The sequence below is a fragment of the Moschus berezovskii genome, chromosome 8, assembly GCF_049115385.1.
Source record: "Moschus berezovskii isolate FMDL1 chromosome 8, NW_MosBer_1.0, whole genome shotgun sequence".
Classification (NCBI taxonomy): Eukaryota; Metazoa; Chordata; class Mammalia; order Artiodactyla; family Moschidae; genus Moschus; species Moschus berezovskii.
In genome coordinates, this window is record NC_142467.1 from 95,506,415 (window position 1) to 95,648,088 (window position 141,674).

Genomic DNA, 141,674 nt, shown 5'->3' on the forward strand with positions numbered 1-141,674 from the left:
GAAAACATTATCCACTGAGGCCTTAAATGTAGCAGACTTTATATAAAAAGGAAAAACAATGAGTATACAAGTATACAGCCAATTTAAGAAGTTAGCAAAATAAACAGAATGATCATAAAGAAAAGAAAGCAACTAATACATACCAGGTATTAAGGCAATAAAAATAAAGATAAAATTGAGTGGCTCAACAGAGTCAAAGCTGCCTTAAAATTCCTTAAAAGAGGAATTCTTCCAGGCTCTTTTCAGGGGAATGGACATTTGCCTCCAGAAGTTTGGGAGGGGGATGATGGGAAAGATAAGCCAGCAGGGGAGAAAGAGAAGGAGGCCTTCCTGGTGTAGACGCAGGGGGAGCGAGGTTGCCTGGACAGGTTCTAAGTGTAATATCTAGGAGATTTTTTTTTGACCATGACATACATCTTGCAGGATCTTAGTTTCCCGACCAGGAAACAAACCCAGGACCCCCTGCACTGGAAGCCTGGAGTCCTAACCACTGGACCATCAGGGATGCCCCTCTAGGAGACTCTTACACAAACAGAATATGTTTGCTTGTTGTTGTTTAGTTGGTAATTGTGCCCAACTCTTTTGCAACATCATGGATTGTAGCCCACCGGGGCCCTCTGTCCGTGGGATTTCCCTGGCAAGAATTCTGGAGTGAGTTGTCATTTCCTTTTCCAGGGGATCTTCCTGGATCAGGGATCGAACTCAAGTCGTTTGCATTGGCAGGTGGATTCTTTATCATTGAGCCACCAGAGAAACCCAAAATATTTGTTACTTATCTGAAATGCAGATTTAACTGGGCATCCTGTATTTTGCCTGGCAACCCTAGCTAGGGTGCAAATAGAATGGGGGGTGGGGTCAGAAATGGGCATGGTTTCTGAGTGTGAGAGCCCAGGCGCCCCTCTCTCCTTCAGTACTCTGCATTCGCCTTAGCACTGTTATCTCCTGGCTGCACCCCAACCTCACCCTTTCCCCACACAGGCGTGGCCACATCTGGGAGCAGCGGACATCCATCTTCCTCACCCTTCACCCCCGCCCATTCCAGGATGGTGCTGCACTGCTTTCTGGGAATTTCTCTCCAGGACCCAGAGCCTGGCCCCACCTCCACCTCCCCCACCGGCAGCCTAGGCTCCCCCTTCTCCCCTACTTGTTACTCATTAACTTGGGTTAACCTTGACCTGATGGAACCCATCCATTTGCCCTCTGGCTCCTTTCCCCCATCTACTCATGCATATGCAAGCAGAGACTCCAGGAACCCTCCACCTTGGGGGATACAGGGGCCACGTTTTTTCTTGAACGTGCCACTCAGCTTGAAGAATCTTAGTTCCCAAACCAGGGATCGAACCCAGGCCATCAGCAGTGACAGTGGAGTCCTAACCACTGGACCACCAGTGAATCCCAAGCCAGAATTTTTGACTCCAGCTCTGCCTTCTCCCAGCCTCTGTTCCTCATCTTTAAATTAGACATTGCAGCTGCAGAACCTCCCTCTGAGTTTTGGGGTGACAGCACATATCATCAGGCAAGCTAGTGCTCAGACAGGCGCCCAGCACTTGGTGCATGCAGGATGTACTTGAACTGTATTTTTATTTTTACTAACATCTGCTTCTCCTCTCTCTTGCCTTATTTCAATGATAGCCCCTCCAGACCTCCAAGTCAGAGTTCCCTCTTCCTCCCTCTGCCTCACCCCTGTAATCCTCCCTGGGACCCCTTGGTTGTCTCTCCCCATCCATCTTTCTTTCCAGCCCTGTGGTCCCTGGCCTCCTTGCTGTAAACTCACCTCTTCCAGGTCATCTAGTCCACAGCAACTGGGGATTCCCACCCCCCTATCCTCAGACTGCAAGTGTGGAGCCTTAACCACTGAACCGCCAGGGAAGTCCCTGGGGATTTTTTTCCTAAAACACACCTTTGCATTCCTTCTACAAAATTATGATGCGTAATACCGGAATACATGCTCATGACTGTGAACCTCTCAGTGGCAGCATCTTATTGATTTTTATGCATCTTAACTTTGCACATCTTATTTATTCTGAATGCCTTAGGTGCTATTGTTGTTGTTTAGTTGCTCAGTTGTGTCTGACTCTTTTGTGACCCCATAGGCTGGAGCTTACCAGGCTCCTCTGTCCGTGGGATTTCTCAGACAAAATTTTGGAGTGGGTTGCCAGTTCCTTCTCCAGGGGATCTTCCCGACCCAGGGATCCAACTCAAGTCTCCTACATTGGCAGGTGGATTCTTTACCACTGAGCCACCAGGCAAGCCCATTAGGTGCTATTACTGTCCCCATTTTACAGATAAAGAAACTGAGGGCTTTGGCCACTTGGTTAAGAGCCTCTAGCTGGTAGCAGCTGAGATCTGAAGCAGGCAGGTGGGTTCCAGAATTTCTGATCGCTGCTGTAACAGATGATCACAGTTCTGGTGGCTTGAAACAATGTGTTTATTACTCTACAGTTCTGAACTGCTGAAGTCTGAAACTGAGGTGTCAGGAGGGCTGTATTTCTTCTGCAAGTTCTAGGGGAGAATCTGTCCCACGGCTATTCTGGCTTCTATGGGCTGCCTGCATTTCTTGGCTCATGGCTTCTTCCATCTTCAAAATGCATGACTCTAGGGGCTTCTCTGCAGTCCACTGGCTAAGACCCTGCGCTCCGAATGCAGGGGGCCTGAGTTCCATCTCTGGTTGGGGAACTAGATCCCACAAGGAGCAAATAAAAGATCCTGAGTGCCATAACTGAAGATCCCACATGCTGCAACAAAAATTGAAGATCCTGTGTGATGCAACTAAGACCTGGCACAGCCAAAAACCAAACCAAAACAAAACTCAACCAAACAAAAACCCTGCATCACTTTCCACCATCACATCTCATTCTCTGGTCCTGACCCTCCTAGTATTAGTCACTGAGTCGTGTCCATTTCTTTGCGACCCCATGGACTATAGCCCACCAGGCTCCTCAGTCCATGGGACTCTCCAGGCAAGAATACTGGAGCAGGTTGCCATTCCCTTCTCCAGGGGATCTTCTGACCCAGGAATTGTACCTTGCGTCTCCTACATTGCAGGAGGATTCTTAACCATCTGAACCACCTGTAAAGTGCCCGCCCCCCTCGTACAAGGACTCTTGTAATGACAATGCATCCATCTGAACAATCCAGAATCATTCCTCATTCTAACATGCTTAATTGAATCACACCAGAAAAGCACCTCTTGTCATGTAAGGGGACATAGTCCCAGGCTGTGGGGATTAGGGAGGTGACAACTTGGGAGAGCCATATGCCCTAACACACACGAAGAATAAAACATCATCCCTGGACAACCAAGTCCCTCATTGCTTTAAACTCTTCTTGGCTCCCGTGGGTCCCAGCATAAAGTCTAAGAATGTCTGCCTGCAGGCTTCTGCCAGTTGCTCTTGCCCTCCCCCCTGACCCCCGCCAGACCTGCAGAGGAACTTGCAAACTGTTCTGGGCATTGCCTTGCTGCAGAATTTCCTCAGCCTGCAATGTCTTCCCACTTCCTTCTTTGTCTGGCTGGGTTATATATATTCATCTGGGCCCTAGCTGGACCTGTATCCGCTTGCAAAAAGCCTTGGCCCCAGACTGATTGCCTCCCCCTGGCCCATCCATGCCTGCAGTCCCCACTGAGGAATATTTCTCAGGGCTCCAGAAGAGGCTCTGAGTGCTCCAGATGAAGGGCGGAGTGGGGCAGAGCAAAATGCGTCATGGGCGCCTGCTCACAGGTGTATGCACAGATGTGTGCACAGGTGCACCTCTAGTCTGCACTCCTTGAGGTTGGGGGAAATTCACAGATGGTCAGGCTGTGTTGCAGTGCACTGTGCTGAGCCAGATTCCCATCATGACGTGTGATACTCAGCTCTCTGGGGGTCCCCCTTTTACATGAAAGGAAACAGAGAGGTTAAGCTACTTAATAGGCTGCACAGCAAAGGTCAAGGTCAAGAGGCTTGGAGGCAAGAGTCTGGGTGCAGAGCGGGCAGTGCATACCATGGTAAAGGGCAGCTCTGGAGCCAGACTGCTGGTGTTTTGAGTCTTGAGCCTTCCAACATTTTGCTGTGTTACCTTGGGCAATTTAAACCCTGTGCTTCATAAGCTTTTCTAAAGACCCTGGAGGCTTTAGATTAGGGTGTGGCACACAGCACTCAGCCTGAGCCACCTCATTTCAGTTCAGTTCAGACACTCAGTCGTGTTCGACTCTTTGCAACCCTATGGACTGCAGCATGCTAGGCTCCCCTGTCCATCAACTCCCCGAGCTTGCTCAAACTCATGTCCATCCAGTTGGTGATGCCATCCAACCATCTCATCCCTTTTCCTCCTGCCTTCAATCTTTCACAGCATCAGGGTCTTTTCCAATGAGTCAGTTCTTCAAATCAGGTGGCCAAAATATTGGAGCTTCAGCTTCAACATTAGTCTTTCCAATGAATATTCAGGTCTGATTTCTTTTAGGATTGACTGGTTGGAACTCCTTGCAGTCCAAGGGACTCTCAAGAGTCTCCACCAACACCACAGTTCAAAAGGATCAATTATTCAGCACTCAGCTTTCTTTATAGTCCAACTCTCACATCCATACACGACTACTGGAAAAACCATAGCTTTGACTAGATGGATCTTTGTTGGCAAAGTAATGTCTCTGCTTTTTAATATACTGCCTAGGTTGGTTATCAGAGAAGGCAATGGCACCCCACTCCAATACTCTTGCCTGGAAAATCCCATGGATGGAGGAGCTGGTAGGCTGCAGTCCATGGGGTCGCTAAGTCCCACACGACTGAGCGGCTTCACTTTCACGCATTAGAGAAGGAAATGGCAACCCACTCCAGTGTTCTTGCCTGGAGAATCCCAGGGACGGAGGAGCCTGGTGGGCTTCCGTCTATGGGGTCGAACAGAGTCGGACACGACTGAATCGACTTAGCAGCAGCAGCAGCGGGTTGGTTATAGCTTTTCTTCCAAGGAGCAAGTGTCTTTTAATTTCATGGCTGCAGTCACCATCTGCAGTGATTTTGGAGCCCCAAAATATAAAGTCTCTCACTGTTTCCATTGTGAGAGAAATTTTTTACAGTATGAAAAGGCAAAAAGATATGACACTGAGCCACTTGTGGTCATCCAATCACCACTTTTTTCCTCTCCTCCAGCCTCTGAACAGGCGGTCCCCTCATCTGGGCCTGTGCATCCCTTTCTTCTCTCTGCTCACCTCTGACTCCCTAGGCTGGGTCAGGACCCTCTGCTGGAAGCAGACACTTAAGGGTTGGGATTTGGGGTGGATTGTGGTCACTGCTGTGTCCTGCGTTAGGCAGGCACGCAGTGGTGGCTCAATTGATATTTATTGAATGTGCAAAGTAATGGGTACTGCAACCTCAATCCCCACCCCCATCCCCACCCGGGGTCTCTAAATTCCAAACAGCCTCTGCATGCGCTCTCCAATCCCCTCAAAAGCAAGAAACCAGAGTAGCAAAACAGATGGGTCATTATTGTACAGCTGCAAGTGGGGGTAGGGTGGTCCCGGGGTGGGGCCATAGTGCTCAGCATCTGTGGGGGATGGGGGCTGTCTGTCGTCTTCTGAACGGGCTCCAGGAACGCTGGTCCCAGGATGCTGGGTGTCCCGTGAGCACCGGCCCCGTCCTCTCCTCACGGTCTTTGGGAGAAGCCGGAGCGGGGAATGTGTGAAGAGACGAGGAGGAAGAAGGACGAGGTGGAGAGCTGATCACAACAGCTCCCGCCCGCTGGCTGTTTTGTTGACTTTGGACAGGCCTTCCCGGAACCCAGAATCGGTCATTCTACAGGCAGAGAGGAAGGAGGAGGTCCAAGAGCTGAGGGGAGCCAAGTCTCACTCTCGAAGCTCACCACGCCCACCCCGAGCCTCCCGGCCCCGCCCAGATCCCACCCACCTGTGCTTTGAGCCTGGCCCCCTCCTGCTCCGCGGCCTAGGCCCACCCACTCAGCCCCGCCACACCCGCCGCAGCTTTCTGGCCCCGCCCCTCACTGTCAAAGCCCCGCCCACCCCAGCCCTAGGGCTCACACTTGCTCCGTCTGCAGGTCCTCCTCATCCTCCTGGGGTAGCTGCAGGTACGGGTTATCCCTTGCGGGCTGGAACTTGTAGCCCGTGAGCACGAAGAAGGCGAGAGTGGAGCCCTCAACCAAGAGCTGGGAAGTTTGGGAGGAGGAGGTGGTGGGTGGGAGGGGGGAACGGACGACAGCCGGCTCCTTAGCAAGCACTCCCACCCTAACCCCTCCATCTGCAGTCCCTTGGAGTCCGGCCCCCGCCCTTAACCGATAATTCCCCGGACCCCACCCTGGGCGTCCCCAGGGGTCCCGGTAGTCTCATCCCCTCAGGGGTTGAGCGGCGAGCAGACCCAGTGGGAATGTCAGGCACACACCCCCTGCCTCCACTGCTACTGTCTGGCTTACCCTCCGCCCCTCCTGGGGCCTCTGTGCTCACCTGGTACAGCCACTGCCACTGGAAGGGCACGACCACCCGCAGCAAGATGGCGATGATCCGCGTGAAGTAGATGTAACAGATGACCTGCAGGGACGCGGGTGCGCACAGGGCCACTGAAGGGTGAGGCCGCTGGCACCACTGGGGATGCCTGGGGTGGGGGCCAGGGGATTATTGGTAGAGGGCTGGGGGGCTGGGCTCCAAGGGACTGCAGATGGAGGGGTTAGGGTGGGTGTGCTTGCTCACGAGCTGGCTGTCGTCCGCAACCCCCCGAACCCCCTACCACCGCCTCCCAAACTTCCCGAGTGAGTAGAGGGCTCCTACCATGACATAGTAATGCCGGAACAGCTTCAGCTTGGCCAGGTTCACTGCCACTGGACGGTGGGCACAGAGAGTGGGGGTCAAGGGAAGGACTCTGGGGGCAGGACGAAGGGGGCAGGGGTGGAGGAGAGGACCTTTGGGGGCAGAGTGTGGAGAGGGATGTGTGAGGGAAGGTAAGTGGAAGGAAAGGCAGTCAGAGGGGGATGGGAGGAGCATCCAGGGGTCAGCAAGAGGGACCAGCAGCCAGCCGAGGGCCCCAGGCACAGCCTCACCCTTCCCATCAGTGCCAGACGCGTCCTGGAGATGCCGGATGGACCTGGGACAGAGTGAGGAACACAGGGGGCAGTCAGCACTGCCCCCATCCGTGCCCACGGCGGGAGGGGCCTGGAGAGGGTCCTCACCAGACCACGGGAAAGAGGATGGTGCCACAGCAGATGAGATCCACCAGGAAGAGGATTTCCTTCCAGATGCCGTAGTCGCTGGCACCCTCCTCGCGGGACTCGATGACAATGTAGGCCACGTTGGCCAGGACCTGCAGGACAGGGGGCGGGACAGGTGGGTGCGTGGGCTGGGCTTGTGTAGCCACGCACACCAGCTCCGCCCCTGGGGCCTCCCTAGGCACCTGCAGTGGGATCACTATCCCGAAGATCTTCTTCTCCTTGTCTGATAGCACGTACTTGACAAAGGCCCAGCCGGAGCCGATCAAGGCGATGGTGATGAAGAGGAGGGCACCCTTCAGCCTGGCGGAGGGAGGTAGGAGTTGTGGTGAGACCCTGGGGGCCCAGCCCTCCCGTCTGCCTCCCCACCGCCTTGCCCGGCACAGAGGGGCACTCACAGATGCGTTATGTAGTGCATGACAGCGAGGCCTTCGATGGGGTGGCCCTGGCTGTTGATGAAGTAGTAGTTGATCTGGAGGTGGGTGGATGGGTGGACAGTCAGACAGATGGGCAGGGGAATGGGGAGGGTGGATGGATGGTGGTTCGGGAACATGCACAATCACTGTTGGATGGATGACCAGGAAGGGGACAGGAACGGACAGTTCCAATCAGGATGGTGAATGGACAGACAAAGAGACGGTCACAGCCGCGACCATGGAGGGAAGGTCATAGTTGGACGAATGGACAGTTAGACAATCGGCCTGGCTGATAGTCACAGCTGGACCCACAAACAGTCAGACTGAAAGGTGGGCCATCACAGCTGGACAGAAGGGCTGGATGGAAAGCTGGCTACAGTGATAAAATGGATGGACACTCGGAGAGACATATGGAACTCTCCAGCCCAGGGTCTGCAGAGATTTGGGGAGTGGCTTGTAGGGGCTTTTTCCTGGCCCCAGAGACTCCAGCCCACCCCGCGCTGTTCCTGGCCCCAGACTCTCACACTGTGGAAGAGGAGAGAGACGCTCTTGGTGAAAGTCAGGGCTGCCATGAGCCAGTGGATCTTGAAAACGTTGTACCTGGTGGGGGAGGAGAGATGAGGGGCAGAAGAGAGCGAGCACTGGTCAGGGGCGGGGGTGGGAAAGTGGGAAGGCAGGAGGTGGAGGACCCCCAGGGTCAAGGGCATTACGTGTTCTTGCAGAGGATGGACACCCAGAAGATGCCGGCGCCCAGGAAGCATGCGGACATGACCATGTACAGCTTGAAAAGAGGGATTTCCGCCGCTGACAGGTAGCCCTCTGGGTTCTTCTCCCGGATCATTACCTGGGGAGGGAGCAGTGGGGGACAGGGGGTTGCAGGCTAGCTCCAGACGTGCTGGGCCCTGAGTGTGCGTCTCCAGGTTCCGTTCTCTCATTTCTGATCCTCAGAGTTCCCGTCTCCCTGATGCACATGGGGTACCTGGCCCGCAGTGAGGGCTCCATGAACCTACTGCCCTCCCCCTCCACTCACCGAGATGTCAAACGGCTGCTCCCGGCCTGGCACCGAGTTGTCACAGTTGTGGAAGTTGAGGTTGTACTGGCCTTCCTCGGCCCTAGAGCCGATCACTACATGAAACTGAGAGGCAGGACAGACAGAGGGGAGAGGGGACCTCAGCTTGGGGGCGACCCCACTTTGCAGAGGGGAGAGGCTGCAGGCACCCCCGGACACTCACACTGAAATTGTAGGAGTTGTTGAGGTGGCCCAGGCCCAACACCAGCTCCTGGTCCTTCCCACTGACACCCTGGCGGGAACAGAGTGCCTCCATGGAGCATCAGCTGCCCACTATGGGAGGAGGGCCTTCCTCCCTCCTGCCCTGGCTTCCCATACCTGCCCGTCCCCTTGTGACCCTGTGGGTTTCAACTTGGCTTTGTCGGGTGCAGCAGTGGTCCCTGTTGGGCAAACACAGGTGAGATCCCAGATGGACAGACAGCAGAACAATGGGGGGATGTATGGAGCACCCCTACCCACCCACTCCTCCCAGCCTGACTCACCGTGGTCCACCTTGGGGGCGACTGTGTGCTCTGACTTCGGGACTCCTGGTTCAGAGGGTGATTCTGGGAGGAGCCCGGCAGAGATGAATAGCTTTTTCTGCTCCCCATACTTTCGTACCTGGACCCTGGGGATGATGTGGGGAAGCTGAAGGCTAAGGTCAGGCACACCAGCCGTGCTGAGGGACCCAATGGCCACTTGGGTCCTCAGGGTCTCCTCTCTGGGGGGGCTCTATCAGTGGTCATCAAGTGGCAGCATTTGGCCACCATCCATCGAGATGGCTGCCACATCCCTGTGTTGCCAGAACCAGGGATTATCTTGTCACTTCCCATGACACCGAGTCACTCATTCTACTGCAGTACACCTTATTTAATAAGAAAATGCTGTCAGGTTTCCCTGGTCATGTGTGCATGCTAAGTTGCTTCAGTTCTGTCCAATTATTTGGGACCCAATGGACTGTAGCCCTCCAGGTTCCTCTGTCCATGGGATTGTCCAGGCAAGAATACTGGAGCAGGTTGCCATTTCCTACTCCAAGGGATCTTCCTGATCCAGAGATCGAATCTGCCTCTCTTTCACTGGCAGGTGGAATTTTATCTGCTGAACCACCAGGAAGGGCTGCCCCGGTGGCTCAGTGGTAAAGAATCCACATGCCAAATGCAGGGGAGATGGGTTCAATCCCTGGTCTGAGAGGATCCCCTATGCCACGGAACAGCTAAGCCCATGCACCACAACCACTGAGCCTGCGTTCTAGAGCTCACCTGCTGCAACTACTGAAGCCTGAATGTCCCAGAGCCCGTGCTCTGCAATAAGAGATGCCATAGGAACGAGAAGCCAGAGCATCTTGAGTAGAGAGAGAGTAGCTTCTGCTTGCCACCAGTAGAGAAAGCCTACTCGCAGCAACAAAGACCCAGTGCAGCCAAAAATAAATAAATAACTAAAATTTAACAACAAAAGTGAGTGGCTTTCTCCAAAGGCATCAAGGTTCTTTCTGGCTGGTTCTCATTCCACCTGATCAGCTCACATGGGTATCACAACCAGGGACACCCCAGTGATGGATCTTTAGGGTAGCCCCCGTACTCACTGCAGATCCTTGGTGTTGATGAGGAAGAGAACCAGGAGGCTGCTACTGTTTTTCCGGAGAGGACACTCATGGGAGTCCCGGTTCTGGAGGGTGGGCAGTAAGGAGCTTTGGTTACCCCCACCCACTGGTCCAGTCCCACCCTGCTTCCCTACCCATCCCCACCCCCTTCCCCAGGGCAAGGGTGAGTCTCTCCCTTCCTCTCTAGGGGAGGAAAGGGGCCTTTGGGTTTCAGAGGCCGACAGACAACCCTCCCCTTCCGCTGCCTCTGCCCCTCCACCCTCCTCTCCCCACTTCCACCCCTACCACTCACTGAGTAGGAGCGAATGCTGCCAGATCTCACCCGGGTCAGACTGAACCCCACCTGGCAAGTGGAAAGAAAAGGGACTGTGAGATGAGGGACGCCAGCAGGGACCTCTGCTGCTACTGCTGCTGCTGCTGCTGCTAAGTCACTTCAGTCGTGTCCGACTCTGTGTGACCCCATAGACGGAAGCCCACCAGGCTCCCCCGTCCCTGGGATTCTCCAGGCAAGAACACTGGAGTGGGTTGCCATTTCCTTCTCCAATGTGTGAAAGTGGAAAGTGAAAAGTGAAAGTGAAGTCGCTCAGTCGTGTCCGACCCTTAGCGACCCCACGGACTGCAGCCTACCAGGCTCCTCCATCCATGGGATTTTCTAGGCAATAGTACTGGAGTGGCTTGCCATTGCCTTCTCCGGCAGGGACCTCTATCAGTGGCAATAGACATATTACCTCGAATTTCCTGAATACCTACTAAGGGGGAGATCCTGCATTCACTGACTTTTCCCACTTGCCCCCAGCACCCCAGTCCTCTTCCTTTAACTCCTAATCACTTGACTGGGATGTCATTTCCTCCAGGAGACCTTCGCTGGTTCCTTTGCTCCCCCCCACCCCAATTTAAAATGATGATGTAAAAAACAAATAGAATGTTTACGGCTTCCTGCCTTGGGCTCTGGAATCCAACACACTTGGATCTACATCTAAGCTCTGGGACTCTGAGTAAGCCACATACCTCTGAGTCAAAACCAAAAAATTTTGGTTTACAGGTGCTAATATTTTCACAGCAACCCTGAAAGGTGGCTATGACGGAACAGACTCATGGAAATTGATTTGCAATGTATGGGTACCCAGCGGGTGTTCAATAACACTAGCCTCTTATTTTGACTCCAGGAACTGAGGCTGTGCCGTTCACTGGTAGGCTCCCCTCTCACCAGCTCAGTGCCTAGCACATATAGCCTGAGAAATTACTCCTCAGTTACAGATGAGCAAATAGAAACTCAGAGAAAAAAAAGGACTTGCCCACAATCACAAGGGTGAGGCAGAGCTAGGATGTGAATCCAGAATTGGCGGGGAGTGGGTGGGCTCAGAAACTCATGCACCTCTCCCTCCTCCAGCAAACTTCCCAAAGACCCTCACCAGCGGGGCCTTCTCTTCTGTATCCTGGCGGCCTAACCTCAGGAGGCTCAGATTCACCTCCAGGGAGCCGTTGGTGTAGAAACCAAAGCTGTTCAGTTGGATGTCTGCTCGCTTCTCCCCCTGCCGGAGACCAAAGAAACAGACAGTTCAGACTTCCCACCAGCCCAGCTCCAGGGCTCTGGCACGAGGTTCCGCCAAGGGCTTCGGCCCCCTCCCGGTATCTCTGTATTTAGGACAGGTTCAAAGGGTGACGGGAGAGGAAGAGAGGGCCACCCCTGTAGGCCATGACCCTAGACCAATTCCAGGTAAGCACAAAATGGTTCGGGATCCTGTGGCTACTATTCGGAGAGTCCAGGAAGAGAAGGTCTGGGATACGTGGAATTCTCCCTACGAGGTGAGCATCACCCGTAAAGCAGAATTACTCATCTTGGAGAGCCTGATTCTCACTTCTCGGAACATTTTTAGATTCCGAGTCCCCAAGATCCCAATTAGTACACCCATTCCAGAACCCCCAGGGACTTCCCTGGGCGGCGTCAAGGGTCCCTAGCAGCCTCAAAGCGATCCCAAGAATTTAAAGGCCTCAGAGTCCTGGGTCCCCAGAGGTGAAGCCCCATCCGCTGTGGGCAAGGGACGACCCTAGCGCAGCAGGCCAAGCAACTTCAAAAGAACCACTGAGAGTTCAAATCCTCTGGCGAGACCACTCCTGGCCTGAGGCAGGGGGCGCTGGACCTCTCCATCCCACATAAGGAGAGGGGGAGGTAGGACGAGACCACTCCAAGCTAGGGGCTTCTCCGGGCCAAAGCTGCGCCCCGCACCCGAGACCGCCACGCGGCGGGACTCACCGTCAGCGTCAGCCGGTGAATGCGTCCGGAGGAACCGCCTAACAGCAGCAGCAGAAGTAGCCACGGCCCCCATTCCGCGGGGCTCCCACGGCCGAGCCCCCTCCGCTCGCTCACTGCCATCTCTGGAGCCACCGCCTCCTTTGACACCGCCTCTGACCCAGGCCCGCCTACCGGTGAGCCAATCGCCGCACGGTGGAGGCCGACCCTTCTGCTTTTTGAGCCCTCCCAACCAATCACCGATTGCCTCCTCTCGCGCCCGCCCCCTGTAAGACACCAAATGGACAGCACCAGTCCCGAATGGGAATGCTAATATTGCTTAACCCCGCCTTCACACCCACCAATCACTAGAAAGATTGTCCCGGATGTAAGTTGATAAACAGTTCATCCAACCAGTTGTGATGGATCTCATATCCTTCCCTGAAGAGGAATTCCTCCACCCACTCTTAACTGACAGATCCGTTCAGAACTACATTACCCAGAACGCAAGGTTGGAGGGGGTGGGGCAGCAAACAACTCAATGGGGGCATCCAATAAACTACATCTCCCAGTATCCCTAAGGACAGACGTCCCCTTTTTCCCCTGAGGATGTGGCTTCCAGCCAAAGCTCAGGCTTTTGGTAAACACTTGCATTTGCTAAAGCCTGTCTTGTTTTCCTAATCTTGCTGATCCACCGAAGAGGCCAAAACCTGGCCCCAAGCTAAATCATGACCCTGGAATGACCTATGATCCTGAGTTACCAGGCTTAGGTGGACGCTTCTATCCTGGAGTGAGGTCACTGGATGGAGTCCCATCCGCAGAACCCAAGACAATCTTGATTCAGGCTGAACCCCAACACCAGGCTGAGCGCCTACCTGCAGCTGAGCCCTGACCTCAGTTGAAACGCAGCTCTCCCTTCCCCTTCTACTCTCAGCCTATACGGAGCCTTAATCTCTGGCTGAGTTTACACCTAGACAGATCTCAGATAAAGACTGAGCCCTGACCTCAGATTAGGACAGACCTGTGGACCTTCATTTGAGTCCCAGGCCTTCGACTGGTAACTCACCTCTCCTAAACCTCCGATCCCAGGCAGGTCCCATCCCAATTGTGGTGCCCACCTGGGATGAATCCTAATTTCAGTTGAGACCCTAACTCCCAGGCTGAGCCGCTGAGTTCCAGACCCCAGGCTGAGTTTCTGACTCGATCTGACCCTCTAACCTCTGGCATGCATGCTCAGTAACTCAGTCGTGTCCGACTCTTTGTGACCCTATGGACTGTAGCCTGCCAGGCTCCCCTGTCCATGGGATTTCCCAGGCAAGAGTACTGGAGCCGGTTGCCATTTCCTCCATCTAACCTCTGGAGCCCAAGTCTATTTTGCAATTTGAAGTTTTCTAACTCGGAAGCCACCAGCAGGTGGGGCCAGGTCCCCGCAGAGCCGTCTGTCCCAGTGTGGGTTACTGAAGCTATCCATCCTCCTAGCCGTGTTGTGTACTTCTTGTGTCCTGTAAGACGGGGCTCAGAGACTGACTTGTCCCAGGGGTCTAAAGCCCTCAGCCCCAGCAGGGCGACTGTCACCTCTGTAACCAAATAGAAAGCACCAAAGGCAGGAGAGGGTGGGAGTTGGGGGGAGGTTGCTGCTTGGATCTCTCCCCTTTCATTCCAGTGCCTCAAAGGAATTAACAGTGTGTGAACTGACTTCCAAGCCCAAGGGTTCCAGGAGCGGGAGAGTGGTGGAGTAGGAATCCTAGGGTCTGTGCAAACTATTAAACCTGATTGGGCCTTAATGGATGAGACTGGGAAATGGGCAGGTGCAAGCTCGAACTGTACGGGAGCCGAGGAAAGGCCTGGGGCTGGCGCCCCAAGGACAGCCCGTCCTCAGTTTCCAGGCGTAGACTTTAGGGAGGGAGGCAGGATGCGGTAGGGGCGCTAATGGACCCGGCCTTGGCGGAGGCCCGTCCTGGACAGGATCGAAGTCCTTCCATCCGCCCTGTGGCCGGAGGGACCAGACCATTAGTGGGACGAACGTAGACGTCTGGAGCCAGGCCGGCCCGCAAGAGCGGGGTGACCTCAGTTCTCCCTGCGATGGAGTGGGGGGAAAACCTCTTGGGTTGGGGTTTTAGTGTCTTGGCCCTTTAATGAATGATTGAAAGGAAAGAGGAAAAGAAAATCAGTCCAGGGCGGGGCAGGGATGGGGTGGCCAAAAGGGTCCCAGGGCATTTGGAAAATGGATGAAGGTCCTTTAAGGGGTCTGTCCTGTGGCGTCGGGTGGCGCGCATTCCTTTAAGAAGGGGCGGGGCGCCCGTTGGGCCCCGCCTCCTTGGAGGGGGGTCTCGCTTTCAGGGGGCCGAGCCTGGGCTAAGAGAGTGCGGGGGCGTGGCAGAGTGTACGGGGCGTGGCAGAGCATGAGTGGGCGGGGCCTGAGCGGGGCGGGGTCGGGCTCCTCGCCCTGGGCTGAGTCTCCCGGCGGCGGCGGGCGGCAGGGACCGGGTGCGGTGGAGGCGTCGGCCGCGGCGGGAGCAGCATGGATTGGGGCACCGAACTGTGGGTGAGTCCGTTCCGCTTGACTCCAAGTTCCTCCCTTCCTGGGGTCCAGACCCACGATTTGCCCCTGCAGTACCCCTGCGGGATCTCTGCGCGTTCCCTTCCACCGACCCCTGGAATCCCCTCTCTCCGCGGAGTTTCCCAGGGCGGTTCAGGACGCCCCGGAGCGGAGGGCGACCTTTCAGGAGCCGCGTAGGGAAACTGAGGTACGGGGTTCATAGTGAGGGCAGAAGAAGTCCTGGGACCAGGCCTGAGCAGCCGGGAGAGGTCACCTATTTTGAGCGCCCTGACTGGGCCGGCGGCTTATCTTACGGCCCCTGGGTCCCTGCCCGCCGTCCGCCTGTCCGGCTGGGGCGGGGGAGGGGGCCCTCTGGCCACTTCCAACCCCACGTGGGACCTGGAAGTCCAGACCGCCCTCACATCGCCTCTAATCTACAATTAGGGCTTGGGACGCTGTAGGGGGGAGGGGGCTGCGAGCCTCGGCCTCAGCCCCCTCCCCCAGCCCTCCTTAGGCACTGGGAGGGGCCGCCACCAATCGCCTCGAACCTATGCCCTGGAAGCCCCAGAATTTTTTCCCCCTTTCCTAGCCGGAACCTCTGACCCCTCCTCTTTCTGGGGGCGGTGGCACTCCTGGGTTCCTGGGTGCCCTGAGTTAACTAGATCGCCCCCCCCACACCAACTCTGGGATTTCTTTTGGAGGTAAAGTGGAGTCAGTGAGGAAAACTGAGTCGCCCCTGGGGGAACCCTGGGAAGCGTGGCGACCAGGGGAACCTGATGCCTACGCTCCGACCATTTTGGGGCCCCCCCAAGCTGCAGGGAACCCTGCCCCTCTGGCCCTGACTCACGCCAGGCCGGCCGGATTTTCCGGAATCTGGGGGGGATTAGGGGACCCGGGGCAGGGGGTGTGGCCTTGCCCCATTCCACACCCCTCTTGGACGCCGGGAGAGGGGACCCTGTAGTCCGGCTCGGGGCCCCGCCCCAGTTCTCTGGCCCTTCCCGGGAAGGGGAGGGGGTTCCCGCCGGTTTCCTGCCTCCCCCCGCTCCGCTCCGGGGCGGGGCCGGGAAGCCACTCCTTCTTGGAGCTTGGAGCCAGGAGGCTTCCTTGCCGCTGGGTCGGCGGCTATGGGGTCCCCGGGTCCTGACCTCGGTCCTCCCAATCCCCCTGCTAGGATCAGTTTGAGGTGCTCGAGAGGCACACGCAGTGGGGTCTGGACCTGTTGGACAGATACGTGAAGTTCGTGAAAGAGCGGACGGAGGTGGAGCAGGCTTATGCAAAGCAGCTGCGGTGAGACCCTAGGGTGGCCGCGCCCTGGGGTTTAGGGGAGCGGTTGGAGGACTGGGGGCTCAGCCTTCCTGCCTCTCTCCGTAGGAGCCTGGTGAAAAAATACATGCCCAAAAGACCTGCCAAAGATGACCCTGAATCCAAGTAAGAACGAACACCGAGTGGATACAGGGCTAGATCTGGGAGGGCCGGGGATATGGGACCCACTTCCTCTCTCTCTCAAGCTGGGCTCCCCGCAAACAGATCCCTCACTTCTCACGCCAGTTCCACCTAGAGGCTTGAGCTTGGATGCAGGAACGGAATTACCTGGCTTGGAATTCTAAATCCACTACTTTCCAGCTGAACTGCTTTGGCCACTTGACTTCAGTTCTCAGCCTCCGTTTCCCTCGCCTATTAAATGGGAGAGGCTCCCACAGTTATTAAATGAGTGACTCTGGGCAAGTGACTCATGTTGTTAGCCTTGGTTTTCCTCTCCTGTGAATTGGGGATGACGATGTCTGTGTAGGGGCTCATATGAAGATTAACATCGTGTGTTAAAACAGTGCCTGTCCCATTTCACTTTATTCCAGTTCCAGAAACCCCCAAAGCTCTAGAAAGCGAAAGATTTTCTGGTTGCTTGTTTGGAGGCAGTCTCAAGACCTGAACTGACATGAAGTAGTTCATTAGGGTCTTCTTGGATTTTATCTCACTTATGTGAATACTAATGCTTCTTGCAAAAGCATTTATAGTATTTGATTATGTGATGCAGCTACTGACACCACGAGAGTGATGCAGAAAGATTTTGTAAGCATCGCATCCCCTTTCTAAGACCTCCCCAAATTCTGAGAATTGTGTTTCTGTGTCCCCCTCGAAGGTTGAGGGTGTGGGCCAGAATTTATCGTTGCTTCTGGGGTGAATGTCTTGGGGCTCACGCTTTCTCAAATGGAGGTGGGTCTGGGGGCTTGTGGCTCCCGGGGTCCTGACCCCCAGCCCCTGTCTCCCCTCCACCCCGCCCCAGGTTCAGCCAGCAACAGTCCTTCGTGCAGATTCTGCAGGAGGTGAATGATTTTGCCGGCCAGCGGGAGCTGGTGGCCGAGAACCTCAGCGTGCGTGTATGTCTGGAGCTGGCCAAGTACTCGCAGGAGATGAAACAAGAGAGAAAGATGGTGGGTGACCCCTTCTCTGGGGCTTCCCGAGGGTCCCCTGACATCAGGGTGAGCCTTATCGCCCCCTCTTCCCATAGCACTTCCAAGAAGGTCGTCGGGCCCAGCAGCAGCTGGAAAGTGGCTTCAAGCAGCTGGAGAATGTGAGTCTGTGGGTGTGGAGAAGCGAAGCTCTGGCCCCGAGCAGCTGGGTGAGGGTTGTCCATTCACTTCGTCTGGCCTGGACCCCTCCTCTCCTGTGGGTTTCCAACCTGCGTGTTGTCCCCACCCCAACTCCCAGTTGCTGTTGACTTCCCCCTAGTCCCTGAAACCATGGGCGGGCGGCTCCTTCATTCCGGTTCTGTCCCCAACACAGAGTAAACGTAAATTTGAACGGGACTGCAGGGAGGCTGAGAAGGCAGCCCAGACCGCTGAGAGGCTTGACCAGGATATCAATGCCACCAAAGCTGATGTGGAAAAGGTGCCTGTGGGATCTGAGACAGGCTTGGGGGTCAGGGTTGGACAAGGCCAGAACTGGGCTATGACCCTCCCCCCACCTCCATATTCCTCAGGCCAAACAACAAGCCCACCTTCGGAGTCACATGGCAGAAGAAAGCAAAAATGAGTATGCAGCCCAACTACAACGTTTCAACCGTGACCAGTCTCACTTCTATTTTTCCCAGATGCCCCAGATATTTGATGTGAGTGCTACAAACCCCCAGTCCCACCTTCCCTAGAGAACCCCAGAGTTAACCAACTCCTACACATTTGTCAAAACCCCAGCTGTAATGCCCTAATCTCTAAATTGAAAAGGAATTAGAACCAAATGGTCAGTGTTCTCTGATTTTATTCAAGCTGTTCTTTCTGCCAGGAATGTTGTTCTTTACTTTTATAATTCCTACATTCTTCCAAGCCCCAATTCTAACAAACCCTCTGAAAGATCTCAAATTTCCCTTCTCCTGTTTCCGCTCTGTACTCTACTCTCTATCCCAACACTGAGACTGGCAGTATCTGTGTTGGGTCTGCTTTTTTCTTGAAATTCCTGGCTGTGTTTTTTTCTTAGTATATTTTGAAAATTAATTAGGCTGCACCTTGTCTTAGTTGCAGCATGTGGGGTCTAGTTCCCTGACCAGGGATTGAACCTGGACGCCTTGCATTGGGAATGCAGTACCTTAGCCATTGGACCACCGGGGAAGTCCCTTCCTGGCTACATTTTTCACCTCCTTTGAGAAGCCTTTCCTGACTCCCTAGGCAAAGGGAGGGCCTCAAATTCCTCTCTGACATCTCCCTGGCCTCTGAAATTTCTCCCCTGACCACATTGAGCTGGAAGTCTCTCTGTTCAATTTTGTGTTTTCCCTGCTAAACTGGGCCTGGGGCTGTGGTCAGTGTGGGGCTCCATTATGCTTGGGAGGGAATCATTCTGCCACCAGCCCCTCGATCAATGCCCCTGAGAACCGTGTCCCCCGTCTCTACAGAAGCTGCAGGACATGGATGAGCGGCGGGCCACCCACCTGGGGGCTGGTTACGGGCTCCTGTCAGAGACTGAGCTGGAGGTGGTACCCATCATTGCCAAGTGTTTGGAGGGCATGAAGGTGGCCGCAGATGCTGTGAATGCCAAGAACGTGGGTGCCTGGTCCTGGCAGTGAACCATGGGGGACAAGCAGTGGTTGGGGGTGGTGTGCAGAAGTAGGAGTCCGAAGGCTGGGCCCCCAGTCTTGCCTGATTGCCATTCACCATCCCCAGGATTCCCAGGTCCTAATTGAGCTGCACAAGTCAGGCTTTGCCCGTCCGGGTGATGTGGAATTTGAAGACTTTAGCCAGCCAATGAACCGTGTGCCCTCGGACAGTAGCCTGGGTACCCCCTCTGATGGACGGCCAGAGCTCCGAGGCACTAGCCGCAGCCGGGCTAAGCGCTGGCCATTCGGCAAGAAGAACAAGGTGGGGACCAGGGCCCTCAGGGTGGAGGGCTGGGTGTGAGTGGGGACAGCAGGGGCCCACACTGAGTCAGTCCCAGCCGCCGGAACGCTGAGTCCCGGGCAGGAATTTTCCTCTTGGCTGCTGGCCCGGGCTGGAGGGAAGGAAGGCGGCTGGGCCATTGGTCTGGGAGTCCCCCGAGGCTGGTGATGGGGGGGCGGGTTGACGGGGGAGGGCCTGTGGCGTCTGTCTGCTGCTTCTCAGGAGTCTGAGAGAAGAGACCAGCTTTGGGGTTCAGGGCTGGGTGAGGGCTTGGAACACCAGGCTAGGGTCTCCTGTTGAGTCTCTTCAACCCGCTGAGTCTTTGGGCCCCCTAACCTCAGGCTGGTTTTTCTTGGGATTTTTGGCTTTCAGTGTCAGGCACATACCTGGACACCCCTGGTTTATACCTTTGACAGCCCCCTCCTCTGCCCAATATATACCTTTGATTCCTGTTTCATACTTTCGATCCCTGTCGACGTATACTTTGAATCCCCTAGCTTAAACCCCGGCTGTAGCCCTTTTGGTATTTCATGCCTTTGACCCTTCTCTTAGCTTGCCCTTGACATCTATGGCCCCATTTTTGTCTGAGCCCTTTATTTCTGCATGCCTCTCCCTCCACCTTCTAGACTGTGAGCCCAGAAAGCTGGGGGTGGGGGTGGGGTAGAGAAACATGGGCCTCCCTGTGCCCCCGGGCTCCATTCTAGAAATTGGACATAGGGTGCAAGGGAGGTGGGAAGTGTTGGGGGGTAGAAGGGGAAGGGTCTGGCCTTCTGGCTCACAATCTAACGCCCTCCCGCCACTCCCAGATTTTTGTGTTGTTCTTTGCATGTATTTTCAGTGTGTGTGATTGTGCATCTTGAGTTGTGGTTTTCTTACTTTTTTTTTCTTTTCTCCATTTGGTTTTTTTTTTTTTTTTCTTTTTTCTTAATTGCGTCCATCCGCCGTCCATCCGTCTTTGTTCTCTACATCCTCCCGACCCTTCTGACCCATGCCCTCCCTGGCCCCTGCCGGTAGCCGTGCCCCCCACCTCTCTCCCCCCTGGGGGGCCCCCTGCCCTCGGCATTACCTAATGGACCCCCGTCCCCCCGCTCCGGCCTCGACCCCTTGGCCATACTGAGCGAGATCAGTAAGTCGGTCAAACCGCGGCTAGCATCCTTCCGCAGCCTTCGAGGCAGCCGTGGGGTAAGTGAGGCCTCTGGGGGAGGAGGAGGGGGCGGCCCCAGCCCGCCCAGCGGCCGGGTGGCGGGACCCTGGGCTCGCTTCCTGCCGCTGGCTGGGCCCCCTCCTTCCAAGGCCCCACCTGGACCTGCTTCGCTCTGTGCATGGCCTTGCCCCCCAAGTACCTTGGGCAGGGAGGAAGGTGGACTCGGTGTATCTTAGGCCTATCTTAGACCTGGGAGCTCAAAATCTGTTCTGGAACTCAGTCCTCTTCCACCTTACAGACAGTGGTGACTGAGGATTTCAGCCACTTGCCCCCGGAGCAGCAGAGAAAGCGGCTGCAGCAGCAGCTGGAAGAACGGAACCGTGAACTACAGAAGGAGATGGACCAGAGGTAAGGTGAGGGGCTGAGCAGGTAAGGAACAGGTGAAAGGGTAAATAAATCACACTGAATTGGTACCGAAAGATCTCCTCTCTAACAAACCCCAGGCCCCAATGGGTTTATAGGTGAACTGCAAGTAGAAGAAACAGTTTCTTCCCACCTTATACAAGTCATTCCAGGAAACTGGAAAAGAGTGAAAGGGACTTTCCTGGAGGTCCGGTGGTTAAGACTCTGTGCTGCCAATGCAGGGAGCACAGGTTCAATCCCTGGTCAGAGAATGAAGATCCCACATGCTGCCAAAAAGATTGAAAAAATAAAAAGAGTGAAAGCTGCCAGCTCATTTAGGAGGCTGGTGGAATCTAAGTTCCAAAACTTGAGTTATCAAGAATTCAAGAAAATAAAATTATGGATTTATTTAATTAACTTAATGATCTTAGATTGCAAAATCCTAGCCAATCCAAGTCCAGCAATGTAATAAAAACAGTATTACATCACGTGGTGATGGTAATTGGCCAACTCAATGAATGAATTTAATGCCACAGAACTGTACACTTAAATATAGCACAAATGGGAAATTTTATATTATGTATATACCACAATAAAGAATAATAATAAAAAACAAAAACAAACAAAATCATCATCAGTGGGGTTAGCCCAGTAATGCAAAGATGGTTCAATATCAAAAACATCTATGAGTCTTATTCACTCCATTAATTGGCTAAAAAAAAAAAAGCATATGGTTTTTTCATTTAATAACTCAAAACACTTAAAATATTAACAATAAAAAAACCTGCCAGATTAAAAAAAAAAAAATCTTTACTCACACTTTCCAAGATTCTCTTCCCAGTCCTCTTACATAATAAGAATGACGTTTGCCACTTGCAGATAGGCAGCCAAATGATATTTTGCTGTTTTGCACAGAACTCCTTGTACAAAATGGCTTTTATTGGTGTAAAGTTCCATTTGATTATTGTTCTGTTTTTTTTTTTTTTTAAATTTTTGGCTGCACCTCGAGCAGCATCCTGGGTCTTTGTTCCCCACCAGGGATGGAACCTGTGCCCCCCTGCAGGGGAAGTGCAGACTGTTAACCACCAGACCACCAGAGAAGTCCCCATTCCTGAGATTTTTATGATGTTGGGTTTACGGGTGCATGCTCTGGAGTCCAAATGGACTGGCCTTTATTCTAGCTCTTTCCAGTTTCCTCATCTGTAATGTGCATCAGATATTAGGACTGGGAAGAAGTTGAACCCAGGTTTGTCATCGTCCAGAGGTCCATGCGTATAACAATTACTGCCTGTATATATAGACATGGAGAAAGCGGGGACAGGAGACTAATGATAATACTACTAATAATACCTAGCATTTATAGAGTTTCTAACTCCTTCCATGGATCATTAGAATTCCTGTTTTCCTGAGAGACTGTGATACACATAGGAGACAATGTGTATCCTACCTGAGAGGTAGGATCCATGTAGTTCTGTTTAGTGCTGTATTTCTAATGCCTAGAATGGGTTTCTTGTATGCTGTACGCACTTAGTATGAAAATCTGAAAGTGTTAGTTGCTCAGTCATGTCAGACTCTTTGCGACCCCATGAACTGTAGCCCTCCAGGCTCCTCTGTCCATGGAATTTTCCTGGCAAGAATACTGGAGTGGGTTGCCATTTCCTTCTCCAGGGGATCTTCCTGACCCAGGGATCGAACCCGCATGTCCTGCCTCTCTTGCATGGCTGGTTCTTTACCAGTAGCGCCACCTTTGGAAGCCCCCTATATACACTAAACGTATAAAATAGATAACTAATGAGAACCTACTGTATAGCACAGGGACCTCTACTCAATGCACTGTGGTGGACTAAATGGGAAAGAAATAAAAAAGAGGGGATATATGTATACATGTGAGCTGATTCACTTTACTAATGCAACATTGTACAGCAACTATACTCCAGAATAGTTATACTCCAGTAAAGGCACTGCTATCATCATAACACATATAGATACCATTATTCTCCTTTCACAGACAAGCCTACTGAGACAGTTTTGGAACAACTTGGAAATGCCCGCTCTGGGATTTGAATCCAGGCTATGAAGCACTGGCTGAGCTCCCTGAAGCAAAGCCCATCTTTTTTTGTTTGTTAAATCACATGGATTTCTTTTTCCTCCATCTGTCTCACCCTAGGGAGGCCCTGAAGAAAATGAAGGATGTGTATGAAAAGACACCCCAGATGGGAGACCCAGCCAGCTTGGAACCCCGGATCACGGAAACCCTGAACAACATCGAACGGCTGAAACTGGAAGTACAGAAGTATGAGGTCAGGACAGACCCTGGGGAGAGGCGGGGCCGGCAGGCCTGGCTGAGTCACTGCCTGCTGGGGAGGGGGAAAATGAGGGACAGGGAGGTGTAGGTGGTGGGGGCTCCAGCTGTTTCTCATCACTGCCTCTGGTGTACATGGGTGATCTCAGGAAGCCTCCAGGCCCAGAGTGGGCTGACCCCAGAGCCTGGCCCTGGAGCTGAGTGTGCGGTCCCCTCCTTTCAGGCTTGGCTGGCAGAAGCTGAGAGCCGGGTCCTAAGCAACCGGGGAGACACCCTGGGCCGGCACACCCGGCCTCCAGACCCCCCGGCCAGCGCGCCGCCGGACAGCAGCAGCAGCAGCAACAATGGATCACAAGAGAACAAGGAGAGGTGAGCAGGGAGGCCGGGGCAGGTCTGTCCCGACCCAGGGCCCTGGCAAGGGGCGCCTGTTCTCACTGCTTTGCCTTCTCCAACCAGCTCTGAAGAGCCCCCCTCTGAGGAGGGTCAGGACGCCCCCATCTACACGGAGTTTGATGAGGAATTTGAGGAGGAGCCCGCCTCCCCCATTGGTCACTGTGTGGCCATCTACCACTTTGAAGGTTTGGACAACCTGGGTGGTACATCAGTGACTTTGGCGGGGGGGGGGCAGGGGAGGGTGGCATTTGGGGCTGGGCTCTGTTGAGACCTTTTTCCAGCAGACCTGAGCCCACTGCCGCTCTGTGTGACAGGGTCCAGCGAGGGCACCATCTCTATGGCTGAGGGCGAGGACCTCAGTCTCATGGAAGAAGACAAAGGCGACGGGTGGACCCGCGTCAGGCGGAAACAAGGAGGTGAGGGCTACGTGCCCACCTCTTACCTCCGCGTCATGCTCAACTGAACCCTGCTGGGAGCGGGAAGAGGGGGGCTGTTGGCTGCTGCTTCTGGGCCACGGGGGGCCCCAGGACCTACGCACTTTATTTCTGCCCCCGTGGCTTTGGCTGAGACCTGTGTAACCCGCTGCCCCCCACCCCCACCCCTTCACTCCTACCCCTAGACGGACCCGCTGTGCCTTCTACCATTGATGTACATACTCATGTTTCGAATCTTTTTTCTTCCTGCCGCTCGGCTAGGGTCATTTTGTTTTATATAAAAAGTGATGAAAAACTCTTGAAGTTTTTCTGTGGCTTATTAGGAGGTTTGGATACTGGGGCTGGATATTCAAACACCACCCTCCTTAAGGGCCACGCGGGGAATGAGGAAGTGGCAGTGAACCTGGGTACACCTTGGACAAACTCTGCCCCTTGCTGCGAGTCGAGTGCTTGTCTGTGACTCTGGTAGGGAGGAGGGTGCTGGTGTCACCCCTTTGGTGTTCCCTGCAGCTCACATCTGCTGAGCACCTACTGTGTGCCAGGCATTCTCCACCCAGGAGTTCATTCAAATGTTGAGTTTTCATCCCTATGATAACCCCTAGAAAGCACAGTCTCACTTTTATATTGAAACTGGGCACAGAGAGGTCAAGTGATCTGATAGAAGTCACACAGCTTTTAAAACACTTGAACTCCGGCCTCTTACAGACAGATCCTCAAGTTATCTAACATTAAGAGATATGCGTTCACCACTTGTGGGGTAGGGATTGGGTGGGGTGTGTAGAGCCTCCAGACATCTGGGTCTTCTAGTGTAAGGCAGGAGCCGCCCACTCCCAGGATCCACATGCCTATTTAGGGTGCAAGGTGGGTTCTTGCAAACTGGTCTGCTCCTGAGCGACAGGGTGCAGGTCCCTACTGCATTTGGCTGGGTGAAACTTGGGCGGCTTCCTTGGTCTCCAACAAAGGTCCCCAGATGCTTGGGTATTCCAGTGTGAGAAGGGGGTTTGTGCTTTCAAGGGTCAGGCTCCAGGCGCTGTGAGAGGACGCTGAGGACACGTTGGAACTTCTCGAGTCGTGTGGCCCATGGCGCCCCAGCCCCTCGGCTCCCCCAGAGCAACCTCCTCAAGAAGCCAGTGGTCAGGGCCTCTGTCAGCTCCCGGCTGGGCCGGAATCCTGGGGGTGAGGCCAGGTGAGCTGGGGGTGGGGCCCAGGCACCTGCCTTGCTCCTCCCACACCTGCCTGGTTCCCTCTGGACTTTGACCTAGGAGGGACTCTGCCCCAGATTATCTGAACAACCGGGCAGGGTTAGCTGGGGAGGGGTCTGCAGGAGTGGGGGTAGGGGGGGTGGCTGAAGGGCTTGGTCGATGTGGGCTCTGCCAGGGTGCATGGGGGCCGGTCTGCTCCAGGGGACACATCAGGGCGTCCCCTACTTTAGGGGTTGAACGTGGAGATGGAGCTGCCTTGAGGGTGGAATTTGGGGCCACCCTGTGTAACAAACTTGGGAGGAGGAGGGTCTTAAGAAACCAGCCAGGTGGGGGATTCTGGAGGCAGGGCTGCCCCAGGACAGAAGTGTGGTTCTGAGTACAGTGGGGGCGCTACTCTGCTAGAGTGATGGTATGAGTCATTCTGGAGGGAGCTGCATATTCCTGCGGGGAATTGAGACCCTCTGCGGGCAGGACCTTCCCAGGTGGGAGAGTGAAGGTGGGGCCCTGTGGGCGTGGCTCCGAGGGGCAGAGGGGGCGCTGTGCCCATCAACGCTGCAGGTGGCGGTGGCATGTGTGGAGGTGAGAACACCCCTGGGACCGGGGCCCGCCCAGTTTGGGTGGGACTCTGGGAGGCGTGACAGGAGTCTAGTCTCTGGCCCAGTGGGTTTGGGGGTTACCGCGCTGGAGCATGCAGGTTATTTCTAAAGTGGGGATCCTCTGGCAACCCCTCGAAGGGGAAGCGCTCACCTCGCAGGCGCCGCGCCGCCGCCTCGCGGAATCTGGGCGCGTCCCGGGCCGTCTGACGCGCCCGGTGCAGGGTGCGCAGCAGACGCTCGCAGCTCTCGTCCAAGGGCCCCGGGAGTTCCTCACCCTCCAGCAGGCGAGCCGCGGGTGCCACGTGCGGCAGCGCCACCTCGCCGGGATCGCTGGGTCCTGTTGGGGGAAGGGTCTGGGCTGTTCTAGGTGTGGGTGCGGGTCCTAGGGTGAAGAGGACGCAACATATACTGGGGCCAGGGCACCCTAGGACAGGGCAGCGGGTGGGGTTTGGGTCAGACGCGGAGGCTCGAGCCCGGTCCCGGAGGAGGGCAAGGGTGTGGCCTAGAGCTGGGGCGGAGCCCAGAACAGGCCCGCCCAGGGGTTGGGTCCAGGGCAGAGTCTCGCGTAGAGGGCGGGGGCAAGGGCGCGGAGGGCGGAGCCTAGATTAAGGGGCGGAGCCTATGACCGAAAGGGCAGGCGGCTCGTACGGCCAAGGTGGAGCCCGAGACCGAAGCAAGGGTTCGGGGCGAGACCCGGAGGCCAGAGCCTAGCGCATTGCCGGGTGTGAGTTAGGGGCCGGGCCTAGGCAGGGGGCGTGGCCAAGGAGAGACCCAGAGGCGGGGACTAAGACACGGGAGGGCGGGGCTTAGGGCTGAATCCAGATTCTGGTTAGGCTTGTCACTCCTCGAAATCCGCCACTCACCGGCACCCTCATTCAGCGATCGCATCAGCGGCTTCAGCTCCTGCTCAAAGGCCAGCGCAGCCTCCGTGTGGCTCCTTCGCAGGTGGCGCCACGTGCGTTCCAAACGCGACACCTGGTGGAAGAGACCTGAGCCCCCCTTCCCTCCACTCTTCCCCATCACACTTCCCCGGCCTCCTCCCTTGCTTCCCACGCACCTGGGGCATGAGCAAGGCGCCCATCACCGCGGCCAGTCCGGGCAGGTCCCCTACCGCCCCTGGCCGCAGCGCCACGGCCAGCTCCACCAGGCCCCTCAGGGCGGCCGCTCGTTCTTCCAGCGGCCCTGCGCAGCCCAGCACTGCCAGCGCCCCCGCCAATGCCAGCGTCTCGAGCCTGTAGAGGCGGAGGGCAAGGGTCTGGGGGCAGTGGGGAGGTTTCGATGTGGGGGTGAGGAGGGACAGTCGGCGGCATTGCCCATTCCCCTCCTCCCTGGGGAACTGGGAATGGGAGGAGGTTTGAAGACCCTGGGGATTTCAGGTGGCTGGCTCACCTCTCCAGCAATTCCAACCTCAAGCGATGCCCGTGGGGAAGTGTGAGCAGCTCCAGACCAGAGGCGACCCCCATGGCGCCCCGCTGAGCCTTGGTCACTCCCAGGACGCCTGTGGCCTGGCGATGGGGGGCGGGTGTAACAGTAGTCATGTTAAAGGAGCAGAGTGAGTCTATGGGTGTGAGGTGGGGTTGGGTCATGCCCTGGCTTCAGGCCCCACCCGGGGAGGGAAAACCTGGTAGGGGACCCACCTGGCAGTCTACCAATAGCAGGTGGAGAGCTGTGCTCCCAGGATGGTGTTCCAGGAACAGGCCACGGAGAGTATGCAGGACTTCGGGTTCCAGAGGCCGATTCTGGGAGCCCAGCAGGCAGGAGAGGGTGTCAGGGAGACAGAAAGAGACCTCAGCCTGTGGTCTTGCAAAACATCTGTCCTCCTCTGTCTCTTCCTCAGCTTCCCACCAGGGCACCTCTGCCTCTGGGCAGCTGTGGCCATGGGGCGGTCCTTGGCCCCTGAGCACTCGGGGCACTAGCTCACAGTACGTTGGGGGGCGTCCAGAGGCATCAGGCAGCAGCAATGAGGGTGTTCGAGGTGGCTTGGTCGGGGCCTTGGCATGAAGCTGCCCATCAGAGGCCCTGAGACTGTCAGCAACGAACCCCAAGGGAACTGGGGTCTTTAGTATCACGGGGTCACTCCCTGTCCGAGGCAGGCCAGATGCAGATACAGTGGAGGCTCCTGGGGGTCATACAAGAGGGGGAGAAAGAGGTCCACAGGGAAGATAGCTAGCTGGGGTGATGGCTTCCTGAGCTACCAACCTCCTGGTTGCTGCACTCATTCAGCCAATAACCAGGTATCCTAAATTACCTTGGTGCAGCTTTGAAGCTGAACAGCTTTACCAACATCAATGCTAGACACCTACCAATGGTCTGAAAATGAACTTTCTCTGACATGGATGTAGTTCTGCCAATTCTGAATACTACATTTTAAGTCTGAACTCTTCCTTTTTGCTCCTATGATTGAAGATGGTAAGCACTGACCACACAAAATTAAAATGAAAAAAATATGTCACTCAAAATTCACAAAGTTACATATGCCTCAAAGAAAGTGAATTTATCAAACTTTCGAATGATGTCTTCTGCTAAGTTTGTGGTATATTTACGTCTGAGATTATTAACTTAAAACTGCACACACACGTTTGGGAGACTATATCTACTAAACATTTAAGTTGACCCTGTTATGGGGGTTTAAAACCTCCCTAATGTTCCCATCTCACTCTGAATAAGGACCAAAGTCCTCTTGTCAGCCCTCGAAGCTCTCACAACCTGAGCCTGATCTCTCTCTGATTTCCCACTCACTCCCACTGTTTCTGCTACACGCACTTCTTTTTGGTTCAGTGAATAGTTTAGACTCTTGTTCTAGTTCCAGTTCCTTTGCACTGACTGTTCTCTCTGGACCACTGTCACCTCATTATTCACTTTGGTCCCTCTGTCATCTCCTTCAAATAGTTCTCCATGAGAAAACTTCCTAACTACTACTAAAAATTGTAATATTCCTTGCTCTGTCCTACTTTTAATTTTTAACCCAAAGCATAATTGATTCCCCTTCATGGATCACAGCCTTGTCGTGGCAAAGAAGCTTGCATAACTCAATGAAGCTATGAGCCGTGCCGTGCAGGGCCACCCAAGATAGATGGGTCACAGTGAAGAGTTCTCACAAAAAGTGGTCCACTGGAGGAGGGAATGGCAAACCACTCCAGTATTCTTGCTGTTAGAACCCCATGAACAGTACAAAAAGGCAAAAAGATATGACACCAGAAGATAAGCCCCTCAGGTCAGAAGGTATCCAATATGCTGCTGGGAAAGAGTGGAGGGCAATCACTAATAGCTCCAGAAAGGATGAAACCGCTGGGCCAAAGGGGAAATGGTGCTCAGTTGTGGATGTGCCTGGTGGTGAAAGTAAACTTCAGTGCTGTAGAGAACAAGATTGTATTAAGAACCTGGAACGTTAGATCCATTTGTTGCTGCTATTCAGTTGCTAAGGTGTGTCCAACTCTTTGTGACCCTATGAACTGCAGCACACCATGAGTCAAGGTAAATTGGATGTAGTCAAGCAGGAGATGGCAAGAGTAAACATCGACATTTTAGGGATCAGTGAACTAAAATGGATAGGAATGGGCAAATTTAATTCATATGACCATTATATCTACTACTGTGGGCAAGAATCCTTTAGAAGAAATGGAGTAGCCCTCACAGTCAACAAAACATTCTGAAATGCAGCACTTGGGTGCAATCACAAAAATGACAGAATGATCCTGGTTCGTTTCCAAGGCAAACTATTCAACATCACAGTAATTCAAATCTATGCCCCAACCTCTAATGCCGGAGAAGATGAAGTTGAACCGTTCTATGAAGACCTACAAGACCTTCTAGAACTAACACCAAAAAAGATGTTCTTTCATCATAGGGGGTTGCAAAGGTAGGAAGACAAGAGATACCTGGAATAACAAGAAAGTCTGGCCTTCGAGTACAAAATGAAGCAGGGAAAAGGCTAACAGAGATTTGTCAAGAGAATATGCTGGTCACAGCAAACACCTTTTTCCAACTACACAAGAGATGACTCTACACATAGACACCACCAAATGGTCAATATGGAAATCAGATTGATTATATTCTTTACAGCAGAAGATGAAGAAACTCTATACAGTCAGCAAAAACAAGACCTAGACCTCACTGTGGCTCAAATCATCAGCTCCTTATTGCAGAATTCAAGCTTAAATTGGAGAAAGTAGGGGAAAAACACTAGGCCATTCAGGTATGACCTAGATCAAATCCCTTATGATTATACAGTGGAAGTGACAAATAGATTCAGGGGATTAAATCTGATAGACGCCAGTACCTCAAGAGCTATGGACAGAGGTTTGTAACATTGTACAGGAGGCAGTAACCATAACCATCCCAAAGAAAAAGAAATGCAAGAAGGCAAAATGGTTGTCTGAGGAGGCCTTACAAACAGCGACGAAAGAAGAGAAGTGAAAAGCAAGGGAGAAAGGGAAAGGTATACCCAACTGAATGCAGAGTTCCAGAGAATAGCAAGGAGAGATAAGAAGGCCTTCTTCAATGAACAATGCAAAGAAATAGAGGAAAACGATAGAATGGGAAAGACTAGAGATCTCTTCAAGAAAATTGAGATATCAAGGGAACATTTCATGCAAGAATGGGCACCATAAAGGACAGAAACAGTAAGGACCTAAGCAAAGCAGAAGCTATTAAGAGGTGGCAAGAATACACAGAAGAACTGTACCAAAAAAAGGTCTTAATGACACGGGTAACCACAATGGTGTGGTCACTCACCTACAGCCTGACATCCTGGAGTGTGAAGTCAAGTGGGCCTTAGGAAGCATTACTACAAACAAAGATGGTGGAGGTGATGGAATTCCAACTGAGCTATTTCAAATCCTAAGAGATGATGCTGTTAAAGTGTTGTACTCAATGTATTAGCAAATTTGGAAAACTCAGCAGTGGCCACAGGACTGGCAAAGGTTAGTTTTCATTCCAGTCCCAAAGAAGGGCAATGCCAAAGAATGTTCAAAAGTGAAGTCGCTCAGTCATGTCCAACTCTTTGTGACCCCATGGACTGTAGTCTGCCAGGCTCCTCCGTCCATGGGATTCTCCAGGCAAGAATACTAGAGTGGGTTGTTATTTCCTTCTCCAAGAATGTTCAAACTACAATAAAATTGCACTCATTTCACATGGTAGTAAGGTTATGCTCAAAATCCTTCAAGCTAGGCTTAAGTAGTGCGTGAACCAAAAACTTCTAGGTATAAAATATGAGTTTAGAAAAGGCAGAGGAACCAGAGATTAAATCGCCAACATTCGCTGGGTCATTGAGAAAGCTAGGGAATTCCAGAAAAACATTTACTTCTGCTTTATTGAATATGCTAAAGCCTTTGACTGTGTGGAACACAACAAATTGTGGAAAGCTCTTAAAAAAAACCAGAAATACCAGATCACCTTACCTGTCTCCTGAAAAACCTGTATGCTGGACAAGAAGTAACAGAATCTTACTGAAAGTGGTGCAAAATTAGGAAAGCAGTGAGACAAGGCTGTATATTGTCACCCTGTTTATTTAACTTATATGCATAGTACATCATGTGAAATGCTGGGCTGGATGAATTACATGCTGGAATCAAGACTGCTGGGCAAAATATCAACAACCTCAGATATACAGATGATGCCATTCTAATGGCAGAAAGTGAAGAGGAACTAAAGAGCCTCTTGATGAGGGTGAAAGAGGAGGATGAAAAAGCTGGCTTAAAACTCAACATTCAAAAAACAAACATCATGGCATCTGGTTCCATCACTTCATGGCAAACAGAAGGGGAAAAAGTGGAAGCAGTGACAGATTTTTTTTCTTGGACTCCAAAATCATTGTGGATGGTGACTGCAGCTATGAAATTAAAAGAAGCTTACTCCTTGGAAGGAAAGCTATGACAAATTTAGACAGCATATTAAAAAGCAGAGACATCACTTTGCTGACAAAGTTCTGTATTGTCAAAGCTATGGTTTTTCCAGTAGTCATGTATGGCTGTGAGAGTTGGATCATAAAGAAGACTAAGTGCCAAATAATTGATGCTTTCATATTGTGGTGTTGGAGAAGACTCTTAAGAGTCCCTTGGACAGCAAGAAGATCAAATCAGTCAATCCTAAATGAAATCGACTCTGAATAATCATTGGAAGGACTGATGCTAAAGCTGAAGCTCCAATGCTTTGGCCACTTAATGGGAAGAGCCAACTCATTGGAAAAGACCTTGGTGCTGGTAAAGGTTGAAAGCAAAAGGAGAAGGGGGTGACAGAGGATGAGGTGGTTGGAGAGCATCACTGAATCAATGGACAAGAATTTGAGCAAATTCTGGGAGATAGCGAAGGACAGGAAAGCCTGGTGTGCTGCATCCATGGGATCATAGAGTGGACACGACTTGGCAACTGAACAACAAATTGACTCATTTCTGTTGTTCATGGTCCTTCATTCTCTAATAGGATGTTGGCTCCACTTGAGCAGGGATCTTTGTCTTTCTTGTTCACTGATTTATCTCAGCACTTAGTATTGTGTCTGACACACACAGTGAGGGCTCATGTTGAATGGGAGACAACAGGGCAGTCAGGGCACAAGGGGAACTCCTCCTTTATGTAGGATGGTCAGGGTTAGCTGCTTTGAGGAACTCCTGTTAGATGAGAAACAGTCAGGTAAAGGTTAGGGAATGAGCTTTCCAATGATGAGAACAAGTGCAAAGGCCCTGAGGCAGGAACAAATGGACAAGGTTCCAGCAGACTGGACAATAACAACAACCAGCAACTGAAAGGAAATCTGTGTGGCCAGAGTGAGGAGGGGATGAGGGATGGAATTATTAGAGAGGTTAGTTATGGTTAGAGCATGGAGGGTTTCTTGGAATTATTGTAAACCCATACTTTTAAGCACCTACAAAGTTCCTGTGTGTGTTTTAGTCACTGTGACAACACTGAGAACATTACCATCCTTTTTTCCCAGCAGGTTGTCACCTGCCCAGTGTCACTTGGATAGTGCATGGCAGAGGAATTTCGGAGCTATGTCCTGTCCTGGAAGACCCTTTACCTGGTCCAGGAGGGTCTTCTGGTGGCCGCCACATATGCTCCAAACCTGCGGGGTGACTATCACTCCGCTTCCTATCCCTGGGGGACAGAGATGAGGGAGATATGTTGTCCTACTCCGAGCAGATAGTTATATAGCATATAGCCTCCACCAATGCCCAGAAGACATTACATCCCATCACTCAGAACCAGGGGATCCCCCAGGGTGCTTGCTAACCCCAGGGAACACTTGGCAATGTCACGAGATATTTTTCGGTTGTCAAAACTAAGGGGTGGGGTGCAGAGCATTCTACTGGCATCTAGTAGATAAGAGACCAAGGATGTTGTTCAACAGCCTGCAATGCACAGAATGGCCTCACACAACCAAGAATAGTCTGGCCACAAATGTCAATAGTGGACAGAGCTGTTCACTATTGGAACACACAGAAACAGTGGTGGAGAACCCTGAGGAGTGTTGGGTGTCTTCAGGATGTAGAGAGCCTGTGAATACCTGAGCGGCACTGTGTGAGCCGGGACGTCTGGAAGGGTGTCCTCACTAAAGCTGCGTCGAATTGGTCCTTGCCGTGGCACTGGCCTGGAGGCCACAGCCCCTGTGGCTTGGGACAGTGGACGCTGGCCAATCACATAGCTGCGAACCAGGGCAGGCAGGCTGGGGAAACGCTCATCCTCTAGCTGAAAGAGGGCTGTGGGCCGGCCTGGCCGGGGCCTCAGGGTCACACGAAGCACCTCGAAGTGCAAGGCTGAGCCCCTCCAGCGGCAGGAGATCACAGGGTGGCCCCCACGGGACTTAGACGCACGAACTAAGAAGTCACCATCTTGCTGGAGAAGGTCCTCGGCCTTCTGGGGATGGAGGATCGGGGAGCAAGGGGTTTACGCATGAGCATGTATCAGTAATTAATGGAGACTCCCGACCCCTCCCCCCGACCCAAGAAAAGCCACCCCAGAGACTGGGTAGTTTCGAGCCAAACAATTTCTTCTCGTCTAGAGGACATACTTCCGCACTACATTTCCCAGGCTCCTTTGCGGTTAACCGTCGTGTGACAAGATCTGACCAATGGGATGTGGGAGGAGTGCTGTGGGGAAGGGGCCGACCTGGCCCATGAAATAAGTCTAGCAGAATCCTACAAGTTTCCTCCTGAATCTGTCAGTTGATGCCCCCAGAGCCCTGGGGGCCACTGGAGGCAGAAGACAGAAAGGGCTTGAGTCTGACTCCTTTTGAAGATCTGCATCCTCTTAGACTGTGAAACGAACTAGTCCTTAAATGTTGATGGAGTCGTTGACAGCGTGGGAATGTTTGTTTATGCAAGTTCCAACCTTGTGACATGTGCGGAGTTTGTTATGCAAATGTGGCTTTCAGAAAAGCCATTTGCTAGGTTTATAAAAATAGAGCATTATCATGCCAGCTATGGTGGCTGAAAACAGGGCCTGAGTGCCACAACATCATAGAGGAGCAAAGTAGAGCTGCTGAGGGAGGCTGGGGACTGGACAATATGTGCAAAGGACACTTGTATGGCCCTTATTATATGCCAGGCACTGTTTTAAGTGTAAAATGTATGAACTCACTTCATCCTTTACCAAGGATAAGAGGTAGGTACCATTATTCCCATTTTACAGATGGGGAAACAGAGGCCCAGAGACATCAACTACCTTGCTCTAGTTTACATCCAATATAAGTTGTAGGGATGGGATTTGAACTCAGGCTGCATGTGGCTAAAGTGTGGGATTTTCACCATTAAGCTACACTGCCTCTCATGATTTGATTAGATGTCTCAGGTCCTGGGACTCCTGAAGGTGACTCCTAAGTTGGAGATGAGAGTGAGGTGCTTTGAGTTGAGAGGGAGATGGGACCCTGGCGGCCACAGGTGGCCTGGAATCCAGAGAGAGACAGAGAGACAAGTAGGGCCAAAGGGTGGTTTGAGGAGTCATTAGTACCCTCTTCAACTCCTGTCACCTTCTTCAACACCATCCCAAAGGGAGTGATAATTTAAAGATAAGAAGTGACATCCCACGTAGACCAAGCTGCAAAACAATCCTCAGCCCTCAAGCCACTCTTTCTGATAGATCTTGACCCTAAGGCCCTTATCTGGGACCCAGGAGTCCCCAGTAAGTCAAAGATGAGTGAGACTCCCCATCAGATGGTATGTGGTCCTGTGGGAGGCAGCGGTACCTGGCGGGACAGGGGTCCGTGGTACCAGGGTTGGCCCACAAAGTCCTCTCCATCTTGTGGCACCTGCATGGAGCTCTTGGGGGCAGAGGGTGCAGGGGCTGTGCTTTGTACTTCCAACAGGCCTCAGTCTTCCTCATCTGTAAAACAAGAATAATTATTCTTGCTTCCTGAAGGGCTTGGTCAGCCCTTTCATGTCCCTCATAATTTGAAGACAACAGCCCACATCTTATCAAGCCATAAAATGCAATGCTTTCTGTATATGTATATATATATATTATATTTTAATATACATCATGTTTATATAATATATAATGTATTTAAATATTTACATATAACATTTGTGTATTTTATATTCTAAATATAAATATATTTAAAATACATGTTAATATATATTTATATTAAGTTAAAGAAGTTACCCATAGATTATATATTTTTAATTATAAATTATATGAATTATATTTGATATATATATCAGATTAAATTCAAGCTATGAGTAACTTTGGGGCTTCCTGCATGGCTCAGTGGGTAAAGCAGCCATCTGCAATGCAGGTGACACAGGAGACGTGGGTTCAATCCCTGGATCATGAATATCCCCTAGAGTAGGAAATGGCAACCCATTCCAGTATTCTTGCCTGAAAAATCCCATTGACAGAGGAGCCAGGAAGACTACAGTCCAAAGGGTTGCAAAGAGTCAGACATGACTGAGCGACTATGCATGAAATGAATAAATTTAATTTATTATTTTTAATTAATTTATTTTTTGGTTGTGCCATGCAGCATCTGGGGTCTTAGTTCCCCAACCAGGGATCAAACTGGCACCCCCTGCTTTGGAAGTGTGGAGTCTTAACCACTAGACTGCCAGGGAAGTCCCTAACTTTAATTTAGAATAGGCTGTGATTTCATGAAAACAGTCATGCAAATTCACTGGGATTCTTGCGAAGGAAGAAGACAATGATCTCAAATGTAATGCAATTTTTAATGCCGATGACATAGTGCTATGTTTTGTAGAAATTTAATCAACAAATTGACTCAGAAGAATATTTGTGGGGCACCCACTCTGTGCAGGGAGTCTCTTCTAGGCACTGGAGACCTAGCAGTGAACAATGCAGAGCAAGATTCCTGCCTTTAGGCATCTTCGCTGAGAAGACAGTGATTAGGAAAATAAATGAGTAGAAAAGGAAGCCTAAAATAGATCAGAGAGAACTAAGGGGAAAAAATGAAACCAGGGATCGGATATGAAAATTCAAGCAGTGGAGTTAAGATTTTTCTATAGGGTGACCTGGGAAGGTCTTGGGTGTGGGTAAAGGTTGGGAGGATTTTAAGGGACCAAGTTGGGTGGTTCTTTTTAAAAAAAAAAATTTTTTTTTTAAGTTATTTATTTGGCTCCACTGAGTCTTAGTAGCAGCATGAGAACTCTTAGTTCTGGCATGTGGGATCTAGTTCCCTGACTAGGGATGGAACCCAGGCCTCCTGCATTGGGAAAGCAGAGCCACCGGAGCACCAGGGAAGTCTCAAGCCTGATGGTTCTTGGGGTGAAATAAATTCCAGGCTGGGGAGAATTAAATTTACTAAAACCCATAGCATCTCAGTGATCTGTAGGCACACTCAAGGATTCTTAGATTGTACAAAAAAATCTAACCCATGCATGGCTTTCCAATAAGGTCATTTTGTGTGCTCAGTTGCTCAGTGGTATCTGACTCTTTGTGATCCCATGGACTGTAGCCCAGCAGGCTTCTTTGTCTATGGGATTCTCCAGGCAAGAATACTGGAGGGGGTCGCCATTTTCTCCTCCAGGGGATCTTCCCGACCCAGGGATCAAACTGTGTCTCCAGCCAAATCCTGGGTTGCAAGTGAATTCTTTACCACTGAGCCAGTTGGGAAACCCATTTTAAAAGACCATTAAAAGGTCACATTTTTGTAGACAGGTCAGCAAACAGCAAATAGACATCTGCAGGTCTTCATATTTTGGAGTCGATCCACTTCCTTATTACTGTGATCAAACTTAGGACATGGATGCTCTGGGACCCCTTGATCATCGTGTATGCCTCAGGCCCCATGTCTCTCAAGCATCTGGTGAAAAAACTGCTCTGGAAGGGAGGGAAGAGGGGGAGAGGGAGTGGGAGGTGGTGGTGGGGAAAGTGTCTTGCTTCCCCTACCCCCAGGGCTTTCTGGGCCTGGCGGGGTCTGCAGGGAAATAGTACGAAGATTTTTAGGACCTGAGTCAGCTGGGCTGCTGGCCTGTAAGGGCCAGGAATTTCCCAGACTGGTCTGAGGTGGCTTAAGGGGCGGGAGAACTGAGGAGAGCTTTGGCTCCAGGCGCCACATACCTGAATACCAGGTGTGTCTCCTGGATACCTGTGCACTTCCTGTTTGTCAGCTGGGCCTGGCCTGGCCTGGGTTTTAAGAGTCCCCTGACTGTAGCGTCCTCTGTCTTATGTGCCCCTTAGTGGGTGTGAAGGTGCATCACTGACTCTGGTTTGTTCAGGGGGAGCTCAGAGTGGTCGCAGGACGGCCACAGGCCAACTAAGTCATCCACCTGTCTTACATCGTTTGGAATAATTTCTGGGTATCTGGGCAGGAGAGAGAGGAAGGGGGCAGAAATCAAGAGAGGAGGTGGGTGAGAGGCAAGTTTGGGGAAAGAAGGGAGGGGATTATTCATTTTCTTTCAACCATATACTCCTGCAGGAGGCAACCACTTGCAAGAGACAGGGACACAGGTGGACACGGAGACTCAAACGTGAGCAAAATACTGACTGGTTGAATGGTTACTGTGTGCCAAGGAGAAACAGTGATGAATGAGACCAAGGCCCCTCCGGTGGAGGAGACACACAAAACAAATAAGTGCACGATGAATGAAGAAGATAATGTCTAAGGGTGAACAACGAAGGTGATAAGACAGGGAGATGTAAAGAGAGGCTGGCCGGGGGAGGCTACCTTAAATATGAATAGGTAATCAGAAGGCTGCCTCCCACGGAGTGACATGGGAGCTGAGATATCAGTAGGGGAGGAACAGTTAAGCAAAGATGTGAAGAAAGAGCAGTACAGGTGAGGGGTATACAGGGAGGGCAAAGGTGCAGAGCTTGCTTTTTATATTTTACGTCAAGGAGGCAGGTGTGACAATGCTGTGAGCCACGAGCGAAGTGGAGAGCAGTGAGGTTAGGCAGAGACGATGCAGGAAACTGGTGGACCTCGAATTTTCGTCTCGGTGGGATGGAAGAGGAGCTACGGAAAGGTATGAAGTGAGAGAGGGGCACGATCTGGTTTGTGGTTTAAAAACATTGCTCAGGCATGGAAGCAGGGAGCCTGTCCATGTTGCAGAGAAAATACGCTTGGAGGAGGACGCCCAGGTACACGGACACGCATGATGCATAGTGACGACCCAATCAGGTGACCCCTTTTACGTTCGCGGACGCGCGTGGACAGACACCCAGATTCTTCCAGAGAGCAGGTGGCCCCACCTGGAAAAGAGAACTCCTTATCCCCACCAAATCTCCCGGTCCTGGTTCTGCTTGGAGCCCCTCACTCACCTGGGCCGGGACCCGCGGAGCTCGCAAGAACTTGGGGCCGGGAGGAAGCCTGAGGCTCTGCGTCTCCTGACCCCTCCCTCCCCGCCCCAGCCTGGTCCAGCCCTCCCCTGCCGCGCCCGAAGGGAACCTAGCGCCATCACCTGGTCCCGCCCACTTTAAACCCCTCCCCTCCAGGCCCCGCCCTTTCTCCTACTGTAACTTCTCGCCCCGCCCCTTGTTATCGCCCCGCCCCCTGATAAACTTTCTTCTCTCTAACCACGCCCCCTTGGATGAACCTACTTCCCGTAGGTCACGCTCCCTGGGGAACTCCTTTCGTTCTTACTAGTGGACCCGCCCCCCTAAACTTGCCCCATCCCTTCAGACTGACCACGCCCACTCATCTAGTCGCCCCTCTTTTAGTCCCGCCCTTTGAGCCCTGTCCCTTGTTTCCGCTTAAGGACCAGCCGTCCTAAGAGCCCCTGACCTCTTGCGACGGGGCAAGGCATGTCACCTAGCCTCTCTGGTCCGGGCCGGGGCGGGGCGGCCCTTACAGGCTGTCTCACACGACCGGGAGTGGTGTGGCTGTGACGTGGCAGAGTGCGCTTCCTCCAGACTGCCCCCCTGGGTTTCTCGGAAGGAACCTCCACATTGGGCGTCGGGTTTGTGGAGAGAGATGCGGGAAAACACGACAGTCTTTCCCAGTAACAGGCCGTTGGACTTGATCTAGACTCTGGCGGGATGTGGGGGGCAAATATTCAGGTGGTTTCCTAGGTGGAGGGAAGGAGGGGAAGGGGGCTTCCATCCTGTTGCCTGGAGACTAGAGTGAGGAAGGTGTGTGGGGAGGATCTGGAACCAGAAATAGGACCCTCTGGCCAATTTTTTTGAGGGTGCGTCGTAATATCAACAGAACTGAAAGCAGTAGCTGCAGCTAACATTCATTAAGTGCTTACTGTATACTTGTTTGCCCTGCCTCCACAATTCTATTTTTACATAGACCTCTCAGTGAGATGGGTCCTATTTTCATCACCCCATTTCTAGATGCAGAAACTGAGGCACGGGGCAACCAAGCCCAAGGTTGCCCAAGGTTGACTCAGCTTGTGATTGGCCAAGGTGGGATTCAAGCCTGGAGCCCTGCAGCTCTATCCTGTCTTCCTCTGATCCTTGCAGCCCCACCGTCTCTGATCCCTACTGTATTTCTAAACAATGAAGTTTACTGTCACTCATTTTACAGATGAGGAAATTGACGCATAGAGAGTCACGGATGCCTGGGGAAGAAAGTTTTGGTGTCTGTAGAATCATAAATCTGGGAATTTCCAGGCTGGGCTTTCCCACCTGCCAATATGGAAGAGACTTCAGTCTCAGGATGAGAAAGTGTCTTTTCCTTGACCAGCCAGCTTTTGGTGCACAGCTCGGTTATATCCAATGGAGGTTTCTAGCGCCCCCTGGTGGTTATAATAATTTAAAACTCCCAGGAGTGGTGGGGTGGGGTGGGGTGGGGGCTTGTGAGATAGAGGGGCTGAGGAGACCACTCCCAGTCTAGTGGGGTGAAGGTGGGGAGTGAGACCTCGTAGACCAGATGATTTCAGGCAATGATAAGGGCTACAAGACAGCAGTTCAGTTCAGTCGGTCAGTCTTGTCCGACTCTTAGCTACCCCATGGACTGCAGGACGCCAGGCCTCCCTGTCACTCACCAACTACTGGATCTTACTCAAATTCATGTCCGTAGAGTCAGTGATGCCATCCAACCATCTCATCCTCTTTCGTCCCCTTCTCCCACCTTCAATCTTCCCCAGCATCAGGGTCTTGTCAAATGAGTCAGTTCTTCGCATCAGGTGGCCAAAGTATTGGAGCTTCGGCTTCAGCATCAGTCCTTCCAATGAATATTCAGGACTGATTTCCTTTAGATTGGACTGGTTGGATCTCTTTGCAGTCCAAAGGACTCTCAAGAGTCTCCTCCAACACCACAGTTCAAAAGCATCAATTCTGTGCCCAGCTTTCTTTCTAGTCCAACTCTCACATCCATACATAACTACTGGAAAAACCATAGCCTTGACTAGATGGACCTTTGTTGGCAAGTAATGTCTTTGCTTTTTAATATGGTGTCTAGGTTGGTCACAACTTTCCTTCCAAGGAGTAAGCGTCTTTTAATTTCATGGCTGCAATCACCATCTGCAGTGATTTTGGAGCCCCCAAAAATAAAGTCTCTCACTGTTCTCATAGTTTCTGCGTCTATTTCCCATGAGGTGATGGGACCGGATGCCATGATCTTAGTTTTCTGAATGTTGAGTTTTAAGCCAACTTTTTCGCTCTCCTCTTTCACTTTCATCAAGAGGCTCTTTAGTTCTTCACTTTCTGCCATAAGGGTGGTGTCATCTGCACATCTGAGGTTATTGATAATTCTCCTGGCAATCTTGATTCCAGCTTGTGCTTCTTCCAGCCCAGCGTTCCTCATGATGTACTCTGCATAGAAATTAAATAAGCAGGGTGACAATATACAGCCTTGAGGTACTCCTTTCCCGATTTGGAACCAGTCTGTTGTTCTATGTCCAGTTCTAACTGTTGCTTCTTGACCTGCATACAGATTTCTCAGGAGGCAGATCAGGTGGTCTGTTATTCCCATCTCATTAAGATTTTTCCACAGTTTGTTGTGATCCACATAGTCAAAGGCTTTGGCATAGTCAATAAAACTGAAGTAGATGTTTTTCTGGAACTCTCTTGCTTTTTCAATGTTCCAACGGATGTTGGCAATTTGATCTCTGGTTCCTCTGCCTTTTCTAGATCCAGCTTGAACATCCGGAAGTTCATGGTTCACGTTCTGTTGAAGCCTGGCTTGGAGAATTTTGAGCATTACTTTACTAGCATGTGAGATGAGTGCAATTGTGCGGTAGTTTGAGCATTCTTCGGCATGGCCTTTCTTTGGGATTGCAAATATTTGATAAATGAATGAACAACATTATGGAAGTCTATAAGACAATGGTGGCCAGAGCCATGGGATAAATGTCAAAGATAGAGCCAATAGAGCTTTTAACTATTCATTCATTCATTCAACAAATACTTGTGGAACATATATATATGTTCCAGGTGCTGGGGGTAGTGGTTTTAACATAGACACAAATTTCCAAATACACAATGAAAAAAGTAATCATAATAAAATATCAGGTTTCTGAGACAGTAGTGTTGTGAAAAGTGAAAGTCACTGAATCGTGTCCAACTCTTTGTAATCCATGGACTGTAGCCCACTAGGACCCTCTGTCTATGAATTCTCCAGGCAAGAATACTGGTAATCAGGGCTTAAAGTGGGGGGAGGGAGTGGGACAGGGTGTGATGGGGTGGGGAATAAAGACTGTGATTTGAAATGGAGAGGTTAAAAAAAAATGAAATGGAGAGGTTTGGGAAGACTTCATGAGAAGGTGGCCTGGAGCTAAGATCTGCGGAAGATGAGGGAGCTGGCCATGGAGCTGTCTAAGGCAGAGGACCAGCACGTGCAAAGACCCGGCAGGACTCCAGGTCAAGATTTTTGGGTGACCTCGTGGGTTGGGGGAACATCAAGGAGGCCCTGTTTGACTGGAAGAGAGCAAATGAAGGAGAGAGTGGAAGAGATACGGGAAGAGCCTTGTGGTGTACAGGCAGGACTTTTACTCCCAACAAGGGGGCCTGTGGGACACAGTGGCTTGACCGGGGTGTTCATAGGTGCCCTCTGATGGGAGGGGGTACAGACTGTGGTGGTTGAGATCGGGAGCCTGGGGATGAGGTGGAGGAGACTGGTCCAGGTTAGCAAGGAGTAGGGCTGGCCAAGCAAGGAGGTGAAGGAGGGAGGGGTGAGAAGAGGGTGGATTTTGAGTATGTTCCTGAGGTGGTACCACTCTTGGGTTTCATGCAGAGGAAGGCAGTGGGTCTCTGCCTAATTACCCTGTCCTCACACCCAGATGCCCTGGTGTTAGCTGGTGGGCGAAGGAGAGGCCAGGTCCTGCTTGAAAGGGGGCTGGGCTGGGTCTGGCCAGGTGCTCACCCCCGCCCCCACCCCACGGCTCCTCCTCCTCCACCCCCTCCCAGGGCGACAGTTACAGGCAAAAAAGAGGAAGTGGTAGCTAGCTAGCAGAGGCAGGCAGGCAGGCGGGCGGGCGGGCGGAGGAGGCCGCGAGGGTGCGCGGACCGGCCTGGGAAGGCGGCGGCCATGGAGCTGTGGCGCCAGTGCACCCACTGGCTCATCCAGTGCCGGGTGCTACCGCCCAGCCACCGTGTGACCTGGGATGGAGCCCAGGTGTGCGAGCTGGCGCAGGCCCTCCGGGATGGTGTCCTTCTGTGCCAGCTGCTCAACAACCTGCTGCCCCATGCTATCAACCTGCGGGAAGTCAACCTGCGTCCCCAGATGTCCCAGGTGAGATGGGCCACAGACAGGCCTGCCGGAGGGTGGGTGGTGGGAGGCACCCCAGGCTGGTACCCAGGAGGTTGATGCACTGCACCTCTGGGCCAGCAGTGAAGAGAGGAGGCTGGCCCCCACTCTGGGCCTGGCATGGGGGATATGTGGGGGTCCTAACACTGAAGATTCAGGGGTGGCCTTCCCAAAGTTAACAGGAATGGGTTCCCATGTCTAGGCTGAAACCTGGCAAACTTGGGGTTAACCCAAGTCCAAAACCTCAGGCTGACTCCGCTGGAGATTTAGACCCCAAAAGGGACTTGCTAGGGGTCCGGAGGGGGCCCTAGGAATCTCCTGGGTGGCCAATAGGGCACCTGAGGTTTTGGACTCCCCTGACCCTGCCACCCTCTAAGATTCTGACTGTGGGGGAAGGGCCTCCTCCTATTCCTTCCCCCACATGCGTCGCCTCCTCCTGGGCCCTGGGCCCCTTCCTTCCCCTCACATCTTCCCCTTGGCTTCCTGCCGGGGCCTGGGGCAGCAAGGGGAGGGTGGGGGGACTGTGGGTCTGGGACTCTGGTCTTCCTAGCTATGTCCATCCCAAGAGGTACATTGAGGCAGGACCCAGTCCCAAAGAGCCCTGAGACTGGGTTTCTGGGGTTTGGGGGAACCTAGAAATAGCTGCTTTTTCTCTGTAGGGATTTCTGCAAGGGCCCCAGGGTTCAGGGGGTGGTGGATTTGACTTCAACCTCCCCGGCTCAGGAAATATATTCAAATCCCTATTTGAATGCGGTTGGGTGGGGGAGGTCACTGGACTGGATTCTTTCTCTGTTGTACCTTCTCTGGTTCCCTCTGGCCTCTTGAGCCCTGGATGAAACGTAATGTCTGCTGATGGCTGGTGGTTGGGGGCACCCTGCCTGCCCTGGGTATCTGAGGGGACAGTAGCCATACAGCCCTCAGGTCCCACCCTAGGATGAAAGCCTCATCTGGAGGTGCAGTGGACTGATGGTGGGGGGCCCCTTCTGGGGGTAGATGGGGGGGGGGCGGCCTGGGGCACTGCCTTTTTTCTGGTTTGAGATGCCACGTGCAGATGGGGTAGGAGCAGTAAGTGATTAGGGATGGGTCCCTGGGGGTGTTTCCTGGTGACAGGTCCACACGTGGGAGAGATGGGTGGTTCACCCTCCCTGAGCACAGGCAAGCTTCCTGAAAGAATGAGGGAACCCCAGAGATCCCCCCACCCTGGCCAGCTGTTGTGGCCACAGGACATCCCAATTATGCCTACATGTGTTTGCACACAGAAGGAAGTAGCCCTCGGATCAGTCAGGCCTTTGACCTGTGGGCAGTCAAGACCCAGTGTGGCTTCAATTGCCGCTAATGGGAAAGTGGTTAGACCTAAGGATGAACTTCCATCCTTGCCTGCATCTTCCCTACAGCTGGTTTCTGATAATGGGCAGTGGGGTATGGCATTAACCTCTAGGAGGGCAGCTGCAGGGACTAATGAATCCTGATTTTCTGTGCTGGTCAATGCCAAGGACCCAAGTCTCAGTCTGGCCCTCAAGGAGTTCCCAGACTGGAGAAGACAGACATTCCCTAGCCCGGTGTTGTCAGGACTGAGACAAAGGGAAAAAAAATTCTGGGCTGAGGGCCCTGGAGCAAAGGCAAAAGATTGCCTGGGGGAGTTGGACTTAATGCAAGAGGGGACATTTGTGCTGGGTTTTGAAGAGTGAGTAGAAGTTTTCTTATTGCCCTGACTCTGGTGCCTAGCTGTGTCAGACCCTGCACTGGGCAAGGGTGTTCCATGATCCTCCCTATCTGGGAGCTCTGGGCCTTCCTGCCATGTGCATTTTATCTCCTTTTGAAGCGCAATCCTGTGCCCTGTTCACAGTGGGGCCATGCGCGGGAAGCTAAAAGGTAGTCATTTTAAACCAAAGGGAGGTGTCCCAAGAGCAGCCTCTTTAAGTTTGCAAGTCCCTGTCTGTCAACAGATTTAAGCCAGGGCTATGAACTGCCAGTGAGGTGTGGAAGGGCAGAGAGAGAAAAGGGAGGGATCCTGATGGGGGTGGGATGGGGCGGAGGACACACAATGCCACAAATAAAGGTGTGGACCCTGGAATGAGAATGCTTCTCAGTTTCTCTCATTTCCTCTTGAGAGTTCCTCTGCTTTTGCTCCACTCTTTCCTGGGTAGAGTGGGTAGAGCATATTTGTTCATTCATTCATCCACGGTGCTGAGACAGTGGGACAAAGGCATACACAAACCCCTGCTGTCAGGACTTCCCTGGTGGTGCAGTGGTTAAAACTCCATATTTCTACTGCAGGGGACATGAGTTCGATCCCTGGTCAGGGAACTAAGATCTCACATGCTGTGCAGCACGATAAAAAATAAAGTACTCCTCGCCACTCCAAAAAAAAAAAAAAACAACCCGTTGTCAAAGAGCTGACATTCTAACAGGAGACACGGGGCAAATAAGGCAACATATACATTGTCAGGAGTGGTAGGTGGTCTGGAAAAAGGGGGGCTTGGGAGTGTGGGGCTGCACTTTCGCATGTGAGGTCTGGGAGACTTCCCTGACGAGGTGACATTTGAGCAGAGACCTGGGCAAAGTGAGGGAAGAGCTGGGTGAGTCTAAGGAAACAGAGCTCCTGGCAAAGGCCCCAAGGTAGGAGCAGGTCAGTGGCTACATAGTCGTGCTGCGAGGCAGTGAATGGGCTGGCTGTGTGGGCAGAGTTCATGGGTGAGGTCAGATTGAAGTGGGTCTCCATGCTGGATGGTCTCTCTGAGATCTGAGACCCAGAGAGAGGATGATGTCATTACAGATGGCCACAGGGGTGACCGGACCCTTTGCTGTCTCTGGGAGCCCAAATTCTGGGTGGCAGACATGAAATTTTAAAGCTGAGAAAGTAGAGAGGAAGAGATGAATGTGACCGTCATTGTGGGAAAGATCCCACCAGGACGGGGGAGCTGATTATACTGGGAGTGTGGGCGGTCACTGGAGCCAAGATGATGAATCTTTTTTTCAGTTCCTCCGCTGTGTGACCTTCAGTTCAGTTCAGTCACTCAGTCGTGTCCGACTCTTTGCGACCCCATGAATCACAGCACGCCAGGCCTCCCTGTCCATCACCAACTCTCGGAGTTCTCTCAAACTCATGTCCATCGAGTCGGTGATGCCATCCAGCCATCTCATTCTCTCATCCCCTTCTCCTCCTGTCCCCAATCCCTCCCAGCATCAGAGTCTTTAGGAATGTTATTTAACCTCTCTGTACTTCCGTCCCCAGCCAGTAAATCCTGGCACCGTCAGTAGAGGCAGGGAAGGGAGAGGGTGGGAAGGTTAGAACAGGAGGGGTGGGCTGATGCTGGAGGTGGTGGTGGTGGCACAGAGGCGCCAGATCTGGGCTCACAGCCCGGCTGCACCACTTCCTGGTTTCACCTCTCTGAACCTCAGTTTCCCCAACTGTGAACTGTGGCTAAAAATGGCACCTTTGAGGGGAGGACTGTTGTAACATTTCAATACCGCTCGGCATAGTGTCAACACCTGATGTGCTGTGCTGTGCTCAGTCACTTCAGTTGGGTCCGACTCTGTGTGACCCCATGGACTGTAACCAGGCTTCTCTGTCCATGGGATTCTCCAGGAAAGAATACTCGAGTGGATTGCCATGCCCTCCTCCAGGGGAGCTTCCCGACCCAGGGATCAAGTCTGCCATAAACTCTCGCTAAAAAATCTTCTTAGGAAAGATGAGGGAAAATGGGAGGGTTGGTAACATAGCATAGCTTGTAGGAGTTTGGGTTAGGGCAGTGGTTCTCAACTGGGGTGGTTTTGCTCCCCCAGCAGGGGACCTTCGGCGATGTCAGTCTGGGTTGTCACTTCTGGGAGCTGCTACTGTTATCCAGTGGATAGAGACTGGGGATGCTGCGCAACATCTGACAATTTCACATACAACAGAGTATTATCCTGCCCCAGTGTCAACAGTGGGATTCCTAGGTGGGACAGTGGTAAAGAATCCTCCTGCCGGTACAGGAGATGTGGGTTCCATCCCTGGGTTGGGAAGATCCCATGGAGGAGGAAATGGCAACCTACTCCAGAATTCTTGCCTGGAAAACTCCATGGACATAGGAGCCTGGTGGGCTACAGCCCATGGGGTCTCAAAGAGTTGGACAAGCCTGAACACGCATGCACCCAATGTCAACAGGGCTGACTTTGAGAAACCCTGTGCTGGGGGACAGAGAGCCTGGTAGAATCTTTAAAATATTTGATGATTCTTTTGTTAAATAATATGTGTGTATTGATCAAAGTTCTAAACACGTAAAAGGTGTGCAGAGAAAAATATAACCTCTGGCCATCTTCCTCAGATACCCAAGTCCTACTTTCCCCTGTAAGTGACTACTTTTTTTAAGCTGACTATATATTCTTACAGAATTTTCTCATGCACATAGAAATTTAGGCTCTTACTAACTACACTTCTCTCTTTCTGTGAAAGACAACATACTATCTGTATACCCTGCTTTCATCACTTTAATCATCACCTTGGTCATCTTTCCAAATCAATTCATACAGTGTTCCCATTCTTTAAAAAAAAAAAATGACTGCAGCATCGCTTCTTGGCCTTTTGTCTAAGATCATATGTAAAAAATTGACTGCAGGATATTCTAGATTTGTTCATTTACTAAACAAACTACTTATATTGGGACTTACCATGTGCCAGGCATTCTTCTAAACTAGGGGCTGGCAAACTACAAGAGGGCTGAATCTGGACCACAGCATGTTTTATAAATAAAGTTTTATTGGCACACACCCATGCCCATTTGTTTATGTATTATCTATGGCCAATTTCTAGTTACAATTCTACATTTGAGTAACTGACAAAGAGAGTATCTGGCCTATCGTGCTGAAGACATTCATTATCTAGATGTTTGTAGAGAAAGTGAGCTGATCCTTGGTTTAAACACTTTCTACACACTGACTTAATCTGCACACTGCATCTGGGAAAACTGAGACACAGAAGTTAAGTCCCTAGCTCCAGGGTAACCAGCTTGAAAAGGACAAAGTCAGAGATCTGAACCCAGGCAGCCTGGCCCCAGGGTCCTTATTCATTTTTTTTCTTTCCTTTTTGGCTGCCCTGTGTTGGCATGTGGAACTTCCCCAATCAGGGATTGAATCCATGCCCCCTGCATGGACTCTTAACCACTGGACCACCAGGGAAGTCCCTCAGAATCCCTACTCTCTCTCTCTTTTAGAATCTTTGCTGTTAACTTACTCTAAACTCAATTCCATGGCTCAGCTGGGCAATGGTTTATTTTACCATCACTCCTATTGCTGGGCACTTGTATTGAACCAGGCTTTTGTTCTGACACACTTACTGTGATCAGTAACCTTGTCCATGAACTGTTTTTCGGCTCCTCTACTGTGTGACCCTGGGCATGTTACCTAACCTCTCTGTGCTTCCATTTCCTCATCTCTAAAATGGAGATAATAAGTCCTTATGTGAAAGTATTGTTGTGAAGGATAAATGAGTTACTATAAAGAACATAGAAAAATATCTAGTTATATACAAATGCTGTTATTGCAGCCAGATACATGAGCAAGGATATCCATGGGATGAATTCTCAGAAGGGTTTCTTGGCCCAAAGCAGGTGAGTCTGTGTTTTTGGTAGATCTTGCCAAATTGTTTTCTGTATGGGATTGTTCCCATATGCGTTGTTCCAATTACATTACCTCTGACAGTGAGAATGCTTGTTTCTTCATTGCCTTGCCAACAGTTGTTAAGCTTTTGGAGTCTTGCCAACTTGGGTGATAAATGAAGCTCATTATGACTCAGTTTACATTTCTCTTAGTCTGAGACTGAGCATCCTTTCTTATAAGAGTTATTTTTATTTTCTTTCTGCAAACTAATATTTGTTCATATCACGTTTTTCCCTTCTAGGACTATTGCCCCCTTTTTTATTGATTTTTAGGAACTCTTTATATATTGAGCTGTTCTGAATTTCAAGTCAGGTACTTAGCAGCCTTGTGGTCTTGGAGAAATAAATGACTTAATCTATCTGAGCCTTATCTACATGGGGGTATGGACAGCATTGTTATCTCAGGGTTGTGTGAAGGTTCAGCATGATAATGTAGGCTAAACTCTTATCACAGTGATTGACATATGATTGATATATAGTATGTAAATTAATGGGAGTCATTCTTTTTGCTAATTCGATTTCAGTGGGTCTGAGCTTGCCTGTAGTATGTGGTATAGGTCAGGGTGCAAAATGTTAGTTGCTGTAGTGAACTGGATTTCTTCAGTGAATTTAAAGAATTTCCTTCTGGTTTATATCACAATCTGGTTTGGGTCAACTGGGGGATTAAGAAAATATTCCTTCTTTATATATATATATATATTTCTTTTATTTATTTCTTTATTTTTTGGCTGTACGGGGTCTTAGTTTCTGTGCAGGCTTTTTCTCTGGTTTCGCTGAGCAGGGGCTACTATCTAGCTGTGGTGCAAGGGCTTCTTGTTGCTGTGGCCTCTGTTGCTGCAGAACTCAAGCTCGGGGCTCGCACGTTCAGGCTCTAGAACACAGGCTCAGGAGTCATGGTATACCAGCTTAGCTGCTTCAAGGCATGTGGGGTCTTCCCGGACTAGAGATCGAACCCACGTCTTCTGCATTGGCAGGTAGATTCTTTACCATTGAGGTACCAGGGAAGCCCAGCCATTCTTTACAAAGTCCCTACAGGACCTGGGCTCCTTCTGTCTCATGGCCCCACCCTCCCTGAAGCCCTTGGAGTCAGAAGGCAAGGAGGGAGTGACGAGGAAGGAAACCCTGGGAGGTTTTCATGGACCAGACCCAGAAGTGGCACCATCACCTCCATCCTTGTTCTGTTGGCCAGAACTTGGTTATGTGGTCCCATCCAACTGCAAGACAGGCTGGGAATGTAGTTTAGCTCTGTGCCAGGAAGGACAGGGAAATGGGTTGGGTGGATATAGAGGAGGCAGTGACAGAGGACCCCTGGGTGATGCCTAGCTGCCTTCGGCGATGTAGCTTTGGAGGGGGCTGGCTCTGAGGAAACCTCTGTGAGGTGGGGGAGCAGGACATGGACCAGAGCCATGGGGAAGGACTCAGCTGGGGACAGAGTGGGGCCTGGGTACAAGGAAATCTCAGCCCAGTGGGTTGGCTTGGATTGGGTGGAAGGCCTCATCTAAACGTGCCCATCAGGGCTGATGGGGATGGAAGCTTGAGAGAATCAATATTTGGTGCCGTGTCTTCTTTCCCATTCCATTCTGTTCACTGACTTCCTCTCTGGGCCCAGTACCGGGAAATGTCACCCTTCAGGACTTCATGGAGGATGCTGGAAACCCCTAGCCCTTCCCTTGCTCTCAGCCCTCCCATCCACGGATCCCCTTTGAGCAAAAGGCAAAATCTTCAGCATGATCCGTAAGATCCTATGCGTTTGGTCTCTGCCCGCCTCTCAGCTCTCATCTCCTCCCTCACCCTACTGCAGCCACATGGGCCCCCTCACTGTTCTTAGAACTCACCAGGTACAATTCAGTCCCAGGGCCTTTGCACTTGCTGTCTTTCTCCACAAATCACTCTTCCCCTCAGTTCTTTTATCTCCTGAAGGTTTCTTATCAGAGAGATTTCTGCTGCTTTCTTTATATGAAATTGCATCCCCTGCCCTGTCTGCCACCCCGCCACACTCCCACCACAACATCTTCCATTCTCTTCCCTTTTTAAATTTTCCTCTGTAATACTTAGTGGGCCTTCCCAAGTGGCTCAATGGTAAAAGACTCTGCCTGCCAATGCAGGAGATGCAAGCTCTATCCCTGGGTTGGGAAAATCCCCTGGAGGAGGAAATGGCAACCCACTCCAGTATTCTTGCCTGGAAAATCCTACGGACAGAGGAGCCTGGCAGGCTACAGTCCTTGTGGTTACAAAAGTGTTGGACATGACTTAGTGACTAAACAACAACAAAGTAGTACTTAGCACTCGCTGACTTACCATTGATTTTTTTTTTAACTTAAAAAAATTATTTACTTATTTGGCTGTGTTGAGTCTTAGCTGTGACATGCGTTGTGGTGCATAGGCTAACACAGAGCTCAGTAGTTGTGGGGCAGGGGGTTAGTTGCCCTGCGGCATGTAAGATCCCCCTGGACAAGGGATCACACTTGTGACCCCTGTGTTAGAAGGCAGATTCTTAACCATTGGACCACCAGGGAAGCCCCAGACTTACCATAGTTTTTTAGCTTATTTGGTTATTATCTGCTTCCCTCATTGGAATATCAGGGGAAAGCTTTTTGTCTGTTTGGTTCACAACTGTGTCCTCAGTTCCTAGGACAGCACTCAGCGCATAGTAGGTGCTTAATAAAATTGTTGTTGATGTTTAGTTGCTGAGTCGTGTCCGACTGATTTATGACCCCATGGACTATATTACCTGCCAGGCTCCTCTGTCCATGGGATTTCCCAGGCAAAGAATACTGGGGTGGATTGCCATTTCCTTCTCCAGGGGATCTTCCTGATCCAGGGATTGAATTCTCATCTCCTGCATTGGCAGACAGATTCTTTACCACTGAGCCACTGGGGGAGCCCCACTCAATAAAACATTGATCAGATATTCATTCATTCAGTCATTCAATACAGGGTTTGCTGCTGCTGCTGCTAAGTCACTTCAGTCGTGTCCGACTCTGTGTGACCCCATAGACAGAAGCCCACTAGGCTCCCCCGTCCCTGGGATTCTCCAGGCAAGAACACTGGAGTGGGTTGCCATTTCCTTCTCCAATGTGTGAAAGTGAAAAGTGAAAGTGAAGTCGCTCAGTCGTGTCCGACCCCTAGCGACCCCATGGACTGCAGCCTACCAGGCTCCTCCATCCATGGGACTCTCCAGGCAAGAGTACTAAAAGGGTGCAAATAGTCTGACTCTCAGAACTAGATGGTATTAGAGAGTGGGGTGGTGAAAACCGGTTCACCGATCATTTGTAGATATTGGGAGTTGATGGCATTTTTATAAAGATTTCAGGAAAAGAAAAAAGATTCTGAAAGACCTGAGAGATTATATTGGACGTGTTCAGCAACGAAATGACTGCTTATCTCTAAGCACGGCGATGGTTAGCACCCTATAAACCGTCAGCGGTCTGCCTCCTGTTGTAAGCAGAGTTTAACTGATACAAAGTTTTGCCCACTTGTCGTCACATTGTTTGGGGCTGCTCTATCTCTGTGACCTACCACAAAGACTCTCTGACCTGCAAAGCCAAAAAAAGAAATTACTGTCTGCCTCTTTACAGAGTTTGCTGGTCCATCTCTGATTTAGCAGGTATTTGTTGAGTGCTTATGAATAGTTAGTGGTAGTTGGTAACTGGTGATTGAGAATGAATTACCTGAGATCATCCTGCCTTTACTAGTTCCAGGCTACATGACTTCAAGCAGTTTCCTCGTCTTTCTCATGTTTGGTTTTCTTGTCCGTAACATGGGGCAAATGAAGCCGATGATAATAGCAATAATAACAAAAATAATAAGGGTGATGAGGCTGCCACCCACCTCAGAGACATTTCTTTGTACTAGTTCCACCCACTGGGTGATGGAGAGCCCCACAATGAATGAGACACAGATCATGTTGCAGCTCATGGAAACAGATGAGGAAGTAGGCAGTTATGACAGAGTAACACACTCAATGATGGGTGGGTGGCACCCAGGGCATTGTGAGAACAGAGAGAAGGGAAGTCCCAGAAACAATCAGGGTAGGCTTCCTGGAGGAGGGGACATGCCATCTGACGGTGGGAAGTCAGGGTATATTTCAGGGGCCAAAAGGAGTTCTGTTTCTCTCTTGCTAAAACTAATGGTGCCAGGAAGTGGGCAGGACACGAGGGTATGCTGGATGAGCATATTTGGGTTTGTAAAAAAAACTCTGATGCTGGGAAAGGTTGGGGGCGGGAGGAGAAGGGGACGACGGAGAATGAGATGGCTGGATGGCATCACCGACTTTGTGGACATGAGTTTGAGTGTACTCCGGGAGTTGGTGTTGGACAGAGAGGCCTGGCGTGCTGTGATTCATGGGGTCGCAGAGAGTCGGACACGACTGAGCGACTGAACTGAACTGAACTGAACTGAACAATCTCACTAGATTACATTCTAACGATCTGACTACCTTGCAGAGATGGACTGTCCTTTGATATCCAGGAAGGTGTTCTGAGACCTGGACTTTAAGAGGAACATGAAAGTCAGGTCCCTTGGGGGAACACTGTTCTTAAAGAAATAAGGGATGTTCAGTTGGAGAAGTTTAAGATTTGAGGAAATTCTGAGCTTAATCTGCAGAAGTTTCGAGCAAGAGTCTTAGATCTCGTGACAGAAAACCCAACTGAAACTGGCTTAGTCAAAAATAATATTTATTACCTCACATAACTGAAAAGCTTGGGAGAGAAGGTCTTTAGGTCCAGCTGGATCCAGGGTCTTGACAATATCTCAGGAACCCTCTTCTCTCTTCCCATTGCCCTCCATCTCTTATCTCTGTTTTCTTTGAAGTGTTTTCCTCCATCTTAGTCATTCTTTGCCCTCATGGAGGTAGATATGAATGTCCAGATGTTCCAAAGTTTTATTCCTACAATTCTGTGTCCAGTGGAAAATGAGAGGGTCAATTTAATGGCCCCTAAACCCCAGATCTCTCTTTCATTGGACATGATCACTTGGGGGAGGGGGCAACATGTCCAATCCTGAACCCATTGCTGGGAGAATGCATGGTCTGATTGATCAGGCCAGATCACACGCCCATTCCTGGCATTGGTGTGGGAGTCAACTCTACTGAAAGGAACTAGACTGGGGAAAGGGCTATTTCATCCCAGGGAAATTGAGGTTACCAGAAAATCAGGGAGAAATCAAGAGGCAGTTGATCCATCGATATTTATCTTGGTATCAAGTGCTAAACTGCATCCAGAGTTTCTCAGTATCTGTAATACTGAAATTGGCATTTTCATTCTCTGTCCTGGGAGCTGCCTGTGCATTGTGGGAAGTTGGGTAGCATCCCTGACCTTCACCCACTCTTCCCTCCTAGGGTGGGACCATCAAAATGTCCCTGGGCATTGCGAAATATACCTTGGGGACAGAATTGACCCTGGGAGAACCACTGTTTTGGAGGGAGTGAGCTTCCTGTGTCAGAGAGGTGGGAGGTTGATGGGGGAGGGAGGTGAGTAGGGGGAGGTGGGTGGCACAGAATCTAAAGAGAAATGCACGATTAATTACTGGCTGGGGTAAAGATGAGATTGACAGCTTCTTCAAGTTAGATATTCCTTTATTTTATTATCGGGCAGCCAGCACTGTGCTGATGACTGGGGTGATGGGAAAAAACACCACAGATTTCCTCTCTGCTCTCCTGAGTTCGTGGCCTCATGGGAGAGAAGGCTGCCTGTGTTCTGTTTTCTGTGGCCGCTGTAACAAAGTTGCAAAAACTGGGTGGCTTGAAACAACAGCTATATTGTCTCAGAGTTCTGGAGGACAGTGGTTGGATATCAAGGCGTCAGCAGCATCTTGCTCCAACTCCAGGCTGTAGGGGAGAATCCCTTATTTGCATCTTCCAGCTTCGACCGGCTCCAGGCATTCCTTGGCTTGCGGCTGTGTTATTCCAGCCTCTGCCTCTGTCTTCACGTGACTGTGTCCTTTATGTCTGTCTGTCTGTGCATCTCATAATCTGGAATAATCTCCTCACCTTGATATCCTTTATGATGTTTTGCAAAGTCATTTTTAGAAAAATCGAAACCACACCCTCTGCATTGGAAGCACAGGGTCATTTTTTGGGGTGGGGGCTATGCTGGGTCTTTGTTGCTGCGCCGGCTTTTCTCTAGTTGTGGCGAGCAGAGGCTGCTCCCTAGTTGTGGCACACCGTCTCCTCACTGCGATGGCTTCTCTTGCTGTGGAGCATGGGCTTCAGTAGTTGCAGCATGTGGGTTCGGTAGTTGTGGCTTCCGGGCTCTTGAGCACAGGCTTAAGTAGTTGTGGGGCACGGACTTAATTGTTCCGTGGCATGTAGGATCTTCCCAGGTCAGGGCTCGAACTTGTGTCTCCTGCACTGTCAGGCTGATTCTTTACCACTGAGCAACCGGGGAAGACCACCCTCCATCCCCGGCCCTCTTTTCCAAATAACATCACATTCACTGGTGCCAAGGCCCTGATGTGGATGTATCTGGGGGCTTCCTTTCAACCTCCTGCAAATCAATAAAACACAGTAGGAAGTGTTGCAGATGGAATAAATCAAGGTTCAGGATGCTGAAGAGCAAACAGAGCAGGGTGGTCAAGGAAAGCTGAGAACTGAAGAATGAGGAGCCAGCCCTAGGAAGCAAAGGGGGGGGGGAGGAGAAAGCCTGTGCAATGGCCCTGTGGCAGGCAGATGAGAATGAAGAATCTGCTGGCTGAAGAAGGTGAGTCAGTGAAGGGGGAGTGGAGGGAAATGATGTTTGGGAGGAAAGCGCTTCGCTGGAAAATGCTTTGGGACTGTGTATGGAATTTAAATGGGATTGGAAATCTTTGGAGGGTTTTAAGCTGCTCTATGGTGAATGGACTCTAAAGGCAATAGAGGTGGCAGCAAAGGAACCTGGGAGGAGGAAGCTGATGGAGGGGTTCCAGGGAGAAGTGATGGGGCCTTGGACACGGAGCTGGGGACAATGCATCTGCCTCCCATTTTGGGGGGATTGGGCTGATCAGACTTGCTGACAGATTGGATGGAGGAGGGCTGGAAATAAATGAAAAAAAAGAGGCCAGATGATGTCAGCCTAAGGTTGTAGCTTAGGGACCCACACACATGGGGGTATCATTTGCTGAGAAGGGAAGGCTGTGGGAGATACAGCTTTTGGGGAGTTCTGATTGGGCCATCTGACCCTGGAGTTGGGAAGCAGCCCAGCGTGCTGGTTAGTGCAGTGGTTCCTTTTTTTTTTTTTTTCCAGTCCTGACTAGGGATTGAACCTGGGTCACAGTTCAGTTGTTCTTAACTGGGGAAAGCAGCTCTGTCCCAACAGGGGACATGTGGCAATGCCTGGAGATGTTTTGGGCTGTCATTACTGGAGGGAGTGGTGTGGTTCTGTGTTGAGTGGGTAGAGAACAGAAGTGTAGCTATTTGTCCTCTTGTGCCCAAGGCAAAGGTATAGTCAAAACTATGGTTTTTCTAGTGGTCATGTACGATGTGAGAGCTGGACCATAAAGAAGGCTGAGTGCTGAAGAATTGATGCTCTTGAATTGTGGTGCTGGGAGAAGACTCTTGAGAGTCCCTTGGATTGCAAGGAGATCAAACCAGTCAATCCTAAAATAAATCAACCCTGAATAGTCATTGGAAGGACTGATGCTGAAGCTGAAGCTCCAAAGCTTTGGCCACCTGATGTGAAGAGCAGCCTCACTGGGAAAGACCCTGATGCTGGAAAAGATTGAGGGCAAAAGGAGAAGGGGGTGGCAGAGGATGAGATGGTTAGATGGCATCACTGACTCAGTGGACATGAATTTGAGGAAACTCCGGGAGATAGTGAAGGACAGGGAAGCCTGGCGTGCTGCAATCCATGGGGTCACAAAGAATCGGACGCAACTTAGCAACTGATCAATAGCAAGAATGCCCAAGATAGCTGCCTGATTATCCGTCGTGCTAAGACCTAGAAACCCTGTTTGAGGGCCGTGGACTCTGGTTGCCTGGGTGCCAGTCCTGACTTTGCGATCTTGGATGAGTTGCTGAACCTCTCTGTGACTTGGTTTCCCCCCTTTGAATTGGGGGTGAGGATAATACCTACCTTATAAGGTTGTAGTGTCAAGGGACCAGAAGGGTGTAATGTCAAGAGACTGAAAGAGGAAAGTGTATCCACATCCAGGTCTTGGTACTTGGATTTTTTTTTTTTTTGGTAAATCTCCATCACTTGTCACTTTGATAGCTTGTTAATTCTCACTAAAGTGTGAATGACTGGTAGTCATAAGTTCCTCTTTCCAGGAGAACCTTCCATTTTCCTTGGAAACTGAAACCCTGTTGTAAATGACTTAATTAATGATTAATTTTGGCAGCACCATGTGGCTTGTGGGATCTTAGTTCCCTGACCAAGGATTGAACCCAGGCGACTAGCAGTGACAGCACAGAATCCTAACCGCTGGACCACCAGGGAACTCCCCAGGTTTTGGTACTTTGAAAACAATAATTTTAATGAAGTGGATGGGACTAGATTCAGAAAGTATAATGAATAACAACAGAAACAGGTCTCACTAACTGAGCACTTACTTATCTGCAAGTGCTGTTCTAAGTACTTATGACTTAGGTACCCCCGTGTTTCAGTTGTCTGTTACTGTGAAACAGACCAGCCCAAACTAAGTGACGTATGTCAATAACGATGTTATCTTTCTCACAGATGGGGTTCAGATGGGGCGTGGTGATGATGATTTTTCAGCTCTGTGAGGAGAAACCTTGAATATTTGGGGGCTGGCAGCACCTGGAACTTTCTTCACTCTCTGTGGGAGTGCCTAGGCTAGGATGACTTGAAGCTCTGCTCAGCTGGAGCTCTTGCCTGGAAAACTGGCATGTGGTCTCTCTCCGTGTGACTTGGGTTTCCTCACAACATGGTGACTGGGCTTTCAAGAAGGAGTGTGGAGAGAGAGCAAGTGTTTCTTAAGAAACCAAGGCAGAAGCTGGAAGGTTTCTCCTGACCTAATTAGGAATCATATGGTGCCACTTGGTTGTGTTCTCAGCGCCAAGCAAGTAGCTGAGACCAGCCTAGATTCAAGGGGTGGGGAAACAAACTCCACCTCTTGAGGGGGATTTGACAAGTCACACTGCAGAAGAGCATGCTGGATGGTGGTATTTTTTTGCCATCTTTGGAAAGCACAGTTATTAATAATTTCGCTGAGTCGTGTCCAACTCTTTCAACCCCATGGACTGTAGCCCGCCCGGCTCCTCTTTCCATGGGATTCTCCAGGCAAGAATACTGGAGTAGGTAGACGTTCCTTTCTCCAGGGGATCTTCCCGACCCAGGTTTCCTGCATTACAGGCAGGTTCTTTTACTGTCTGAACCACCAGGGATGCCCGCTACTAAGGCAACCCAGAGAGTAGTCATAGACTGAAGAAAAAAATAGAAGGAGGGAGTAGGACCAGGACCCTGGGGTCAGAACCGTTTAACAGGAGCTAGACCTTCAGGCTAAGGCTGTCTCAGGAAGCTGAGACCGTGGAGGAGGTATATTTGCTGCTGGAGAGGGAGAACAAGAGAAGGAGAAATACCTTGGCTTCTCTCTTCCTTCCACCCTCTGGTCTCTTGCCTGGGCCTCCCATTGGCTAGAACTACCTGGAAGGAAGGGTGCAAAGGCACCTGGGAAATGCAGTTCCCTCTGATACAGAGGCAAGCAAAGGAAGGACAGGTAGGCTCTGAGAGCAAGCAGGTAATAACCCTCATGGATCCTGAGCTAGTGACTGCCTCTTTGTGCTCAGAGTGTTGTCTCAGCTCCAGTCCTCTGGCCACCCGATGCAAACAGCTGACTCACTGGAAAAGACCCTGATGCAGGGGAAGGTTGAAGGCAAAAGGAGAAAGGGGTGGCAGAGGATGAGATGGTTGGATAACATCTGCAACTCAATGGATATGAACGTGAGCAAACTCTGGGAGATAGTGGAGGGCAGAGGAGCCTGGTTTACTACAGTCCATGCGGGGTCACAAAAGAGACATGACTTAGCGACTGAATAGCAATGAAGTGTCTTGGTTAAAGAAAGCGCCTCTTCTTGCTGTTTGTCTGAGAATCAGTTTTAAGCAATGGTTTCTTTCCAGTGGCAGGGCCCTCCTAAGCTTTAATGGCTCTGCTGCCTTTACTCTTCTTGTTCACTCTTAGATCAAACCCAGATCTCGTTTCTTAGGACTCTCCTTATCACATGCCCCCAGCTAACTGTCTTCCTTCAGATAACCCATCAGAGATCTGCCTCTATGATTATGTCTTCAGCTTCCTCCAAGTTCCCTCTCATCGAGGAAGAACACCCACAGTGCTTTCATGACTCCTCAAAGGATGGGGTTTCCAGAACTTCTCCCTGGAGAAGACAGCCACAGGGGTGGCTGTCTTGTGCTTATTTGCTTGGGGGACCTTGAGTGACCCCCAGATGTTTGCAGCATTTGAGCATCCCAAGAGATGTGGGGCTGTTGCCTTCAATCTTAGCTGTGATTGAGCGGGGGACCAGGGGAGAGTTGGAGAAAATGCTTCAAAAGACATCAATCATTTGTACTTGGGACTTCCCTGGTGGTCCAGTATGCAGGGGCTGTGGGTTTGATCTCTGGTCAGGGAACTAAGATCCCACATGCCTCATGGCCGAGAAATCAAGACATAAAACAGAAACAGTGTTGTAACAGATTCAATAAAGACTTTAAAATGGTCCGTATCAAAAACATCTTTTTAAAATGTTAAAAAAATAATTTGTGCTTCCCTCACAGGGACTCTGGGAGATAACGGCAGGATGGTGGGATGCTCCCATGGCAACACTTGCCCGTTTCCCTCATACAGCCCCAGGTTTGGTAAATCAGCGCCAGACACCACCCGCGGCTCCCTCCCTCCTGCTCCCACTTTCTCACTCTCCAGCCACTCTGGTCTCCAACCTCTTCCTTCAAAGCACCAGGCAGGGTCCAGGCTCAGGGGCTTTGCACTAGCTGTTCCCTCTGCCTGGAAGGGTTTTCTTCCAGACACCTAACCAGATTAGTCCCTCCTTCAAGTCTTTTTTTAATTTAAAAAATTCTTATTTTGGGGCTGCTGTGGGTCTCTGTCGCTGTGCGCTGGCCTCCTCTAGTTGCAGCGAGCAGGGGCCACTCTTCGCTGTGGCGGGCGGGTTTCTCACTGCGGTGGCTTCCCTTGTTGCAGAGCACGGGCTCTAGGCACGCAGGCTCAGTAGTTGTGGTTGCCCCAAGGCATGTGGGATTCTCCTGGACTGGGGATCAAACCCGTGTCCCCTACTCTGGCAAGTGTATTCTTAATCACTGGACCATCAGGGAAGTCCTCCTACAAGTCTTTATTCAAATGTCACTCTCTCAGTGAGCCTCTTCTCTGGCCCCTTCATTTAGAATGGCACCCCTTCCTGGCATGCCCCGTCCCGTTATCCTACTTACTTTTCTTGCTTAATATTTACCACCTCCTATGGACAGGGAGGCCTGGCATGCTGTGATTCATGGGTCGCAAAGAATCAGACACGACTGAGCGACTGAACTGAACTGAACTGAATAAGCTATATGAACTTCCCAGGTTGTGCAGTGGTAAAGAATCCACCTGCTAATGCTGGAGACACAAGAGACATGGTTTCGATCCCTGGATCGGGAAGATCCCCTGGAGAAGGGAGTGGCAACCCACTCTAATATTCTTGCCTGGAGAATCCCCACGGACAGAGGAGCCTGGCGGGTTACAGTCCATGGGGTTAAAAAGAGTAGGACATGACTGAGCATGCATGCACCCACCCGCACACACACAAGCTATATACACACTCATGTAACACATTTGTTGTCTGTCTCCTGTCAGAATGTCAACCTTATGGAGGCAGGGATGTAAATCTTTTTTTTTTCTTCACAACTGTATTCCTGGCATTTAAACCAGTGTTTGGAACATAATAGAAAGTGAAAGTGAAGTCGCTCAGTCGTGTCCGACTCTGCGATCCCATGGACTGTAGTCTACCAGGGATTTTCCTGGAAGTGGGTTGCCATTTCCTTCTCCAGGGGATCTTCCTGACCCAGGGATCGAACCCAGGTCTCCTGCATTGCAGGCAGACGCTTTACCCTCTGAGCCACCAGGGAACATGATAGTTGCTCAATAAATATTTCTCTAATCAGTGAATGAGAGGCTGAATGATCAGAGACCCTTTGCATGCTATTCCCTTTGCCTGGAACACTTTTCCCCTACTTCACACTCTAAAATAATATTTACAGTAAGCCCCCTACATACAAACAAGCTCCATTCCCTGTAAGTCTAATTTTTTTATAAGTCCAGCAAAGTTAGACCAGATACCCAAAACTAACACAATTTATTATATAGTGCTGTACTGTAATGGGTTTATGATACTTTTTACACAAGCAGTGGGGCTTCCCAGGCAGCTCAGTGCTAAAGAATCTGCCTGCCAACGTGGGAGCCACAGGAGATGCGGATTCGATCCCTGAGTCGGGGAAGAGACCCTGGAGGAGGAAGTGGCAATCCACTTCAATATTCTTGCCTGGGAAATCCCATGGACAGAGGAGCCTGGTGGGCTACAGTCCACGGGGTCGCAAAGAGTCGGACAAGACTGAGCAGCTAAACAATGACAACTGCTCGGTGTCTGCCTCGCTACTAGACTGTAAGCTCTGTAGGGACAAGGTCCTGTCTGTCTTAGCCACCGCCCAGTCCCAGGATTTGGCATACAGCAGGCACTCCAGTGTTCTTGCCTGGAGAATCCCAGGGACGGGGGAGCCTGGTGGGCTGCCGTCTGTGGGGTCACACAGAGTCGGACACGACTGAAGTGACTTAGCAGCAGCAGCAGCAGGCATTCAACACATGCTTGCTGAATGAAAGTGTGGCCCTGACTGTTGGGAAGGGGATAGAGTGGAGATTCGACTGGTATTTTTATTTCCATGGTGACGATGAGGAAACAGAGGTACTGGGGAGGTGCAGTGACCCATCCAAGGTCCTTCAGGTTGCAGTTGGTTTGGCTGAGAGTCAAACCCTGTTTGATCCCCTGTACTGGTAGTGAGATGTTGAGTGCGTGCTAGAGTGGGAGGGGAGGGGATGGGGAGAGAGATGGGCTGGAGTAGGGAGGGTTTTGAATGCCAGGAAGAGGCGTTATACTCAGCACCTCTGCTTGCAGGCTTCGAAAAGGATGCACAGCACGCCCACCCTCTCTGGTCTGCAGGAAGAAGTCTTGCGAGCTCAAGATTAAGGGGCTGCAAGGGCTGAATGCTGCGGGGCCGCCCTTTCTCGGTCTCCCCCGAGCAAGCCCTGGTAACAGGCATTTCCTGTTTCCGGTCGGCTCCCTGGGGCTGGGGTGGGGGTGGGGGTGGGGGAGCTGGTTTCTGCTTGTTTGTGGGCTCGGCTCTGGCTTCTGACTCTCCTGCTCCATGTCCCCTACATCCCGTTGCCCCCATCTCCAGCACCCCAAGGGACCTCTATCGCTGCACACCAGTTCCCCGAAAGAGGGTGATGAACTGGCCGACCTTCCCAGCTCTTTCTTTGCCTGGTGCAGGGTTGTGAAGGTGGGGGACCTGCAAGCAAAGGGGAAGTGTCTGGGTGCTGATTTGCATATGGGCGAGATGCCAGCCCAGCTCTGAGGTTCTGGTGGAGGGAGGAGGGGAACTGAGGGGGTTGCCCCCCTCCCCCAGCAGGGAGAAAAAAGTCTCCCAGGCCCCTTCTCCATTTATTCGAAGGGCCTCCTGTCCTTTGCTACCTTCGCCCACACTTCCGGCTACCAGGAAGTCCTTCTAGTGGTCTAACCTCAGTCACTCCTGCTGTCGGAAGGAGCCCCTTTCTTCACCTGGCTCGACGCCAGCCCAGAGGGCTGATGAGTCATACCCTCTTTTCCCTTTTGAGATGTCACATGACTGGGTGGGGGGGGGGAGGCTTGAGGCTCAGCTGATCTTCCTGAGGTCAGCAGAGAACTTCCTCCTTCAGGCCAGATGGGGCCATCTGTTCTGCTGTAGGTCCTGTCTGGACTCATCCCACAAAGGCTGCCAGGCTGCAGAGTGGTACAAGTGGTTCCTGTCACATGCTGAGCCCCTCAAACTGCTCAGTGGTCTTTCCCAGCATCAGAGTCTTTTCCAGTGAGTCAGCTCTTCGCATCAGGTGGCCAAAGGATTGGAGCTGAGATAACACACTGAGCTCAAAAAGGCAGTCACTTGCTCAGGCTCTGTGAGGGTTATTAGCCTGCTTGCTCTCAGATCCTACTGGCACTTCTTTGCTTTGCTCTGTATCACAGGGAACTACATCTCCCAGGTGCCTTTGCACCCTGGTTTCCAGGTAGTTCCACCTGCAGTGCGGCACATGAAACACAAGGCAACCTGGTGTGGTTTCAAGAGGTTGGGCGAGGAGCGCCGCCTCTGGACCTGCCGAGCTGGTATCTGGCTCCCCACTTCTACCTGTGTGGACTTGGGAAGGGGCTGTCTCCTTTCTGAGCCTCAGCTGTCCCATCTGTCAAATGGAGATCCATTCCTTCATCAGCTTTTTTTTGAGCACTGACTGTGCTGGGCCTTGTACTAGCTGTTGAGGCCACAGCAGTGAACTAAATACACAGAATCCTGCCTTTGTGGTGCTGATGTCCTAGAGTGTTGGGTGGGGGGGTTTGCGTGGGGGAATACAGACAGACAATCACAAAATAAATGAGAACTTCCCTGGTGGTCCAGTGGTTAAGAATCTACCTGCCAATGCGGGGGACACAAGTTTGATCCCAGGTCCAGGAGGATTGCACATGCTGCAGTGCAACTAAGCCTGAAAGTTGCAACTACTGAAGCTCTTGAGCCCTAGAGCCTGTGCTGTGCAACAAGAGAAACTGCTGTGATGGGAAGCCTTCCACACTGCAACTGGAGTCTAGCCCTCACTTGCCACAACTAGAGAAAGCCCATGAGCAGCAACAGAGCCCCAGTGCAGCCAAAAAAGTACAATTTTTAAAAAATTGCAAAAGTGAAATACGTGTATGTTACAATTTTATTTTTTGGCCGTGCTTCTCAGCTTGTGGGGTCTTAGTTCCCCGACGAGGGACTGAATCGGGACCCAGGGCAGTGAAAGTGCCAAGTCCTAACCATTGGACCACCAGGGAATTCCTTCCAAGTTTAAATCGAGTGGTTGGGAAGGTCACCCTGAGAAATGACATTTCATCAAAGTTCCGAAAGCGACAAGGAAGGGAGGCACCAAATTAATTGGGGGGATGAACAGTCTTCTAGGAAGAGAGTAACCCCGTGCAAAGGTCCTAGGGCTGAATCTTGCCTGACTGTTCTAGGAAGAGTGAGGAGGGCCAAGTGGGTGAGGAGAGGATGGGGAAGAGCTGAGTGGAGGGAGGTGATGGTGGAAGGTTGCGCAGGTGAGTTGCAGAGAGGACTTGGGTTTGCATCCAGGCGTATTGTCTTGGAGGGTTCTGACAGTCTAACTCAGGTTGCTTTAGGTGCACGTGTGCTAAGTTGCTTCAGCTGTGTCTGACTCTTTGGGACCCTATGGACCGTAGCCCGCCAGGCTCCCCTGTCTATGGGGATTCTCCAGGTAAGAATACTGGAGTGGGTTGCCATGCCCCCTTCTAGGGGATCTTCCTGACTCAGGGATCGAACCTGCGTCTCTTACATCTCCTGCTTTGGCAGGCAGGTTCTTTACCACTAGTACTGCCTGGAAAGCCCTTCTAGATGGTAGGAGCTGAAAAATATTTGTTGATGATCACAAGGGGCATTCAGGCAGAGGGAAAACAGGAACAAGGTGTAAAATGTAAAATACGGAACATTAGGGGTGGGGAGAGACATCATACTAAGGGATCCCAGGGTAGGTGAATGAGGGTGAGGACTCCGCTTGGATGAAGAAATTGGGGGAGGCTTCCTGGAAGAAGAGATACTGGAGATGAGCCTTGAAGGATGAGCAGAAGCCCACTAAGCAGATGTGACAGGAGCTCTTAGCTCAGGTTCCAGCTGTTCGTTTATTGTCATGTGTGTAATTAGTGGAACAATTACAAGAAGAGCTAGAGTGGGCAGTCATGGGGCCTCTGAGCTGGCTCTGGCCCTTAAGGCTACTGTATCAGGATAGCACTAGCTGCTGTACGGAGAAGGCAATGGCAAGCCACTCCAGTACTCTTGCCTGGAAAATCCCATGGATGGAGAAGCCTGGTGGGCTGCAGTCCATGGGGTCACTCAGTCGGACACGACTGAGCGACCACACTTTCACTTTTCACTTTCACGCATTGGAGGAGGAAATGGCAACCCACTCGTGTTCTTGCCTGGAAAATCCCAGGGACGGGGGAGCCTGGTGGGCTGCCGTCTATGGGGTCGCACAGAGTCAGACACGACTGAAGCGACTTAGCAGCAGCAGCTGCTGTAACAAATAAACCTTTTCAGTGACTTAATTCAATAGAAATTTATTTCCTGTTCACCTAGTCCAATGTTCCTCCTGGTATCAGGAGGGAGGTTTTTTTCTGATGGCGTGATTCAGAGATTATTTTCATTTGTGGCTTTGCTATCCCTCAAAGTCTCAGCATCATTTCTGTATGCAGACAACAGGAGAAATGAAAGTATGCAGAATGCAATTTCACTTCTTAAATACATTGCCCTGAAAATGATGCATACAATGAATACTCACATTCCATTGGCTGGAAGTAGTCATATGGCCACACCCACTTGCAAGAGGGGATGGAAATGTAGTCTTTGGCTGGGCAGTCAACTTTCCAGCTGCAATTCCATACTACAGAAGAGAAAGCATGAATTCTCATGGACTTCCAGTGGCCTCTGCACAGGTAGGCAACAGGAATAGAACTAAGGCCTGGGAGCTGCTATGAGATACCCAGCTTGCTTTGTGACCTTGAAAAAGTTCTTCCTCTCTGGAGTTTTTTCCTCTCTCTGGGTGATGAACATTGGAGACTAGTGGCTACCTGAGGTCTTTTCCAGTTCTGGGAATTGATGGGTCGGTGAATGCTCCTGGGCTTTCCAGCTGAAGCTAAGAAGATGATGGTGAATGCAATCATCGTGGTGATGATGGCGGCGATGATGATGATTGTGGTGGTGGTGACAGTGGGGGTTATGATGGTGACATTGCTGATGGTGATGATGGTGGAGATGAATACGACGATGGTGGTGGTGGCAGTGATTATGATGGGGACGCTGATCATGATGATGAAGATGTTGATGGTGCCGATGGTGATGGTGATAATGATGATGGTGGTAGTGGTGATTATAATGGTGACACTGGTCATGATGATGAAGACGGTGATGATATTGATGGTGATGATTATAAAGATGATTATGGTGGTGGTAATCACAATACTGATGATGTGATAATCATTATGGTGATAACAAGGATGATAGTAAGGATGATAATGACATTTTCCAGATATTGAGGTCTCACACCATACTCAACCCTTTACATGGATTATTCTATTGAATTACAACAACATGCCACAGTGGGCATTATGATGGTCCATTTTATAGGTGAGGAAACAAGTTCAGAGAGGGGAGGTGACTTTCCCAAAGACACACAGCAAATAGGAGAATCTTCTCTTATCCTTTTGGCCACACCTCGAGTTTTGTGAGGTCTTAGTTCTCCAACCAGGAACTGAGCTTGGGCTCTTGACAGTGAGAACATGGAGTTCTAATCGCTGGACTGCCACAGAATTTCCTTCTTGTATCCTTTTGGATTAGGGGCACTGTGGGAGTTTATTCTCCATCCTGTTCCCTACCTTACCATCCCAGGCTCTCTGTCCTGGCTCCAGGGATTAAAGATTGTAAGTTTTAAAGAGAGCCCTGGAGTTCAGTGATGGTCACATGAAAGATGTTCAGTGAAAAGTCATTCTGGGATTTTAATAGTAATTGCCTTGAATCTATAGCTCAGTGAAGGCTGAAAATTTTTAAATATTGAGTTTTTCTAGATAAGAATTAGTACATACTTCACTCTAGTTATTTAGATGCTCATTCATACCTTTCCATAAAATTTTATAATTTACTTCATAAAGGATTTGTAATTTTTTTGTTAGATATGTTAGATATTAACCAACTTTGTTGTTTGTTTTACATTTTGTTGTTGTTTAGTCACAAAATTGTGTCTGATTCTTTGTGACCCTATGAACTTTAGCCTGTCAGACTCCTCTGTCTGTGGATTTCCCAGGCAGGAATACTGGAGAATATATTACCTACTCCAGGGGATATTCCTGACCCAGGGATTAAACCCGTGTCCCTGAATTGGCAGGCAGTGAGCTCTTACATTTTTTAGGTGATGGGAAATGATATCCTTTTAAAATCGAATCCAGTTTTCATACAGGGAAATGCTCAGTTCTTCAACTTATTGTTCAATTAGTTCTAGCAAACACGTACCCTTGTGCAACCCACACCCTTATCAAGACACAGAACTTTTTCATCATTTGCAGCCTTTCTGAGTCAATCTCTTCTACCCTACCCACCCCAGAAGCAACCACTGATTTGATTTCTATCACCATAGTTTAGTTTGGCTTATTTTAATATTTCACAAATGTTATCTTTAAAAAAAACACATTTTTCTGATTGATTGTTGTTGATGTGCCGATATGTGACGCACTAAGTTGATTTTGTATTCAGTGACATTGCTATTTTATTGATTCCAGTTATTTATGTGTGTGTTCCTTGGGGCTTTCTATGTTGACAGTCATATCATCTGCAAAACTGAGCATTAATGTCTTTCTTTTTTAATTTCCTTTTCTTTCTATGTCTTGTCTGACAACACAGGCTAAGATCTTTGGTGCAATATGCATAAGAATGAACAGTGGGCACTCTTGCCTTTGTTCTGATGTCAAAGAAAATTTCTGCAGCATTATGCTCTTAAGTGTAATGCTTTGTTTTTTACCTAAGACAAAGGTTTAAATTTTCTTAAAAGTATTTATTTATTTGGCGGCACCAGATCTTAGTTGTGACATACAGGATCTTTAGTTGTGGCATGTGGGATCTAGTTCCCTGACCAGGGGTTGAACTCCGGCCCTCTGCATTGGGAGTGCGGAGTCCTAACCACTGGACCACCAAGCTAAAATTTCATAACACTATTTGCACCATATTTGTTTTACCCTGACTTCTGTTTATAGCACTTGATCCTGGTTTTCTTTGAGTAGGATGTTCTTGCCTTAAATACATTCATTTATGTTAATGCTCATTTTCCACATAGAATGGCTTAAGTAGGCTGTGGATGTAGAAATAATTCAGAAGAAGATACAATCTGAAGATGAAAGTGTGAGATACGAAGATGCAGAGAACAGTGTGTATCAAATTGATTCATAAATGCAGCTAAGTTTGTACTCCAGCTGTGTCTGTCCCTGCCTGAGTTTTCTTATCTATAAAATGAGTATAATAATTGTAATTATTTTGTAAGATTATTGCAAGGATTCCATGGTATCTCTCATATGAATATGATTACATATATTTAAAAAATTTAAAATAAATTTCCCGTTTCACTGTTTTAATCATTTTTGATCTGACTTAAATGTGGCCATGTGAATGAGAGCAAAAATATTCACAAATATTGAGGCGGAATAGCCTCCCAAAATCTACACTTTTTAGCTACATAGGAATTAATGACACTGAAATGATAATCAGGGTCTTACACTGACATTTTAGAGCCCATAGATGTTGTGTGACTCATTTTTACCTTTTTCAAACGCAGAGAAAAATTGAGAATCACTTCAAAAGAACCAAAGATTCAGTATCAGGGATTCTATTAATATAACTCACTATACTAATAGAATCAAGAACAAAATACACTTGCTTGTCTTGTACAGGTCTTTGAAATCACTTAATCAAAGTCAACATCCATTCCCGATTCAATGAAATAAGCAAATACAAAGACTTTCCAAGAAGCTAGGAATACAAAGAAACTTATTTAAATGGATAAAAATGTTTCTATAAATTAGAAGTTTGGGATTAACATATATACCCTGCTATAATAGATGACCAACAAAGGCCTGCTGTGTAGCACAGGGAACTGTATTCATTATAACAACTTATTTTTTGTTATTATTATTTTTTTGACTGCACTGGGTCTTCATTGCTGCGCTGGCTTTCTCTAGCTGCATCCCATGGGGACTACTGTAGTTGTGGTGTGTGGGCTTTGCATTGCAGTGGCTTCTCTTGTCACAGAGCGCAGGCTCTAGGCTCATGGGCTTCAGCAGTTGCAGCATGTGGGCGCAATAGTTTTGGTGCAGGGGCCTTGTTGCTCCACAGCATGTGTGATCTTCCCTGATCGGGGATTGAACCCGTGTCGCCTACATAGGCAGGCAGATTCTTCACCACTGGACCACCAGGGAAGACCTTGCAAAAACTTACAGTGGAAAATAATCTGAAAAAGAATTATCTATCTATATCTGAATCACTTTGTTATACACCTGAAACTAAGGCAACATTGCAAATCAACTAATACTTCAGTTTAAAAAAAAAAGAAAAAGAAAAACATAGTTTCTGTTAGGAACCAACAGCGAACGTTATAATTAATGGGGACACACATAGTAGAAGCATTCCTGTTTAATTTTTAAATTCATCTTGGTGAGCTGACCTCTACACAGAGAGAGTAAAACTTTCAGAAGCAGAGTAGAACCATGGGTACAAGGAGCTGGGGGTGGGGGGTGGGAAATTAATGGGCAGATATTGGTTAAAGGGTATTAAGTTGAAGTTACATAGGATGAGTCAGTCTGGAGCTCTAGGGTACTGTATGACTGTACTTGGTAACACTGTATTGAACACCATAACTACGCTATGAGAGTAGATTTCAAGTGCATTCATTACACACAAAAACATGGTGACTACGAGAAGTGTTAATTAGCTTGACTGTAGTAATGCTTTCACTATGAATAAGTACATCAAACCGTCCTGTTGCTTACCTTGTATATATATATATATTTTTTTATTTGAAGATACATACATTTAAAACAATATATAGAAAGTGCTGAGAATGGAACACGTGGCAGGTGCTCATGGTGACTTCTGCATGCAAAGCAATGAAGTTATAGTCAAGAAAATCGACTCCAGATTCACACCATCTTGGAATTAAATTTCAGCTCTTCCATGGCCTTACTTTTGTTTGTTTGTTTTTATTTGGATTTTAAAACAATGAAGTATAGTTGATTTGTGCGTGCTAAGTCACTTAAGTCATATCCAACTCTTTGTGACCCTTTGGACTGTAGCCCACCAGGCTTCTCTGTCCATGGGGATTCCGCAGGCAAGAATTTTACGGTATTGTTAGTTTCAAGTACATAGCAAATATGACACAGTTACATATATGTATGCAGTGTGCTTAGTTGCTCAGTCGTGTCTGGCTCTTTGCAAACCCAGGGACTGTAGCCTGCCAGGCTCCTCTCTCCATGGGGATTCTCCAGGGAGGAATACTGGAGTGGGTTGCCATATATTCTTTTTCGGATTCTTTTCCGTTGTAAGTTATTTCGAAAGTATTGAGTATAGTTGCCTGTTCTATACAGTAGGTCCCTGTTGTTTATATATTTCATAGTCAATAGTGTGTATCTGTATATCCCCATCTCCTAATTTGTCACCCTCTTGGCCTTTCCCCTTTGATAACCAGAAGTGTGTTTCTATGCCACGTGCTTACTCTTTTTCCTTTTCTAACTGCTTGTTTTATATTGGAGTACAGCTGATTAACAATGTTGTGTTAGTTTCAGGTGTACAGTTGGGTGATTCAGTGATACATATACATGTGTCTGTTCTTTTTCAAATTCTTGTCTCATTCAGGTTGTTACATAATATTGAGCAGAGTTCCCTGTGCATAGAATTTTTTTTTTTGGCCACACCTCTGCAACTTGTGGGATCTTAATTCACCAACCAGGGATCAAACCTGTGCCCCCTGCACTGGAAGCGCAGAGTCTTAACCACTAAACCACCAGGGAATTTCCAGCCACAGAGTCACTCTTGGAGTTAATAATCTTGGGCAACTTTCCTTGCCTATTTGAACCTGCTTCCTTTTAGGTAAAATGGGCATTAAAACCCTGCAGGGTTATCAAGAGAATGGAACAAGTCTGAGTGCCCAAACACATAGAGTTCAGTTCAGTTCAGTCGCTCAGTCGTGTCCGACTCTCCGCGACCCCATGAATCACAGCACGCCAGGCCTCCCTCCACCACCAACTCCCGGAGTTCACTCAAACTCACGTCCACAGAGTCGGTGATACCATCCAGCCATCTCATTCTCTGTTGTCCCCTTCTCCTCCCGCCCCCAACCTTTCCCAGCATCAGAGTCTTTTCCAGTGAGTCAACTCGTCGCATGAGGTGGCCAAAGTATTGCAGTTTCAGCTTTAGCTTCAGTCCTTCCAATGAACACCCAGGATAAGCATCCCCAAATACAAATATTGTAGAATCACAGAGTCATTGTTGCTGTTGCTGTTTAGTTGCTAAATCATGTCCGACTCTTTTGTGACCCCGTGGACTGTAGCAGCCCCCCAGGCTCCTCTGTCCATGGGATTTTTCCAGGCAAGAGTGCTGGAGTGTGTTGCCATTTCCTTCTCCAGGGGATCTTCCTGACCCAGGGGTTGAACCTGTGTCTCCTGCATTGCAGGTGGATTCTTTACCACTGAGCCACCAGGGAAACCCATTATAGGTTATTATAAAATATTAAATATAATTTCCTGTGCTATACAGTAGCCGGGATATTTCATATAAGTGGAATATCAGGGATATTTCATATAAATATTATCAGGGATGTTTCATATAAATGGAACCACAAAATATGTGACCTTCTGTCTGGCAGCTTTCACAGAACATGTTTTTGATTATTTGTAGCATGCATCAGTCCTTCACCCCTTTTTGTGGCTGAGCTTTATTCTATTGCTTAGCTACGCCTCATTTTGTGTACCCAGTATCAATTGATGGACATACATAGATAAAAGCATAAAGACAGAAAGCACACTAGCGGTTGCCAGGGAGAAGGAGGGGAGAGAAGAATGCAAAGTGCGTGCTTCGTGGGTGCAAGATTTCCTTTTGGGTGACAGATTGTCTTGGAACTAGGTGGGGTGATGATGGCACAATACTGTGAATGCATGAAATGCCACTGAGGTGGACATTTTTAAATGGTTAATGGTTATAATGGGCTTCCCTGGTGGCTCAGCGGTAAAGAATCCACCTGCAGTGCAGGAGACACAGGTTTGATCCCTGAGTCGGGAAGACCTCCTGGATAAGGAAATGGCCACCCACTCCAGTATTCTTGTCTGGGAAATTCCGTGGACAGAGGAGCCTGGAGGGCTACAGTCCGTGGCGTTGGGAAGAGTTTCACACGACTTAGCAACTAAACCACCACGGCTCCATGGTTATAGAATAGATAACTAATAAGAACCTACTGTATAGCACAGGGAACTCTGCTCAGTACTCTGTAATGTCAGAGAGGACCTGCTGCTGCTGCTAAGTCCAACTCTGTGCAACCCCATAGACGGCAGCCTACCAGGCTCCCCCATCCCTGGGATTCTCCAGGCGAGAACACTGGAGTGGGTTGCCATTTCCTTCTCCAATACATGAAAGTGAAAAGTGAAAGTGAAGTCGCTCAGTCGTGTCCGACTCTTAGCCACCCCATGGACTGCAGCCTACCAGGCTCTTCCGTTCATGGGATTTTCCAGGCAAGAGTACTGGAGTGGGTTGCCATTGCCTCCTCTGTGTAAAGCAACTATCCTCCAATAAAAAAAAATAGGGCATCCCTGTGTCAGATATTTTGTATACAACCTGAAGATCAATTGTACAATAGTATTCAATTCAGTTCAGTTCAGTTCAGTTCAGTCACTCAGTCGTGTCCGACTCTCCGCGACCCCATGAATCACAGCACGCCAGGCCTCCCTGTCTATCACCAACTCCCGGAGTTCACTCAAACTCACGTCCACAGAGTTGGTGATGCCATCCAGCCATCTCATTCTCTGTCGTCCCCTTCTCCTCCCGTCCCCAAACTTTCCCAGCATCAGAGTTTTTTCCAGTGAGTCAACTCGTTGCATGAGGTGGCCAAAGTACTGCAGTTTCAGCTTCAGCATCAGTCCTTCCAATGAACACCCAGGATTGATCTCAGCCTTAAATGCTTGCATCTACTATTTTTGAAAATAAAAATATTTTTACATTGCTCTAAAAAAAGGCTCTGTAATGACCTACATGGGAAAAGACTCTAAAAAAGAGTGGATATATGCATATGTATCACTGAAAAATTGTTGGAGAGCAGAAACTAACACAACATTGTAAATCAACTGTACCCCAATAAAAATTAATTAAAAAATGAATAAAGTAGTTAATGGTTAAATTTTTTATTGTGGTAAGCTATACATATTTATCATTATATATAAATAAAATAAGTATATAAATATAAATAAAATTTTATATGAAAATATACACAGTATATATATAAAATAAAACAATAATACTTGCCATTTTAACCACTTGTGTTGAGAGCCCCTTATACTGCAAGGAGATCCAACCAGTCCATTCTAAAGGAGATCAATCCTGGGTGTTCATTGGAGGGACTGATGCTAAAGCTGAAACTGCAATACTTTGGCTACCTCATGCGACGAGTTGACTCACTGGAAAAGACTCTGATGCTGGGAAAGGTTGGGGGCGGGAGGAGAAGGGGACGACGGAGAATGAGATGGCTGGATGGCATCACCGACTCTGTGGACATGAGTTTGAGTGTACTCCGGGAGTTGGTGATGGACAGGGAGGCCTGGCGTGCTGTGATTCATGGGGTCGCGGAGAGTCGGACACGACTGAACGACTGAACTGAACTGAACTGAAGTATACAATTCAGGGGCATTTAATACATTCATCATGTTGTGTCACCACCACCACTATATCCAAAACTTTTTCATCATCCCCAACAGAAACTCTGTGCCCATTAAACACAGATTCCCCATCCCCTCCCCCAGCCCCTGGTACAGCCCCCATCCTAATTTCTGTCTCTATGGATGTGCCTTTTCTAAGGACCTTATATAGATGGCATCATACAGCTTTCATCTTTCTGTGTTTGGCTTATTTCACTTAGCATAATGTTTTCAAGGTTTATCTGTGATGCAGCATAAATCAAAATTTCATTCCTTTTCAATGGCTGAGTAACATTCTGTTGTTTATATACACCAAATTGTTATCTGTTAATGGTTGACTTTGTATCTTATGGGTTTTACCTCATTAAAAAAAAATGAAGGGGTAGATCTAGCTTCAGGTACAGCTTGATCTTTCATGAGAGGGAGCTGTGCCTTCTTTTACCTCTACTGTGCCAGACCTCAAGCCCAATGGCCAGGAGACAACTTCTCCCCTGTCCCCTTTTGTTTCCTCCAACCTCATTTCTTTTTCCATAGTTCCTCTGCCTTAAGAATATCCGCACCTTCCTGTCTACCTGCTACGAAAAGTTTGGCCTTAAGCGGAGTGAGCTCTTTGAGGCCTTCGACCTCTTCGATGTGCAGGATTTTGGCAAGGTAAGATGGGACTGAGCTGCCTGTGAGCTGGACACCGAGTCCAAAGACTGGGCTTAATTCATTTCCATGAATGTCTACACCGAACACACCAAGCGTTGTCAGGGAAGGACTGCTGGGCTAGAACAAGTCATACAGCAGGTGCGAAGAGCCTTGCTTGGAACACGTGGAACCCAGTTTGAGTCCCTGTTCCATCACTTGCTGTGTGACCTCAGATATGTGATCTCTGAGCTCTAGGTCCTTTGTAACTTGGAAACAAGACCATCCCATTCTGTCTGAGTGGTTATGACGTTTGACTGAAACAAAGGGTTCTGGTGGTGGGTGCTCAGTTAAGGGAATGGAGACATGCTGACGTAGGGACATAGGAAGGCGGGAAAATTCTGAACTGGGCACCCAGGGACATGAAGTCCAACCTCAAGGTCAAGCGCTTGGAGGCTGTGTTCTGGCATGTGGGTGGGCAAGGGGCTTGCTGAGCAGCCTTGGCCCTCATCACAGGTCATCTACACCCTGTCCGCTCTGTCCTGGACCCCGATTGCCCAGAACAAGGGGATCATGTGAGTAACTACATGAGCCGACAGCTCTGGACCCCGTTCGGCCCTAGTCCTCCTCCTTGAAGCCCCCTGCCCACGTGGCCCCCCTGGGTCTCTGCTCATACCATCTCGGCTCCTCTAGGCCCTTCCCCACTGAGGAGAGTGTGGGTGATGAGGACATCTACAGTGGACTGTCCGACCAGATCGAGTGAGTGTCTGAGACCATGATCCTGCCCTGGTGGTCTGAGGAGACAAGGCCCCGCCGTGGGGGGTGGGGGTCTGAGGGGACATGGCCTCTCCCTGGGGTGTCGGAGGGTCCCTGGTCTGGGGGCTTCCCTGGCTCCGCCTGACTCCGCGTCCTGCAGCGACACGGTGGAGGAGGATGAGGACCTGTACGACTGCGTGGAGAACGAGGAGGCGGAGGGCGACGAGGTCTACGAGGACCTCATGCGCTCGGAGCCGGTACCCATGCCGGTGTGTGGGGTCGCAGGACCGGGCTGGGCAGGCTTATGGGTGGGGCGCGTCCCCGGACACCCCAACATCAGCCTCTCCTCCCCGCTCTCAGCCCAAGATGACAGAGTATGACAAGCGGTGCTGCTGTCTGCGGGAGATCCAGCAGACGGAGGAGAAGTATACGGACACGCTGGGCTCCATCCAACAGGTGTGATGCTCCGACCCGGTCCTCGCCAGGCGCATGCGCAGAGCGGAGAGGCGTCATCCACCCCACACTGGCTTGGGGATGTTTCCTGTCCTCACTGCTCCATATTTCTTCGTCTCTCATAGTTTCCGGTCCCCTCGGTGTTGCTCCCTACGTCTCCCTCTGAATTTCTCTCCTTCTGTGTCTCTTTATCCCTGTCTCCCTCTTTTCCGGTATCCTCATCAGTCCATCCATCTATTACTCTCTTTCCTTTGGCCATCTCTCGCTCTTTTTTTCTTCTGCACTATGTGGCATGTGAGAGCTCAGTTCCCTGGACCAGGGATCTCACCCCTGCCCCCTGCAGTGGAAGCATGGAGTCTTAAGCACTGGACCACCGGGGAAGTCCCTGGCCATCTCTTTTTTAACCATTTTATTGAGATTTAATCAAAATGCCATACAATTCAGCCATTGAACATCTACAATTTAATATTTTATGGTATATTCACAAGGGTTTGCCACCATCACCACTGTTTATTTTTTAAAAATTTTATTGGAGTATAGTTGATTTACACCGTTGTTTGTGTGCTCAGTCATGTCCAGCTCTTTGTGACCCCATGGACAGCAGCCTTCCAGGCTCCTCCGTCCATAGGATTCTCCAGGCAAGAATACCGGAGTAGGTTGCCATGCCCTCCTCCAGGGTATCTTCCTGACCCCGGGGATTGAGCCTGTGTCTCCTGCGTTGGCAGGCAGGTTCTTTGCTACTAGCGCCACCTGGGAACCCCACAAAGTTGTGTACCACTGTTTAATTTTAGAACATTTTCTTTCTTTTTCTGTTGTTTTGGCCTTGCAGCTTGTGAGATTTTAGTTCCTGGGCCAAGAATTGAACCCAGGCTCTCCTAACCACGGGACAACCAGGAACTCCCCAATTTTAGAACATTTTCATCATCCCTCAAAGAAACCCCATACCCCTTAATCATCACCCCTTAAACTCCAATTTCCCCCCAGCCCCTCCCTGGCAACCACTGATCTGCTTTCTGCCTCTGTGGCTCTACTTATTCTGGACACTTCATCTAAATGAACTCATTCGCTGTGTGGCCTTCTGTGCCTGGCTTCTCTCGCTGAACACTGAGTTTTCAAGGTTCGTCCACACTGGAGGGAGTGTCAGTGCTTTACTCCTCTTTCTGGATGGACCATGTTTTGTTATTCATCCATCTGTCAATGGCCATGTGGGTTGTTTCCACTTTGGGAATTTAGGGTGATAAGTTCTGCGTGGAACAGTCCTGTGGAGGGTTTTTGTGGGCTTTCTCCATTTCTCTCTTCTCTTGTTTCCTGTTTCCTTGCCTCTGTCTCTTCTCTACACACCTCTCTCTCTCTCCCAGTCGCTTGAGTTTCTGCTTGTCCCTTTCCATCTCTGTCTCCTCCTCTCTGTGTCTCTGGGACTCGCCTGGAGGGAGGAGTCTTCCCCTTCCCCATCCTTGTCTCCCCACTCCCCCACAGCATTTTATGAAGCCCTTGCAGCGGTTCCTTAAACCCCAAGACATCGAGATTATCTTCATCAACATCGAGGTGAGCTGACTGATTACTGCCTTCCCAGGCTTCTGTCCAGTGGGGATGGTTTGCTGGCTTCACCTGTCCCTGGGGTGTGGGGGTTGCGAGGTGAACCACGTAGGGTGGGCAGATGATCCTTCCCCCACCCAGCATCCCCAGCTCCAGGCTCCCACCCCAGCCCTCACCCCTTCCCTCCAAGTAGGACCTGCTTCGTGTGCACACCCATTTCCTAAAGGAGATGAAGGAAGCCCTGACCAACCCCAGTGCACCCACCCTCTACCAGGTCTTCATCAAATACAAGGAGAGGTGAGACCCAGTCAGCCAGCCCAGACCTCTGGAGGTCACCCTGCCCTGCCCAGTCTGGGCATTCGGGAGACATTGCCTTCATAGATCACCAAACAGAGAAGGCTTTTCTTTCTTCACTTGTGGGCACAGGGCTTCTCACCTCTGGTTAAATTCCCAGCTCTTCCTCTTGTGAGCTGAATGGCACTAGAAAGTCACTTAACCTCCCTGTGCTTCTACTTCTGCATCTCTAAAATCAGTGTGATCCAAAAATGTACCTCTTTGGGGTTGTGGTGAGGATTGAATAAATTGATGCCTTTTTTTTTTAAAAGTCTCTCAGTCATGTCCAACTCTTTGTGACCCCAAGGACTATACAGTCCATGGAATTCTCCAGGCTAGAATACTGGAGTGCGTAGCCATTCCCTTCTTCAGGGGATCTTTCCAACCGAGGGATCAAACCCAGGTCTCCCGCATTGCAGGCGGATTCTTTACCAGCTGAGCCACTAGGGAAGCCCAAGAATACTGGAGTGGGTAGCCTATCCCTTCTCCAGCGGATATTTCCAACCCAGGAATCGAACAGGGGTCTCCTGCACTGCAGGCGGATTCTTTACCAGCTGGGCTACCAGGGAATCCTACAGAGCTTAATGTGGAACTTGGCAGACAGTACGTGTTCAATAAATTCTTATTAAATAAATGAACATTAAGCAGAGATGATATGCCAGGTGCTCCACTCAGAGCTTCTTGTGCATTATCTCATTTAATGCTACAATAACCCATATGTGGGAGGTGCTATTGTTACGCCCATTTTACAGACAGGGAGATTGAGGCTCAGCATCATCCAGCTGGGAAGAGGCGGGGCCAGGATTGACACCCAGATCTGCCTGACCTTGGTGCCAGTGTCATTCCCCGGCCTCTTCCTGCAGGTTTCTCATCTATGGCCGCTACTGCAGCCAGGTGGAGTCGGCCAGCAAGCACCTGGACCGCGTGGCCACAGCCCGGGAGGATGTACAGATGAAGCTGGAAGTAGGGGATGGGCTCCATCTTTGTGGGGGGAAGCTCTCTCACTCCTTTCCACTCTCTGGGAGGCAGTAGTGGGGAGACTGAGCTGGAGAGAGCATCCCTTCCTGCTGCAGCCCAGCCAGGGGTCTGCCCGCTGAAGGTTTGGGGAGGGAGGTACTGATCAGCCAAGTGGAAGAAACTGAGCAGGAGGAGATAGACCAGAGCACTGAGCCCTGACCCCAGCTGAACCCTGTACTCTGGATGGAGCCCTGGTACCAGCCTGAGATCCTGACACTGACCTGAACCCCAGCCAGAGGCCCAACCCTGGCTGTCCACCAAGGGGCGAAACCCCAGTTCTGGGCTGAGTTCCAACTTCACAAAGAGCCCCGATCCTAGCCAAGCCCTGATCCTGGAGGGAGCATGGGAGCACGGATCCTGGACTGAACCCCAACCTGGATCCATTTGTCTAGTGGAAGCATAGACGAAACAGGGATGATGAGGGATGGCCAGTGTCTGCTGTCCATTCAATTTCTTTGGTCTCCATTATGGGGACCCTCCAGGCCTGTCTGCCTCCCTCTCTGGAGCACCCCCCCTCAGCTGAGGAATCCTGGGCATCTACCCCAGACAGCCTCCAGCTGGTCACCCCTCACCCCGTGGCGTTCTTCTTTATTTCCTTGGGGAGCGGGGAGAAGAGGCTTCAGGTTCTAGAACAATCCCCGCCTGCCTCCACCTCTTCTCACTCACCCCTTTCTCCAACCTCCTAGGAATGTTCTCAGCGTGCGAACAACGGGAGGTTCACCTTAAGGGACCTGTTGATGGTGCCCATGCAGCGAGTGCTCAAATATCACCTTCTTCTCCAGGTGCGCAAAGCGGGGAAGGCGTCGGCTTCTAGGGCTCCCTGCAAGGGCTCCTGGGGGCTGGGCTTCCATCTCTGGGAGGGGATCACTAGGGCTGTGCCCCAGCCTCTAGGGACAGCAGAGGGAGGAAGAAGGAGCTGGTGGGCCGTGCTTGTCTGGAAGGCCCCCCAGAAGGAGGGGGCAGGCCCAGGCAATATGCATCTCTGCGGGTCACACAGGAGCTGGTGAAACACACGCAGGATGCAACAGAGAAGGATAACTTGCGGCTGGCCCTGGATGCCATGAGGGTGAGTGGTCACACACAGGGATGGCGGTGCCCCCGGGCCGCCCCCTCCCTCCACAGCAGGGGACACACCTCTACCTCGAATGACCTATTCCCAGCATCCCCCTTGGGGACAGTGACATTCTCCTGCTGCCCCCTGCTGGAGGTTGACCCTCTATCCCCTGCCAGGCGGGGCATAGGGCTGGGGGAGGGGGGCACCCATGCTCACCCTTGTCCCACCCCCAGGACCTGGCACAGTGCGTAAACGAGGTCAAGCGGGACAATGAGACGCTGCGGCAGATTACCAACTTCCAGCTGTCCATCGAGAACCTGGTGAGGGGCTGGGTGGGGAGGGCCGGCATGTGGCCACGTGGGGAGGGGGTGTCATCTCCTCCTGGGGGCCCCTTGCCAGACGTCTTGTCTGCTGTGTAGGACCAGTCTCTAGCCCACTACGGCCGACCCAAGATCGATGGTGAGCTGAAGATAACTTCTGTGGAGAGGCGCTCCAAGATGGACAGGTGGGCGGAGCCAATACGGATCTGGGGCGGAGCCTGGACAGGGGCAGGGCCAGGCTACTGGTTAGGTAGGTGGGTGGAGCCAACACAGATCTAGGCTGGAATCTGGGCAAGGGCTTGGTGCTATTTCTAGATAGACAGGTTTTAAAAAAAAATGTTAGTTGCCCAGGTGTGTCCGACTCTTTGCGATCCCATAGACTGTAGCCCGTCAGGCTCCTCTCTTCATGGGAATCTCCAGGCAAGAATACTGGAGTGGGTTGCCATTCCCTTCTCCAGGGGATCTTCCCAACCTCGGGATTGAACCTGGGTTTCCCGCATTGCAAGAAGATTCTTTACCATCTGAGGTAGGTGGGACCATATGGACCAGTGGGTGGAGCCTAGACTGAGAGGAGAGGCAGAGCCAGCATGATTGTGTGTATGGAGCCAAGGACAGGTGGCAGGAACAGCAAGAATCAAATGGGTGAGGTCAAGATAGACAGGTAGGCGTGCCCAAGTTGGCCCCTGAAGAGAAGAGCCAGAATCCTAGATTGACAGCAGAGTGGGCCCGGAAAGTGGGAGCGGATCAGGTGGAGAGCTTGTGGGAACTTAGAGAGGAGCCAGACAGGGATACTTGATTGCTTCCAGGTATGCCTTCCTGCTTGACAAAGCTCTGCTCATCTGTAAGCGCCGAGGGGACTCCTACGACCTCAAGGACTTTGTGAATCTGCATAGCTTCCAAGTTCGAGATGACTCCTCCGGAGAGAGAGATAACAAGAAGGTAAGACTCGGAGGTGGTAACTGGGAGACCCCAATGATGGGGGCCCTCAATGCTACTTGAGCTCTCTGCTTGGCCCTTGGAATGCCAGTGTGTGTGTGTGTGTGTGTGTGTGTGTGTGTGTGAGATTTAGCATTGAAACATGTATATTACCATATGTGAAATAGATCACCAGTCCAAGTTGGATGTATGAAACAGGGCACTCAAAGCTGGTACACTGGGACAACTCTGAGGGATGGGATGGGGAGGGAGGTGGGAGGGAGGTTTGAGGTGGGAGGGAGGTTCAGGCTGGGGGACACATGTACACCCATGGCTGATTCATATCAATGTATGGCAAAAATCACTACAATGTTGTAAAGTAATTAGCCTCCAGTTAAGAGAAATAAATTAATTAAAAAATTTTAATTTATTTTGGCCATGTGGCATATGGGATCTTAGTTCCCCCATCAAGGATCAGACTCACGCCCCCTGCAGTGGAAGTGCAAAGTCTTAACCACCTGACAGCCATGGAAGTCCCGAGTGTGATTTTGTTTTGTAATTAAAAAATTTTTTTATTTAAATTTCTTTTTAATTGGAGGAAAATTGCTTTACAATATTGTGTCGGTTTCTGCCGTACATCAACATGAATCAGCCATAGGTATGCGTGTGTATGAATCTGGATTGTGGATGTGTATTTGCTTTTCCTGGGAAGCCCTTTACACGGCTCTCCTGGGGGCAGACAGGCTGTAGTTGGCTTGACCCCTTCCTCCCCAGAGCAGTAGGGTCAATGGGCGTGTGGTCCCACCTTCTGCAGGGTGGGTTTCTTCATTTTAAACCCTGCTTCTCTGCAGTGGACTCACATGTTCCTCCTGATTGAGGACCAAGGTGCCCAGGGCTATGAGCTGTTCTTCAAGACACGAGAACTAAAGAAGAAGTGGATGGAGCAGTTCGAGATGGCCATGTGAGACCCCTCCTCCTCCATTTTTCCATCCTCAGAGGACTTTAGACAGTTTTGGGCTTTAGTCTCATCCTGCCATGGGGTCACTCAGAACCTCAGTTTCTTCCTCTGGGAAATGGGAGGGACAGGCTTTCAAGACAGTCTGCATCCCCAGAATGCCAAGTGTTCACGATGTTCCATCACCAGCCTGGAAATCCTTCCTCCTTATCTTCCTCCTCCTTCTCTTTCTTGAGATGAAATTCACATAACAAAAACTTAGCCATTTTGAAGTGCACAATTCTGGGACTTCCCTGGCAGTTCAATGGTTGAAACTCCCTCTTCCATTGCAGGGGTGTATGAGTTCAGTCCCTGGTCAGGGAGCTAAGATCCTACATGCCTTGTAGCCAAAAAACCAAAACATAAAAAATAGAAACAATATTGTAACACATTCAATAAAGACTTTTGAAATGGTCCACATTAAAAAAAAATCTTTTAAAAAAGTGCACAATTCAGTGTATTTAGTAAATTCACACTGTGCAACCATCACTTCTACCTAGTTCCAAAACATCTTCAAACCCCCAGATGAGACCCTGCACTCAAGTAGTGATCACTTCCTGTTTTCCCTTCTCCCAGACCCTGGCACCCACTCACCCACTTTCTGTCCACCTATGTTCACTGAAGCACTATTCATAATAGCAAAATGGTGGTCACAATCCCATCATCAGTGGGTGGATGGAGAAGCACAATAGGGCATATCCATGCAATGGAACAGTATTTAGCCATAAAAAAGGAAAGAGGTCTTGATCCATCCAGGTTGCTGCGTGTACTGGTACCTCATTCCCTTTAATGGCTGAATCCTGTTCCACTGCTTGGAATTCTCTTCCCTCGTCAGCTCCAACATCTACCCTGAGAACGCCACTGCCAATGGTCATGACTTCCAGATGTTTTCCTTTGAGGAGACCACATCCTGCAAGGCTTGCCAGATGCTGCTGAGGTGGGAGTCTGGGAGGAGGGACCCGGTTCCTGGGGTGTGTTGTCCCTTCTTCTTTGGGGTGGGGAGCTCCCCTGGCCATCATGCCCCTGAGTTGGGAGGGGGGAGGATCTCCTTTGATCTTCAACTTCTCTCTCTTCTGCTCTAAAGAAAACCGAAAGGGGCCCTTTATGTTGTTGGCAAAATGATTGGCTGTATTTGTTCAGCATCACTGACTCCTTCTTTATCGCCTCCTTGCATCTCAGAGGCACTTTCTATCAGGGGTACCGCTGTCAACGCTGCCGAGCACCTGCACACAAGGAGTGTCTCGGGAGGGTCCCTCCGTGTGGTCGACATGGACAAGGTGCTAGGGGACTGAGGTGGGAGGTGGGTTTCTCCATGAGGATTCCCCCCCCCCATTCTAACCAGTATATCTGTGTATTTACCCTCTCATAGATTATTCAGGAACTATGAAGAAGGTAAGACCCCCATGCTCCTTTCTGTGCATGGAAATTGGGGCAGGAGTCGGGAAGGAAAGACCTGGGAGACTCTATCAGTGGGTGTGGCTCTTGGCTGGGTCTAGAAGATTCCCTGGAGTAGGAAATCGCAACCCACCCCACTAATCTTGCCTGGGAAATCCCATGGACAGAGGAGCCTGGCAGGCTACAGTCCCTGGGGCTGCAAAGAGTCTGACACAACTGAGTGACTGAGCAGGCACACCCGCAGGCAAATAAGGGTTGAGGCGCCCCCAGCCTGGGTACAGATAGTCATGCTTGCTTTTTTGGTCTCTCCCTCCAGGATAAGCCACATCGGCGGGCTCAAGACAAAAAGAGGAATGAGCTGGGTGAGTCAGCAGGGGGCGCTGTGCAGGGCAGAAAGAAATCTGGTCTTTTGACTCAGTGATGCTGGCCCAGGGAGAGATCTCAACAATTATGTTAAAGACCACATAATAGCCTACTTATAAAGCATCTGTTCTAGTCCCAGAAACTTGAAAGGAGTTTTTAAATAGCAAAGTCAATTTGTTACTAGCTTTACTTAAACACTGTGAAGGGGGTGCTTGGAACATGGCGATCCTTTTTACCATGCGCTTTCCTCCCATTCACTTTTTTATGTATACAGGTGTTTTTTTAAATTGAAGTTTCGTTGATTTACAGTGATTCAGGTGTACAGCAAAGTGATTTAGTTATACAGATATTTTTCAGATTCTTTTCCATTGTAGGTTATTATAAGATAGTGAATATAGTTCCCTGTATTATAAGCAGGTCCTTTTTGTTTATCTCTTTATATAAGTGTGTGTCTGTCCATCGCAAATTCCCAGTTTATTCCTCCACCCCTCCCATTCACCTTTACTATTCACTGCCCCCCTTTTTTTGTTTGCTGACAAACTCCATCTGTAGTCTTAGCTGGCTGGGCACACGTCATGGCCTCTCCCATTGATTCTGTGTCACAGAATCTTATCGTAATAGGGTGGTTTCAGCAAAGCATAGTCCACCTGAAAGGTAGGGAGCAGGAGATGCAGTTTGACCAAGCCAGAATTCTTTTTAGCCTGGCGGGGGGTAGGGGGCGGTGGTGGAAAGGCTGGATTCATGTATATGTTAACAGTGTCTGTGGGATCACAGTCAAGATGAGTAATTTTTATTCAACATCTATTGTATATGTCCTCTGAAGTAAATTGGTGACTAAAAACAGGACACTTCCTGTCCTCCCAAAGCTCCCAGGTGGGTAGCAGGAGACAGGGTTCGGCTAAGTTATTCCAGTTGAGGTGGTAGGAGTAGAGGGTTTTCCAGAGCTCACAGTGGGAGACCTGATGAGTCTGAGCCATCAGGGAAGTCTGCTCAGAGGAGGAGGCATTAAAGTGGACACTTGAAAGATGAGGTGGAGTTAGACGGATGAAGAGGCAAGAGTGGTCCAGGCAGAGGGAACAACATGTGCAAAGCCTAGGAAGCAGGAGGTGAATAGGGCAAGACTTTATTCCAGAACTAGGGGGGACCTCCCAGGTGGTCCAGTGGTTAAGAATTTGCCTTGCAATGAAGGAGGTGCGGATTTGATTCCCAGCTGGGGAGCAAAGATCCTGCATGGTGCACAGTGCGGCCACAAAGTAAAAAAAAATCACTTGGTGTGGCCAAGAAAAATAAACTCTTTGCTCAGAATCAGTGTAAAGATTCAGTTTCATATCTGTCATTCTGTCTCTCTCTCTATCTTGATAGATATCTGTAGATAGCTGTAGTTCTATATCTATAGCTATAGGTACTTCAGCTTTATTTGTAATAGTTAAAAATTAGAAACAACTCAAATATGGTCAGCAGTGGGAATACATATATGATATATACTATGTATGTATATAATGTAATAATATATAGGTATAAAATCAGCTTTATAAAAAAATGTATATATTAGCTTTACTGGTCAAAAACCAGAAACAACCCAGATGTCCTCAGTAGGAGAAAATACATGTGAATGTGTGTATGTGCATATATATCCACCATATAAATACTTAAACAATATGTTTATGTCCACATATGTGTTTGCATATATATGTATACATACTCTTGCTCATATCCATTTTATATGGACATATATAATTATCATTTTCTATTGAGACAGAAATATGTAATTTTTTATAATTTCCCATTGAAATATGCATAATATATATATAATTTTCTATGAGACAGATATATTTCTATTGAGATAGAAAATACATACCATAAGGTGTGTGAAATGAATAAATCTTAAGAACATGGCTCACTGAATCTCTACCCGTGTAACCACCACTCAGATCAATGTATAGGACACTTCCATCATCACAGAAAGTTTTATTGGATGGTGCTGTTCATAGTCCTTGCTAGTCTGTCCTGTCTCCCAGAGGGAACCACTTTCTGACCTCTATCAGCATAGATTAGTTTTGCCTGCCCTTTAACTTCGTACAAATGAAGTTGTATAGCATGGACTCTCACAGCATGTTGGTGTATCTACTTGAAGCAGTCACTTGTTCTTTTTCATTGCTGTATTGTATTCCATGATATGGTTCTTTCATGCTGTGTTTATCCATCTTCTTAAAGACATTGGGTATGTTGCCAATTTTTTGGCTCTTGTGAGTAGAACTACTGTGAACATTCTTCATCTATGACTCTCTGGGGACCTGTGTTTCATTTCTCTTGGTGATGTATTCATGAGTGGAATTAGCTTCAGTGAATACTGCCCAGCAGTTTTCCAAAGTGGGATCCTACTAGTCATGCAGGAATGAGCTGTGGAGTCGTGGCCACCCTTCCCATTTATGCAAAAAAAAATTATTTTAGATGTTTTCATATTAAAAACTTCTTCAAATTAAAAAAAAAATCCATTAAAAAAAAAAATCCAGGTGACTTCCAGTTGCTCCACATCCTTGCTGCCACTTGGTATTGTCTGTCTTTTTAACTTTTGCCATCCTGCTGGGTGGCGAGACTTGGGTTTGAAAGTCCTGGACTTCCACTGTATCATCCCCTCCCCTCCCCTCCAGGCTTGCCCAAGATGGAGGTGTGCCAGGAATACTATGGGCTGCCCCCACCTCCTGGAGCCATTGGACCTTTTCTACGCCTCAACCCGGGAGACATCGTGGAGCTCACTAAGGCTGAAGCCGAACAGAACTGGTGGGAGGTACAGGCTGGGGCCATGGGAATGACGGGGAAGGACCTGAACGTGGGGTCAGGGTGTCGGTGGCCTTGGGAATGGGACCATGCTCCCACTGGACTCTGGCAGTGGAAGTGTGCTCAGGGCAGGGTGATGTCTATGGGGATTTCTGGGGCTGACCTGGCCCTTCTGGGCTGGTGGTATTCCCAGTTGACACTGTTTGGTCCCTCTCTGGGTCATTCCAGGTCATGGAGAGGTAGATGGCCAAGCAGAGTGGCTGTTGGGTGAAAGATGGATACACACAAGCATTATGGCTGCCTGTAACCTCTCTGTCCATCTCTCCCTTCTATCTTTTTAGGGAAGGAATACATCTACCAATGAAGTTGGCTGGTTTCCCTGCAATAGGGTCAAGCCCTACGTGCATGTGAGTGCCTCAGTCTGGTTGGAGTGAGGGCACGGGGGTGCAGAGAAGGTCCTGTGAGGGTGGGCAGCATTGAGGGGAATGCTCCTGAGATCAGGAGGGGCTGCCCATCATGGCATGTCACTCCCTACCTTGCTGACTGAGCCCAAAGAGGGGTTCACCTGGGGAAGGATGACCAGTCCTTTTCTCCTTGTCTCTTTTTATTTTTATTTTTTACATTTCAGTTTTTATTACATATACATGAACATATGACTTTTTAAAATTAACCTTTAATTTTGTTTTGGAGTATTGCTAGTGAACAATGTTGTGATAGTTTCAGGTGGACAGAAAAGGGACTCAGTCATACATATACATGTATCCATTCTCCCCCAAACCCTGCTCCCATCCAGGCTGCCACATATCATTGAGCAGAGTTCCCCATGCTATACAGCAGATCCTTGTTGGTTGTCTGTTTTAAATGTAGCAGGGTCTACACGTCTATACCAAACTTGTCAACTCTCCCATCCTTTCCTCAGCAACCATAAGTTTATTCTCTAAGTTCCTGTGAGTCTGTTTCTGTTTTGTAAATAAGTTCATTTGTATCATGTCTTTTTAGATTTAGCATAAAATGGATGTCATACAATGTCTCTGCTTCTCTGACTTATTTCACTGACAATCTCTGTGCTTAGTTGCTCAGTCACGTCTGACTATTTGTGACCCCACGGACTGTAGCCCTCAGGCTTCTCTGTCCATGGGGATTCTCAAGGCAAGAATACTGGAGTGGGTTGCCATGCCCTCCTCCAGGGGATCTTCCCAACCTAGGAATCAAACCTAGGTCTCCCACATTACAGGTGGATTCTTTGCCATCTGAGCCACCAGAGAAGCCAATCTTTAGTTCTATCTATGTTGCTGCAAATGGCATTATTTTGTTCTTTTTAATGGCTGGGTAATATTTCATTTTATATACATATCAGTTCAGTTCAGTTCAGTTGCTCAGTCGTGTCTTACTCTTTGCGACCCCATGAATCACAGCACGCCTGGACTCCCTGTCCATCACCAACTCCCGGAGTTCACTCAGACTCATGTCCATCGAGTCGGTGATGCCATCCAGCCATCTCATTCTCTGTCGTCCCCGTCTCCTCCCACCCCCAACCCCTCCCAGCATCAGAGTCTTTTCCAGTGAGTCAACTCATCGCATGAGGTGGCCAAAGTATTGCAGTTTCAGCTTTAGCATCAGTCCTTCCAATGAACACTCAGGACTGATCTCCTTTAGAATGGACTCACATCTTCTTTGTCCATTCCTCTGACAACGGACATTTAGGTTGCTTCCATGTCTTGGCTATTGTAAACAGCGCAGCAATGAACATTGGGGTACATGTATCCTTTTGGACCATGTTTTTCTCTGTATATGTGCCTAGGAGTGGGATTTCAGAGTCATATGTTAGCTCTATTTTTACTTTTTTAAAAGAACCTCCATCCTTGATTCTTTTTGTATGAAGATCTTCTCCATCACTTGGGGAAGGAACAGGGGTTCAGAGGCTGGCCAACCCCTGCATTCCTTCAGAGGCACCAAATACAATCCTCTACGGGGTCACATCCCCTGTGCCTCCTTGTGCAGGGAGCAGACCTGCCCACCACTCTGCCTGGCGCTTGTCTTTCTTCACCTGTTTCCCACTCTTGATTTCCTGGAGATCAGTGGAGAAATAACTCCAGAAAGAATGAAGGGATGTAGCCAAAGCAAAACCAATATCCAGTTGTGGGTGTGACTGCTGATAGAAGCAAGGTCCGATGCTGTAAAGAGCAATATTGCATAGGAACCTGGAATGTTAGGTCCATGAATCATGGCAAATTGGAACTGGTCAAACAGGAGATGGCAAGAGTGAACGTTGACATTCTAGGAATCAGTGAATTAAAATGGACTGGAATGGGTGAATTTAACTCAGATGACCATTATATCTACTACTGTGGGCAGGAATCCCTTAGAAGAAATGGAGTAGCCATCTTGGTCAACAAAAGAGTCCAAAATGCAGTACTTGGATGCAATCTCAAAAACGACAGAATGATCTCTGTTCGTTTCCAAGGCAAACCATTCAATATTACAGTAATCCAAGCCTATGCCCCAACCAGTAACGCTGAAGAAGCTGAAGTTGAATGGTTCTATGAAGACCTACAAGACCTTTTAGAACTAACACCCAAAAAAGATGTCCTTTTCATTATAGGGGACTGGAATGCAAAAATAGGAAGTCAAGAAACACCTGGAGTAACAGGCAAATTTGGCCTTGGAGCACGGAATGAAGCAGGGCAAAGGCTAATAGAGTTTTGCCAAGAGAACGCACTGGTCATAGCAAACACCCTCTTTCAACAACACAAGAGAAGACTCTACACATGGACATCACCAGATGGTCAACACCGAAATCAGATTGATTATATTTTTTGCAGCCAAAGATGGAGAAGCTGTATACAGTTAGCAAAAACAAGACCAGGAGCTGACTGTGGCTCAGATCATGAACTCCTTATTGCCAAATTCAGACTTAAATTGAAGAAAGTAGGGAAAGCCACTAGACCATTCAGATATGACCTAAATCAAATCCCTATGATTATACAGTGGAAGTGAGAAGTAGATTTAAGGGACTAGATCTGATCGATGAGTGCCTGATGAACTATGGATGGAGGTTCGTGACATTGTACAGGAGACAGGGACCAAGACCATCCCCATGGAAAAGAAATGCAAAAAAGCAAAATGGCTGTCTGAGGAGGCCTTACAAATAGCTGAAAAGAAGAGAAGCGAAGATCAAGCTGCAAGCAGGCTTCCTTGCTAACCAAGACTTCTTGGGTTCGGGCTGGTCGATATCCGTCTGAGAAAGTGTGCCGGTTGTACACCCAGAAAACCGAGCGGCAGGGACCGGGAAGGCGCTAAGTCGCAGCGACCGTGCTCGCCAAACGCCTGGTCGCCTGAGCTGCTCGGACCGGGGAAGGCACAAAACGTAGGCCCAGCAAAGTCTGCACCTTTGTGGAATACCCGAGGACCTGAACCTGAGCCGCTCAGACCTGGGAAGTGCATGCAACCCAGCGCCAGCCGCGGACAGCTCCTGGCAGAGCAACCTAGAGCCTAAACAGCACAAACAGGGAAAGCACACACGCCTCGAGTAGAGACACTGTGAGCACTCCCCACAGACGCCAGGGATATTTGTTAGCTGTGTTCCTCCCTCCCCACAGCAGGACTGAACAGGTGAGCCGGGGAAATAAAAAAAAAAAGGTGTCCACCACTGCATCCTGGTGTCAGGACGGCAATTAGACACTGAGGAGACCAGAAAACAGAAGAGCTTTTTCAACAGAAGGAACTGCCTTGGAAGTAACAGAGGGAGAAGCCTTGAGCCTACTGCAAGAATAAGACTGAAAACCAGAGGCAGAGACTTAAGTCCAAATCCTGAGAACATCAGAGATCTCCTGTTCCAGAGAACATTAATTGATAGGTACTCATCAAATGCCTCCATACATACACTGAAACCAGGCACCACCCAAGGGTCAACAAGTTTCAGTGAAAGACATACTATGCAAACTATCCAGCAACACAGGAGAATAGCACTGAGCTTCAATATACAGGCTGCCCAAAGCCACTCCAAAACCATTGACATCTCAAACTCATTACTGGACACGTCATTGCACTCCAGAGAGAAGAAATCTAGCTCCACCCACCAGAACATCGACACAAGCTTCCCTAACCAGGGAATCTTGACAAGTCACCCATCCAACCCCACACACAACGAGGTAACTACATAATAAAGAGAACTCCACAAACTGCCAGAAGACAGAAAGGCCACCCCGAACACAGCAATATAAGCAAGATGAAGAGGCAGAGAAATACCCAGCAAGTAAAGGAACAGGATAAATGCCCACCAAGACAAACAAAAGAGGAAGATATAGGGAACCTACCCGATAAAGAATTTTGAATTTTAATTGTGAAAATGATTCAAAATCTGGAAAGCAAAATGGAGTTACAGATAAATAAACTGGAGAAAAGGATTGAGAAGATGCAAGAAATGTTTAATAAGGAATTAGAGAAAATAAAAAAGAGTCAATATATAATGAATAATGCAATAGATGAGATCAGAAACACTCTCGAGGGAACAAACAGTAGAATAACGGAGGCAGAAGACAGGATAAGCGAGCTAGAAGATAGAATTGTAGAAATAAATGAAACAGAGATGGAAAAAGAAAAATGAATTAAAAGAAATGAGGACAATATTAAAGACCTATGGGACAATATTAAATGCCCCAACATTCGAATCATAGGAGTCCCAGAAGAAGAAGACAAAAAGAAAGACCATGAGAGAATACTTGAGGAGATAATAGTTTAAAATTGCCCTAAAATGGGGAAGGAAATAATCACCCAAGTCCAAGAAACACAGAGAGTCCCTAACAGGATAAACCCAAGGTGAAATACTCCAAGGCACATATTAATCAAATTAACAAAGATCAAACACAAAGAACGAATATTAAAAGCAGCAAGGGAAAAACAACAAATAACACACAAGGGGATCCCCATAAGGATAACAGCTGATCTTTCAGCAGAAACTCTTCAGGTCAGGAGGGAATGGCAAGACATACTTAAAGTGATGAAAGAAAGTAACCTACAGCCCAGATTACTATACCCAGCAAGGATCTCATTCAGATATGAAGGAGAAATCAAAAGCTTTACAGACAAGCAAAAGCTGAGAGAATTCAGCATCACCAAAGCAGCTCTCCAACAAATACTAAAGGATCTTCTCTAGACAGGAAACACAGAAAGGGTATATAAACTCGAACCCAAAACAATAAAGAAAATGGCAGCGGGATCATACTCATCAATAATCACCTTAAATGTAAATGGGTTGAATGCCCCAACCAAAAGACAAAGGCTGGCTGAATGGATACAAAAACAAGACCCCCATATATGTTGTCTACAAGAGATCCACCTCAAAACGAGGGACACATACAGACTGAAAGTGAAGGGCTGGAAAAAGATATTCCACGCAAATAGAGACCAAAAGAATGCAGGAGTAGTAATTCTCACACCAGATAAAATAGATTTTAAAACAAAGGCTGTGAAAAGAGACAAAGAAGGAAAGTACATAATGATCAAAGGATCAATCCAAGAAGAAGATATAACAATTATAAATATTTATGCACCCAACATAGGAGCACCGCACTATGTAAGACAATCACTAACAAGTATGAAAGGGGAAATTAACAACAATGCAATAATAGTGGGAGACTTTAATACCCCACTCACACCTATGGATAGATCAACTAAACAGAAAATTAACAAGGAAACACAAACTTTAAATGATACAATAGACCAGTTAGACCTAATAGATCTCTATAGGACATTTCACCCCAAAACAATGAATTTCACCTTTTTCTCAAGTGCACACGGAAACTTTTCCAGGATAGATCACATCCTGGGCCATAAATCTAGCCTTGGTAAACTCAAAAAAATTGAAATCATTCCAAGCATCTTTTCTGACCACAATGCAGTAAGATTAGATCTCAATCACAGGAGGAAAAACTATTAAAAATGCCAACATATGGAGGCTGAACAACACGCTGATGAATAATGAACAAATCATAGAAGAAATCAAAAGAGAAATCAAAATATGCATAGAAATGAATGAAAATGAAAACACAACAACCCAAAACCTCTGGGACACTGTAAAAGCAGTGCTAAGGGGGAAGTTCATAGCAATACAGGCACACCTCAAGAAACAAGAAAAAAGTCAACTAAATAACCTAACTCTACATCTAAAGAAACTAGAAAAGGAAGAAACGAAGAACCCAAGGGTTAGTAGAAGGAAAGAAACTGTAAAAATTAGGGCAGAGATAAATGCAAAAGAAACAAAAGAGACCATAGCAAAAATCAACAAAGCCAAAAGCTGGTTCTTTGAGAAGGTAAATAAAATTGACAAACCACTAGCCAGACTCATCAAGAAACAAAGGGAGAAGAACCAAATCAATAAAATTAGAAATGAAAATGGAGAGATCACAACCGACAACACAGAAATACAAAGGATTATTAGAGAATACTATCAGCAATTATATGGCAATAAAATGAATAACCTGGAAGAAATGGACAAATTCCTAGAAAAGTACACCTTGCCAAAACTGAACCAGGAAGAAATAGAAAATCTGAACAGACCCATCACAAGCACGGAACTAGAGGGTATAATCAGAAATCTTCCAGCAAACAAAAGCCAGGTCCAGACGGCTTCACAGCTGTATTCTACCAAAAATTTAGAGAAGAGTTAACACCTATTCTACTCAAACTCTTCCAGAAAAATTGCTGAGGAAGGGAAACTTCCAAACTCATTCTATGAGGCCACCATCCCCCTAATCCCAAAACCTGGTAAAGATCCCACAAAAAAGAAAACTACAGGCCAATATCACTGATGAACATAGATGCAAAAATCCTCAACAAAATTCTAGCAATCAGAATCCAACAACACATTAAGAAGATCATACATCATGACCAAGTGGGCTTTATCCCAGGAATGCAAGGATTCTTCAATATCCGTAAATCAATCAACGTAATACACCACATTAACAAACTGAAAAATAAAAATCATATGATTATATCAATAGATGCAGAGAAAGCCTTCAACAAAATTCAACATCCATTTATGATAAAAACCCTCCAGAAAGTGGGAATAGAAGGGACATATCTCAACATAATAAAAGCTATATATGACAAACCCACAGCAAACATTATCCTCAATGGTGAAAAACTGAAAGCATTTCCCCTAAAGTCAAGAACAAGACAAGGGTGCCCACTCTCACCACTACTATTCAACATAGTTCTGGAAGTTTTGGCTACAGCAATCAGAGCAGAAGAAGACATAAAAGGAATACAAATTGGAAAAGAAGAAGTAAAACTTTCACTGTTCGCTGATGACATGATCCTCTACGCAGAAAACCGTAAAGACTACCAGAAAACTACTAGAGCTAATCAATGAATACAGTAAAGTTGCAGGATGTAAAATCAACACACAGAAATTCCTTGCATTCCTATACACTAATAATGAGAAAATAGAAAGAGAAATTAAGGAAACTATTCCATTCACTGTTGCAATGAAAAGAATTAAATACTTAGGAATATATCTACCTAAGGAAACAAAAGACTTGTACATAGAAAACTATAAAATACTAGTGAAAGTAATCAAAGAGGACACTAATAGATGGAGAAATATACCGTGTTCGTGGATTGGAAGAATAAATATTGTAAAAATGAGTATACTACCCAAAGTAATTTATACATTCAATGAAATCCCTATGCAGCTACCAATGATATTTTTCACAGAACTAGAACAAATAATCTCACAATTTGTATGGAAATACAAAAAACCTCGAATAGCCAAAGCAATCTTGAAGAAGAAAAATGGAACTGGAGTAATTAACCTGCCGGACTTCAGGCTCTACTACAAAGCCACAGTCATCAAGACAGTATGGTACTGGCATAAAGACAGAAATATAGATCAATGGAACAAAATAGAAAGCCCAGAGATAAATCCACGCACCTATGGACACCTCATCTTTGACAAAGGAGGCAAGAATATAAAATGGAGAAAAGACAGTCTTTTTAACAAGTGGTGCTGGGAAAACTGGTCAGCCACTTGTAAAAGAATGAAACTAGAACCCTTCCTAACACCATACACCAAAATAAACTCAAAATGGATTAGAGAGCTAAATGTAAGACCATATTCTATAAAACTCCTAGAGAAGAACGTAGGCAAAACACTCTCCAACATAAATCACAGCAGGATCCTCCAAGACCCACCTCCCAGAATATTGGAAATAAAAGCAAAAATAAATGGGACCTAATTAAAATCAAAAGCTTCTGCACAGCAAAGGAAACTATAAGCAAGGTGAAAAGACAACCTTCAGAATGGGAGAAAATAATAGCAAATGAAGCAACTGATAAAGGATTAATCTACAAAATATACAAGCAGCTCCTGCAGCTCAATTCCAGAAAAATAAACGACCCAATCAAAAAATGGGCCAAAGAACTAAACAGACATTTCTCAAAAGAAGACATAAAGATGGCTAACAAACACATGAAAAAATGCTCAACATCCTTCATAATCAGAGAAATGCAAATCAAAACCACAATGAGATACCATTACACACCAGTCAGAATGGCTGCTATCCAAAAGTCTACATGCAATAAATGCTGGAGAGGGTGTGGAGAAAAGGGAACCCTCTTACACTGTTGGTGGGAATGCAAACTAGTACAGCCACTATGGAGAACAGTGTGGAGATTCCTCAAAACACTGGAAATAGAACTGCCATATGATCCAGCAATCGCACTCCTGGGCATACACACCGAGGAAACCAGAATTGAAAGAGACACATGTACTCCAATGTTCATTGCAGCACTGTTTATAATAGCCAGGACATGGAAGCAACCTAGATGTCCATCTGCAGATGAATGGATAAGAAAGCTTTGGTACATATACACAATGGAGTATTACTCAGCCATCAAAAAGAATACATTTGAATCAGTTCTAATGAGGTGGATGAAATTGGAGCCTATTATACAGAGTGAAGTAAGCCAGAAAGAAAAACATCAATACAGTATATTAACACATATATATGGAATTTAGAAAGATGGTAACTTTAACCCTGTATATGAGACTGCAAAAGAGACATAGGTATATAGAACAGTCTTTGGGACTCTGTGGGAGATGGTGAAGGTGGGATGATTTGGGAGAACGGCATTGTAGCATGTATATTATCATATGTGAAATGAATCACCAGTCCAGGTTCAACGCATGATACAGGATGCTTGGGGCTGGTGCACGGGGATGACCTGGAGGGAGGATATGGGGAAGAGGGAGGTGGGAGAGGGGTTCAAGAAAGGGAACACATGTACACCCGGGGCAGATTCGTGTCAATGTATGGCAAAACCAACCAATATATTAATGTAAGGCGTGCTGTGATTCATGGGGTCGCGGAGAGTTGGACATGACTGAGCGACTGAACTGAACTGAACTGAACTGAATTTGCCTCCAAATAAAATTAAGAAAATAAATAAAAAAAAATAAAAGAGATAAAGACTCTCCAAGACAAGCAAAAATTGAGATTTTTTTTTTTTTAAAAGAGAAGCGAAAAGCAAAGGAGAAAAGGAAAGATATAAGCATCCGAATGCAGAATTCCAAAGAATAGCAAGGAGAGATAAGAAAGACTTCCTCAGCGATCAATGCAAAGAAATAGAGGAAAACAACAGAATAGGAAAAACAAGAGATCTCTTCGAGAAAATTAGAGATACCAAGGGAACATTTCATGCAAAGATGGGCTCGATAAAGGACAGAAATGGTATGGATCTAACAGAAGCGGAAGATATTAAGAAGAGGTGGCAAGAATACACAGAAGAACTGTACAAACAAGATCTTCATGACCAAGATAATCACGATGGTGTGATCACTGACCTAGAGCCAGACATCTTGGAATGTGAAGTCTAGTGGGCCTTAGAAAGCATCACTATGAACAAAGCTAGGAGGTGATGGAATTCCAGTTGCGTCATTGCAAATCCTGAAAGAGGATGCTGTGAAAGTGCTGCACTCAATATGCCAGGCTGGAATCAAGATTGGCGGGAGAAGTATCAATAACCTCAGATATGCAGATGACACCACCCTTATGGCAGAAAGTGAAGAGGAACTAAAAAGCCTCTTGATGAAAGTGAAAGTTCAGTTCAGTTCAATCGCTCAGTCGTGTCCGACTCTCCGCGACCCCATGCATCACAGCACGCCAGGCCTCCCTGTCCATCACCAACTCCCGGAGTTCACTCAAACTCATGTCCACAGAGTCGGTGATGCCATCCAGCCATCTCATTCTCCGTCGTCCCCTTCTCCTCCCGCCCCCAACCTTTCCCAGCATCAGAGTCTTTTCCAGTGAGTCAGCTCGTCGCATGAGGTGGCCAAAGTATTGCAGTTTCAGCTTTAGCATCAGTCCCTCCAATGAACATCCAGGACTGATCTCCTTTAGAATGGACTGGTGGATCTCCTTGCAGTATAAGGGACTCTCAAGAGTCTTCTCCAACACCACAGTTCAAAAGCATCGATTCTTCGGCGGTCAGCCTTCTTCACAGTCCAACTCTCACATCCATACATGACCACGGGAAAAACCATTGCCTTGACTAGACGGACCTTGGCTGGCAAAGTAATGTCTCTGCTTTTTAATATACTATCAAGGTTGGTCATAACTTTCCTTCCAAGGAGCAAGCGTCTTTTAATTTCATGGCTGCAATCAGCATCTGCAGTGATTTTGGAGCCCAAAAAAACAAAGTCTGACACTGTTTCCACTGTTTTTCCATCTATTTCCCATGAAGTGATGGGACCAGATGCCATGATCTTTGTTTTCTGAATGTTGAGCTTCAAGCCAACCTTTTCACTCTCCTCTTTCACTTTCATCAAGAGGCTTTTGAGTTCCTCTTCTCTTTCTGCCATAAGGGTAGTGTCATCTGCATATCTGAGGTTATTGATATTTCTCCCGGCAATCTTGATTCCAGCTTGTGCTTCTTTCAGCCCAGCGTTCCTCATGATGTACTCTGCATAGAAGTTAAATAAGCAAGGTGACAATATACAACCTTGACGTACACCTTTTCCTATTTGTTGTTCCATGTCCAGTTCTAACAGTTGCTTCCTGACCTGCATACAGGTTTCTCAAGAGGCAGGTCAGGTGGTCTGGGATTCCCATCTCTTTCAGAATGTTCCACAGTTTATTGTGATCGACACAGTCAAAGGCTTTGGCATAGTCAATGAAGCAGAAATAGATGTTTTTCTGAAACTCTCTTGCTTTCTCCATGATCCAGCGGATGTTGGCAATTTGATCTCTGGTGCCTCTGCCTTTTCTAAAACCTGCTTGAACATCTGGGAGTTCACGGTTTATATACTGCTGAAGCCTGGCTTGGAGAATTTTGAGCATGACTTTTCTAGCGTGTGAGATGAGTGAAAGAGGAGAGTGAAAAAGCTGGCTTGAAGCTCAACATTCAGAAAACAAAGATCATGGCATCTGGTCCCATCACTTCATGGGAAATAGATGGGGAAACAGCAGAAACAGTGTCAGATTTTATTTTTTTGGGCTCCAAAATCACTGCGGATGCTGATTGCAGCCATGAAATTAAAAGACGCTTACTCCTTGGAAGGAAAGTTATGACCAACCTAGATAGCATATTCAAAAGCAGAGACATTACTTTGCCAACAAAGGTCCATCTGGTCAAGGCTATGGTTTTTCCCGTGGTCATGTATGGATGTGAGAGTTGGACTGTGAAGAAAGCTGATCGCTGAAGAATTGATGCTTTTGAACTGTGGTGCTGGGGAAGACTCTTGAGAGTCCCTTGGACTTCAAGGAGATCCAACCAGTCCATTCTAAAGGAGATCAATCCTGGGTGTTCATTGGAAGGACTGATGCTAAAGCTGAAACTCCAATAGTTTGGCTACCTCATGCGAAGAGTTGACTCACTGGAAAAGACTCTGATGCTGGGAGGGATTAGGGGTGGGGGAGGATTAGGGAGAAGGGGACGACAGAGAATGAGATGGCTGGATGGCATCACCGACTCGATGGACATGAGTTTGAGTGAACTCCGGGAGTTGGTGATGGACAGGGAGGTCTGGCGTGCTGTGATTCATGGGGTCTCAGAGAGTCGGACACGACTGAGCGACTGATAATGACTGATAATGACTGAACTGAACTGATAATGACTTCAAATCTTCCCCATCTCCCCAAACCTCATTCTTCCTCACTACCCCACTGCCCACTTTGTAGCCCTCATAGAAGCCTGCAGAGAGAATGTCTCTCCTTTTTTTTTTTTGCCTTCATTTTTTGTAATTTCAGATTTGCAGAAAAGTCATGAGAATAAAGCAAAGAACACTCATATATCTGTTAGTCAGATCACCAATTGTTAACATTTTGTCTCATTGGCTCTTTCATCTTTCTCTGAACATTTTATTTATTTAGAAAATAAATAAAATAAAATTATAAATACAATAAATAAAATTACTTATTTTTTCTTGAGACACTTCAAAGTAAGTTTAGAGACACATTTCCCCTTTAATCTGAATACCTGCCAAGAACAGGAACTTTCTCTTGTATATACATAGCGTGATTTTTAAAAATATGAAATTCAGCGTGGACATTCTACTATTATAAATTATCACATATTAGAAATTATAACATATAAATTTTATATTACACAATTCAGAGTATGTATTTACACTAAACCAATTTTCTAGAAAATATCTTTCGCTTTTTTTTTTTTGGCATGGGGTCCTTTCTCCCCTGTGGAGTTGCACTGTAAATTTCTAACTCCATCATTCCTCCTAAGTTATTAGCTGATATTCTATTGTAAAGAACTGTCTCTTCTATGTATCTGTGTATTATGGATGTATGTGTCTGTCAGTCAGTCATCTCTGTATCTGTGACTCTGTCAGTCCCCTGCATGTCTGTGTGTCTGTGTATTATGGATGTGTGTGTCTGTCAGTCAGTCATCTTTGCGTCTATGGCTCTGTCAGTCACCTGCATGTCTGTGTGTCTGTGTATTATGGATGTGTGTGTCTGTCAGTCAGTCATCTTTGTATCTATGACTCTGTCAGTCACCTGCATGTCTGTGTGTTTGTGTGTCTCTCCATGTATCTCTTTGCATCTGTGGATCTACTAATAATCATCTATGCATTTATCTGTTTATCTGTGTGTGTACACTTTGTGTGTGTATCAATCATCTGTGTGTCTCTGTACTGTGTGTCCATCCGTTATCTCTGTATCTATCTATATAGCCATCTCTGTGTCTATCCATCATCTGTGTGTCTATCTGTGTATCTATTTGATATCTATCTCAGGAAATGTTCCTGGATTTTTATTTTAATATTGTCCCGGCCTGGACCAGTGGGCTTAGGGTTTCTCTCGTGGCTCAGACAGTAAAGCATCTGCCTGTAATGCAGGAGACCTGGGTTCGATCCCTGGGTGGGGAATATCCCCTGAAGGAGGAAATGGCAACCCACTCCAGTATGCTTGCCTGGAAAATTCCATGGATGGAGGAGCCTGGTAGGCTACAGTCCGTGGGGTCGCAAAGAGCTGGACATGACTGGGCAACTTCACTGGTTCACTGGACCAGTGGGAGCCCCTTCAGGCTGGCTCCTCTGTCCTTTTGACATAACCTCATTGTTCTCTGAGCCCTTCCTTACTTTTTAGCTCAAGAGCAAACTGCTCTTGTTCTCTTTCTGCCCCAATCTTGGAGCAAACCATTTTCCCAAGGAGCCAGGATCCTTTCAGTGGGACTTGGCATTCACACGTCAAGATCTGAACGTCTTTCCAGTTTCTGCCTACACACGTAGCTGCCTCTTTAAAGCTGATTCATTTAGGAGGGGTGGACTGATCTCTCCCACTGGATTCTGGGGCTGTATTTCCAGAGAAGAGCACAGTGCCTGGCACATAACAGACACCCAGTACATGACAGGGGAATGAATGAATGCAGTGTCCTGAAGTCTGTTGCCATGCTGAACTCTTTTCCCTAAGTCGCGGTCTCTGTGTCCCCAGGGCCCCCCTCAGGACCTGTCTGTTCATCTCTGGTGAGTAGAACCATCTTTCTTATTTTTAACTTGGGGTGCTTTGGGGTGGATGTTTAGGCTGGACATTGGGGTGCCACTAGGGGCTGCAAACAGGTCAGTTATTCATTCTTCAAACTCTGGGTGTTAACTGCTGGGTCCAGCTCTCCACCGGGGCTGCTGAGGAGAGAGCACAGACAAAAGAGAGCCCTTGACTTTGGGATATTCAGTTCTCATGGAAAGAAAATGACGGTGATGATGTAATGGGAGCTTCTTCTCCCTCTCCACCTGCCTTTGTTTGAGAACCTACTGCTTAGAGTCCAGTGAGGGATGGAGGTTTATACTGTTGCTTTGGAGCCCACTGACTTCGCTTCCAATCCTGACTCTAACATTATCCAGCTGTGTGACCTTTAGCCAGTAACTCAGTTTCTCTGTGCTTCAGCTTTCCCCCCTGGAAAACAGATTGGTAACAATGTCTGATTCCTAGGGCTGTTAAGAAGTTTCCATGAGCTTGTAAAGTGCTTAGCTCTATTCCTGACATGTACAAAGCACTTTATTGTATGTTCTTATTAGCATTAGCTGTTATGACCACATTTCATCCATTGTAAAATGCAGATTTTTCCCTCTCACTGTTTAACGCCTCTGGCATTGGAATGGCTCTTAACAATTAGTGGTGTCTCAGTTCTTCTGTGGAGAAGAAAATGGCAACCCAGGCAAGTGTTCTTGCCTGGAGAATCCCAGGGATGGGGGAGCCTGGTGGGCTTCCGTCTATGGGGTCGCACAGGGTCGGACACAACTGAAGTGACTTAGCAGCAGCAGCAGCAGTTCTTCTGCCTAATTTTATGGGTGCGTGTGTGTGCTAAGTCACTCAGTCGTGTCAGACTCTGTGACCTCATGGAGTGTAACCTGCCAGGCTCCTCTGTCCAGGCAAGAATACTGGAGCGGGTAGCCATTCCCCTCTCCGGGCAGATTGTTAACCATTTGAGCCACCAGGGAAGCCAGTAATTTTTATTTCGTAATTGCCTGTGAAAGCATGGTGTAGTTTACAATGATTGGTATCTTAGACTTGACGTACTGTGGTATTGTTTTTATGACCACTGTGCCAGCATTTTAAGGGCAATTCTTGTAATAATGCTTTGAGTGCATAACTCTTCTTAATCTCTGTCTGCAATGGAAGAAACGAAGACTCAGAGAGCAGCAAGTAACTTGTTCAGTGTCACAAAGCAAGGAAGTGAAAGAGGTGGGATTCGAACCCAAGTCTGCAGGACTTCACAGCCCAACCTTATTACACAAAGGGCCTAATAACTCTCCTGTGTGGTGAACGCCTACCACGCATGAGGTGCTTCAGCTGCGTCTTTGCCTTTTGTCAAAATTGTTCCTCTGTGATGGGCAGTTTCATCTCCTCTTTTCAGAGAAGGAAATCAGGGCTGAGAGGAGCACAGTCAGTTCTCGAGGTGGCAGATCCAGGGTTTAAACTGTGCTCACCTGAGGCAGTGTGTTCACTCTATCCCTGCCCTGCCAGATGTGGTGAAATGAGGCCACTACGCCCGGAACTGGGGCGAAGAGAGAGCAAGACCTTGACTTTGGGTGGAACAAGGATTTAAGGGGTGCCAGAAACTCAGACTTTGAGAGCCACACTCTTTTTTTTTTGAGAGCCACACTCTTTTTTTTTTTGAGAGCCACACTCTTTTTTTTTTTTTTTTTTAGAGCCATACTCTTTTAATGTGATGTTTAAAAAAAACAAAAGCAAGGGGAAAAAATAACAAACTATGATGGGCAAACTATCAAAACTGTAAATCAAGGCAGGATATGACAGGGTTGGGAGGAGGGAAAGGTGACCTGTGGTCAGCCAGGCATGTGCAGAGTCAGATCTTGTCCTTATTTAAAGTTTTGACATTTTATTCATCATGGATTTTTTTCAGTTTAGTTTTAAAATTGAGGTCAAATTCACATGACATAAAACTAGCCATTTAAAGTGGCATTTATGTTATTATTTACACTTATATTACATTTCACATTTATCAATATAATTATATATTGCACAATGTAGTTAGGAATGTATTAAAATATATAATGTAATTATATATATATATAATTAATACATATTAGGTTATATGTTTATATTATGGGAAGCCCTGGTGGCTCAGCAGTAAAGAATCTGCCTGCCAGTATTTGACAATGCCGGAGATGCAGGTTTGATCCCTGGGTCGGGAAGGTCCCCTGGAGAAGGAAATGGCAACCCACTTCAGTATTCTTGCCTGGGAAATCCCATGGACAAAGAAGCCTGGCCAGCTATAGTGCATGGCATTGCAAAGAGTCAGACACGATTTAGCAACTTAACAACAAAAATGTATGATTAGCATGTATTATTTATGTTATATTCACACTTAGAGCATATAGGCATATTCACACATATATTATCTGTAATTATATGGTATATAATATAAATTGTTATATATTTATATACACATCTATTTTAGATATAATAAATAATTCATATTTATATCATAAATGCATTATCTATAGTTAGTGTATATTATTTATGTTACATACTAATTCCATACATAGTATCTATAATTATATAGTATATAATTAATATATGTTACTTGTTATATATTAATGTTTATATTTATAGCATGAACACATTGACATCATATTTATATTTCACTTATGTGTTATCTATAGTTAATGTATATTATTATGCTATATACTTAAATTTATGCTGTTAATATATTCATATTCTTGCTGATACATCATATATAATTGTATATTATCTATAATTAATGTATATTATTTCTGTTGTATATCTGCACTTACAGTGTAATTATATTCATAGTCACATCTCTATTTTTCACATTTATATTAAATATACATTTACAGTGGTGTGCAACCAGCACCTCTCTCTAGCTCTGAAACGTTTTCATTGCCCCAAAAGAAATGCCCCCGTTGTTAACAGTGACCCCTCCTCTCCTTCCCCAAGCCCTGACAGCCATGAACACACTTTCCAAGAATCTGCCAGTTCTGGGTGTTTCATATAAATGGAATTCTACTCTGTGTGTCCTTTGTGAGTGGTTTCTCTCACTCGGCACCATGTTTTCAGGGTTCGTTCACCTTATAGCACTTAATCAGTACTTCATCCCTTTGTCCGGAGGCTTTTGCGATTTAGAAACTATCGCATTCAAGTGCTACTTATTTTCTTTGTTGTTATTTATCCTGATGACTGCGTTTTTTGGCTTGCCCTTTAATTTTCGTACCTGAGGCTGTGTCTTACTCACCTCATCCTATTTCCATCCTGGTGACCACAAAGATGGGCGGACAGTGGACACTCAGCAAATGCCTTTCCAGAAATGCCAAATTTCAGAGTAAAAGGGAACAAAAAACCACACCTGTTTTTCTATACTCATACTCTCAACAGTTCTGAAACCAAATGTGTGGTTTTTGGTTTTTTTTCCTCCACACCTAACAATTCTCTAATTCTACAGACACCAGCTTGGGTATGCTACAATTCAATTAGATTCTGACACGAATTGTCTGGAGTTAGTAAAAAATCCTATAGATTAAGGGTTTGGTTTCTAGCTCAGTTTACCTAGCTCACATGGTTAAAAAAATCCATGTGCAGTGCAGGAGACCTGGGTTCAATCCCTGGGTTGGGAAGATCACCTGGAGAAGGAAATGGCAACCCACTCCAGTATTCTTGCCTGGAGAATTCTATGGACAGAGGAGCCTGGCGGGTACAGTCCATAGAGTTGCAAAGAGTCGGACATGACTGAGTGACTAACTTCAAGAAATAGCCCTCCACTTTAGATGACAATCACAAGCCTGGGTGACCCAGACTTCTGACCCACCAGCTACAAATGGGGGCTTCCCATAGCCCCCTCCTTGGGTTTGATAATTTGCTAACACAAACTCCCCAAACTTGTAGAAACAGTTTCCTTACTAGACTATCTGTTTATTATCAAAGGATTCAAATCAGTAACAGTCAGATGGAAGAGTTGCTTGGGGCACGGTATGGGAAAACAGGACAGGGCTTCCATGTCCTCTCTGGGCTTGCACCCACCCGCCGACCCCCGGTATCTCTCTGTGTTCACCAACCTGGAATCTCTCCAAACACTTTGGTTGGGACTTCCCTGGTAGTCCGGTGGTTAAGACTTAGCACTTCCCATGCAGAGGGCACAGGTTCGATCCCTGGTCAGGGAAGTAGGATCCCACATGATGAGTGGTGGTGGTTGGGAATCCCCACCCCCCACCCCCACCCCCCGCAAAAAAAAAAAAAAATCAAAACTATTTGGTTGGAGTTTGGTTGAGGCATCTTTATATAGGCAAGATTGATTAAATTATGGGTCGTTAGTGATGGACTCTGGAGAAGGAAATGGCAACCCACTCCAGTGTTCTTGCCTGGAAAATCCCAGGGACGGGGGAGCCTGGTGGGCTGCCGTCTATGAGGTCGCACAGAGTCGGACACGACTGAAGCGACTTAGTAGCAGCAGCAGCAGTGATGGACTCAACCTCCATCTCCACAGATGTGGAGGTGGGGCGGGGCTGAGAATTTCAAGCCTCTAATCACATGGTTCTTCTGACTACTAACCCTCATCCTGAGGCGATTAAAGAGCCCCCCAGGGGCTTCCCTGGTCTAGTGGCTAAGACTCCAAGCTCCCTATGCAGGGGGCCTGAGTTCAATCCCTGGTCAGGGAACTAGATCCCACATGCAGCTAATAGTTTGCAAGCTGCGACAAAGACTGATGATTCTACATGCCTCAAATAAGACCCAGGACAGCCAAGTAAATAAAAGTAAATATTAAAAACGGAAGAGCCCCAATCAGCTTATTAGCATACAAAAAGACACTTATTAGGCTCCCCTGGTGGCTCAGTGGTAAAGAATCTGCCTGCCAATGAAGGAGAAATGGGTTCGATCCCTGATCTGGGAAGATCTCACATGCTGTGGAGCAGCTCAGCCCATGTGCCACAGCCACTGAGGGTGTGCTCTAGAGCCCGGGAGCCGCAACTACTGAGCCCATGTGCCACGACTAGAGGAAAGCCTACGCAGCAACAAAGACCCAACACAGCCAAAAATAAAAATTTTTAAAAGACATATTACTTTGGAGATTCCAAAGGTTTTAGGAGTTATATGCCAGGAAAGGGTGGAGAGCATAGGGAACAAATATATTTCTTCCTGTACTGCACTGAGACACAGCTACACCCAAAGGATTGTGTTGTCTCCTGCAATCCAATTGTGAAAGCTTGAGTGTGACTTGCAGGTGTCTAATGGCCACTGCCTCCCCCAGGTTTACCTCTCAGAGTTATGCGAACCTCTCTCATTGGTATGTCTTGACAGGTACGCTGGCCCCATGGAGCGAGCCGGGGCGGAAAGCATTCTTACCAACCGCTCGGATGGGACGTTCTTGGTGCGGCAGAGGGTGAAGGATGCCGCAGAATTTGCCATCAGCATTAAGTAATTTCTTCTTTCCTGGCCCATTTCCCCTTGTGAGCTGAGCACTTCGGGTGCTTAGGAAGGGCGAAACCATTTGGGTATTGTTTCCGGGGCTCTGAAGAGCTCCAGTACCAGTCCTTTATGTCTCAGCACAGGAAAAGAATTCAGCAAGAGGCCAAGTGATAGATATGAAGTGACTTATTAGGATAGGATACTTGTGAGGTTTGCAAACAGGTGAACCAGAAATGCTGTGCCCTAAGAACTCACCGGGCTACAATTTCATAAACAAAGGGAAAGTGGGGAGGGGGAAGAGAACTTCTTTGACTTTCTCGAATAGATAGATGTCATGCTTCCAATATCAGCTCCTCCTCCCCCAGGTTGAGTAGGGGACTTTTCTTGTCCCTATGTGGTCCGCAAATTATTGTTCTTCTTGTGTGCAGAGAGCATGTCCTAGGATTCATTAACTTACTGAGCTCACTGGGCAGGAGGTGGGACTCATGCCACCATTGTTTTATTGTTTTGGGTCATGTCCCGAGCCTCTGTTACACGGTTGTGTGGCTAAGCCAGCCTGCTTGGTTTTGTGGTTAAGCAAATCTGCTTTCTTGAGTAATTGTTAACTTACAGGGGTCTCCCATATTTGTCTATTTACAATCCCCTAGTGGGATTGACTGTTTAATCAGCTACTTTATTCCTTTACTCTGTCCCTGTCAAGACGATTGACTATTGTACATTAACAATAGTCACTTTTCATTGAGCTCCCGTAGGGTCCTGTGTGTTTTTGATTTCTGTTTTTTATTTCTTTCCATTGATTGGTAACCCACAGAAAAAAGATATGCTTCTTAAGCAAGACTCTAAGGGGACACGAAGCATACTGCTCGTTGTTGTTCAGACCCGATGTAGTGTCCGCCTCTTTGTGACCCCATGGACTGCAGCACACCGGGCTTCCCTGTCCTTCACCATCTCCCGGGGTTTGCTCCAACTCATGTCCACTGATCGGTGATGCCGTAGAGGCAGAAAGGCAGTCTGGACCCAAGTCTTGCAGACCCTGGCTGTCCTGCCTTTCTGTTTGTTTTGGGTGCAGCTTCTTTCTTGCGGTGACTCGTTTCCTTGTTGGTTTTTTCATTTTCTCTTGTGATGATAAGTGGGGCTTTCCCCATGGGTATCTTTGCTGCTTGGGTCTCCAGAGATTTTGCATTTGCTTCCGTTGGGAATCACCAACAAGTTTACTTCTTTTTCAGATTAAAATAGTTTTGTTTAATTCCTTAGTTTCCCAGTCTGTACAGTGGTTTAAGTATAAACGCTAAACCCCTAAGAAGGTGAGGTTAAGGTGAGGAATTCTTAAGTGTGACTTTTCTATTTTGAGTCTGAGACAAACAAGTTTTCACATGGTCCCTGCTGTGCTGACGGGTGGAGTTTTTTTAGAACACTTTTTCCCCCCTGAGGGTGTAGCTTTTTGACTTGACAGTCCAGCCTTTTGGGATGAGGGTGGGTCTCAGTGCCAACTCTCTGTCCAACAAGGACACAATAACTCATCTCATATTTCTATGTGATCAAGATGTACGCTCTAGGGAATTCCCTGGTGGTCCAGTGGGGGCTGCCCTGCCTGCAATGTGGGAGACCCAGGTTTGATCCCTTGGTCAGAAAGATCCCCTGGAGAAGGAAATGGCAACTCACTCCAATATTCTTGCCTGGAGAATTCCAGGACAGAGGAGCCTGGTGGGCTACAGTCCATGGGATCACAAAGAGTTGGACACAATTGAGTAACTAACACTTTTACTTTCCAATGATTAGGACTACTGAGTTTGATCCCTGGTTGGGGAACTGAGATCCTGCAAGCTGCTTTGCACAGCCAAAATTGAATTGACACATACTTTTTAAGTTTCATCCTCATTTTGTCCTTTGGGGGATTTCCCTTACTTTTTTTTTTTTTTTTAAGAGTTCAGCATTCTTTGCTCAGCATTTCTAGGGGTTTTTTGAAGTAGGAGATTTTTTTTTTTTTTTTGGTTATCTAGTTCTTCATGTAGACAGAACCACTCCTGCCAATTCATATCTCTTCCAGGTCCTTACTAGTCTGTGGTCTGCCATTTTGGTGGAAATGAATTCCCTTCTCCTATATCCTTTAGATTCTTTGGTCCTTCATATTGGTGGAAGTGAAGACTTCATCCAATATATTATAGAAGGATGCCTTGCTTACAGAGTCTATTTGACTTCTCAACAATCTTGAGTTAAGGAAGATGATTCCTATTACACAGGGGAAGAAATGAAGGCTTAGAACGGCAGAGTCTCTAGGGAAGGGATTCTGTTGGGTTCCAGTGGTCGCCCCTTCCCTCCAGTAGCCAAGTACCCTTCTTCCATGGTTGGGGGGGTTATAGCCTGGGGCTGAGACATGACAGGAAATGGGCCTGAATTACCCGATTCAGGCCTCAGTGACATCTTGCTCTCTTTCCCTGCTTGCAGGTATAATGTTGAAGTCAAGCATATTAAAATCATGACAGCAGAAGGACTATACCGGATTACAGAAAAGAAAGCTTTCAGGGGGCTTACGGTAAGGGTCAATCTACTCCTAACCCCAGTCTTTCAGAGTCTAGGTTGGACCCTCGCTGAGGCTCTACCTTAGGACCCCTTTTCCTCCGTCCAGAATAACCCCTCCAAGAGGCACTATGGAGCAACTGGCTTTAAATTTGTTTTTCTGATCACCAACAATGAGAATAATAATAATAACAACAGTAGCTGCAGTGATCGTTTGCAAAGCACTTGTTGAGTGCCAGACATTATCTCTAGGACTGCAGGTCATTTGCTCAACTCTGAGTTCCCATTTCACAGATGGGAGAAACTGAGGTTTGGTTCTCATCTGGTATCATAGAATGGCAGAGTCTCTGTTTTTGTCAGACATCAAGAGTTAGTTCTTTTTGCAAGGCAGACATAGAGACACAGACATGGAGAACCAATGTATGAACACCAAGGTGGGCAAGGGGAGTGGGATGGATTGGGAGATTGGGACTGACATATATGCACTAATATGTGTGAAACAGAAAGCTAACGAGAGCCTGCTGTATAGCACAGGGAACTCTACTTAATGCTCTGTGGTGACCTAAATGGGAAGGAAATCCAAAAAAGCAGGGAGATATATATATATATATCCATAGAGCTGATTCACATTGCTATATAGCAGAAATGAACACAACATTGTAAAGCAACTATACCCCAATTTAAAAAGATTTAGCTCTCCTTAATCTGTTTAATGACCATTTCATGGAGAATCCAGAGGTCTTTCAAGTTTTTTTTGCTTCTATTTGTTGCTGTGCAATCATGGGCTATCTTTTAGACCTCTTAAGCCCATTGATAAGGCTCATGGATCCTACCTGTGGTCTGTGGATCCTTGAGGAGCTTTGAATTCTCTGGAAAAAAATCTAGAATTTTGCATATATCTGCATTTTTTTTTTTTTTTTTTTGAGGAAGGTGTCTCCAATTTCATTTGAGCTTCAAACAGATCCTTAACTCCCCCAAAGGTTAGGGACTGTTCATTCATTCCACATATCTTTTTCTCCTCCAAAGTTTTTATTCTGAAAATTTTTCCTCCCCCCATTTTTTTTTTATTTCTGAAAAATTACTGAGATGTTACTGGAATAGCATCATGAATATTGGTGGGCCTTTCACCTGGTTTCACTGATTGGTTGTCAATTTTCCTCTTTTACCATATTTCTCTCCCTCTCTGCCTCCACACACAGACACACACATTTATTTTGCACTATTTAGGAGTTATTCGCAGATATCAAGATCCTTCATATAATTTAGAAAAATGGTGCTGATGAACCTATTTGCAGGGCGGTATTAGAGACGAAGATATAGAGAAGGACTTGTGGACACAGTCGGGGAAGGAGAGGGTGGGACACACTGAGAGAGCAGCATTGAAACATGCACTACCGTGTGTAATGCTGAGCTAAGTCGCTTCAGTCGTGTCCGACTCTTTGCAACTCCACGGAGTGTAGCCTGCCAGGCTCCTCTGTCCATGGGATTCCCCAGGCAAGAATACTGGAGTAGGGTGCCATGCCCTCTTCCACAACCATGTGCAAAATAGATAGCTAATGGGAAGTTGCTGTATAGCACAGAGAGATCAACCTGGTACTCTGTGATGGCCTGGAGAGGCGGGAAGGGGTAGAAGGTGGCAGGGAAATTCGAGAGGGAGGGGACATATGTACACTTGGAGCAGATACACATTGTTGTATGGCAGAAACCAGCACAACATTATAAACAGTTATCCTCCAATTAAAACTAAATTTTAAAAATTCTTCCTGTAAGTACTTTAGCATGCATATCTGAAGAGCCAAGACCATTTTTTCCCCCTCAACACCGTGTCATTATCACAGTCAGGGAGCTGAACATTGATACAAAATTATTACCTAATACAGTGTGTTTTCCAAGCTCCCTGATGGTCCCAATTACGTTTATTGTAGCCTTTTCGTCCCCAGGATGTAATCAGGGGAATCACGCATTGCATTCATCTCCTTAGTGTCTCTCTTAATTTGCGAGAGCTCCCCAGTCTTTATTTCTTTGGTCTTTCATGACATCAGCGTTTTTTGTCTGTTTGTTTTCCAAGTGAGAGAATGTGTTAATCCAACAAAAATGAAATAAACAGCCAGAGTTTTGAGTGTATTTTCACACTTGTAATGAACTGGAAAAATATTTCAATTACATAAAACAACCATATTCTGTTAAAAAAAAAGCCACTCCCATCACCTATGAAGTTATCATTTTAAAAAATAGTTAAATGTATTTATTTTTAATTGAAGGATAATTGCTTTATAGTATTATATTGGTTTCTGCCAAACATTGCGCTTCCCTGATAGCTCAGTTGATAAAGAATCCGCCTGCAATGCAGAAGGCCCCAGTTCGATTCCTGGCTTGGGAAGATCTGTTGGAGAAGGGATAGGCTACCCACTCCAGTATTCTTGGGCTTCCCTGGTGCCTCAGCTGGTAAAGAATCCGCCTGCAATGTGGGGGACCTGGGTTCTATCCCTGGGTTGGAAAGATCCCTTGGAGAAGGGAAAGGCTACCCACTCCAGTATTCTGGCCTGGAGAATTCCATGAACTGTACAGTCCGTTGGGTTGCAAAAAGTCAGACACGACTGAGTGACTTTCATAGAGACCAGCTTTTGGCTACTACCCTCTATCACTTGTCCTAGGACTGAATTCTGGATCTGTCCTTTTCTAGCTGTGTGACCCTGGATGAGCCTTCTCTGTGACTCAGTCTCTCCATCTATAAAATAGGGGACTCATCAATGTATTTACCTCCCATGATTATTAAGAGATTTTAAAAAATATTTATTTTTTAAAACTAAAAAATATATTTGGGCTGGATCTTCATTACTGTGCACACTTTTCTCTACTTGCAGCAGGCAGCGTCTATACTCTAGTTGAGGTGTACAAGCCTCTCATTGTGGTGGCTTCTCCTGTTGCAGAGCCTTAGAAGGCTCGTGGGCCTTGGTAGTTGTGGCACGTGGGCTCAGCACTTGCAGCTCCTGGACTCTAGAGCACAGGCTCAGTAGTTGTGGCGCAGGGGTTTAGTTGCTCTGTGGCATGTGGAATCCTCCTGGATCAGGGACTGAACCCGTGTCTCCTGCACTGGCAGGCAGACTCTTTACTACTGAGCCCCCAGAGAAGTCCCTAAATATTTATTTTTAATTAGTGGATAATTGCTTTACAATGTTGTGTTGGTTTGTGCCATACAATAATGTGAATCAGCCATAAATATACATATATCTCTTCCCCCTGGAGCCTCCCTTCCACCCGTCTAGGTTATTAAGAGATTTTGATGATGTGTCGTTGTACACTGACCAGCACACAGTAGTTGCTTAGTAAGCAACATTTATTATTATTACAATTATTTGTAAAAATAGAGCTCTTGACACCCAGAGGGTGGAGGAGGGGTTGGTTTTGGTGAACTGGTCATCAAGCAAGTTGATTATTTGGTAAGTTTACCATGAAACAAACTGGTTAGGAGAACTGTCTTGAGACAATGTGATTTCTTCCCCATAAAATGGTCCTGGCCTCTGGGAAGGGAGTGAGCTCCCTGTCAAGAGGAGCTTTCAAGGAGTCTGTTGCCAGGGAGCACAGAAGAGGGGTCTGTTTCACACAAGGAGTTGGATGTGGTTCCTTCCAGCTCTGCCTCCCTCCCTTGCGGGCTGGCCTTCTGGAAGAGCATCTGTCCTGCTGTTCTCTTTCTAGGAGCTAGTGGAATTCTACCAACAGAACTCTCTGAAGGATTGCTTCAAGTCGCTGGACACCACCCTGCAGTTCCCTTTCAAGGAGCCTGAGAGGAGAGCCATCAGCAAACCACCAGGTAGGAGCCTCCAGATGGGGGCTGTAGTGCCAGCTCCTTTCTGTTGTGGAGCGAACATTCGCGGATACTCAGGACATTGCTTCCAGTGGGTGTGGGGAAGTCCTATCTGTGAAGGAGCCTGAACTCCTTCCCACTTCCAGTTTGTCCCTTTGCCCTGGAGAGATCTGCATATCCATGTGCTTGGATGAAAGGGGTTACTTTCACATTTGGGAAAATGAGGATACAAGAAACCAGAAGGGTGCTCATCTGTATCTTTTAAGCCTTTAATTTTGTATTAAATCAAGCATTAATCAGTGTCGATAACCTCCTGGGCTTCCCTGGTGGCTCAGATGGTAAAGAATCTGCCTGCAATGCAGGAGGCCCGGGTTCCATCCCTGGGTTGGGAAGAGCCCCTGGAGAAGGGAATGGCTACCCACTGTAGTGTTCTTGTTGGGATAATCCCATGGATAGAGGAGCCTGGCGGGCTACAGTCCATGGGGTCATAGAGAGTTGGACACGACTGAGTGACAAAACAACAGTAAACTTTCTCCCACAGAAAGGCAAGATCTTTCACACCCTCTTACTTCTGTTTTCCTTCGTGTAGCTAACTAACCTGGTTTGTTGAAATTTTCTGGAATGTTGGCTATGGTTTTCTGTGAAAGAAAACAATCATGCCTTACATTTTAGGAATTCTTTCTTCACCACTGCGTTTCAGTTTGCAAAGTTGTTATCAAGCATTGTTTAAATTGTCTACATTTCTTATTTTCCGTGTTTTCCTTTATTTTTAAAATTCCTTATTCTGATTCAAATTTTATTTTGCTGGAGTGCATTCTGGAGTACATTTAGTGGAAAAGTCACGTGGGTGATGGAGTTTCTGAATTTTTACCTGTCCAAAAAAATTTTTAAGACAGATTTAAAAATCAATTACTGTTCAAATGTTTGCCAATAAAATAACAGTTCCCCACTGAAAAAGCTGTATTTTTGAGAAAGCAACACCAGCACAACATCAGGACTCTAAGATGAAAATTTTCCTTATTCTCATCGCCCAGTCAAATGTTTTTGTCTGCACATTTCTTATTGGAAAATGTATTCAATCAGCCTATCTTCAGAAATACTACAAACTAATTTTCTACAATATCACTTAATATTGTACTTTGAGAAGTCTTCCTGTGTCCCGTTCCCCCTTGCTTATCTTTCTCTTTTTCTTTTGTTGTTTCTAAAAAACCACAAATGCTATTTGTTTATTTATTTGGCTGTGCTGGGTCTTAGTTCGGCACATGGGATCTTCCATCTTCATTGTGACATCCAGGATCCTTTTAGCTGTGACATGCAGGATCTTTAGTTGTGGCATGCGAACACTTAGTTGTGACATGTGGGATCCAGTTCCCTGCCCAAGGATTGAGCCTGGGCCCCCTGCATTGGGAGCACAGAATCTTAGCCACTGGGTCACCAAAGGAAGCCCCTCTCTTTTTTAACTCTTCAGTTCAGTTCAGTCGCTCAGTCGTGTCCGACTCTTTGCGATCCCATGAATCACAGCACGCCAGGCCTCCCTGTCCATCACCAGCTCCTGGAGTTCACTCAAACTCATGTCCATCGAGTCGGTGATGCCATCCAGCCATCTCATTCTCTGTCGTCCCCTTCTCCTCCCGCCCCCAATCCCTCTCAGCATCAGAGTCTTTTCCAGTGAGTCAACTCTTCGCATGAGGTGGCCAAAGTATTGGAGCTTCAGTTTTAGCATCTTAGACCTCCTTAATATAATTAATATTATCTAGAATGAAAATTTGCACATCTTTCTTCTGTTTCTCTTACTGTGAATATCTGTGTGTGTGTGTTAGTCGCTCAGTCATGTCCAACTCTTTGTGACCCCACGGACTCTAGCCCACCAGGCCCCTGTGTCCGTGGAATTTTCCAGGAAGGGATACTAGAGTGGGTTGCCATTTCCTCCTCCAGGGGATCTTCCCGACCCAGGGTCTCCTGCATCGCAAACAGTTCTTTACCATCTGAGTCACCAGGAAAGCATGAATAGACACAAAACATTTTAAAGATCATATATGGTATTATCCTCTAAATTTGCACGCTGGTTGGGCTGGAAGAATGATTCTGGGAAGACAGCTGTCTTCCCTCAGAACACAGGGCGCCCAACACTCAGTGGAAGGAAGCCTTGAGGGATCCTTTATCCCAGCGCATTCTCCTGAGAGCACTGTCCTCTGCAGGTGGTGGGCGGGAGGGAGGGTACTGCTCGGGGCTGTTTCCCATGTCTGCTCTCTGCCGTACAGCCGGGAGCACCAAGTACTTTGGCACGGCCAAAGCCCGCTATGACTTCTGCGCCCGGGACCGATCAGAGCTGTCCCTCAAAGAGGGTGACATTATCAAGATCCTTAACAAGAAGGGGCAGCAGGGCTGGTGGCGAGGGGAGATCTACGGCCGGGTGAGTTGGGGCGCGGCTTGGCAGTTACAGTGGGGCTGTCCTGGATGGTGGACTGGAGAGGGTGGGCCGGGGGGCGTCCCTGGTTGGAAAGGAGGAAGGGACAGAGATTTCATGTATGCATCTTGCATTTATTTATTAGGCACCTACTATGTGCCATTCTGCTGGGTGCCAAGGAGGCACAACGGAGCACAGTACCATCACTGCCCTATGAAACTCATAGTTTGGTGGGAAGTGTAGAACTGTGAACATACTCTTGTAAGAGTGAGTGGTCAAGATTGAGATGGGGAGTCGTAAGGCACCTTGGGAGCCCCTGGGGAACCCCTAACTCACCCTGGATGAGGTCAAGACACCTTCTGAGAGGCAAGCTGATCACTGAGGGATGAGTAAAGTTAGCCAGGTAAAAAGGTCATGGTGTTGGGGGAGAGGGGGAACCAGTGTGGGAAACTCCTGCAAACAAACCACCATGTGCAAAGGCCCTGGGGGGAGAGGGTGAACGGCTTGTTTGGGGGACTGAAGGGAGCAGTCTGTCTGTCTTACTCACGTCGGTGTCACCAGTGCCTGGAACAATGACTGTCACATAGTAGTTGCTCAATATTTACTATGAAGAGGCAGACCAACTACTTCTGCCTTCTGTGTTCTTTGCCTGAGTTTGGACTTTCAGGAGGGAACTCAAGTTTTCCCAGAAAACTTTGCTTCTCTTCGCTTCTTATTTTTATCTCGTGAAGGCAGAAAGTCTTCTTTATTTCATCTGCTGATGAATTTCTAGTCTGCAGCATATTGCCTTGCTTGTATCGGTTTCTCAAAAAATACTTGCTGAATGAAGATAAGGACAGTGGTTAAGAGCTTAGATTCTACCAGAGGGAAACATGAAAAGTGACCTCTGGATAATTGCTTAGGAGAACAGTTTTAGGAACCATAGAGGGTAAATTTATTGTGCAATGGAGGACAAATAGAGTGTGAGGGAGCCTTCTGGGGTGTTTAGAAAGGTCTGGGCTATAAAGAATTCATCCACTCATCCATCCATCCATTGTTCTATCCATCCATCCACCCACCCATCCATCATTTTGTCCATCCATACATTGTTCACCCATCCATCCATCTTTCCAACATCCATCCATCCATCCACTCATCATTCCATCATTCATCCGTATTATATCCATCCATCCTTTGTTCATCCATCCGTTCATTCCATCCATTCATCCATCTTTCCAAGATCCATCCATCATTCCATTCATCCATCCATCCATCTTTTCAACAAATATTTATTAAGTACTTACTGTGTCCCAGGAGAACTATTCTAGGTTTTTGGAACTCAGTGATGAATAAGACAGACAAAAATCCCTGCCCTGTTGTAGTGAAGGGAGGGGGAACAGAGAACAAGTCCATAAATAAGTAACATATATAATCAGTTAGATGGTGAAAAGTGTTATGGAAAAGTAGTGAGTGGGGGTGAAGAGTGTCGGGTGGGTGAGGTTTGCAGTCCTTAAATGGGATGGTTAGTAGTCCTTACGGATAAGGTGACTTATGAGTAAAGGACAGGAGGAGGTCCAGGTGGTCAGCTGAGGGTGTATCTGGGGGAGGTACTTTCGGGGGTAGAAGGGGTGGCAGGTGCAAAGGCCCTGAGGCAGGAGGAAACCTGGCTGGCAGTCCAGGAACAGCGGGAGAATGTGCAGAGAGGCCGCCCTGACCGCGTCCCTGTCTCTTTCCAGGTTGGCTGGTTCCCCTCCAACTATGTGGAAGAGGACTATTCTGAGTACTGCTGAACCTTGGCACACTGGCAGAGAGACAAGAGATGCCAGGCTCCAAGCCCAGGATGAACAGGCAGTGGGGCCAGGAGCTGGGACAGATCCTGGTGGGCTGAGAGTCCGCGGACTGTGGAGGGCTAGTATCCAGCTGGCAGGGCTCCAGGGATGATGCCCTGCCATGGTTAATTTATAACACACGGATTTCCTCTTGGGTCCCCTTGAGAAGGTGGGGCTCCAGGCAACTACTTTCAATAAAATGATGAATGGATGGACTGTGTCAGACCTGCAAGAGGAATGATGGGAGAGGGAGTTGGGACAGACACAAGCCCCTTCAATGATTCCTGCTTTCCAGCTCTGTCACCTTTCTCTGTCATTTAAAATAAGACCTCGAAGACTTAGAGAATGAACTTATGGTTGCCGGTGGTGTGGGATGGTGGGGGGAGGATGCGAGGAAGGGATGGCTCGGGAGTTTGGGATTGATATGTACACACTGCTATATTTAAAATGGAAACCAACAGGGACTTACTGTGTTTAGCACATGGAACACTGCTCAAGGTTGTGGCAGCCTGGATGGGAGGGGAGTTTGGGGAGAATGGACATGCATATATATATGGCTGGGTCCCTTTACTATTCACTTGAAACTATCACAACATTGTTTGTTAATTGGCTATACCCAAATAGAAAATTTAAAAGTTTAGAATATAAAAGCAAATAAGGCCTGAAATACGGAAATGGGACTCCTTCAGCTCAGTTCAGTTCAGTTCAGTCGCTCAGTCGTGTCCGACTCTTTGTGACCCCCATGAGTTACAGCACGCCAGGCCTCCCTGTCCATCACCAACTCCCGGAGTTCACTCAAACTCATGTCCATCGAGTCGGTGATGCCATCCAGCCATCTCATTCTCTGTCGTCCCTGTCTCCTCCCACCCCCAATCCCTCCCAGCATCAGACTCTTTTCCAGTGAGTCAACTCGTCGCATGAGGAGGCCAAAGTATTGCAGTTTCAGCTTTAGCATCAGTCCTTCCAATGAACACCCAGGATTGATCTCCTTTAGAATGGACTGGTTGGATCTCCTTGCAGTCCAAGGGACTCTCAAGAGTCTTCTCCAGCACCACAGTTCAAAAGCATCAATTCTTCGGCGATCAGCTTTCTTCACAGTCCAACTCTCACATCCATACATGACCATGGGAAAAACCATAGCCTTGACTAGACGGACCTTTGTTGGCAAAGTAATGTCTCTGCTATTTAATATGCTGTCTAGGTTGGTCATGACTTTGTGGCGGGAAAGAATTTTACGCTCACAGATGGTTGTTGTTCAGTCACTCAGTCCTGTCTGACTCTTTGAGACCCCACGGACTGCAGCGCGCCAGGCTTCCCTGTCCTTCACCATCTCCTGGAGTTTGCTCAAACTCATACCCATTGAGTCGGTGATGCCACCCAACCATCTCATGCTCTGTCATCCCCTTCTCCTGTCCTCAATCTTTACAGCATCAGGGGCTTTTCCAATGAGTCAGATCTTCATTACAGAAGGCCAAAGGATTGAAGCTTCAGCTTCAGTATCAGTCCTTCCAATGAATATTCAGGATTGATTTCCTTTAAGATTGACTGCTTTGCTCTCCTTGCTGTCCAGAGTCCAAGACTCTTGCTCAAGAACCCTCTCAAACACCACAATTTGAAAGCAAAAATTCCTCGATGCTCAGCCCTCTTTATGGTCCAACTCTCACATCTGTACGTGACTACTGGAAAAACTGTAGCTTTGACTATATGGGCCTTTGTCAGCAAAGATTGCTTTACAATGTTATGTTAATTTCTACTGTACAGCAAAGTGAATCAGCTCTGTGTATATATATATCCCCTCTTTTTGGGATTTCCTTCCCATTTAGGTCACCACAGAGCATTGTGTAGAGTTCCGGGTGCTGTACACCCATTCAGTCAGTTCAGTTCAGTTCAGTCGCTCAGTCGTGTCCGACTCTTTGCGACCCCATGAATCACAGCACGCCAGGCCTCCCTGTCCATCACCAACTCCCGGAGCTCACTCAAACTCATGTCCAGACTGGTTCCAAATAGGAAAAGGAGTACGTCAAGGTTGTATATTGTCACCCTGCTTATTTAACTTCTGTGCAGAGTACATCATGAGGAACGCTGGGCTGGAAGAAGCACAAGCTGGAATCAAGATTGCCGGGAGAAATATCAATAACCTCAGATATGCAGATGACACCACCCTTATGGCAGAAAGTGAAGAGACATTGGAAGGACTGATGCTAAAGCTGAAACTCCAATACTTTGGCCACCTCATGCTACGAGTTGACTCACTGGAAAAGACTCTGATGCTGGGAAAGGTTGGGGGTGGGAGGAGAAGGGGACGACAGAGAATGAGATGGCTGGATGGCATCACCGACTCTGTGGACATGAGTTTGAGTGAACTCCGGGAGTTGGTGATGGACAGGGAGGCCTGGCGTGCTGTGATTCATGGGGTCGTGGAGAGTCGGACACGACTGAGCGACTGAACTGAACTGAACTGAAGAGGAGCTCAAAGGCCTCTTGATGAAAGTGAAAGAGGAGAGTGAAAAGTTTGGCTTGAAGCTCAACATTCAGAAAACGAAGATCATGGCATCTGGTCCCATCACTTCATGGGAAATAGATGGTGAAACAGTGTCAGACTTTATTTTTTGGGGCTCCAAAATCACTGCAGATGCTGATTGCAGCCAGGAAATTAAAAGACGCTTGCTCCTTGGAAGGAAAATTATGACCAACTTAGATAGCATATTAAAAAGCAGAGACATTACTTTGCCAACCAAGGTCCGTCTAGTGAAGTCTACGGTTTTTCCCATGGTCATGTATGGATGTGAGAGTTGGACTGTGAAGAAATCTGATCTCCGAAGAATTGATGCTTTTGAACTGTGGAGCTGGAGAAGACTCTTGAGAGTCCCTTGGACTGCAAGGAGATCCAACCAGTCCATTCTAAAGGAGGTCAATCCTGGGTGTTCATTGGAAGGACTGATGCTAAAGCTGAAACTCCAATACTGTAGCCACCTCATGCGACGAGTTGACTCACTGGAAAAGAATCTGATGCTGGGAGGGATTGGGGGCAGGAGGAGACGGGGACAACAGAGTATGAGATGGCGGGATGGCATCACTAGTTTCCTGTTTTATACACAGTATTGATAGTGTGTGTATGTGAGTCCTAATCTCCGAGTTCATCCCACCCTCCCTCCTTTCCCCCTTGGTGTCCATACGTTCTTCTCTGCATCTGTATCTTTGTTTCTGTTTTGTGAGTATGATCATCTACACCATTTTTCTGGATCCCACATACATGTGTTAATATACAATATTTGTTTTTCTGTGTCTGACTTACTTCACTCTGTATGACAGGCTCCAGGTCCATCCATGTTGAAAATATGGGATACTTGACAAATTTGCTATCATCCTTGCACAGGGGCTGTTCCAATTTTAATATTTGTGCTGCTGAAGTGAGCATCAGAATCTTTCCTTAGGTTTTTGAAACCCCGGAAGTCACACCTTTGGTAGATTTCCTGAAGGAATAACTCTTAGGAGAAAAAAAATCTGTCACCTTGGGTTGAGTATTGCGACTGTAACAAATGACTTCTCATCTCAACATCGCATAATTGTTTCATGCACTGGCCTCAACTCTGCTGCAGAAGAAGCTTCTGGAAGGACAAGGCACTGCAGCCTTGGGATGTGCCAGGCTTGTGGCAGGAGTGAAAGAGAAATGACTGGACCACTCAGCGGTTTCCTCATATTTCTTCCTGGGAATGAAAAGAAGACATCTCATTGGCCAGAGCGACATCAGTTGGCAAACAACCAGGGAGAAGCAGAGAATACTTGGAATAAAATCAGAACCTGCCAGAAAGCCCTTTCTGTCATTCATCCATTGATTTATTCACTCACTTTTGTGATAAGGAATCTGTGATGCTGACTATATTTGAAGATGGGTTCTTTAAAGAGCTAATTAAATTAAAGTGATGTCATTAGGGTGGAGCCTAAGTCAATGTGACTGGTGTCCTTCTAAGGATTGGGACGCACCATCAATACCATCAACAGATGAATGGCTAAAGACGTGTACACACACAGACACACACACAGGAATACTACTCAACCATGATACGAATGAAATCTTGTTATCTACAGCAACATGGATGGACCTAAAGATTATCATACTAAGTAAAGTGAATCAGAAAAAGACAAATACTGTATGATATCACTTATCCGTGGAAACTAAAAAAAAAAAACAATTATATATTTACAAAATAGAAACAGACTCATAGATTTAAAAAACCTTTGGTTACCAAAGGGGAAAGGGGGAAGGGTGAGATAAATTAGGTGTATGAGATTAATATCTACACACTATATAAAATAGGCAAACAATAAGGACCTACTCTATAGTATAGGGAACTATGCTCAATATCTTGTAACAATCTATATGGGAAGAAATCAGAAAAAAAAAGTATGTATAACTGAATCACTTTGCTGTACCCCTGGAACTAATATAATACTGTAAATCAGCAATCCTTCAATTTGAAAAAAGGAAAAATGGGGTGGGTTTAGGGGAAAGAGAAATGAATGTGAGCCTTGTAGGTTCTGAAAATTACCAGGAGTTTACTGTGCTTAGAGGGGGAGGGAGACAGTAAGGGGCTGGAGAAGTGGTTGGAGCTGCCTTGATACATACCCCTAGAGGGACCAGACAGACAGCTGCTGAGAGACGCCACTTCTTACCGGCTGGCGGAGGTGAGGAGTGGCCTCAGGTGTGCCCTGGCGTGGCCTGCAGATGGTTGTAGAGTTGGGTTCCAGGGAACAGCTGTCACCCAAATGTATTGGCATACAGAGGTTCAAAGGAACACAGGGCAGGGACTTCCCTCGGGGTCCAGAGGTTAAGAATCTGTCTGCCAATAAATAAGTAGAACACAGGGTAGTCCCACGATGCCCTAACCAGGAACTTGCCTGGCTCTGGCTGTCAGTTAGGTCCAGTTGCCTGGGGATGCACGCACACAAACACACTGCTAGTTTGCTCAGGACACCACAGCGGAGTCCTACAAACTGAGTGGCCTCATTGTTGCCATTGTTTTTCGGTCGCCAAGTCATGTCTGACTCTTTGCAACCCCATGGACTACGGCACTCCCGGCTTCCCTGTCCCTCACCTTCTTCCAGAGTTTGCCCAAGTTCATGTCCATTGAATCGGTGATGCCATCCAACCATCTCATCCTCTGTTGTCCTCTTCTCCTCCTGCCTTCAATCCTTCCCAGCATCAGAGTCTTTTCCAATGAATTGATTCTTTGCATCTGGTGCCCAGAGTGTTGGAGCTCCAGCTTCAGCATCAGTCCTTCCAATGAATATTCAGGACTGATCTCCTTTAGGATGGACTGGTTGGATCTCCTTGCAGTCCAAGGGACTCTCGAGAGTCTTCTCCAGCACCACAGTTCAAAAGCATCAATTCTTTGGTGCTCAACCTTCTTTATGGTTCAACTCTCACATCTGTACGTGACTACTGGAAAAACCATAGCCTTAACTGGACAGACCTTTGTCAGCAAACTGATGTCTTTGCTTTTGAACACACTGTCTAGGTTTGTCATAGCTTTCCTGCTATGAATGGCTTAATTAAACCAAACAGATTGTCTCACAGTTCTGGGGACCAGAAGTTCAAGATCAAGGTGTCAGCGGGGGGCTGTTCTCCTCTGAAGATGGTGGAGAGAAATCTTTTTCAGGCATCTCTCTCTCTCACCTCTTGGGAGCTTCTTGCCTTGTGGGAGCACAAGTCCAGTGTTCACACAGCATCCTATTTGTGCGCACATGTCCAATCCCTCCCTCCTGGGGAATTCCCTGGTGGTCCAGTGGTTAGGACTCCATGCTTTCACTGCCAAGGACCAGAGTTTGATCCTCAGTTTGGAAAGTAAGATTCTGCAAGCCATGAGGCAAAAAAAAAAAACAAAAACAAATTTCTCCTTTCTATAAGGACACTGGCTTCCCTATGGCTCAGTTGATTAAGAATCTGCCTGCAATGCAAGAAACATGGGTTCTATTCCTGGGTCAGGAAGATCCCCTGGAGAAGGAAATGGCAACCCACTCCAGTATTCTTGCCTGGGAAATCCCATGGACAGAGGACCCTGCCATCCTACAGGCGGGCTACAGTCCATGGGGTCACAAAAGAGTCAGACATGACTTAGCAACTAAACCACCATAAGGACACCAATACAACTGGGCCCCTTACTCCAGTGTGGCCTCAAATTAACTCATCATATCTGCCAAGATCCTATTTCTAGATAAGGTCACATTCTGAGGTCCTGGTTCTCTCTTTGGGGTGGGGGGCGGTCAATGCAATTTAACCCATAACACATGTGATGGATATAAAGGCCCTTGTGATGAAACAGACACATAACAGGCCAAGCAGGTGCACTGACTGTCATGAAGAAACACAGCCCCCCGAATACACACACACAGACAAATAGAGCAAATAGGCTGGAAAGCAGGCATGCAGGTGGACACAGAAAGGATCTGCCCAAGTCTGATGGCAAGCTGACATCTTAGGGATGCACACAGATATCCTCCCCTCATTGCAGCAGGCCAACAGATCCCAGGCCCCGAATACTCCCCTCCCCAAAACTGACTGAAATAAGATTAGAAACGCCCACACAGCGGTGCAAAAATACTGACACCCCCTTTCAACTGGCAATTCAGAGGTGCACCTGTCAAACTGCTTTATAAAGAGAGGTACGGAGACATATGTCTACTCAGCCAGGTGCAGAAACACACCCCAAGCACACACCATATGGTACCCGAAACAAGCAGACAGACTGACAGATACAACACCCTCAAACAATACACCCTGCCCTGGGAACTTCCTCAGATGAAGACATCCACAGGTGAAATTGGTGGGCAGACTTCAAACACAATCAGACGTATATCCACTGGATCAAACAAGTACCTTTATAAACATCACAAAAGATGGCCAATAAGCACATGGAAAGATGTTTGCTATCACTATTAGAGAAACACAAATCAAAACTACAATGAGGCATCACCTCACACTGATCAGAATGCGTGTGGCTAAAGTAGCTTCAGTCAGGTCCAACTCTTTGCAACCCTATGGACCATAGACCTCCAGGCTCCTCTGTCCATATTTCCCAGGCAAGAATACTGGAGTGGGTTGCCATTTCCTTCTCTAGGGGATCTTCCTGATCAGACCCAAAGATCCAACTTTTGTCTCTTACGTCTCCTGCAGTGGCAGGTGGGTTCTCTGCCACTAGCGCCACTTGGGAAAACACACGCGCGCGCGCGCGCGCGCGCATTACAAATGCAGATAGCCCCAAATTAAGCCACGCCTGCCCTCTGGTGGACATTGGGAATAGTGCACCAACCTCCTTGGCAGATAACTTGGCTTGGGGAAGTGGAGAGCAGGGTGTGTGTATGTGTGTGTCTGTCTCTGTGTGTGTGTGCACGCGCTTGTTCACAAGCCTGCTTATATGAGCCCATGTTTGAACAACAGAAAGAGCCCTTGATACTTTTGGCCCTGAAGCATCATTACACTGCCCAGAGGTACCCCGAATCCCACCCTCAATTCATTCACCCAAAAGTATAGGGATGGGATCCATAGAGGGTCTCATGTCAGAGTCGTTGGATATAAACACTCACAGCTTCATGTGGCCAGGTTGGGGCAAGAGGGAGAAACACAGAGTTGGAGGAGCCAAGAGGAATGAGTTTCCCGGAAGGAGAAGTTGGATCTGAGTCTTTGGAGGATAAGCGTGTGTTTAAGGTCTTCCCAAGTGGCTCAGATGGTAAAGAATCTGCCTGCAATGCAGAAGACCCGGGTATGATCCCAGGGTGGGGAAGATCCCCTGGAGAATGAAATGGCAACCCACTCCAGTATTCTTGCCTGGAGAATTCCATGGACAGAGAAGAATGACAGGCTACAGTCCGGGGAGTTGCAAAGTGTTGGATACAACTGAGCCATTAACTCTTACTAATTATACTGTTGAAAAGACACCTACTGTAGGTACAGGGGCTCTGCCCAGAACCTTTTACTGTGACACAAAGGCTCTTCCTAATTCTTTAATCCCTTCCAGGGCTCAGCTTGTGCTGCTGAGTTAGTATCCTGTATCTCTTGGAAGAGAAATATTAAAGTCAAAGAAATGACTCTCTAATGGTGGAATGCCAATGAAGTCAGGCACAGGGCATTTTTTCTTTCGTTTTGAACCTAGTTTATTGAGGTATGATTGAGCTATTAATATAAAAATTGTACACATTGAGTGTATACATAGCAATGAGTTTCGGGATGCATATCCACACTGGTAGCTCAGTGGTAAAGAATCTGCCTGCAATGCAGGAGACCTGAGTTTGATCCCTGGGTAGGGAAGATGCTCTCGAGAAGTAAATGACAACCCACTCCAGTAGTCTTGCCTGGAAAATCCCATGGACAGAGGAGCCTGGCGGGCTACAGTCCATGGGGGTCGCAAAGAGTCAGACACAGATTGAGTGCCTAACACACACTCTCTTTCATCCTTCTACAAAAACATCACCACTATCTAGGCCATAAAAATCTTCATCACCTCCCAAAATTGACTCCTGCGGTGGATTTCCACGTTGGGTTCCTATCACATTTCATTCATTGACTTGATGAACGCCTAACGTTTGAGAGGAAGCAGGGACGGCTCAGGTCCGGCGAAGTCTTTTTGCACTGAACCCGCTTCACCAATTTGAAGCTGTGTGCTGCCCTCTAGTGGCCATGGCGGGTTCTAAACTTTCTGCTTCTGTGACCAGGCTGGAAGAGCGGGCTCTACATCAGGCTTACAAATTTGAGCTTTGGGTCTTCCCTTTTGGCTCAGCTGGTAAAGAATCCCCCCGCAATGCGGGAGACCTGGCTTCGATCCCTGGGTTGGGAAGATCTCTTGGAGAAGGGAATGGCTACCCACTCCAGTATTCTTGCCTGGAGAATTCCATGGACAGAGGAACCTGGCAGGCTACAGTCCATGGGGTCACAAAGAGTCGGACATGACTGACGCACTGACACACAGTGCATAGGAATCCTCTAGCCAGTTCAAGGGAATATTCCACATGCTGTGGGGCAACTAAGCCTGGAAGCTCCAACTACTGAAACCTGCAGGTAGCAACTACTGAAGCCGGCACTCTGGAGTTCGTGAACTGCGATAAGAGAAGCCACTGCGATGAGAAGCCCATCCCCACAACTAAAGAGTAGACCCTGCTCGGCACAACAAGAGTGCCCCACAGCAAGAGTGCCCCCACAGCAATGAAGAGCCGGTGGACCACATTAAAAAAAACAAACAAAAAACCCAGCTCAGTCAAAAAATGTTGTAACAATGTTTGAGGTTTAAGCTGCAGGAGGAGGAAGCCACGGAGTAAGGGGATTTATTCAGTGGATGCTGGTATGGCATTTTACACTTGTCACAGCTTATTTCAAGTCATCAGTATCATCATGTTCATTGACTTTTGTAAAGGTCTACCCAATTTCCAATCCATTCTTCAAAAGCACAATCAATATCATATAATTCAGGCACCAAACTGAATCCTTAGGATGACCCATAAGACCTTATGTAATTTGCATTATTCTTCTTGTTCTGGCCACAGTGACCTCTGTAAACAGGAAGGGGCAGGAGATAAGACTGAAGAAAGATGTGACCTCAGCTTGAGTTTACTTAAAAACTAGCTTCATGGAGAAAAAGGATGTAGAGTAGCAGGGTAGAGAATGTCTTGATGGTGGTGGGTGGTTATTATTGACCAGACAGCAGGGAAGTCATCTCTGACTTTTGAACTGAGACTCCAAATGAATGGAGAGAGTGCACCATGGAAAAGCGAGGAGGAAAAATGTGTGTTTTAAACAGAGGAAATGAAAAGTGAAAAGGCTCTGAGGAGACTGTTGAGTCAGTACCCTGTATTTCCTGGCAGAGAAATGCGTTTAGCCAAAGGAATGACTCTCTAACAGTGGAATTTCAGGCAATGAAGTCAGATATAAGACAGAGCTTCTTCTTCTTTTTTTTTTTTTAAAAAAAAAAAACCACTTTACGGAGGTATGAAGAATGAGTTTGGTTAAATCAAGAGCTAGTAATAAGGCCAAAGTGGCTGAAATAGAGAAAAGAGAGAAATAAGAGGTTGGCAGAGACAGACCATGATGGAAACTTGGGATTTTTTTCTAACCTTGATGGGAAGCTGGTGTTTCTATATATACTTGTGTTCTGCACAAAAGTGCTTTGTTAGAGGGACAACGGGAGATTGAAACTCATCCTGAGTTAAGCTACAAGTTTGAAGATTTGTAAAATGTGTAATATTTTATTGTGGTAAATACACATATATATTCACACCATGGCTTGGATCCAAGTTTGGTTGGGTAACAGATTGTGGTTGTTGTTGTTTGGTCTCTAGGTTGGGTCTGACTCTTTGCAACCCCATGGACTGCAGCACCCCAGGCTTTCCTGTCCTTCACGATTCCCCAGGGTTTTCTCAAACTCATGTCCTTTGAGTCGGTGATGCCATCCAACCTTCTCATTCTCTATCGCCCCCTTCTCCTTTAGCCTTCAGTCTTTCCCAGCGTCAGGGCTGATGCTGAAGCGGCAATGCTTTGGCCACTCAGTGTGAAGAGCTGATCTGTTATGTAACAGAGAGATATGGCATATTTTGTATATCCACTCATCTGTTGACAGATATTTGGGCTGTTTCCACCTTTTGGTTATTGTGAATAGTGCTTCTATGTGTTCTTTACATTTAAATGGATGAAGAGGGAATTCCCTGGCAGTCCAGCAGTTAGCACTCAGCACTTTCACTGCAGCGGGCGTGGAGTCGATGCCTGAGAGGGGAACTAAGATCCCGCAAGTCGCATGGTTCAGCCAAAAAGAAAAAAAACGGTTGAAGAAAATCAAAACAAGAACAATATTTCATGACATGTGAAAATCTCTGTCCATGGGATTTCCCAGGCAAGAATACCAGAATGGGTTGTCATTTCCTCCTCCAGGGGATCTTCCTGACCCAGGGATCGAACCCGTAACTCCTGCATTGCAGGCGGATTCTTTACCAACTGAGCCACTAGGGAAGCCTAATAATATATGTATACATGGATGTAGATGTATGCAGTGTGTTATAATAGTGATAACATAGCTGATGCATGTTTACTATGTATTTTGTTACTCTAAGTGCTTTGGCTAAGTGCTATGTTACTTCATTTCATCTCTATGATTACCATTTGAAGTAGACATGTATACTTTTTAAATTAATTTTTAAATGGAGTACAGTTGATTTATAATATTTCAGGCATACAGAAAAGTGATTCAGTTATTCCTCCATCTATCTGTATATCTCTACATCATATTCTTTTTCAGATTGTTTTCCTTTATAGATTATTACAAGATATTGAATATAGTTTCGTGTGCTCTACTGTAAGACCTTTGTTTATTTTATATATAGTAGTGTGTATCTGTTAAACTCTGAATTTATCCCTCCCTCTTCCCCTTTGGTAGCCATAAGTTTGTTTTCTATGTCTGTGAGTCTATTTCTGTTTTGTAAATAAGTTCATTTGTATCATTTTTTAGATTCCACATATGATATTTGTCTTTCTCTGTCTGATTTACTTCACTTAGTATGAGAATCTCTAGGCCCATGTATGTTGCTATAAATGACATGATTTCATTCTTTTTCATGGCTGAGTAGTATTCTGTCGTATAGATATGCCACATTTTCTTTATCCACTCCTCCGTCAACGGACATTTAGGTTCCTTCCAGAAGTAGACATATTTTTCAGTAGATGAGAAAACTGAGGATCAAAGAGGATATCACATTTTAAGGTCACATGCGAAGTGGTTGGAGCTGGAACATGAGTGTGATGGACTGAAATGTGTCCCCATCACCCAACAAAACATGTTTGTTGAAGTCTTCACCACCAGGTCTTCAGAATGTGACTGTTCTTGGAGATGGGGGTCTTCACAGAGGTGATGAAGTTAAATGAGGTCGTTAGGGTGGGCTCTGATCCAGAAGGACTGTGTCCTTAAGAGAAGAGGAAATTAGAACACGGACACCTGAGCAGAGGGACAACCCTGTGAGGACACAGGGAGGAGACGGTTGCCTACAAGATGAGGAGAGAGGTCACAGAGAGACCCAGCCCTGCTGACATCTTGACTGTGGGCAGCAGCCTCCAGACCATGAGAGAATATCTGTTGCTTAAGCCACCTACGTGTGTGTGTGTGTGTGTGAGCACACACGAGTGCTCAATTGCATCTGACTCTTGTGACTCCATGTAGCCTGCCAGGCTCATCTGTCCATGGGATTCTCCAGGCAAGAATACTGGAGTGGGTTGTCATTTCCTCCTCCTGGGGATCTTCCTGACCCAGGGATGAAACCCAGCTCTTGTGTCTCCTCTTCGGCATGCTGTTTTTTTACCACTAGCACCACCTGTAGTATTTTGTTACGGAAAGCCCCAGCACATGAATGCACTGATACTAGTTCCATCTGCCAGTGTATTCTAAGCTCATGGACAGAACTGTCCCTTGTTTGGGCTGTCCTGTTCCTTTATGGCCATGCCACGTGGCATGTGGGATCTAGTTTCTTGACCAGGGACTGAACGTTTGCCTCCTGCATTGGAAGCACAGAGGCTTAACCACTGGACCTCCAGGGAAGTCCTCATGGACTGTCTCCTTCTGATGTTCCACTCCTTCCAGAATCTTTGACAGTTGCAGAGGCTCAGACCTGGAGGCCCACTTTCTTCTCACGCTCTTGGAGAATTGCTTCTTCCAATTCTGGCCCCTAATTACCCTGTGTTTGGGGAGCAAATAGGAAGACTTCTTATTTTTCTCTCACAGCTCTGCATGTCCACATCCTCTTCTGCTGATACTTTTGGTTCTGTCCAAATGAGGTCTCCTTACAGTCCCTCTAGCCGTGAGGTGGAATAATCACTAGAAAACCATTCGGAGAACCGTTTCTGCAGTCACTTTGCAGAGGGAGAGTAGGTGTGCAGTAATGCCTGCAAACACCAGCAATGCACTCAGAGAGGAATGTTCCATTAGGTCACATGAGATTGATACATGTTCACTGTGTAGGTTCATGGGTGTAACCATGTTGTTACTGTGGATGAAGAAGGACTTCCAAGGAACATTTCTTATCTGTCCGGGTGCAGTTAGGAAACACGAACTGTACTAGTGTTTGTTGTTTCATTTCAGTTTTAAAGGGAGTGTACATTTAGATTGTTTCTAAGCTTTCTGAGGTCTTTATAGTTGTGTATTTATAGTTTTGAAATAAGATCAGCTATCTATTTTTAAAAATATTTCTTTAGCTATGCCTGGCTCAAGTTGGGGCACTGCAAGATCTTTGAACTATGTTGCAGCATGTGGGACCTTTAACTGCAACACAAGGGATCTAATGACTTGACCAGGGATCAAATCCCCATCCCCTGCACTGAGAGCTCAGAGTCTTAGCCACTGGATCACCAGGAAAGTCCCAAGATTGGCTACCTATTTAAACAGATGCTTAAATGAAAAAGAGGACACAATTCACTAGCGATCCTCTAAGCACATGTCTTCTGATCCATTTATATAGTATAAGAATAATTTGGTCCCTTTATACATAGTATGCAAAATCTAACAATTTGGTCCCTTCATGTGGCATGAACAATAAAATAATTTGACAGAATGCTGGGTACTCTTCATTTTGGAGTTAATCTTAGCAATTTTATCAAGAGAGTGATTTACATACAACAAACTGTTTCTTTTCACAGTATAAGATTTGATGCATTTTGACAAACTCTGCTGCATTAGAGATAGAGAACATTTCCGTCATTCCTCCTACATTTTCTTCATCCCTTTGATCATCCTCCCCTCCCTCCACTCCTGGCCCTAGGCAACCCTGGAAGATTGAACCTAATTTCCTCTGGACTTCAACCCATTCTTCTTGGGTTTTTTTGTTTGTTTGTTTTTTAATGTATTTTTTTTCTCTTCAGCATGTGGCATTTGGATCTTAGTTACCCAACCAGGGATCGAACCCAGGCCCCCTGTCTTGGAAGCATGGAGTTTGAACCACTGGACAACAAGGGAAGTGCCAGTATTTGCCTCTTGTTGATTTGCTTTGTATCTCACTGAAAGGATGGCTATATGCCAAGTTCTAAGAGTCATCCTAGGGAGTCATTGAATTGGGCATGGTTCTGGGGGATTGTCAATAAATCATCCCTACTTGGCAGGGGTCTGAGGGGCCCTAGGTAACTAGGAATCATTCAGAGAAGCAGTGGCTTTGGCCTTTACCATCTGTTTCCCTCTCAGGGCTTCTTTTCCTTAGTCCAGTAGAAAGGCTGCTGCTGCTTACCCCCAAATGCGTCAAATCTCTAATCATCTTTCTGGGGTCAGGGGAGGATCAGGATATTCATTAGTTCCCCTTTTTTCTTCTTCTTCTTTTGTTTCTTCATTTTCTAGCATACAGTGTCCCACAGGATCCCTTTCCAGCCTCTGTGATGCTCCCAGTCTTTGAGGGAAGCAGACTTGATGGCTCAGACAGTAAAGAGTCTGTCTGTAATGCAGGAAACTCGGGTTCTATCCCTGGATCGGAAAGTTATCCTGAAGAAGAAAATGGCAACTCACTCCAGTTTTCTTGCCTGGAGAATTCCATGGACAGAGGAGCCTGGTGGGCTATAGTCCATTGGGTTGCAAAGAGTCGGAAACGATGGAGCAACTAACACTTCACTTTCATCCCTTCCAATAAGCATAGATCATGATGAGCGTTGGGATTTGGGGAAGCATAAAAGTCCCTAATCTTGAAATGGAGGGCAGGGAGGGTTTCCTGTAAGAGGTAACATTTATTTGGGAAAGCTTCTTGGGGGAGATGATAATTACACTGGAAGGCTCCCTGGTGGAGGTGATAGTTACATGGGAAGTCTCCCTGGAAGAAGTGATATTTACACTGGAAAGCTCTGCTGCCCTCTCAAGAGGTGATATTTACATGGGAAACATACATAGGATATGGGACCCATGAGAATCCGTGACAGACCTCAGTTCTTGAGACAGTTCAATTCAGTTCAGTTCAATTGCTCAGTCGTGTCTGACTCTGTGATCCCATGGACTGCAGCATGCCAGGCTTCCCTGTCCATCACCAACTCCCAGAGCCTACTCAAACTCATGTCCATTGAGTCAGTGATGCCATCCAACCATGTCATCCTCTGTTATCCCCTTCTTCTCCCACCTTCAATCTTTCCCAACTCTTTTCCAATGAGTCCGTTCTTCACATCAGGTGGCCAAGTATTGGAGTTTCAGCTTCAGCATCAGTCCTTCCAATGAATATTCAAGGCTGATTTCCTTTAGGATTGACTGGTTGGCTCTCCTTGCTGTCCAAGGGACTCTCAAGAGTCTTCTCCAGCATCATAGTTCAAAAGCAACAATTCTTTGGCACTCAGCTTTCTTTATAGTCCAACTTTCACATCCATACATGACTTCTAGAAAAACCATAGCTTTGACTAGATGGACCTTTGTTGGCAAAGTAAGCAGTCGCTCAGTTGTGTCCGACGCTTTGCGACTCCGTGGACTGTAGCCCACCAGGCTCCTTAATCCATAAAATTTTCCAGGCAAGAATATTGGAATGGGTTGCCATTTCCTTCTCCAGGGATCGAACCCAGATCTCCTGCATTGCAGGCAGACGCTTTACCGACTGAGCCACCAGGGAAGCACTGGCAAAGTAATGTCTCTGCTTTTTAATATGCTGTCTAGGTTGGTCTTAACTTTTCTTTCAAGGAGTAAGTGTCTTTTAATTTCATGGCTGCAGTCACCATCTGCAGTGATTTTGGAGCCCCCCAAAATAAAGTCTGTCACTGTTTCCATTGTTTCCGCATCTATTTGCCATGAAGTGATGGTACCAGATGCCATGACCTTAGTCTTTCTGAATGTTGAGTTTTAAGCCAACTTTTTTACTCTCCTCTTTCACTTTCATCAAGAGGCTCTTTAGTTCTTCACTTTCTGCCATAAGGGTGGTGTCGTCTGCATATCTGAGGTTATTGATAATTTTTCTGGCAACCTTGATTCCAGCTTGTGCTTCATCCAGCCTGGCATTTCTCATGATGTACTCTGCATATAAGTTAAATAAGCAGGGTGACAATATACAGCCTTGATGTACTCCTTTCCGAATTTGGAACCAGTCTGCTGTTCCATGTCCAGTTCTAACTGTGCTTCTTGACCTGCATACAGATTTCTCAAGAGGCAGGTTAGGTGGTCTGGTATTCCCATCTCTTTCAGAATTTTCCATAGTTTGTTGTGATCCACACAAAGGCTTTGGCATAGTCAATAAAGCAGAAGTAGATGTTTTTCTGGAACTCTCTTGCTTTTTCAATGACCCAGTGGATGTGGCAATTTAATCTCTGGTTCCTCTGCCTTTTCTAAAACCAGCTTGAACATCTGAAAGTTCAAGGTTCATGTACTGTTGAAGCCTGGCTTGAAGAATTTTGAGCATTACTTTGCTAGCGTGTGAGATGAGTGCAATTGTGTGGTAGTTGAAAATTCTTTGGCATTGCCTTTCTTTGGGATTGAAATGAAAACTGACCTTTTCCAGTCCTGTGGCCACTGCTGAGTTTTCCAAATTTGCTGGCGAATTGAGTGCAACACTTTCTCAGCATCATCTTTTAGGATTTGAAATAGCTCAACTGGAATTCCATCACCTCCACTAGCTTTGTCCATAGTGATGCTTCCTAAGGCCTACTTGACTTTGCATTCCAGGATGTCTGGCTCTAGGTGAGTGATCACACCATCGTGATTATTTGGGCGTGAAGATCTTTTTTGTATCATTCTTCTGTGTTTTCTTGCTGTCTCTTCTTAATATCTTCTGCTTCTGTTAGGTTCATACAATTTCTGTCCTTTATCGAGCCCATCTTTGCATGAAATGTTCCCTTGGTATCTCTAATTTTCTTGAAGAGATCTCTAGTCTTTGCCATTCTATTGTTTTCCTCTATTTCTCTGCATTGATCACTGAGGAAGGCTTTGTTATCTCTCCTTGCTATTCTTTGGAACTCTGCATTCGAATGGGTATATCTTCTTTTTCTCCTTTGCCTTTAGCTTCTTTTCTTTTCTCAGCGATTTGTAAGGCCTCCTCAGACAACCATTTTGCCTTTTTGCATTTCTTTTTCTTGGGGATGGTCTTGATCACTGCCTCCTGTATAGTGTCACGAACCTCCATCCATAGTTCTTCAGGCACTCTATCAGATCTAATCCCTTGAATTTGATTATTTGTCATTTCCCCTGTATGACCATAAGGGATTTGATTTAGGTCATATCTGAATGGTCTCGTGATTTCCCATACTTTCTTCAACTTATGTCTGAATTTGGCAATAAGGAGTTCATGATCTGAGCCACAGACAGCTCCCAGTCTTGTTTTTGCTGACTGTATAGAGCTTCTCCATCTTTGGCTGAAAATAATATAATCAATCTGATTTCAGTGTTGACCATCTGGTGATGTCCATGTGTAGAGTCTTCTCTTGTGTTGTTGGAGACAGCTTAGTGTCTAATGGTGGGAAGGGGTTCTTAGGCTCCCCTGGAAGCTGACTCTTCCATGAGGATTCTTATTTTGGGGTTGATTGATGGAGGGCATAGCAGAGGATGAGTGAGGGGAAGGGGGTTTCTGTGCTAACCCTCTAAGTTGTGTCCAACTCTTTGTGACCCCATGGACTGCAGCACCAGGCTTCTCTGTCCTTCTCTATCTCCTGAAGTTTGCTCAAACTCATGTCCATTGAGTCAGTGAAACCATCTAACCACCTCATCCACTATTGCCCCCTTCTTTTGCCTTCAATCTTTCGCAGCATCAGGGTCTTTTCCAATGAGTTGGCTCTTCTCATCAGGTGGCCAAAATATTGGACCTTCAGCTTCAGCATCAGTCCTTCGAATGTATATTCAGGGTTGATTTCCTTTATGATTGACTGGTTTGATCTCCTTGATGTCCAAGGGACTCTCAAGATTCTTCTTCAGCACCACAGTTCGAAAGCATCAGATCTTTGGCGCTCAGCCTTCTTCATGGTTAAGCTTTCACATCCATGTGTGATTACTGGGAAAACCATGGCTCTGACTACCTGGACCTTTGCCGTCAAAGTGATGTCTTTGTTTTTTAACACGCTCTCTAGGTTTGTCATAGTTTTCCTTCCAAGGACCAAGCATCTTTTAAATTCCATGGTTACAGTCACTGACGGTCCTCAGTGATTTTGGAGCCCAAGAAGATGAAGTCTGTTGGGGCCCCTGGCCACCACCACCACCTCGGCCGCTGCCGCCGCCATCGCCTCCATCCTTCGTCCCCCACCATGGCCGAGGAGCTCTCTGTGGCCACGTCCTACACCGAAGACAATTTCTACTGCCCCGTCTGTCAGGAGGTGCTCAAAACGCCTGTGCGGACTGTGGCCTGTCAGCACATTTTCTGTAGAAAGTGTTTCCTGACTGCAATGAGAGAAAGCAGAATACATTGTCCCCTCTGTCGTGGAAATGTGACTAGAAGAGAGAGAGCGTGTCTGAACGGGCCTTAGACCTTGAAAATATCATGAGGAAATTTTCTGGTAGCTGCAGATGCTGTGCAAAACAGATCAAATTCTGTCGCATGAGACATCATTACAAATCTTGTAAGAAGTATCAAGATGAACATGGTGTTTCTTCTATCATTCCAAACTTTCAGATCTCTCAAGATTCAGTAGGGAACAGTAACAGGAGTGAAACTCTGCATCTGATAACACAGAAACTTACCAAGGGAATACAAGTTCTTCTGGGCATCCTACCTTGAAGTGTCCCTTGTGTCAAGAATCAAATTTTACCAGACAGCGTTTACTGGATCATTGTAACAGTAATCACCTATTTCAGATAGTTCCTGTGACGTGTCCTATTTGTGTATCTCTTCCTTGGGGAGATCCTAGCCAGGTTACTAGAAATTTTATTAGTCATCTAAATCAAAGACATCAGTTTGATTATGGAGAATTTGTGACTCTTCAGCTAGATGAGGAAACCCAGTATCAAACTGCTGTTGAAGAATCTTTTCAAGCAAACATCTGAAGGCTGTAGACATGTCTGCATCTTTGTACCTGCAAGTGCCATCTTTAAGGAGAAAACTACATGAAGTCACCATTTCAATAACTTGATGTGTATATTACTAAAAGTAATTCAGTCTATTGTTTTAGTTTTTTAATTGAAAAATAAAGGTGAGCCATGTAAAAACTTAATTCTTTTGATAAATTAAAAGATAAAGCTTAGGACATTATCTTTATAAACATTAAAAGGATTATATTTCATTAATAGTGAAAAGAGAATCCCTATTGTACTTAACTTTTTTGCATTACATATTCTTGAATTTTCCTTGCTTTTGAAATTTGGTGCAGTTCCTCCCATTGACATCATTGTACACAGGTAAGTGAAGTGAAGTGAAGTTGCTCAGTGGTGTCCACCTCTTCACGACCCCATGGACTGCAGCCCACCAGGCTCCTCCATCCATGAGATTTTCCAGTACCAAATTCTGAATGATGTGATTAATATAAACCTAACAAAACTGAGCCAGTTATTTGAGTTGCAAATGGAGACTTGAAGTGCTAAATGAAACAATCCAAAGAAAACTTTTTAAAATACAGATTCTAGCTGAAGAATTCAGCTATAAGAAAATTGTATTTATATAATGTTTAGTATTTTTGAAGACCAGTGAGATTTCTTTAATAATTTTAACTCTTTAAAAAGCAAAAGCTCATTGTATAGATATTTCCTTTTTGCTGTTAGAAGGAAATATCAAGAGAAAAATTGATTTCTTTGGTGGACAGTTGGTAATGTCAAATCTTGTTTGTTTGGCTGACTAATTTGTAAGCCTATAGTACAGTAAGCTGAATTACAGCTCTTTGGCTTCAGAACTTTCAATAACAGAATTGCTGGCTAGCTATGATGAAACTTTTATTAGAAACTTGCAGTTGGTGATATTACATTCTCTATATATATTTAAATGAGAGGTTTGACTTCATCTCAATTTAGAAATTTGTTCAAAGCTAAAGATGTGTGTGTATATATACATGCACTTTTGTATGTGTATATACACATGGAAGCATGCAGTTTGTCTGGTTATATGCAGAATTTCTATTAAGATTTTTAAAAGGGACAAGTAATATGGGGTTGATGTGTTTATCTGAGTTGATTAAAATTTTGTTTGTTACCAAATTTTTAAAGTAACAGTCAAATGCTAAGTTGTCTACTTGGCTACTATGACACCTTAAAAATTGAGTTTACATACCTACACAATTATATGTTTGTATGGTGCTCATTTGTTATCAGAAAGATAATGCAGGACTATAGTAGTGAGATGGATCCTACCAGCTACTCTGTTTCACTATATTTTAGACAAAATTGAGTTCATTCTTAGTATTAATTAAAGTCATAAAATAACTGTACTAGAAGGCCCAAATCACAGAATAAAGCTAAAGAGTGGATTAGCTGACATTCCATACTAATACAATTGTTTATGCTTTCTTTAAAATAAATAACTAAAAGAACATAAAATCTCAGAAGTAGTTTGCTACTAATATATACATATGTTGTATAAAAAGGTATATTTTGGTTTTGTTAAAACCCTTGTTGACTACAGTGAATGTTTTTTTAACTTGATTTAATAAAAATGCTAATTTTTTGAAAAGAAAATAAAGTCTGTCACTGTTTCCACTTTTCCCCCATCTATTTGCCATGGAGTGATGGGCCCAGTGGAGAAGGAAATGGCAACCCACTCCAGTGTTCTTGCCTGGAGAATCCCAGGGATGGGGGAGCCTGGTGGGCTTCCGTCTATGGGGTCACACAGAGTCGGACACGACTGAAGTGACTTAGCAGTAGCAGCAGCAGATGGGATCAGATGCCATGATATCAGTTTTTTGAATGTTGAGCTTCTAGCCAACTTTTTCACTCTCCTCTTTTATCCTCATGAAAATGCTCTTTAGTTCTTGGCTTTCTGCCATTGGAGTGGAATTATCAGCATATCTGAGGTTGTTGATATTTCTTCCAGCAATTTTGATTCCAGGTTGTGATTTACCCAGCCCAGCATTTCACATGATATATTCTGCATAGAAATTCAATAAGCAGGGGAGGAGGGTAAGATGGAAGAAAGAGTTGAGCAAGGAGGTGGTTCTACCTGGAGCCTAGGCTTAGCCTGATCCCACAGGACTCCCTGGAGCCTGAATAACACCCCCGAGTTGATTTGACCTTGGGGCGAGATTTTGAACTTCACAACCATCGGTTATTGGCCATGGATTGGGTCTGAGGGTTTCTGCAGGCATTGAACTGAAGAGCAGTTGTCTGGAGAAGGGGAAGCTGTGAGCTGTTAGCAGGCAACACCCACAGAAACCGAAACTGGGGGATGGGTGCTCCAGCAGCTAAAGGTGGCTGGACAAGGCCACCAACAGTGTCCATTACAGGAGACTTGGGTTAGTTTAGGATGACTGGAGCTTTGGAGGGATGAGGGAGCAACGAGGCCGGAGGTGGACCAGTATAAGGCTAGTCAGGGTCTTTTTTTGTGTGTGTGTGTGTTTGCATTGTTCTTTTAAGTTTTACAAATCTATTTATTTTTAATTGAAGAATAATTGCTTACAATATTGTGTTGGTTTCTGCCATACATCAGTATGAATCACCCATAGGTATACATATGTCCCCTTCCTCTCTCCCACCTCCCATCACATCCCACCCCTCTAGGTTGTCACAGAGTCCTGGTTTGAGTTCCCTGAGTCATACACAAAATTCCCACTGGCTATCTGTTTCACATATGTTGGTACACATGTTTCCATGCTACTCTACGTCACACTCTCCCTTCCTGCCCCCGTGTCCACAAGTCTGTTCTCTACGTCTGCTTCTCCACTGCTGTCCTGCAAGTAGGTTCTTCAGTGCCGTCTTTCTCAGTTTCATACATATGCACTGCTGCTGCTGCTGTCACTTCAGTCGTGTCCGACTCTGTGTGACCCCATAGACGGAAGCCCACCAGGCTCCCCCGTCCGTGGGATTCTCCAGGCAAGAACACTGGAGTGGGTTGCCATTTCCTTCTCCAATGTGTGAAAGTGAAAAGCAAAAGTGAAGTCACTCAGTCACGTCCGACCCCTAGCGACCCCATGGACTGCAGCCTACCAGGCTCCTCCATCCGTGGGATTTTCCAGGCAAGAGTACTGGAGTGGCTTGCCATTGCCTTCTCCAATATATGCACTAGTATACAATATTTGTTTTTCTCTTTCTGACTTACTTCACTCTGTGTAAAAGGCTCTAAGTTAATCTATCTCATCAGAACTGACTTAAATGTGTTCCTTTATATGGCTTAGTAATGTTCCATTGTATATATGTACCACAACTTTTTTATCCATTCATCTGGATAAACATTGATCGACATCTAGGTTGATTCCATGTTCTCAGTTCAGTTCAGTCGTTCAGTCGTGTCTGACTCTTTGTGACCCGGTGAACTGCAGCACACCAGGCCTCCCTGTCCATCACCAACTCCCGGAGTTCACCCAAACTCATGTCCATCGAGTCGGTGATGCCATCCAGCCATCTCATTCTCTGTCGTCCCCTTCTCCTCCTGCCCCCAATCCCTCCCAGCATCAGGGTCTTTTCCAGTGAGTCAACTCTTCACATGATGTAGCCAAAGTATTGGAGCTTCAGCTTTAGCATCAGTCCTTCCAATGAACACCCAGGACTGATCTCCTTTAGAATAGACTGGTTGGATCTCCTTGCAGTCCAAGGGACTCTCAAGAGTCTTCTCCAGCACCACAGTTCAAAAGCATCAATTCTTTGGCAATCAGCTTTCTTCATAGTCCAACTCTCACATCCATACATGAGCACAGGAGAAACCATAGCCTTGACTAGACAAACCTTTGTTGGCAAAGTAATATCTCTGCTTTTTAATATCTGTGTTCTAGTTATCATAAATAGCACTGCAATAAACATTGGGGTACATGTGTCTTTTTCAATTATGGTTTCCTCAAGGTATGTGCCCAGTAGTGGGATTGTTGGGTCATATGGTAGTTATATTTCTAGCTTCTTAAGGAATATATATACTGTCTTCCATAGCAGCTGTATCCATTTACATTCCCAGCAATAGTGCAAGAGGGTTCCCCTCTCTCCAAACCCTCTCCAGAATTTATTGCGTGTAGACTTTTTAATGATGGCCATTCTGACTGGCATGAAATGATATCTCATTGTCGGTTTAATCTACATTTCTCTAATAGTGAGCAATGTTGAGCATCTTTTCATGTGTTTATTAGCCATCTGTATGTCTTCTTTGTAGAAATGTCTGTTTAGGTCTTCTGCCCACTTTTTGATTGGGTTGTTTGTTTTTCTGGTATTGAGTTGCATGAACTGCTTGTATATTTTGGAAATTAAACCTTTATCAGTTATTTTATTTGCTACTATTTTCTCCCATTCTGAAGGTTGTCTTTTTGCATTGTTTATGGTTTCCTTTGCTGTGAAAAAGATTTTAAGTTGAATTAGATCCCACTTGTTTATTTTTTGTTTTTATTTCCATTACTCTAGGAAGGAGGTCATAGAGGATTTATGTCATAGAGAGTTGTTTTCCTCTAAGAATTTTATAGTTTCTTGTCTTACATTTAGGTCTTTAATCCATTTTGAGTTTATTTTTGCATATTATTTTAATTTTTTATTATAATTTTTTATTGGAGTATTGTTGATTTACAAAGTTGTGTTAGTTTCTGCTGTACGGCAAAGTGAATCAGTTAAACATACATATATCCACTCTTTAAAATTATTTCCCCATATAGGTCATTACAGAGTATTGAATAGAATTCCCTGTGCTATACAGTAGGTCCTTATTAGTTATCTATTTTATATGGAGTCACGTGTATACGTCACTCCCAGTGTTCCAATTTATCTCCCACCCAACCTTTCCCTCCAGTAACCATAAGTTTGTTTTCTATGTCGATGACTCTATTTCTGTTTTGTAAATAAGTTTATTTGTACCATATTTTTCAGATTCCATATATAAGCGATACCATATGATATTTGTTCTTCTCTGTCTCACTCGGCATGACAATCTCTAGGTCCATCGATGTTGCTGCAAATGGTATTATTTTGTTCTTTTTTTTATAGTGGAGCAGCATTTCACTGTATATAAATATCCCATCTTCTTTATCCAGTCCTCTGTCGATGAACATTCAGGTGCTTCTGTGTCTTGGCTGTTGTGAATAGTGCTGTTATGAACACTGGGGTGCAGGTATCTTTTTGAATTATGGTTTTCTCTGGGTATAAATGGGCTTTCCTGGTGGCTCAGATGGTAAAGAATCTGCCTGCAATGCAGGAGACCCAGGTTCAGTCCCTGGGTTGGGAAAGTCCCTGGAAAAGGGAATGGCTACCCACTCCAGTATTCCTACCTGGAAATTTCCATGGACAGAGGAACCTGGTGGGCTATAGTCCATGGGGGTTGCAAAAAGTCAGACACAACTGAGTGACTGACACTTTCACTGGGTATATTAGGCAGGGTCTTGAGTGCTGTATTAATGAGTCTGCACTTCATCCTGAGATTAATAGGGAGCCACGGGAGGATTTAGGGTATAGGAGGAACACAGTTTAGTCAGGCAGAGCTGCCCTGGAGTCACCCTTCCCCCCAAACTCTCGTTAAGAGTACAGTTGAGTGATGTCTCTGGGGCCTCTCCAAACTGACTTCTTGAGTCATGAATGTCCCTTCAATTTCCCCTTTGCCAGGAAAGTCACAAAGGTTAGTCTTCCGCAAGCCACTTGAGTAGAGTTGAACATTTCCTTCCCTTTCTTCTCTCCTTACACCCCCTCTCATCCCTAGAGGATCTCTGCCATCCAGATTTCATAGCCTTGGTCACCTCTTTAGTGTTTGAATGATGACTGGCACCTTCAATCCTCAATCACTCACCACGACCCCAGACCCTCTCTGTAGTTGGTAGAATAATGAGCCTCCCTTCCAACCCCAGCCAGCTGACCACATTCTAGTCCCCAGAATTGGTGAATATATGACCTTATACAGCAAAAAGGACTTTGCAGGTGTGATGAAGCTAAGGATCTTAAAACAGGAGGTTATTCTGGATTATCTGAGTAGGTCTAATGTACTCACAAAGTCCTTTTAAGTGGGAAGGAAGGAAGGTCAGAGAGAGGGAGATGAAGAGAGAGAGGTTGAAGACAGAAATCTATCTACTTACTGTCTATCTATCATCTATTGTCTGTCTGTTTATCTATTGTCTGTTAATCTGTCTGTCTGTCTGTCTATTCATCCAGCATGGAGTGAATGTGTGTGACAGAGGGACAGAGAGATAGATTTAGAAGATACCACACTACTGGCTTTGAAGATGGAGGAGGGGGCTTTGAACCAAGGAATATGGACTACCTCCAGCAGCTGGAGAAGGCAAAGAATGGACTCTTCCTTAGAACCTCCAAAAGGAACGCAGCCCTCCCTGACGTCTTGATTTCAGGCCCTCTAAAACTCATTTGGGATTCTGACCTCCAGACCTGTAATGTAATAAATTTGTGTTGTTGCAAGCCACTAAGTTTGTGGCAATTTGTTTCGGTGCAGCAGGGAACCCATACATCACCTCATCCCACCCCATCCCCCCTGGGGAATCTGCGCTTGATTGAAAACCTTCTGATTCTTTAGTCCAGTCTCCAAAAGTCAGTTCCTCTACTGGTCCCAGACTCCCTGCCCACATCCAGACATTCCCCCCATTCTGCTGTTCGTCTCCATCTCCACAGCCCTTGCCCTAGTCCAGGTCATTACCCTTTTCTTCTCCCCATCTCCCCACCCATGACCACATCCTGCCTGACACCCAGGCTACACAACGTGAGTGTTGTAAGATGTCAGCGTGACCGTTACTCCCTTGCTGAAATGTCTTCTGTTGCCCTACAGAGAAGGTCTCAACCAGCTCACACATACTGGAAAGTCCTGCCTGAAATGACTTGCTGACTCTTCCGATTCAGTGTTTACGGGCACCACACTTCTGATGAGTAACTGTGGCCACGTAGCATGGTGGGATAATAATAATGTCAATAATAACTGAGAGTATTGAGCATTTTTTACTTCTTTTGGTCAGGAAGGAT

The 141,674-nt window shown here is 47.4% G+C and overlaps 4 protein-coding genes and 1 pseudogene across 10 annotated transcripts; 3 read left to right on the top strand and 2 right to left on the bottom strand.

Moving 5' to 3' along the window:
- Positions 1–5,554: 5,554 nt before the first annotated feature.
- GPR108 (G protein-coupled receptor 108) lies at positions 5,555–12,658 on the bottom strand. Of its 3 annotated transcripts, none has more exons than XM_088838932.1 (18): positions 12,501–12,658; positions 11,659–11,778; positions 10,539–10,589; positions 10,229–10,311; positions 9,150–9,274; positions 8,986–9,047; positions 8,831–8,899; positions 8,629–8,733; positions 8,309–8,442; positions 8,123–8,198; positions 7,581–7,654; positions 7,368–7,485; positions 7,147–7,277; positions 7,018–7,061; positions 6,749–6,798; positions 6,428–6,511; positions 6,008–6,132; positions 5,555–5,765 (listed from the first exon to the last, which is right to left on the bottom strand). In XM_088838932.1, exons 1-18 carry the CDS (start codon positions 12,618–12,620, stop codon positions 5,693–5,695), a joined length of 1,644 nt encoding a protein of 547 aa, XP_088695058.1. In that variant the 5' UTR covers positions 12,621–12,658; the 3' UTR covers positions 5,555–5,692. The 3 variants fall into 3 exon arrangements, with proteins under 3 accessions (XP_088695058.1, XP_055286820.1, XP_055286821.1); XM_055430845.2 differs by having other exon boundaries at positions 6,749–6,879; XM_055430846.2 differs by lacking the exon at positions 10,539–10,589.
- Positions 12,659–14,886: 2,228 nt separating this feature from the next.
- On the top strand, positions 14,887–24,349 carry TRIP10 (thyroid hormone receptor interactor 10). Of its 2 annotated transcripts, XM_055430016.2 has the most exons (15): positions 14,887–15,021; positions 16,187–16,302; positions 16,387–16,443; positions 17,297–17,444; positions 17,522–17,584; positions 17,797–17,901; positions 17,993–18,121; positions 18,896–19,042; positions 19,164–19,358; positions 20,391–20,558; positions 20,819–20,928; positions 23,090–23,222; positions 23,448–23,593; positions 23,681–23,802; positions 23,932–24,349. In XM_055430016.2, exons 1-15 carry the CDS (start codon positions 14,998–15,000, stop codon positions 24,078–24,080), a joined length of 1,812 nt encoding a protein of 603 aa, XP_055285991.1. In that variant the 5' UTR covers positions 14,887–14,997; the 3' UTR covers positions 24,081–24,349. The 2 variants fall into 2 exon arrangements, with proteins under 2 accessions (XP_055285991.1, XP_055285992.1); XM_055430017.2 differs by lacking the exon at positions 20,391–20,558.
- A 355-nt stretch (positions 24,350–24,704) lies between these two features.
- SH2D3A (SH2 domain containing 3A) lies at positions 24,705–38,641 on the bottom strand. Of its 4 annotated transcripts, none has more exons than XM_055430022.1 (10): positions 38,552–38,641; positions 35,025–35,161; positions 33,348–33,697; positions 32,862–32,938; positions 27,487–27,588; positions 27,239–27,354; positions 26,907–27,104; positions 26,713–26,824; positions 26,001–26,186; positions 24,705–25,221 (listed from the first exon to the last, which is right to left on the bottom strand). In XM_055430022.1, the coding sequence occupies exons 2-10, from the start codon at positions 35,091–35,093 to the stop codon at positions 25,061–25,063; spliced, it is 1,371 nt and encodes a 456-aa protein (XP_055285997.1). In that variant the 5' UTR covers positions 35,094–35,161; positions 38,552–38,641; the 3' UTR covers positions 24,705–25,060. The 4 variants fall into 4 exon arrangements, with proteins under 4 accessions (XP_055285997.1, XP_055285995.1, XP_088695059.1 ...); XM_055430020.1 differs by having other exon boundaries at positions 26,907–27,081; positions 27,487–27,968; XM_088838933.1 differs by having other exon boundaries at positions 26,001–26,231; positions 26,907–27,081; positions 27,487–27,968.
- Positions 38,642–42,627: 3,986 nt separating this feature from the next.
- VAV1 (vav guanine nucleotide exchange factor 1) lies at positions 42,628–115,933 on the top strand. Its single transcript, XM_055430455.2, has 27 exons — positions 42,628–42,908; positions 73,785–73,901; positions 74,394–74,452; positions 74,571–74,636; positions 74,794–74,902; positions 74,994–75,089; positions 76,563–76,631; positions 76,816–76,919; positions 77,819–77,918; positions 78,659–78,754; positions 78,970–79,038; positions 79,260–79,346; positions 79,446–79,531; positions 80,153–80,285; positions 81,113–81,222; positions 82,091–82,192; positions 82,435–82,532; positions 82,625–82,647; positions 82,967–83,012; positions 85,665–85,801; positions 86,133–86,198; positions 99,738–99,769; positions 105,078–105,194; positions 107,631–107,718; positions 111,399–111,513; positions 113,769–113,920; positions 115,630–115,933. Exons 1-27 carry the CDS (start codon positions 42,705–42,707, stop codon positions 115,681–115,683), a joined length of 2,535 nt encoding a protein of 844 aa, XP_055286430.1. The 5' UTR covers positions 42,628–42,704; the 3' UTR covers positions 115,684–115,933.
- Positions 115,934–133,809: 17,876 nt separating this feature from the next.
- On the top strand, positions 133,810–134,745 carry LOC129559508 (E3 ubiquitin-protein ligase RNF138 pseudogene; annotated as a pseudogene).
- The last annotated feature ends 6,929 nt before the right edge of the window (positions 134,746–141,674 follow it).

What these genes read in the sequence shown, in the direction of transcription:
- SH2D3A (XM_088838933.1), bottom strand. Translation starts at nt 35,093, where the DNA reads ATGCAGGTGCCACAAGATGGAGAGGACTTTGTGGGCCAACCCTGGTAC. An exon ending in GCTCACACAGTGCCGCTCAG is followed by an intron (nt 32,939 to 33,347) that starts GTATTCACAGGC and finishes TCTGTCCCCCAG; the next exon opens with GGATAGGAAGCGGAGTGATA. An exon ending in GGCGGCGCGGCGCCTGCGAG is followed by an intron (nt 25,222 to 26,000) that starts GTGAGCGCTTCC and finishes CCTCACCCCCAG; the next exon opens with GATTCCGGCCCAGCCGGGAG.
- TRIP10 (XM_055430016.2), top strand. Translation starts at nt 14,998, where the DNA reads ATGGATTGGGGCACCGAACTGTGG. An exon ending in GCTTATGCAAAGCAGCTGCG is followed by an intron (nt 16,303 to 16,386) that starts GTGAGACCCTAG and finishes CTCTCTCCGTAG; the next exon opens with GAGCCTGGTGAAAAAATACA. An exon ending in CAGAAGGAGATGGACCAGAG is followed by an intron (nt 20,929 to 23,089) that starts GTAAGGTGAGGG and finishes GTCTCACCCTAG; the next exon opens with GGAGGCCCTGAAGAAAATGA.
- GPR108 (XM_055430845.2), bottom strand. Translation starts at nt 12,620, where the DNA reads ATGGCAGTGAGCGAGCGGAGGGGGCTCGGCCGTGGGAGCCCCGCGGAA. An exon ending in TTCACCGGCTGACGCTGACG is followed by an intron (nt 11,779 to 12,500) that starts GTGAGTCCCGCC and finishes GGTCTCCGGCAG; the next exon opens with GGGGAGAAGCGAGCAGACAT. An exon ending in AGCAGCCGTTTGACATCTCG is followed by an intron (nt 8,443 to 8,628) that starts GTGAGTGGAGGG and finishes CTCCCTCCCCAG; the next exon opens with GTAATGATCCGGGAGAAGAA.
- VAV1 (XM_055430455.2), top strand. Translation starts at nt 42,705, where the DNA reads ATGGAGCTGTGGCGCCAGTGCACCCACTGGCTCATCCAGTGCCGGGTG. An exon ending in GGGTCAAGCCCTACGTGCAT is followed by an intron (nt 86,199 to 99,737) that starts GTGAGTGCCTCA and finishes CTGTGTCCCCAG; the next exon opens with GGCCCCCCTCAGGACCTGTC. An exon ending in GAATTTGCCATCAGCATTAA is followed by an intron (nt 105,195 to 107,630) that starts GTAATTTCTTCT and finishes CCCTGCTTGCAG; the next exon opens with GTATAATGTTGAAGTCAAGC.